Raw genomic sequence first — 144,179 nt, 5'->3', positions numbered from 1 at the left:
TTACAAAGGAAAATGTGATCAAGGCGCTTCAAAATATGCAAAGTAAGCAACCAAAAATAATAGCAATACATTAAAAAAAAAAGCCCAACCCAATAAGCATTTCAACAACAAAATTAACAACATATTGGCTGCGTTTGGATGTCACTTTAAGCCATGATGGGTTAATAAGTTACTCACAGTATCTTATTTTGAAAATGAGCTACTGTTATCCCCCACACAATCAGACAAAGAAGCTACTCTGCATAGTTTAAGCTACTGTGTGTAATCTGAGCCGGCTCCCACCCCCTGTCCTGCTGCAGTCCTCCCACCCCAGCAGTAGCGCTGTTCCATTCGTTGACAACATGGCAGCAGCCTGTTTTAAACTTCCACAATATCCCAGTGAGAAGAGAAGGGGTTAATTCACAGCTTCCAACATCACCCTGACAAGGGGGTAGTGGCTCTGAAGCGCTAGAAGTATGCAGGTTTCGGACCAAACTTCATACAGAGCATCCCCATGTCTCTTCTCCTGTCGAGGCGAAGTGGCAGCTTGAGGGCAGCAATTTGGAGTCATTCGCATCAGAAGAGGGCAGAAGGTAGAGCTCCTGAGATGTTGGACTTCAGCTCCCAGAAGCCCTTGCCAGCATGGCCAATGATCAGGAGTGTTGGGAGCTGAAGTCCAAAACATCTGAGGAATTGTTTTCTGCCCATCACTGAATTACATGCATGTCTTCCACATGAATATAAAGCTATACTTTCAACTACGATAACGATTTCTTATCGTTAAGACAGGGAGCCTCTGGCCAAGAATCTGCTTAGAAATAAATATTAACATGACATCTTTTTCTTGCCTATTGTGGTTGTATTCTGTGGCCAGCCAGTAATCAACTCACTGCAGACAATGTCTGTTCTTAGTTTAAGAGATATGGATGGTGCTGAGCTTAATTCATTATCTAATTCAGTAGTATAACGAAAAGTGGTTCACCATGGTAACTTTGACTGAGCGGTTCTGATCTGTCTGTGGCTCCAAAAAACCCATGACATTCTTTTTTAAAATCAAGAAACAGGACATCTACTGTAACTATATAGCTAGAGGGGATTTTTTGCCATTGCATTTTGTAAAAGCACTTTGGCTACAACTGGGAACTTTATAAAGAGTTGATATTGAGGTGAAACTCAGTTAATCTGTGCTTAACTTGTACCATCTACCCTGAGAACATTTGGACATGTGCATGGTTGCTGCTGCCTAGTTCAAGTAATGTCTCTTGGAAGGCGAGATAAGTAGAAAAGACATTTGCAGTCAGATATCCTGAGTTAACAGCACAGTCCACTATCATGGATATTATCATGGAAATTATGTGTGGGTTTTCATCTTGCATTTCATTTCATTTCATTTCATTCCATTGCATTTCATTGCATTTCATTTCATTGCATTTCATCTTTTCATTCCTGCATTGAGCAGGGGGTTGGACTCGATGGCCTTGTAGGCCCCTTCCAACTCTGCTATTCTATGATTCTATGATTCTATGATCTGTCACTCCCTTGCATTTCTCCTTTTCACTTCTTGTTTATGTGGAAAACAGTCCTTGGTGAATTGTGGCATTGCTGTAAGCTAATGACAGTTTTTGTGGGCTACTGATGGATGGGGTTGACAACCAGCCAGCATTTTGCTGCCCCGACATATAAAATATTCTATCAGATCAGACCTCACTGAAGTCTGAAATACCAGGGGAGTCCAGTTCCTTCCCAGCTCCTCCCATAAGCTGGCAGATTCTTTTAGATTCCACTATTATCCTATAAGGTCTGCCATAACTTTACCTCAGAAGCATGGACAATCCAAAACATTTTGCTGCCTGAGGTAGAGCAGCAAAAGACATGGTACTTAAGGCCAGTGAAGTTCTTTTGGCACCTGAGGCAGAAAATCCCACAAGTACTTATATTTATTTTATTTATTTATTACATTTATATACTGCCCCATAGCCAAAGCTTTCTGGGTGGTTTACAAAGATTAAGGCCAGATCTACACTACTGCTTTAAAGCACTTTATATAAAGCGCTTTAAAGCAGTAGTGTAGATCTGGCCTAAAAGACTGAACATTAAAAATCAATATACAAAACTTAAAAACAGATAACATTTTAAACAATATTTACCTCTCTGCCCCCAACCTCAGCAGTAAAAATGCAATGATAATAAATTAAACTAACCATTTGCTCTTCTTTTTGTGTCATGCAAAATCCACTACCTGAGGTGGTGTGGATGGATGTGTGCAAATGGGGTGTGTTCTGTGGGTTTGGCCTCACCCATGTTTGACTTTGATCCTGTCCACTGCTTGCACGCATACACACTCTTGTAAGTTTGGCCATGATAGAAAGCAATCCTCAGCATGAAAAATGTTTCCCATCCTGCCGTAAGCATGTCAAAATGTCACACGCCATGGATATTAAGGCACTGGAATTTGTGGAATCCATGATTCTCATGGAAACAAGACAAAAACGCTTCTTCATTGATAAGTGCCCTGATTTAGAGAGATAAAGGAGAAATGGCAGAGGCACAGATCCAAGGTGTTCAGGGCTGCTTCAGACATGGTCAATTGGAGGCCACTGTTTTCCTAGAGGAAAACACTTGCTGCTTGCTAGAATTTGGCTTGGTGGATTAGTATTCTGGAATGATAGGCCTCTTCTTTTAGGGTTGTGGGTAGTCTGTTAACTATGCCAAAAACCTACCCAAGCCAATTTGGATGACACGACAAGCCGCAGTCGTGGCTTGAATATTCAAAATGGCCACGCACACACACCACAACCCATCATGGCTTAAATAAACCACAGTGAGCTGCTTGATCATATGAACTGGCCCAAAGTCATGCAGTCTCAGGCACAGGGGGCAAGTTCCACTCTCATAATGTTGGTGTCCCTAAGTAGAGTTAATTTCTCTCTTGGGTAGGTATGTACGGATTTTGTAAAATCCGTTCTGCCTGCATTTTGCAGATTGCCAAGTGCCTTTCATTCCATTGTCTGCTCATTATAATATCAGACTTTTTCCAGTTTCCCATATTTGCACAAATTGGCCCTTGCAAAAGTGTGCAACCCCCCTTCCCCAAATGCACAAATCTACCCAGAATGTGCATTTTCACCTATGGGGAAAATGTGCATTTTCGGGTGGTGTTTTTTTAAAAAATAATAATAATAATAATGTATTTTTCTATAACTGAATTTGCATAAAATTCCAAAAAGTAAAAAACCTGATCCGTGGGTCCACAGAATCCATGTGACTTGGGAAAAGCTGGTGAACCCATGGGTCAGATTCATAAAAATCCTAACTCATTTTATTCCATGGCAGATTTCTCCGACATCCCTACTCACAGGAAACCTCCTTACTCATGTTCTTACTCATACAGTTCAATTTGCAATTAAAGATGCCTTAGAGATCTTGATACATCCCATCCAGAATCAACCTTTCCTCTTAGCTCCTTGCCCTGAATTATCTGCCTAGTTGTCTGCTTGAATACAGAGGCAATCCACCTAGACAACACCTGCTGGGTGCCAAGCCATTATAATAGGAAGCCCAGGGATTTCTTCTTTTGCTATGTTTTTTAAAAGCATTTTGTATCAGGAGAAATGTACAGCCAATTACATAGCATATCAGACTCTGTTATTGCAGCCTCATTCTTTATTTACCATGAAGGCACCAAAGTAATCACCTCTGACCTGGAAGAAATGCAAGACCAGCTGAGCCCCGATTCAGGAGGAACCTAATTGGAGGGTATCGTGTGACTCCGTGAGCACTGCATTCTCTTTTGGGCTGTTTAGCAGGAGAAAAATGATCGTGAGGGTTCAAGACAACAGGCAAGACATATAAAGAGATGATGAGCCGGTTTTAAAGCACCTGAGTCTAATACCGTGAAGTGTTTAACCCTCACGCTTAACCCAGAGTTTAAAGAGGCTACTTACTAATGCCTGAGCCTCAGCATGTGTTTTCCATTCCATCCCCTGGTTTTGTATTGCAGAAGTTCAACCATGATTGCTATTATTAAAACTATTTCACAGAATTATTTCTGAGGTGTTACTAAGGAGCTTAGCCTCAGTGCCTTATAAGTAAATTCCTCATAACACCTTGACTTTGGAAAATCCCAGGTGCTTCCGTAACGTATCTCAGGTAGAGGCTTGAAGTTGCCAGGGCATGATGAAGCAGACGCCTGTTTTCACACTCCTCAAATTGCAGTACACTCCAGCTGCCTTTGAATTATTTATTTATTTATTTATTTATTACCCGCCTCTCCCTTTGGATCGAGGCTGGGAACAACATTAGTACAACAATACAATATAAATCAAATACATAAATTAATTAAAAGAGCATACAAAACCAATACAATATTAAATTATAAATCAGGATATCTTAAAATTCTTAGGTTTAAAATTTATCTGGGTAGGCCTGCCAGAAGAGACTAGTCTTTATAGCTGTCTTAAACTCGGAGAGTGTTAAGTTGACGAATCTCTTCCAGCAGGCCATCCCACAGTCTGGGGGCGACAGAAGAAAAGGTCCTCTGGGTAACAGTTGTCAGTTTTGACTGACTGAAGTAAGTTCTCCCCAGAGGACCTGAGTGTGTGGGGCGGATTGTATGGGAGAGTGATCCCACAGGTAACCTGGACCCAAACCATGTAGGGCTTTAAAGGTAATGACCAACACTTTGTGGCAAATGCACTGTTTAGTGGTTGCGAGCTGTACATCCTCCCCATTTTACCAAAGTAGAGCCTTTCCTATAGGTACTGAAGGATGAGAAGCTATACAATGAGATGAAATAGGTTTCTTTCATACCAAGAGCTATATTGTAGGTATTTAAAAGTCCCAGAAACCCCTTCCCTATTGATTCTTACTTGAGATATTTCAGTTGGGAATGAATCCTGAAAGAAGCCCTTGCAACAATCATTAAACTTTTGGATTAATGTATTAGTGAAAGTATTATAGCAGCTTGCTTCTCAGCCACTAGATGGACCTAGTGAAAAGAGGCTCATTTCTGCTCTTTTTTAGGGATGAACAAATCTCCCACATTCGGGTGTTGTTGTTTTTAATGCACATTTTTTTCTGTCCTGTTTATATGACAAAACTTTGGAAAGTTCTTTTACAAAACCAAACAAAATTCTCACTTATCTGCACCAGCCAAATACAGCTATTCCCAGCAGGGAGAGGACCATGTTGTACATCGCTGCCATGTAGCTGTTAAAGAGAAGCCTGACAGAAAAAATAGAGGTGACAACACAAATTCAGTAGTGAGAATTAAATATACCGTATTTCTTCAATTCTAAGACACACTTTTCCCCCCATATAAACATCTCTAAAAACGGATGCATCTTAGAATTGCAGGTGCGTTTATTATTTTTTAGAATCAAAGCTTTTTTTCTGTTGGTACTGAAATTAGTGTGCGTCTTACAATCGATGGCATCTTAGAATCGAAGAAATACTGTAGTTGAATATATAGGAATTCAAACTCAGTGGAGGTTGGTGGCTCTGGTGTCAGTGGGACGATGAATCCGCTCTGGGTTTCAGTTTTACTCTAAAGTCAGAACTCTTCTTACTGGTTCTGGCTGTAACCCAGTCTGGATTCACCGCCCCACTGACATCGAAGTCCCCAGCCTGTACTATTCATACCCAGACTTTTAAGACCTAGACACTCAGAGCCCTCTCTGCCTGGATGGATGAATCTGGCAGGTTCATTTCTCCTACATTCAAATCCTTTTAATTTCAAGTTCTTACCAATGCATCTGAAGAAATGTGATTAAATGAACTTTGGTAATTATTAAAAAATAGTGAATTGAACACAATTCTCACCCACGTCTATTCTTTCCCCCATCTGATGAAAGGGACAGGTACTCAGTATTCAAAACAGGTTTGTTGCTCACAAGGCCTCTTAATAGAGTTTGTTTGTTTATTTTGCCATGTTCGTTTTAGAGAGCACAGTTTAGCTTCACTCTAACTTAATATGATCAGCATTAAAACAGACATCTTTATTGTGTCCTTTTGGATTTGGGCATGGTGGAGAATATAAATAAAATAGTACTTTTTTCTCCTCAGAAGCTGATGAGCCAGCCTCACTTCTAAACAGCTAAAGATTTTGTAGTGCTTTTGACAAACACAGTACTTCAATTAGGGATCGTAAATAGGATTATGTACTTTGAAAAGACTCATTCACAAGTTTTTGCATATGGCAGGAGCAATCTGCCTTAAGTGTTCATTGTGTTGTCTATCAAAGCTTACGGGATTTCCCCCACCCCAAATGCTGCATGTAAATGTTTGTGAGAGAAAAGCAACTTCAAATAATATATATATATATATATATATATATATATATATGACATCTTGAAGATTTTAATCTGAGATTTAACTAAAAATAAATAGAACAAATGCAATCTATTTGCTTTGCTTTGATGATTAGCTTACTATCAGCTGACTACTAATTACTAATCTAATGAAATAATAATAATAATAATAATAATAATAATAACAACAACAACAATAATAATATCTTATAGATCTCTGCATTAGACAAATGAATGAAATCAAACTTTAAAGAACATAGAAATGAAAAAAGCCAGAGATCCTAGTTTCACATCCTAGTATAAGCAAAGGAGGGGCGGATATGGAAGTAAACATTTCTACCACAAATACCTGTTTCTATATTCAGCCACAACATTTCTTACAACACAATCAAATGGTAACTAAGATGAAATAATACACTTTTGTGCTTGTCTTTACTATGATTATATGATGATTATGCATCAAATAGTTTGTCAAGTGAAGTGTATTTAAGAGACCAGTCCACACAAATAGCATAATGACATTGATTCTGAGTTGCCCTAGTTCTGATTTGTATTTTATTTTAAACTTTTCTATACTGCCCTTCATCAGACCCGTTTCCAGGACAGTATACAACATATGCAGATTATACAAAGATATCAATATCATAAAAAGGCAGCGATAAAATCACAAACAATGCAGTGGAATTATATACATGTTTTAAAAGCTGAGGTAAATAAAAATGCCTTTGGTACCAGTGCTAAAGGATTCATTCAATCCCCCCTCCGAAAGTGGAGAGAGAAGTCCACCCTCAAGGGGGAGATCTCTCCTTGGATTCCTCCCCCAGCTGCAGTCGAAACTCTCATGAGGGTCCTGCCCCCCATGTCAAATTCTAACATCGGAATGTGAGTGAAGATGTGTGCTAAGGTGGGCCACGGGATGTTCTGTGTTCTTCAGAATCCACTACCACCCAAATGCCCCCTGACTTGGCTACTGATCTATGCCAGCCCCAGGTCAATTTACTCCCATTTGTTTCAATGAAAGGGATGGGATAAAATCCCTTGTTAGTTAGTTATTTAGGAGGTCAGCTATCACAACCACACTTTCCCTTTTAAGCAGAGGCCCGGGCTTGGAGTCTTTGCTAGGAACATTCTTGCTTTCAATGCCCCAAATCCTCTCTTTTTAGACCCACTGCCAACTGAGCCTCTTGAGGCACTCTTCACATGGGGCTCATCTATACCAAGCAGGACATTCCACTATAAAAGCAGTATGAAAGTGGTATATAAAGGGCAGGAGCCACACCACTGCTTTATAACGGTATTGTAGTGCACTGCAGGATCTACACTACTGCTTTATAGTGGTACTGAAGTGCACTGGCAACTGTTGGGGCCCATGACACATCTACACCAAGCAGGATAGAGCACTATGAAAGCGGTATATGGTATGTGTCAATGGGCCCCAGCAGTTGTCAGTGCACTTCAATACCTCTATAAAGCAGTAGTGTGGCTCCTGTCTTTTACATACTGCTTTCATAGCACAATATCCTGCTTGGTGTAGATGAGCCCATGGTCTCTCCATCCAATTTGGACTCTTGTCTCTTTGAATTTTGTATTGTTAAGAACCTGCCATGAAAAGTACTGCTACACTTTTCATAAACCTTGAATTCTTGTATTCAAAGGGGGGTGGAAAATACTCCATAGACATAGAAATCTAGATCCCTGACATGATAGAGTATTTGGAAGTAACTGGAGAGGATTAAAAAAAAACATGCTGGGAAAAGCTGTTTGCTTAGGCTGTGCTTTACCTGGTTATTACTTGAAAATAAAGATGAAGGTGTCGCTCTGTTAGGCTCATACTGTATGTATATGAGAGCTATCTATAAGTACAGCTCAATCCACTATGCACCATGCCTCCAATCAGTAAGAGGACAACACGATAACTACCAAACCCTTCTTTACCTCCCTTCAGTCTATACCAGCCTTCACCAACCTGGTGCCAAACAGCTGTGTCAAGGCCATTAGTTGGGGGAATGTGTTTTAACACATTTCAGGGGAGAGAGGCTGTTCCATCAAGGTGAGCTATTTCTCCTGCTCTCTCCTATTCCATCTCCTCCTTCACCGGAGACCTTATACTATAAGCAGGGCTGGAGCTGCAGCTTGGGAGGCACTGCTTCAGGGGAGAAATGATGTTCCAACCAAGGTATTTCCTCCCTCATCTGCTCTGTTCCTTCTCCTTGCTGTGGAAACCTTAGGGACCAGGATTTTTCCAGCTTTCCTCTGGCATTTTTGCTGATGGGATTTTGCTTTTGGACAAGAAGAAGGTGTGTTCCGGCTTCAGTGTTTTATTTTTTGTTTTAAGTCATTATTGTGATACTTTTGCTTTAAATTTGTACTTAGTGTATTGTTTGAATATTGTATTTGTACATTATTTGTGAGCCACTTTGGGGACCTTTTGGGGAAAAGGCAGCACAGAAGTGTAACATAACATAAAATACAATTAGCATACAGTTAATTATATTTTTACAATTAACATCTCATGTCTTTCAAATAATTCACTAAGCCTGTTGCAAAATAATTGGCCATCATTTTATTCACTTTGTGAGTGGTAACCTTTGGAGAACCTTTGAAAGTGGCAACTTCAAGGAAAATAAACTGCAGCATGGATTGGAACATAGAGTTCTGAGGAAGAGCAGAGCAGACACAGCACAAAGAACCGTGAACCCACCATTTTCTCCTCCAACGTCCATTTTACAGAAGGCAAACCGATAAGGCTCAGGGCTTCCCTACTTGAGGCTTTCATCAAGATTGATTACTCATGGAAGTTTGATGTCACCAACCTCCGGAGCCCTTCCCTGCTTTTTGACTTTTATACCAGTTTTTTTTTTTAAAAAAAAATCAGGGATAATGAGTTATTTAAATATCACAAGTTGAATTTCTCCACATAAAGAGGAAGTTGCAATATAACAGCAGCTATACTACACTGCCATCTAGTGGCTTTAAAATGAAACATCATTCAGGTAAAGGAAATCCTTGGGGTGGGGGAGTGAAAGTGCATGTAAAGAGCTGTTCCTAAGCCAGAAGCAGAGGTCCCTGTAAAGTTGTGGGACTAAAAGCCTCTGTGTAGAAAAGCCCTCAGAGATGAATAGTCTGTCCAAGAAACTGAGCGCGAGACAGAGGTGAAGTCTGAGCCTCACATGCCAAATCACATATTTCCCCCCACAAAGCACAACAAAATACCCATTTTGCAGAAAGCAAACTGGTGATGCTCAGGGAAACACACATGCACACACAACCAGGCAACACACACACCACACCAAAGCAACCAAACAAGCCAGCTAATGCACACCAAATCACACCCAACAACAACAACAACAACCAGGCAAAACAACCAGGCAAAACCAAGCAAAATGTCCCCTCACTCCCAGCCATCTCTTCTAGCCCCCCCCAAATGCTTCTCCCATTCCCAAGATGTTGCCCTTTCACTAGTCCTTCAGGATGCTCCCATTACCTTCAAGTCTACCTGAGTGACTGGTCATGCTTCGAAGTGAAGTGCTGGGGTCATGTTAACCACTATTTTTATTTTCTAAGAATGCTTCTCGGTCCAACATGGATCCCAGACACGTTCTGGGAAACAAAGATAGTGTTTGAGGCCAGCATGTTGCTGTTCAACATGCCAAACTCCCAAATAATAATGATGATGATGATGATGATGATGATGATGATGATGATGATGCAGCTTTTAAAAAAAAATACGAGGAGCAGGTAACCATGGGAAATGTCTACAGGCACCATGTTTGGAACCCCAGGGTAATGCCATGCTTTGAAAAACTAGGCAACATGCTGGATGCGTCTACTACCATGCAAGATTGTTCCTCCTGCTTTCTATGAATATGTAGGCAGCAACATCAGTCTGAGGAAGGGACTAAGGCAACATGGACACTCCCTAATGCTAAGGCTGACGGGTGCTTGAAGCTCTCCAAAGCAAAGCACACAGTCTCATCACTTTGTCCTGACAGAGGAAGCGAAACTCAGGCTAGAATGATGGCAGGCAATATTAACTGGCCAGTTGCAAGGACAATGCCTGCCCGTGGTGGTGGTAGCTGACTGAGAAAATGCAAACAATGTTGGTGTCGAATGATGTTCACGTTCATTTTTCTTGAAGAAAAAAAATGGTGCATCAAAAATTCAGAAGACTCTAATTTAGGAAGATGCTACCCAAATTAGGCCAGTGGAAATGGTACAGCAGTACTGTTTATACTACCTTCCATATTCAGAACAAGCCGCAAGCTTGGGCAGTCATCTACAACCTTCTTCCTTCTTGTATATGCACTGTCTTGAGTGGAGCAAATCCCATAATAAATGGCACTTTGAGCGTAATCTTTGATAGCAGGGATGTCATTTTACATTTCATTGGGGAGGGGAGATGCTGGGTGGCCACTTGTGCCCTTCCAAATGTTATCCCTATTTGATAGTCACATGACAACAAATGAGATTTATTTATTTAAAGGTTTTATATATCTCATCCTTCAACGAGTTCCTAGGGCTTACAGGAGATTCAGTCTCTTGCATCTCTAATTAAAAGGAATTCAGGTATCCAAGACTGGAAAGACCTTGGTCAGACTCCTTGCAAGAGGACTGGCCCACGATATTTTGCTGCCTGAGGAACAGCTTGAAAACATGCCCTTTCTTTCCAAGTCATGTTGGGTAGTACTCAAGGCTTATTTTGGCACCTGAGTCAGAAAATACCACACGCACCTTTCCTACTGCTTTGCAGTATAATAAAGTGATAATAAGTTAAACAACTAATTATGAGTTTCCCTTTCATGACACCCCAAATCAGCTGTCTGATGCAACCACCTCACTCTGCCTGATGATAGGGCCGGCCCTTTGAGAATCAGTCAGAACAAACAGTACATCCATGATTCATATTTTTAATTAAAAAAAATCAAAGTAGTATCTTTGCACAGTTGATATGGAACGTTGTTTGTAGTTTTCTTGTTAACTTTGGCAAAAAGATTTTGTATTTTCAATGAGGCCTCCATCTAAAAGGCAAACAGAGCCACTAAGTGCAATGGGATCTGAGGGAAATAATGATCTATGGATGTTACAGCTGCATTTATTGACAGTAAACAAAGTGGCTTAGCTAAATGCCCTTATTTTCTTGGTTTCCAGGGGCAGTTTCACCAATTTCCCACTGGCCCATCTCTGAAAGACAGAACTGCAGCAACAATGGTCAGTATAAAAGCATCCATTCAGACAGACAGAAAAAGAACTTTTCTTTTGACAGCTGCATGCTGGGAGAGACTAAGAGAAGCTAAATAAATAAATAAATAAGGCTGTCATCTCACACAGCAGAAGAGCCTTTAGTAAAATCTCATTTCGAGTAATTATAAATCACGCATCTATAGCTTACAATCACAAATAATATGCATCTAGGAATATAGAGGTGTGAATAACCACGGGGTTGTAAACAAAAACTGGTAACTGCTGATTGATTTTTTTCAATGCTTTTTTCCCCACAGATTTGAGAAATGGGGGAAATATAATGACATGGATGAAGGTATTCTGAAGTAATTAAACTGCATTAACACTGCTCATTTAGGGACTGGATGTCTCATCAGGGCTACATCTACCGCCTTGAGGCCCAGTATTACCGCCTTGAGGCCCAGTATTGGGCAAAAGGTGGGAGGATAATAATAATAATAATAATAATAATAATAATAATAATAACAACAACAACAACAATAACAATAATAATAATAATAATAATAATAATATGGGCTCTATAACTCACCTGTGTTGCACCTTTCCTCGTTGCTCATCACATGACGCAGCCATCCATTCGACGCTCCACCGGTTTAAATGCCCTAAGATGAGCATATTCGTAGGCGCTGATTTGCCTCGACTTTTGTGACTTTTAAATCGCATCATGGTAATGTATCTTTGGAGGACTAAAAGTGTCTGCCTTGCAGAAGTGGGGGTGGGAGGGAGTGGAGATGTACCCTCCGTGCACAGGGGGAACTTACTTCTGAGTAAACACATGTCCCTGCCCGCATCTATTCCTTCCCGTGTCAGAGTAAGGCTAAACTTAGCTAGACCTAAGGTTTATCCCAGGATCGTCCCGGGGTCATCCCTGTTCATGTAAATGACACACAGAGGATCCCGGGAGCAGGCAGGGATGACCCCGGGATGATCCAGCTCTAGCTAAGGCCTAACTTAAACAAATGCCTCAGAATAGAAGTGAATCACGGAAAATGCAGGTTAAAAAATGCAGGTTAAAAATAATGAGATGCAATCCGGTGGTCATATAGCTGAGGGCTTGGTTAGGTATATTGTGGAAATAGTTCTAGAGTAGTCTATTACATCCATATATAAAATGCTATGGTTACTGAAAGATTATAGATTATCAGGCAGATCGTACAGTTGAATATCCAAATCTTTTCTGTATGCAGACAGTGAGCCTGTTAATTTTCCATGTCCTTCAAGCATTTAGTAACATCCAAATTGTAGGGTGGCCATGTGTCCTCTTTTACCAAGGACAGTCCTCTGTTTGATGGGCAATAGAGGACTGTCCTCTATTTTGAAGGTCTCCTCCATCTGAAGGGCTTTTCCAGTCCAGGTCCAGTATAAACATTCGAAGGAAGAGCTGGGCCTTGGAACTTCCCATCAACAGCATCTGGACAGCAGACTGAACAAGGCACACTGGTCACTTAGTCACAGTCTTCCATACTATGTTGAGATGTGCTGTATTTCTATTTAAATTATAACAATTATTTCTAAATTTGCATCTGTAGATATAAATCAGAAAATGCACATTTTATGCAAACTTGCACCATCTTTTGTCCTCTTTTTTGGCAATTCACAAGTGGCTACCCTAAATGAGGCTGCGCTTTCTGAATCTAATGACTTAGCCACTTTGGTGGCTAAGATATTACAACTCCAGCTCTCATCTCTCCCCCCTTCATGTTATAGAAGTATCATTTTACTAAGCTCTTGATATTGAACCATCCTCCAAAGCAGCAGCTTCCAACTTTTGCATGACTTGGCAGGACTCACCTTGAGCCTCAGCCTGCAATGTGGAATCCACCCTATACTTGTTGATTCAGAAGTAAATTCCATAGAGTTCATGGGATGTAATTCCAGCTAAGTGTGCATATATTAGCCTTCTCCAGCCTGATGCCCTCCAGACATTTTTGACTTCTACTCCTGTCAGCCACAGCCAGCATGGCATGGCCAATGTTCAGAAAACCTGGTATTATAATCAAAAACATCAGGAGGGCATCAGTTGGGGATGACTGGTGCAGCCATAACTTATGTATATCAGCCTCTCTGTCTCTCTTAAGTGACCAGACATAAAGACCTGGGCTCTTGAAACTTAGCTGAGCTGTGCTAAAGAAGGGTTGTTATTTTTCAAGAGCAGTCTGTCATGTCGGAGTGAAGAAAAGCTGCACTTCCTGAAATTCCTACTTCTTCTCACAACTGCAAACCCTGTTCACTGCATCTGGTTGCTTCACCCACTTCTGTGTTTAAAAAAATCACAAAGAAAAATAACTGGTGGGAGTGGAGGCACTGACTCAACCCATCTTAAGTCAGGGAGTGAGACACCAATAGGTCCCAACCCAGCAGCTGAAGCTGAAAGCAAAGACAGAAGTCCCCATGGTGGCCAGAGTCAAGGGCACAATAAGTAAACTCTACATCTTCCATTTGTTTTAGAGATGCTGTTTTGCTTCATAAATAGTAGAAAGCTAACAAGTTAAGTTTGTGAGCCACAGGACTGAAGATCTGGTGTCAAGATTTTAGCTCTAGTGCACGGCAAAGTTTGCTCCCTTGTGCAGACAGATCATAAGGGTCTAGTACTACCACAACGGAACCACTTATTTCTTTGATTCTTCTGTGCTAGTTTTTCCCTTCCAACTCATACTCATCATGATTGTACTATATAAAAGACAATGTATCACCCTTGGAGGGTGGAGATGGGGTACCACTTTCCCCTTGTACAAAATCCTCTGGTTATTTTTGGCTTCTTGCAGTGGCCATTTCATAGAATTCATCCATCAATTATTATCTCAAATCCAATACTCCAGATCATGTGCTTCAAATCTTTGCTTCAAAATATATGATACCTCTGTGCAAGAAGAATCTATACTTTGCCTGTTTCGTTAGCTGCAAAATGCTCCTATGCTGTTCAGTAATATCACTCAAAGGAAGCATTTGCTACTCATTCAGAGCTCTGCAATATATTGTTCAAAGGAAGTTCCCAGAAATAATATATTCTATGTGAATCCCTTGTCTCTACCTCTAAAGTTGAAAGTATGTGCGTGGAATGTATGTCCAGAAATGTTTGCCCACTTCCAGATGAGTTAGAAACTTGAAATTTGGCATACTGAGAGGTCTACCACTACAATGTACCAGAAAAATCAAAAAATATGAAATTTCGGGGTTTCTGTATTTTTAAAGAATTTAATAAAAACCCTAGGCTTACGCCTATAACTCTCAGCATGCCTTGAGTGGAACTCCCAGAATGCCTTGGATGGGAGGCCAGACTTACTGGCTTTTGCCAGCCATTGTGTATGTGCGGGCAAGGTGGCCGCTGCATGCCTTTCACAACCCAGACTCTTAAGGTCAGTCTCAAGCTGTCAACCCAATTCCACATAAAAGAAGAAAAAAAAACCCCACATAATTGGGCTGCATCCATTTGCGGTGCCTTTTCCTGCCCACCATGTGTGGTTTTAAAATCATAACTAGACACAACAGTGTGACTTTGAGAGGTCGAACTCTGAACATGTACAAAGGCATCCCATCCTGACATTGTTGTTTTCTCAGAATCTGGGGGGAAGTGCATGTGTGGCCTTCACCCTTATGAGAGAGGGAGGGAGGGGAGATACAGGCCCAATGAAGGGGGGGGCAAATTCTACCTTGTCGGATTGTAGTGAAGGTGAGAGAGGGGAAAAAGAAACAAATGTAATTTGTTTAGAAGTTAACTCACCGGCCTAGCACCGGCCTGTTATTTTAAGATGATTACCTCACAGACATATCTTAGGGGGGCAAGCAACGCTGGGTATATCAGCTAGTCCTAACATACAGAAAAGAAAAGGGCTAGATGCATATTTGCCTGGAGTTTGATACATGGCAACCCAAAAGAGGGTGTTCCCTAGGGTGACCAACTGTCAGGATTTCCCCGGATTTGTCCTGGTTTTTGTTCTTTCCATGGTGTCAGGGGGGATTTTCTATAATTTTCAATAATGTCCTGGGATGACACACCTTCCCCTTTAAGGCTGCCATTAGCATGGCAGGAGGGAATGACATGCTTTCTTGAGGCACATCATTCCCCCACCCCGAGCTCCAATTGAGGTCTTAAAGGGGAAAGTGGGTCATTCGTGGACATTATAGAAAAGGCCCCAATTGGAGTGGATGGTGGTGGTGCAGAATGAAATCCTTTCCCCTCCTCCACTCCAATCGGGTTCTTTAAGGTGGCGGGAAAATAACATACTTTCTGCAGGACTCAGAAAGCTGCTTCCCCCCACACACACTAGGTGTCCTCTTTTTTGGTTTCCCAAATATGGTCACCCTAGTGTTCCCAACAGAGCACTCTGACTGGGAATTCCTCTGCATTCATATACAGGAGGTGGTGCCAAGTTTTACAGGCTTTCAACAGAAGCTAAAGACCTATTTGTTTACCACAGGCTTTTGATTGAATAGTCCCCTCTTTTCTTTTTGCTCCCTCATGTAAACTGTTATTTGTTTCCTCTGTTTTTTTTTTTGTCAATGTTGTATTATTTTTACTGTGTTTTATTGCTTGACCCCACTTTGGGGTTATTTAGAATGAAAAGCAGGTAAGCAATGTCTTAAATAAATAAATTCATTATAAATGCGTACACTGAACACCAAAGAGAGGAAGTGAGTTTGCGCCTGTTGGCTTCACACACTCCTTACGTGCGTAATGTTTGTTTATGTGTAGACTCCTTCAGAACTGCTGATGAACACATTTTGGGGAGTGGGGGCATTAGGCACAATCCAGCCCCTGCTCCACATATGTTCAGCGCATAATATTATAATGCATACAGATGCCCGATGTGCCAAATCCTGAGATATGGGGATGCATTCTGGCTATTATGACAGCGATTCTGAATAATTATACATTCTCAACAACTCTTGCTGTTAGGACTTTACAATAATCAGAGTATAAAAATATTCTATCAAAACCACAAAAGTGATGTACTGGATTCCCCGCCCCCAAGTTACACTTTGTTATTCTTTGAATGTTATGCTTCGGCTAGAGCCATGAACAAAGAAAGGCAAGTGAAAGGATTTTAGACCAAGCCCAGGGGGGTTAAATTATAACCAGGATGTTAGAATTTACATTAAAAAGTATTGAAAGGCAAATACAAATTCTGGGAGTTGCTTTGTAATTTGCCTTTAGTGGGGGAAAAAAGATCATGATCACACACACAGAAGCCAAACAACATTGCAAATATATGGGCAGGGGAGAGAAACTAATTAGATAATTTTGATGGCAGTGCACAGCTTGGCATAAAGATATTGTATCACTGTGGTTTCCTTTAGGAAAAAGAAGGCCTCTAGTTTGCTGGTCAGTAAAATGTCAAGTCTAATTATTCAAACTGACATCCCACAGGAACCTTTATGAAAATGTGGATTGCTCAGCAGGTGGGCAAAATCGCAGGATCATTAACAAGGTGAATGTCAAGGTCAAAAGTGGTTAATGCTGCCAAAAAAGTTAGAGATAGAAATTAAAAACTTGGAGGAAAGATATTGGCGAAGTAAAGATAAATATAAATTAGTGGAAATACAAGCTAAGAAGAAACAATTAGAAAACTTAAATATAGAAGAGATTCAAAAGAATTTAATGTATATGAAAAGGGAATATTTTGAAAACAGTGATAAGAACTCGAGGTTGCTTGCCAAGCTCACACAAAAAGAAAAAGGGAGGAATGGGATAGAAACGTTGAAAGATAGTCGAGGGAATTATTGTCATGCAATGAAAGCTAAAATAAAAATTTTTCAGGAATTTTATCAGGAATTGTACAAGGGTAAAGAAATTCAACAAGAAAAGGTGGAGGAGTATATTGGAAGGTTTATAAAGAAGGAAATAAAATCAGAATATAAGGAGTTAATGGAGTCAGTAATAACTCAAAGAGAAGTTGAAGAAGTTATTGATAAGTTAAAAGTGGGTAAATCACCAGGAGCAGATGGTTTGGGTCCAGAATATTATAAGGTCTTCAAAGATTGTTTAGTTCCAAAATTAATGGAACTTTATAATAGGATATTATTAGGAGAGAAGATACCTGAATCATGGGAACATTCAGTGATAATTCTGATCCCAAAACCAGATAAAGATTTGACTAATCCTGATTCTTATAGACCTATTTCTTTAATAAATCAGGATGCTAAAATTTTTACATCTATTATGGCCAAACGATTAAATAAATTTTTGGCAGAATATATAGGAGCAGATCAATGTGGGTTTGTGGTAGGAAGACATATGCATAATTTAGTGGGTAGAGTTTTAAATGTAATAAATGTAATAAAAAAAGCAAATATTAAGGCAGGTATTATGGCATTAGATATTTTTAAAGCTTTTGATTGTGTGAGCTGGCAGGCACTAAAGAGTATTATAGATAAATTGGGATTTGGAAATAAATTTAAAAATGTAATAGAACAGTTATATTCCCAAAATACGGCGGTAGTGGTGGTAAATGACGGACTTACTGAAAAGATACGACTAGCCAGAGGAACAAGACAAGGATGTCCGCTCTCGCCGGTCCTTTTTGTAATGGTTATGGAAGTTCTGGCGAAGGCACTAAGGGAGGATAAAGAATTAGAAGGAATTGGAGAGGTAAGAGAGATAAAGCTAAACATGTTTGCGGATGATACTTTATTGACCATTAAGAATCCATTAAGAAAATTAGAAAGAATTAAATATCAGTTGAGGGAATTTGAGGAAATTACAGGGTTAAAAATAAATTGGTCTAAATCAGAGATGATGTTGTTTAACTATACTAAGAAGGAAGAAAAGGATTGGGAATTTAAGGGGATGGAATTGAAAGTTAAGAATGAGATTAAATACTTGGGAATTAAAATTACAAAAAATCTAGAGAATTTAGAAAGGGAAAATTTAACGAGGTTAAAGAAGGAGGTATTAGAGAAATTGGAGAAATATAAAAGATTAAATTTATCTTGGTTTGGGAGAATAGCTTTGATAAAAATGAAGATACTAGCTAAAATTAATTTCGTATTTAGGATGCTACCTATAAAAATATCAGAAACCGAGATAAAAAGTTGGCAAAATATTATTAATAAATATTGTAATGGAGAAAAGAGAGCAAGAGTGAATAAAAATAATTGGTACCTAAGCCAAAAAAAGGGGGGAATGGGTCTCCCAAACATAAAATTATACTACGTAGCAAATAGATTAAGACATGTAGTAGAAGCAATTATGGGAGTAGGAGATTTATACTGGATGGAAGAAAAAATCATAAGTAAGGTAGAGATGAATCTGGAGAATGTTTTTTTTAAAGATGGAGGAAGAAAATGGGTTGGAAGTATAGATAATCCACTCCTGAGGACTCAATGGGAAATTTGGAGCAAATTTAAAGGGAAGCTGCTTCCGAGCAACTCTCCCTTAGCACCGATAATAATGTTAAAGAATTTCCCAGAGGATCTAAAGGGTAGATTATGTAAAATATTAAAAGAGAAAAATAAAATAAAATTAAAGGATTGGGTAAGAGATATTAAAACAAGAGAAGATATGGAAAATTTGTTAAAGGAGAAGAAGCTATCTTGGCTAGAATATGGTCAATTAGAACAATGGAATAAAAAGTGGATTAAAGATAATAGAATGTGCAGAAAGATGACGAGGTTTGAAGAATTAGTAGTAAGTAAGGAGAAAGGAAAAGGAGGTAGTATAGTTTCAAAAGGATTAATGAGTGAAATATATAAAATATTGTTAGAGAAGGAGTTTAGAGAGAATACAGAGAAAGTGATTTGGGAATCAGATTTGAAGATACAAATAGGGCGACAGAGCTGGGAGGGACTATGGAAACAAAGAGTGTTGAGAAGTTTATCAGTAAGAATAAAGGAGAATTATTTTAAAATTTTATGGAGGTGGTACCTAACCCCGGTTAGATTGAACAAGATAAGTGATCAACATTCAGCAAATTGTTGGAGAGGATGTGGGGAAAAAGGAACGTATTTACATATGTGGTGGCAATGCAAATATGTACAAAGATTATGGAAGATGGTGTTCTCAGAAATTGAAGAAATAGTGGGAATGAAAATAGAACAAACACCAAAAATAGCATTGCTGTCACTATTTGAAGATATAAAGTGTGGAAAAGGAATTATAGAGCTGATATCGAGTTTGTTGGTTGCAGCACGATTGATGATAGCTAGGAACTGGAAGATCCAAGGGGAATATTCTATTGAGGAGTGGTATAAAGTAGTATGGGATATAGCCATTAATGATAAACTGACATGTAATATTAAGTGGAGAAAAGGCGTAACTAAAATAAATGAGTTCGAAGGAATTTGGAAACAGTTCCTAGTGTTCGTGTTTACTAAGGGAAATGGGAAACCACCATCAGAAGAAACGATTAGATTTTGGACTCAAGAATGATCCCGAGGTGGGGGGTGCACTTTTATGTTAAGAATGAAAATGTTGTAGTGTGATAAGGCATATGTAATAGTTTTTGATATTTGTACTCAACAATTATTCAATATGTATGAAGCAGATATTTGATGTATTTCTTTTTCTTATTGTGTTTGTTTCAATTATATTTTGGAAATGTTCATTTATGTTTATATAGTGTTGAAAATGAATAAAAATTATTAAAAAAAAAAAAAAAATGCTGCCAAAACTGGCCCAACTGATGTTAATCTTATTAATAGAATTCACACTGTCATTGGCTATAGATTTGTGTAGGATTGTGCTAGCTTATTATTATTTAAAATAGTTTTTTAAAAAAATCCTTCAGGGACAATTCTTGAATGGAGCAGCGGAAAATCATGATAGTATAGTTATCTGTCTCTCCCAATAAAGACTGTAGATTTCTTTGAACCCTAAGCTTTTAGAGAAATGCATTTACTTGGAAGTAAGTCCTATTATTCCTACTGGACTTCGCATCTAAATAATTGTTTTCAGATTATTGAAAATAATCAACAATTTATAAAATTCAAAGCCTAGATATCTATACCCTCTATTGTACATAGATCTCTGGATATTTAATAAACATTTGGAAATACCAATGACAGCTGAAATCCACATCCTAATAAACTCAACCAAAATATTCTATTATAATCTGAATTCTCCTAGTCTGGTCCTTGAGTAGCTAAAACGGCACCACCCACACATGAAAGGTACCAGCAGGCTTGAGATAGCTCCAGGGTTTAGAGTATCCCCCCCCCCCCAAAAAAAAATCTTTAGGAAAAAATCCAAATGGTATAGGGGCTTCCCACAACAGCCCAATGAAGACTGAGATCTGTTTGGATAGAACAACAAGCCATCCGTTTAAAACCAATTGGTTTTTCAGGATGTGCAGGAATATTGCCTTCAGTGTGCTCACCTCTTCCACTTTACAGAACATTCTCAATTGGCTCATTTATAGGTTGCGCAACATGACATGCAAACCTGGACCCCTGGGTTGTTTAAGGGCTAAACAACCTAGCAGCCCGAGTTCACACAGTGCACAACTTATGAAGGAACTGATTTGGATTTGTGGAGTAAAAGCAGAAGAGGCAGGTGCGCTTCAGGCAGTGCGTCTGCATGACAAGCCAACTGTCTTGAAACGGATGGCTTGTCATTACATGTAAACATGTGTTCAGTTGCAATGCAATGCTGACTTGGGGGTGGGTGGGCTTGGACATGGAAAACCAAATAGGTTGTGGAATGGCATGGAGTATCTTGAAAAGAGTAGTCTGTGCTGCAAAATTTTATTATAGATCCATCTTGAATACTGGAGTAACTATTAACGACAATCCTGTGAATTATAGTTGTGTGAAAGCTGAGATAATCCTTTTTTCTTTTTCTTTTAAGAGATCCCTCATTCATTTACAATGGCTCTCCTATATTGGGCCTAAACTGGAAAAATAGGAAGCTGCCTTATACTGAGTCAAACCATTAGCCCATCTCTACTGAGTCACAGTGTTAGTCCATTGGTATTGTTGAAGAGGGGCAGGGGCTCCCCAGGGTTTCAGGCAGGGTTCTTTCCTAGCCCTACCTGTGGATGATGGGGATGGCGCCTGGGAATTTCTGTATACAAAACAGGTGCTCGACCACTGAGGTAAGGCCCTTCGCCTAAAGTGCTTTGACTGATTTGACACTGGCTTAAATGTATAGTGTAGCCACAAAACAATGGCAAATTTCCAGTGGGTTGGACCCAAAGAGTGGAAGAAGGGAACCTTTCGATCAGGTTCATTGACTGTAATGGTTCTGAATAATATAGTGCATCACTGACCTGACTAAGATGTCCAGAAACAAGGGTATGAAATGTTTTCCTTCTGTTTTCTTCCTATGTCAGTCATGTCATCATTAATACTGATCTAGGTATTTCAGTTAAGCAAAGCCTGTCACTCTTGGGTTAGCATTATGCAAGTTTAGCATAGATGGCTTCATCCCACGTACCTGTTTCCCTCGAATTATCCCCTACAGCGCTAAGCTGTTGTTGTTGTTGCTGCTGCTACCAGGCGGCAAGATCCTTTGCATAGCAGGAAGTGCTTTTAAGGGGGGAAATGTAAAAAAATCATTAAAAAATCAATGGATGGCCCAATATGATTCAAATTTGGTATGCTTAAAACTCTCCTTAATATCTATTACTGTGCCAATTTTAATGTCTTTATCTTTAAAGCTTACGCAGATGTAAGCATTTGTTTAATTCATATCAAATCCTGCTCCTGCGCCCCAGTGGCCACTTGGATGATACGCTGGAAAAGTAGTATCAAAATACGGCGAGTCTTTTGCTTTTATAGCACAATTAAAGCAGGATGCATGAGAGTACTTCACAATAAAAGCAGATTATAAGATGGAAAACTTCGGAGTCCTTTGCATGCAATTTGCAGTGATTGCACAGTATAACGCTGGTGTGATAAAGCTCAGAATCACAGGCATGGGAAACATTCCTGGGGGGAGGGAAATACCCCGCCCGATACACACACACACACACAGATACCTCTGTGTTGACTTCACAAAGCTACATTGCTAGTCTGGGTCTGCAGCTAATTTATCAGCTTCATGGACAAGTGGCCAACTGTACCACTCAGTGAATGTGGACTGTGAAAATTGGATGTGCTGAAAGGATGTCCGGTGCTTCTGTATACTATGTGTTCTCACCAGTTCCTCTAGCGAGTTGTTTGTTTCAAGCAGAAATTTCCATTGCATGGGGCCGACTAACATATGGGTAAGAGACTTGAAGTAGAAAGACTATAAATATTTATTTTATTTCAAAAAGAGTTACCATTCTTCCTTGCAGCTGTGACTCATTTGCTGGACAGACAAATGAAGGGAAAGACCTGTGTCAATTTATTGGGTTGTTTTTGGGTTTGAAGTCAGTTAAAGCCCCAAAACTTTGCATTAACAAGTTTAATTTCTGCAGCTTGGTGTTTGCTTTCAACAACTGATAGGCTTTAAATCAGAACAACAAATCAATATTGATTTAATGTTTCTAGTATTCTCCAGTGAAGAAAAAAAACTATGTTTTTTCAATATTATTTTGAAATTGTAAGGCGCCCTGCGTCCTTTTTATACACATACTAAATCATTTGGGCTCTCTTAGGTGGTATTATTTGTATTAAACTGATCTTTTGCATTCCACAGCTTTCCCTTTCCTGTAAAAGGCAATGATCTTAAAATACAGGCCTAAACCACTAAAACCACAAGCTGTAAAGCAAATAAGCTAATACACATGAAGTCTCCAACCACGTTAGAGAGAAAAGCCAATTAAAAAGATGCAAAGCCTTAGTTAAACAAGAAGAGTTTGCTTGCTTTAAACTTTTGCTATTTCATTTTTAATTCCAAGTGTCAAGAATTACAAGGTTTTGCAGTTTATAAAATTTGGCACATATCCAGACCTACCCTCTTTGTTCCTCAGATGCATTTCCTGCCCCATTCACTTAAAGGTCTGCCCTAAAGTCCAAGATTTTTAATGAGCACAAATCTCTTCCTTTTATATTAGCTAAAAAATATTAACCATGGTTAATAATTTAATGAATATATATTTGGTTGGGTTTAGTTATCTTTGTTGTTGTTTTATTGTATTGTTTTTTATGCTTGTGCAGCACCCTTAAATCTAATACGATGAAGGGATATATATATATGTATTATTTCCATTTCTCCATGGAATGCAAGGTGGCATACATAGGAATCTAGGGCCAGATCTACACCAAGCAGGAAATAACACTTAGAAAGCAGTTTGAAAATGGTATATGGAATATGTAAAGGAACCCAAGAGTTGTCAGTGCACTTCAATACCATTATAAAGCAATTGTGTAGATCCTGTCCAGGTATTCTCCCATCCTAACACCTATTAGATGTAGGCCTCCTTAGCCTCCATAACGTTATTATGTAATGTCGCCAGACACGACATCATTCACAAAATTAACAGTTGTGGCTGGTTTGTTTCTGAACCAAATAGCAGGCATAGGACACCTGATCCAGACAGGGACCCTGGCAGGGATGTTCAGGGGCATTAACCCTTTGCCTTCTGCTTTGGTCCCAATCTGTATCACCTCTAGTGTAGGGTGACCATATTTTGGAAACCAAAAAGGAGGACAACATGGTTGGCCCCAAGGGGGCGTGTCCAGCACCAAGGGGGCGTGCCCACCCGAACATAGCCTTGGTCACATGTCTGATTTTACAGCACATATTTAAGACAAATCTGTTCTACATAACATCTTAATGTTAAAATCGCTGAAATAAAGAACAAGTGAAAGATTCAATGTATCTGAAATTAACTTCACTCACTCCTACTTTTGTAGGTTTTACTGTACTTTGAAGCTTTTGCTATACTCTGTGTGTTACATTCTCCCCTTCCCTCACATATCTTTTCTGACTGTATCTTCACTCATTGCAAGCTGCTGTTGTTGTTAACAGGGTTTGCTACTGGCCCCAGATCTGTTTCAAATTTGGTATGGCTACAGCTCTACCTAAAAGCTATTTATTTATTTATTTATTTATTTATTACATTTTTATACCGCCCAATAGCTGAAGCTCTCTGGGCGGTTCACAAAAATTAAAACCACAGTAAAACACCCAACAGGTTAAAACACAATTATGAAATACAATATAAAAAGCGCAACCAGGATAAAACCACACAGCAAAGTTGATATAAGATTAAAAAACAGAGTTAAAACAGTAAAATTTAAATTTAAGTTAAATTAAGTGTTAAAATACTGAGTGAATAAAAAGGTCTTCAGCTGGCGACGAAAGCAGTACAGTGTAGGCGCCAGGCGGACCTCTCTGGGGAGCTCGTTCCACAACCGGGGTGCCACAGCGGAGAAAGCTATCATGGTGCCAACTTTCAGCTCTTTATCTTTAAAAATGACAGTTTAAAAAATAATAATTTTAAAACCTCATTTTTAAAACAATTCCTAAAAAATCAATGGATGAACGGATCTGCTTCAAATTTGGTGTGGCTAAAGCTCTACCTAAATCCTATCAGGGTACAAAGTTTCATCTCTTTCTCTTTAAAAATGACAATTTTAAAAATAATAATTTTAAAACCTAAATTTAAACAAAAATCCTAAAAAATCAATGGATGAACGGATCTGTTTCAAATTTGGTGTGGCTAAAGCTCTACCTAAATCCTTTCATGGTGCAAAGTTTCATCTCTTCATCTTTAAAAATGACAATTTAAAAAATAATAATTTTAAAACCTCAATTTTAAAAAAAATCCTAGAAAATCAATGGATTAACGGATCTGTTTCAAATTTTGTATGACTAGAGCACTTCCTAAGAGCTACCATTGTGCCAAGTTTCATGTCTTTATCTTAAAAAATGATGGAGTTAAAAGCATTTTTGTTCATTCCCATTAGAGCTGTTCTTTGAGAAAAACCTGGATCCCCCTCCCACTCCCGGATTTGCCATCAATACCCAGACAAATCCGGGCAAATCCGGTCATATGGTCACCCTACTCTAGTGTAATTTGATTAATGATATTTCACAAGATATAGATAGATAGACATCTCTAAAATTAAGTCTGTTAATACACTCAAAATGAATACTATACTGTGGACTGTTTATGTCATATATGGAATCCCCTTACTTATACCTGGCAAATATTTTCAAAATCTTAATGCTTTGTTTTGCAAATTCTTTTTGGGATTCCTCTCCACCAAGAATATCCCTAAAAAGGATGTAACTTTCTAATTAAAGAAGGTGGGTTCAGCTTTCCAGATCTTGCTATATACCATCATGCTGACCTGTACCAAACTTAGTTTTGTTTTGTTTTGTTTTTAACTTAGATTTGATTTTCCACTTGGGTCAGTTTGGAATTTTTCTGTCTGGCACCTCTTTACAAATGGATGGTATTAGGTTCTTGGCATATTAGGTGGACAGGGCTCCTCCCACAATTTTGGTGATTAAAGATGTGTGGCATATAATTACAGTTTGATCCATTTTCTTATGCTAAATTGACTTTATGGGGAAATCCAGATTTAAAAATTGCAATGAAAGTGTTTTTCTGGCAGACCTGGACAGGCAAAATGATTTTTATCCTAGGTCAATTATTGTATGTTGAAGATTAGGTTTTTTTTTGTTGTTGTTTTGCTATTTTCAGCTTTACAAAATAATTTTGAATTGCATGCTACAGCTGAATAGAAGTACTTGCAATTGCAACATTTGTTAGAATCTAGATTTGGCCATGCAGCTTTTACTGCCTCAAAGTCTTCTTTGCTATTCAAAACACTTATTGAAGTTGACTAGGTATATCGACTCACAATTAATGTTTATAAATAGTCATTATCAGTGAATAAATATGATGCACAGGGTCTTCAGCAGGAATGGAACAGGGAATTGGAATGTCCTATTTTGTCCAATCGATTTAGTGGCAGTATCTGATAGGTCTGTGGACCTCCGGTTATGTCTTATTCAGCAAAACCTTTTTTTCAGGTTTATTGGATACCAATGGTATAGCTGTACTTCTATAAAATTATTTAGAGCAGCTGCAACAAATAAAAAATAGCTGTAATGATAGCTAACCTCCAACAAGAGAAGGCACCCGAAGAAGAAGAAGAAGAAGAAGAAGAAGAAGAAGAAGAAGAAGAAGAAGAAGAATGCCACAGATGGATAAACTTTGATTTGGAAATCTCTTTAATATTTTCTGATGTACATATTATCTTAAATTATGTACCTGTTTCTTGGAATGTAACACATAGTCAACGTAAATGGATTTTTCTGCTAAATGACTGATACTACAACACTGGAAAGATAAAAGCTCACTGACTATAATGCAATGGATTGAAAACCTAACAACACTAATAACATTTGAAAGAGTGGTATACAGGCACCATGGATTTATATCTGGATATTTGATTTGCCTTTATTGAAGTTTATGTGTAGTTTACTCCTTTTTCCATTTTTTCTTTTTTCATTTAGAACATTATAATATTTGAAACTGAGGCCTTTGAAGTATGTATGAAGGGGTTTTTTGGTTAACATTTATAATAAAATTTATAATAAAAAATGATTTTAAAAATCCTCCAGTGTGCCTGCTATATGAGAGCTTCCATTGGCATTAGAGTGCCCAGTTATGAATTGGCAAAATAGAGGAAATGCATCACCAAAAAACAAGACAGTGGTTTGCATCCAATTTGCATATGATAATTTACATTTTTAGATCGACATTAGAAATAATTATGATGATTTAAATAGCTTGAGAGGAGACTTTGTACCAGTCTTTGTGTAGAATAAACAAAATCCATTGTTTGTATGTTAATATAAGGAATTACCTTTAGATTGTTCGAGGCCAGACCCTGCAGGGCGTTAGCTTGCTGGTTGTCTGGTCTTTCTCGAGAAATAAAAGTTGGGTTGCATCCGCCGAAGGTCTGCGAGTCTGATTCCACCCTGAAGGATAAAATTGGAACAGTCCTCCAGGGGAACAAACCTCTTTCTGCCATTTAGGCAACATTTGTGGGGTACAAAGATAAATGTATTATCTTTGTACCCCACCTCCAAGAACTCTGGGAGTTTGAGGTAGGTGCTCAGAATTTTTCTTTCAAGATATATATATTGAAAAGAAAAGTGACTACTGAAAAGACAGAAGATTACTGAACCAGTCTGTAGTACAGATATGCCCTTACTGTTACAGACAACAAATCCTATAAAACCCAAGGCACTGAAGGAGATTAAGGTTAGTTGTGGATTTGTTAGTTATTTGGGAAAAGCTAAACCTTTGAGGAAACAACACCATTAATGATGTACTTTACGCAGGAAGTTTTCATATTCTTTTTCTAGGGACAAAAAAAGTATAGCGCTATGCTGGGAACAGTCCACTGAGACAATGTTTTAATATGAAATGAAGTAACCCAAGAGGTTTCCAACTTTAAATATTTATATGAAAATGACAACTGTTCTATATCAGTAAAATATGTTTTAAACTCAGGGTGTACGTAGAAATCTATGGATTAGTCTTAGTTGGGTTATTCAGTAATGCTTTGAGAAGTTAATTTATATATTGAGGTGTGTTTTTTGTGTTTTTTTTAACTAAGTAGAAGCGCAGCACTGAAATAAGGCAGGTTTTGTTTGGAGAGGGTTTGGTCTTAGGTAACAGAAAGAACAGGAAAGGATGTATATTTTAGATAAAGCAGCCTGGTTTATATCTAATGTATTTTTAGATGTTTGATTAAGTGCATAATAGGATTAACAAGTGATTAATACTTAACTACTGTTGAGAAAGGAGTCAAATGATCCCACCAAGAGAATCACTTTAATGTTCACCATCACATACTATTTCTATTATTATTATTATTATTATTATTATTATTATTATTATTATTATTATTTATTTATATAGCACCATCAGTGTACATGGTGCTGTACAGAGTAAAACAGTAAATAGCAAGACCCTGCCGCATAGGCTTACTATATCACATACTATTGTCTCCTTTGCCTGAACAGAAGTTTATTTGTTTTATTTACTTATTCTTATTTTATGTGTAAAGACTTGTATTAATTTTGGAATTTGTATTTAATGTAATTTTTTAGAATGCAACTTGTTAAATTCTGGTCAAGCACAATCTTGCTTTTATTCTTCTGGACATCTCATTTCAAATGCTAAGGCCTGTGGCTGATGCAAATAAAGGAATTCATTCATTCATTCACATACTATTGCTATTTCCATTCTTCATAGTAAGATTGTCCTGGATGGATGGAGTTTCTCATCAGTGATATCTACTTAATAGATTGTTCTCTTAGTTTGCAGGTGCAAAACCTGAAAATATTTATATTCCTTTGGGAATATTTAGAGTTGCAATGACATGTAGGGCTGTTTCAAAACATTTATTCTTACTTATATTTTAAGGAAGGGGTGTTAAAAATGATGACATAGATTCTTTCTTGGATACTATTCAACTTCCAAGTCTGACTGAAGAGCAAAGACACTTCATGGCTTCATCTCTTACAATCTTTGAAATAACAGGAGGCGATAAAATCAACGAAGACAGGAAAGGCTCTGGGCCCAGATAGTGTGAATGATATAAAACATTTGGCAAGGAATTGGTCACAATAATAGGTAGGTTGGTTACAGAAATAAGTGAGACAGGGCCACTCTTTCCCAATGCCTACATATATTTAATTTTCAAACAAGGCAAGACCTCTTGACCTGCTGCAATTACAGACCTATCTCATTAATAAATGTGAATACAAAAAATAATTTCTACAGTCTTGGCTGCATGCTTGGGGGCAAGTTTGCCTACAGTGATTCATCCAGCACAGGTGGGTTTTGTATCCAAGACACAGGGAACTGAACATTTATGCCTTCTGGCCAATACTATGGCAAAAAGCAGAGAGCTGCCTTCTCCACACAGAGAAAGCTTTCGGTAAAGGACATTGGGGATATCAACACTGAATTCTGGAGAGAATGGACTGATTTTGTAAATAGGGTCATAATCTTGTATAACGATCCCAAGGCATGAGTAGGAACAATCAATGGGTTAATTTCCCCTTCCAATAAGATTTCAAGAGGCACAAGACAGGCACAAGACCCCTACTGTTTGACACTGCTCTTGAACTGCTGGCATATGCTATAAGACAGGACTCAAAATTCAAAGGAATCCATCTTCAAGATTGAGAAGCAAACATTACATTATATGCAGATGACATGGTGTTGCATGCTAATGTGCCAAGGCAGATGGACTCTATAAGTGGAAAGATAAATTGGGATCATCAGTGGTCAAATTCAGTAGGATGGATTTGCTGATATAATTGTTTTGAACTCTGACTTTCTAGATGTTGGTAGTTTTAATGTGTTAACATATTTTGTATATAGTGTTTGTTAAATGTACTGTTGGTATTGGTCAATGACCGTAATAAAATATATTCAATTCAATTCAGTAGGACAAATTCCTATTAGGGAGACTTACTAGAACTGGACTTTCCAGTGAATAGTAACACATTTTAAATACCCAGGCATTTCCATCCAAATAAATATCAGGAATATAGCAACACTGAATCTTATCACACTACTAAACAATACTGCATGAGACTTACAACAATGAAAGCCATTAATGCTTAGTTTATGGAAGGAAATAAATACCCGTAAAATGAACATGGTTCCTTCTTCATTTTATACATTTATTTTATATATATCTTCCAAGGTCTACCAATATGCAGCCCAAGAAATTATTTACCCAAATAGATTCATTGTTTTGATCATTTATGTGGGAAGTTGGACAAAGGCCAATGCAGTATTTTAAATAATCGCAGGATTAATTCCACAGCTAGGTGGTGCTGTTTCATTGAACTTTATGGAGCATTGCCCAGAGGGGAAGTTTTAAATTACAAATCATGTGGTTGCCGTTTGTGGCATCTAAAGTAGCCTGTAGTGAACATGGGAAGACCCAAATAAAAAAAGCCTGGTAAGGATGCATTCCCCTGCCCCTTAATGTAGAGACGGTATACATGGAAAACAAACCAAGACCTATTTCCCTTATGGGTAACATGGGGGCTTAAGCATTGCCACTTAAGCATTGGAGAAAAATGATGGAAAATGATACATATTCAAATAAAATTAGCATGTACTAATTTATATGTTTAGGTACAAATTTAGAATTTTCTAGTTCTAAATAACTAGAACATTTATTTAGAATTTTAATAGTTCTATAATTTAAATAGAAATACCATACAGTTTGTCATAATGGGAAAGATGATGACCAGGTGACCTATGTGCCTGCTCAATCTGCTGTCCAGGTAGTAATTGTTGATGGGCAACTCCAAGGCCCCTGGTTCTCCCTTCTTATTGCTCTCTGTATTTAAACCAGAATTGGACAGGATAGTCCTTCAGGTAGAAGCCTGTCCTCGGTAAAATAAGGCATATATATGGCTATCCTGTATAGTGTACAGTTTAGGGGGACCATATTTGGGAAACCAAAAAAGAGGACACCTAGTGTGTGTGTGGGGGGGGAAGCAGCTTTCTGAGTCCTGAAGAAAGTATGTTATTTCCCCGCCACCTTAAAGAACCTGACTGGAGTGGAGGAGGGGAAAGGATTTCATTCTGCACCACCACCATCCACTCCAATTGGGGCCTTTTCTATAATGTCCACAAATGACCCACTTTCCCCTTTAAGACCTCAATTGGAGCTCGGGGTGGGGGAATGATGTGCCTCAAGAAAGCATGTCATTCCCTCCTGCCATGCTATTGGCAGCCTTAAAGGGGAAGGTGTGTCATTCCAGGACATTATTGAAAATTATAGAAAATTCCCCCTGACACCATGGAAAGAACAAAAACCAGGACAAATCCGGGGAAATCCTGACAGTTGGTCACCCTAGTACAGTAACAACCACCACTCGGTCCTCTGGTGTTTTTTGTTCTATTTTTGTGGTTCACAAAAACCACATGCTCGTGCTCTGTAATCTTGAGCTATTGGGGCATACTTGTTACTGCTACTTGAAGAGCAGATAAGCAACACAGGAAGCCTGGAGGGAGATTTGGCCCATATTGATTGTTCTAAGACTTGATCCTTTGAGATAGTTCATAATCTTACAGGAAGTCTGAACGGAATTTTTTGCATTGTAGATATTGAATCCGTATAACAGTATTGTTTTCAACCTTCTTCTTTAATCTTTAGGTTGATTTATGCTCTTTGCTGTATTTGGAAATGATTACCTCAACTGATATGAAAGCCCAGGGGAAGGGTCTTCTGAAGAGATAGATGATTTCCGTTGGAGCTTGTGACAAAAATCGAAAGATCAGTATTTCTCCTGGGAGTGATTCTTCTTTAAAAGGACACAAGCAACACCCGTTCATGAAAAGCAAGAGACATAATGCAAAATTTACTTCAGTTCTGTGAATACTTTTCCTCTCTGTGACTGTATTGGAAGTAAAATTGTGGGCCTGTTTGGAAAAGAAAATTGAAAATTTGCCTTCGTCATTGTCATGTAGCCACATACATGCTGCTGGTTCAGAAAAATGGATGTTCTGAAAGAGTCATGTGAACCTCACAGCATCTCTTTGTCATTATGAAGATAGGAGTTTCTGCATATCATTTACTCTAGTAAGCACAGACTTTGGTCATAGTTCTCAGAAAAATCTAAACTATATGCCAATAATATTCCTCTGCAAAATGAAGTACAATCTGACATATATGACTGGGACTTCTGTATTCGTTAGACTAATGTATAGTGCAATCCTATGTATGTCTACTCAGAAGTGTTACTAATTTCCATGGGACTTACTCCCGTGTCTAGGATCCCAGCCTTAGGGTGTCTTTCAGAGGATGAGATCTGGGGCTTCCAGGATCAGGGGCTTCACTAATACACCAGGAAGGATGAGGCTAAAAGGCCTATTTAAGAACATTCAGTTATGGCCTGGCTGGTACTAGTACTTGTCCATCTTCTTGAAGTTTAGCAATGTTATGGCGCATTCTCCAGCTCTTTCAGCAATTGTGCTCACACTCTTGGATAAAATACTAGTCTTTCCTCCTAAGAAGATAATTGTTCCATCTCCTCTACAAGCTCATGACTACAGGGATGCCTGCTCCTATGCTTGTGTGAGCAGGAATACTGAAGGTGATGATGCCATTAGCTATCTTGGTTACTAGCCATTAACAGTCTTGTCTTTCCTTAACTTGACTAATTCTGGTTTAAAGCCATTTACCCCAAGGGCCAACTAAAGCCAACCACTTTAACTCTAATTGCTTGTCTTAGTGTGTATACAGAAAAAAACACCAGGGTTTGGCTTGGATGGGCCTCCTTTGCCAGCTGATCCCACTTTCAGGGCCACCCTTGAGAAGGCCCTGCTTCTCATCCCTATCTGTTTCAAACTCCTATTTGGATGGGAGTCCTCACATGGGCACCTAAGGGATATCTTAAGAAGGGTATGGGCTCAGAGAGGGAGGGATACTTCCTTAGCTGTGTGTGATTTAAACCTTTTAAAGGTATTAACTAACATCTTACATTGCATCAGAAAGCTAATAGGTAAACATAATAGCTTTAGAAGAGATCAATGTTTTTGCAGAGCAACACGGGGATGTTTTTCTTTCATCGCTGAAGTATACACGAAGAATGGGCTGTGTGTGTGTATTTCTGGTTGCAGAGGTAGAACTGTGTTGAAGGTTTGCATGTACAGGTTCCCTCCCTTTTCTTTATTCAATAGTATGAATGACTCTTGATTTCTTGTGCTGTCTGAGTGAAGTAAATCAGGCAGAACTTGGAGTGGAGAAATGACAGCAGAGCTGAACTATAGTACAGTGCAATCAAGAAAGGGAGGCTTGGCACGCAAAACCAGCCATTTGAATGCCAACTCCCATGCTGGATCAGACACTGCTCGCACAGATTGCATGGGGAGGCACACATGCCCCTCTGCCTGGCACCGCAGATGGAATTGCACATCCACACTCATAGCTATGTCAAGCTACCACTCCCACTCACTGCATTTGTAATTTGTGTTGTAACTTTTGGTCAGCCAGTTAGATTAAAAGATTAAAACATTTTGTAGTCTGCATTCATTGGTTAGTGGATGCGTATGTTTAATTTTTAATACAAGACTTACCTTCACAACACAGCGTGTGTGAGAGAAAGGAGGTGGGATGCCTCTTCTAAGATGATGCTTCCTGCAACATAGGTGTGCATAATCTAAAATAAGATATATATGTGTATGAGTATTTCTTTAAAACTATCCTTTTTAATGCTCAGATATGTATATTTAATGGATCAAATACATTAACTATATTAATCAACAAATGGGTAAGCAAAGTGGTGCCTTCCAGATGTTCTGGAATACAGTTCCTATAGCCTTTGACTGGATTTGGCTGCTTATGCTGGCTGGGTTTATGGGAGTTGTAGTCCAAACATCCCGAGGGCATCAGGTTGCCTACCCGTGGATGAAAAAGCGCAATCAGCCATAATTATATATTTATTTTGCACAGAGAGCGTTCAGAGCGCTTTGCATACATTATCTCAATAATCCTTGTAACAACCTTATGAGGTTGGTCTGTATTATGATCCCCATATTGCCAATGGTGAGGGAGGGGTTTAAGCAAGTGACCTTTGCTTAAGGTCACTTGGGAGTTGTCTTGATGTTGTCTTTGCTCCAAATCGGTGCTGCATCAGTTAGATGATGCAGCCGCAGATTTGAAGCCACACTGCGGCGAAGGTGTACGGCCTAAAAGCTGGGGACTTAGCCCAACTTTTCCAGCCAATGCGAGGGCAGCCTGGCTCTTCCGCCGGTCTGTCCTTGCTTGGAGCCACTCGAGGGGTGTTCCTGGGAGGAAAGCGACCTCCTATTAGTCGCTGGAAGCCATGGGAAAGGGAGGGGCAGGTGTGGCGAGGCTAATGGCCACTGGAAAGTATGCGCTGCCTCCCCTCATTAGCACAAGTTGCCACCGCTGTGCACCAGCAAGAGAGTGGAGTTTGGCGGCGAAGTGGCACCAATCCGGCTCTGTGAAGACTGCCCCCTAGTGAGATTTGAACTGGGGCCTTCTCAACTTACTATCAGTCATCATATTATACCAGGGGTGGATCCGCATGTCGGCTCCAGAGCGCATTTATGCGACCCCAGGGCACCCCGAAAACGATAGTCTGTACTTGCCTGTAAAAAGAAATGAGGAAGAGACGCCGACGATAACGCCGACGCCGATGCCGCCACCCAGCTTCCTGCTCCCCGGCCGGCTCGGAGAGCTCTTTTTGAAGAAGGCCGGGTAGAGAGCTTTTTCCGCTCTCCACCCAGCTCTCCGTCCCGGACGGGGAGCAGGAAGCTGGGTGGCGTCAGCGTCATCGGCGTCGTCTCTTCCTCGTTTCTTTTTACAGGTAAGTACAGACTATCATTTTCGGGGTGCCCTGGGGTCGCATAAATGCGCTCTGGGGCCAACATGCGGATCCACCCCAGGTCTTGTTTCAACTGCTGACATAGCTACTTATGAATGTGTGTGTGTGTCTCTCTTTCTATAACACACACACACACACACACACACACACACACACACACACACACACCTCGAAAGGGATTCCTGTGGTACTCTTGCCTGAGGGAGAACTTAACCTTACATTTTAAAAAATGCCAGCAAGGTATCCAATCCTGCATAGATCCTCCTAAAAAGAAATTTTCTACCAAATGCTTTTGGAAGTAAGAGAGGGATGGAAAACCAATATGCTGAATAATAAATTCATAAGCCAGAGCAACAGGTGAGAAGGAAACTTGATGAATGGTGTTTAAAATATTTTCTAAACTTCCTCAGCTTGTTTGTATCTCAGCAGGGAAGTGTGTGGCCATGTGTGTGTGTGAGAGAGAAACACCTCTATAAATCATGTGAGGGGGATATGGTTAAGAATTGTGTGTTTTAATTCTGTTAAAACATGGTGGGATTAATAGAGGAAGATCCACAGTGCTGTCCTGTCTATTCCGGAAATGGTAGTTGAACATGAATTACAAGAAGTATATAGTCTAATCCAGAGAGATTTAGGGGCTGTCTAAGAGCTTCATCCCACGTACCTGCTTCCCTCGGATTATCCCCGGTGACCATATGACCGGATTTGCCCGGGTTCTTGACGGCAAATCCGGGAGGGGGAGGGGAAATCCGGATTCCCCCCCCAAAGAGCAGCTCTAATGGGAATGAACAAAAATGCTTATAACGCCATCATTTTCTAAGATAAAGACATGAAACTTTGCACAATGGTAGCTCTTAGGAAGGGCTTTAGTCATACCATATTTGAAACAGATCTGTTCATCCATTGATTTTTTAGGATTTTTTTTTAAATTGAGGTTTTAAAATTATTATTTTTAAAATCGTCATTTTTAAAGATAAAGACATGAAACTTTGCACCATGAAAGGATTTAGGTAGAGCTTTACCCACACTAAATTTGAAACAGATCCGTTCATCCATTGATTTTTTAGGATTTTTTTAAAAATTGAGGTTTTAAAATTATTTTTAAAATTGTCATTTTTAAAGTTAAAGAAATCAAACTTTGTACCATGATAGGATTTAGGTAGAGCTTTAGCCACACCAAATTTGAAACAGATCCGTTTATCCATTGATTTTTTAGGAATTTTTTAAAAAATGAGGTTTTAAAATTATTATTTTTTAAACTGTCATTTTTAAAGATAAAGAGCTGAAAGTTGGCACCATGATAGCTTTTAGGTAGAGCTTTAGCCATACCAAATTTGAAACAGATCTGGGGCCAGTAGCAAACCCTGTTAACAACAACAGCAGCTTGCAATGAGTGAAGATACAGTCAGAAAAGATATTTGAGGGAAGGGGAGAATGTAACACACAGAGTATAGCAAAAGCTTCAAAGTACAGCAAAACCTACAAAAGTAGGAGTGAGTGAAGTTAATTTCAGATACATTGAATCTCTCACTTGTTCTTTATTTCAGTGATTTTAACATTAAGATGTTATGTAGAACAGATTTGTCTTAAATGTGTGCTGTAAAATCAGACATGTGACCAAGGCTATGTTCGGGTGGGCACGCCCCCTTGGTACTGGACATGCCCCCTTGGGGGCGACCATGTTGTCCTCCTTTTTGGTTTCCAAAATATGGTCACCCTACCATAGTGCTAAGCTTTCGTGGTTGTTGTTTTTGCTACCGGGCGACAGCGATCCTTTGCATACCAGGAAGTGAGTTTAAGGGGGGAAATGTAAAAAATCATAAAAAAATCAACTGATGACCCAATTCAATTCAAATTTGGTATGCTTAAAGCGCTCCCTAATATCTATTACTGGTTTATTTATCTTTAAAGCTTGCACAGATGTAAGCATTTCTTTAAAATCCTGCTCCTGTGCCCCAGCAGCGGCTCGGAAGATACGCTCAAAAAGTAGGGGCTAAATATGGCGAATCTTTTTGCTTTATTGCACAATTAAGGCAGGATGCATGGGAGTACTTCACAATCAAATCAGATTATAAGGTGGAAAACTTCTGAGTCCTTTGCATGCAATTCACAGTGATTGCACAGTATAACGCTGGTGTGATAAAGCTCTAAATGTCTTCAAAAGCCCTGTGGTGGCTGTGAATTGGTGCTGGGTTGGTTATACGACACAACTGCAGACTCACAGCCACAGTGGGTAATGCATAAAAATAATGCATAAAACTATGCATTATTAAAGTTGGGGACTTACCCTGTCTTTTTCTTCAGAGCAAGGCCACCCAGAGACCTTCCGCAATCTGACCTCGCTCTGGTGTTGAGTCGGGGGCATACCGGGACATAAGGCATCCGCTGATTGGTCACCAGAAGCCGGGAAGAGGGTGGGGGGTAGGCTGCAGTGCTTGGATGACTGCCGGAAAACCCTGTGCTCCCTCTTGCAATCTGGATTATGCATTTTCACCCTGCAGCAGCAATACTGCTGGGTTTCAGGGGGAAGGAGCAATGAAGCAGCACTGTTAAGACAGACTCCTAATCATGGCTGAGCCCAGTTGAAATCAATTGGACATATATTAATCAAAATGAATTTGTCCCATTGATTTCAACAGGGTGATGAACAGATGTTTCAAGCGGATGTTTTAACAGGAAGCCCTTTGCAAAACATTTATTCCATCTAGGAAAATGTTGGGGCGAGGAGGCTTTGCCCCCCCTAACTTGTATGGGTTCAAGGACTTTGCACAGGAGTTTACATACCTGAGCACATAGGATACTTCTGCACATTCGGGTGTACACAGAGAGGGGGGGGGGAAATCTACACTATTACTTTTAAAGCACTTTAAAACACTTTGAAAACGTTTTGAAAACTGTATATGCAGTGTGTCCTGGGCCCCAACAGTTGTCAAAACTGTTATAAAGCGCGCACGAGAGAGAGAGAGAGACAGAGAGAGACTCCTGTTCTTCTACTAATGTAATATTTTTGAAAAAGTTATATTAAATATTTTTTTAACAATGAATTTTGTTCATTAAATTGTAACTTATCTTGCACTGACTTCCGTCAATATCTCACATAAGCTTGAGGTTTTGGAAAGGTGGAAGAGTATTTTTTTAAATTCATTGACTAATTAATTGGTGAAAGGGCCGACACTTTATCAACTACAACATCTTTTTTATCAGTTGACAGTCCTAATATATTCATTGGTGAGAAATTAAGAAGGAATATCAAACTTTGGGTAGCTGTGCTCTCTTTTGCTCTTTCATTTAAGAAATGAACCTGAATTTTCGGTAGGTGAAAAAGGGGTGTGTGGGGGGGAATAACAGTTTATGCCGTCAAAACAGACACTGTGAAATCCAGGGGGAGGAAGTCATATTTACATGGAGGGAGACTTTGGCTTAAAATGAACATAGAGCAGAATGAGGCATCTCCAGCTGTGTCCTCTGTGGCAATAACAGCTTTTAGGCAAGTGAGCCATTGCAAGTGCACCTGCAGGCTGGAATGGAGAAGGAGTTCAGACTGATTTGGCACATTGCATGGTTCTCTGGTTAGAGAAGGTTAACTCTGACAAGTTAGGTAAAGGAGCTGCAGCCTCATGATTAGCTTCATCCCACATACCTGTTTCCCCTCGAATTATCCCCTACAGCACTAAGCTGTTGCCATAGTTGTTGTTAGCTAAATCACACCCCGGGCGGCAGCGCTCCTAAGATCCTTTGCATACCAGGAAAAGAGTTTAAGGTGGGAAATGTAAAAAATCATTAAAAATCAATGGATGAACCAATCTCATTCAAATTTGGTATGCTTAAAGCTCTCCTTAATATCTATTACTGTGCCAATTTTGATGTCTTTATCTTTAAAGCTTACGCAGATGTAAGCATTTGTTTATTTTTTCTTTAAATGTGTCAAATCCTGCTCCTGTGTCCCAGTGGCCACTTGGAAAACAACAAATGATTCACTCGAAAACTAGTACGATTCTTTCCCCTTTATAGCACAATTAAAGCAGGATGCATGGGAGTACTTCACAGTCAAAGCAGATTATAAACTGGAAAACTTTAGAGTACTTCACAATAAAAGCAGATTATAAGCTGGAAAACTTCAGAGTCCTTTGCCTGCAATTCGCAGTGATTACACAGTGTAACGCTGGTGTGATAAAGCTCGATAATTAAGTTCTAGGGTTTGAAAGAAGCGGAGACCGCAAGCATTCTGCTAGCTGGCATTTTTACATGTGACCCTAACTGACCTTTGTCTCTCCTCAAGTATAGCTCCCATTCTTTGACACAGACTTTTTCTATATAGTTCATTACATTGAGCTTGGAGGCTCCAGAGAGATTTGAGTATAAATGTTACAAATTTGTTTGTTTTAGGGCTTTAAAGTAGTGCTAGGCCAGATCTACACGTCGTTGCGAAGGCACTTCCATGCGCCTTTTTAAAAGATGTACCTAAAAGAAGCGCCTCTTTCTTTACTGTGTGTACTGTGAGCTAGGCAGCGCCGCCTGCGGAAGAATCTCTACCTCATTCAAAGACGCTGCTCAGGCCGCTTCCCCCTCACGTGTTCTTCCATTCGAATAATCCCCCCTCCCACCCGGCGGCTCTTCTGGCGCGTCCCGGCGGCGGCGGCTCCTCCTGCAAAACACTTTTCTCCCTCGGTGTGTTTGTATTTGCGTTTGTGTGTGCGAGCACACACCGAAGAGAGTCCCAGGGAGATGGCACCGCAGGGAAAGCGAGAGGCAGGAGCTGAACTCGTCTGCCGCGCGCACGCAAACACAAATACAAACACACTGAGGGAGAAAAGTGTTTTGCAGGAGGAGCCGCCGCCGCCGCCGGGATGCGCCAGAAGAGCCGCCGGGTGGGAGGGGGGATTATTCGAATGAATGGGGTAGAGATTCTTCCGCAGGCGGCGCTGCCTAGCTCACAGTACACACAGTAAAGAAAGAGGCGCTTCTTTTAGGTACGTCTTTAAAAAAGGCGCACGGAAGCGCCTTTGCAACGACGTGTAGATCTGGCCCTAGTGTAGCTTGGTTGCTGCCACGACACAGGCTCTGAACACCAGACCTCACGTCTGCCACCACTTCTTATGGGGCGACACAGGCTCTGAACACCAGACCCGGCCGAGGCTACTCCCTGCTCAAGCCAAGCACCACCACTTGGTACGTCTGAGGCAAGGGATAAAGCCCACCTTCCTCCAAACTATGTGGAGAAAGGGGTTTAAAATGGAGAATGGATTTTAATAGATATAATAATGCGCTGTGAGTTATATCTGCTTAGGTGAATGATTGTCAGAGTGGGTGCTGAATGTGTAAACTTAAGATGATAAACGCCAAACAGACACGTGGGATTTTTGTGGTAGTTTTTAAAACAAACAATCAAAATTTATTTTTAAAAGTTCATAAGCTTTGTTTCAAATAACAACATTTAAAAACCTTTTTGAAACCTTCCATACAATCCTGTCACTCTCACATTCGCGCTTTCCTTTTTCTCACACAATCACTCTTGAACTTTCTTTATTATCAGTATTGATTAATATACTTCCACTACGTGCACACCACACTCTAAAGACACCACTCACTACACTGACTCTCAAATTTCCCAGAACGTAAGTACCATAAATACAGAGAGCACTACAGACTCTAAGAGTACCTAAAAAGTCTCCCTGAAAAGGTTTCCTGAAAAGAACAAGAACTCTCAATCCCCTCAGTCCTTCCCTTATATATCACTCCTCCCCCTCCCAAGACATTCTAACTCCGCCCACTCAGGCCAACATTCTACAAACCACAGACTTACACACTGCAGACATACATTTGGAATTGACTTGTGGGGTGTAACACCACAGTTGCTAAGAGGCTGCACTACAAGCTAGGTAGTGCCTAGCTCAAACCTTGTTCCTCTCAGAAGGATGCTAGTTGCTTTTGGCGTTACGCTATCTCACAGCGTTGGTCTCCTCTCTGCAATATGGAAATAATAAGATTTACCTACCATATAATAGGATACAACTTTTGGTCTGATCCAGAAAGGTTCATCTTACATTGCTGTACCCTATTTAGTTATACGACATTAAATGTTTCATGCTGAGCATAAAAACAGCAACAATGCAGCAGTGTACAACACCAAAATTGCAACCATAAAATATCAAATAAAGATAAAGCAATCTCTGAGGGCCTCTCTGAAAGAGCGATTTATAGCATGCTCAAGACTGGTTACCATGTGTCTACTCAGAAGTAACTTTCCAAGAAAAAGAGATTGAGTATCCCTCCTCCCAGACACACTCTGTAATTCCTGGATGGATAAACCTTCTTGTCTTACAAAGCTTGAAGGGTTAGGAGGAAATGAATCTGGGGGATGCTGAATCTGAGACAAAAGGAGAACGTTTTTGTCTTACAGAGGAAGACCTACTAGGCAGCTGAGAAGAAGCAGGGTTTGCTTGGAGTTGTGTTGTTGTGGGCCTTGATCCTAAACATAGTGTAAATAAACCTTAAAAAAAACACCACCACAAGTCTCCAGTGTCCTCCTTCAAGGAAACTGAAAGAGGACTGGGGTGTAGGAGTGTAACAATATGTTTTAGAAATGACTCACTCTAATCTCAGGTGACCTGAAAAGCACATGGTGGCTGAAGAACAACTTTAAATCCATTTTCCTGTGTAGCCCTCAACTGATTTAGAAACAGGATTGCAAACAGATTTATCACTTTCTCTGCAGGCACAAGTCGGCAGTAAATTCAGGACAGACAAAAGAAAGAATTTCATCAAAGAATAAATCACTTACATGGAATTATTAACCACCACAAGATGCAAGGTGTAGATCCCTCTAATAAAAGGTCCAGATAAATTCATGGCGGCTAGAGAGATTCAGGGTGTGGGCTGAGACCGTCCTTTCAGCCATCCCAATTGATCGCCTAAGGCCTCAGAGGGAAGTTGGCAAGTAACTGCTTCTTCTCTAGCTCTTGACTGGGCGAGTGTTCCAGGTTACCTGGGAGTAATTTGCTGTGAACTCAAGGGGGCTTACATTTGAGTAGATGTGTATAGGACTGCATTATAAAGTTTTGCAAAAATTCTCTTCTTCTTAGGTTGCATGCTCCACCATGCCCTTGCTAGCTTTCCTCAATGCTAATATTTATCATGCTTAAACTGTTTACATATAGGCGCTGAAAGTTTAATCGCTGCACTGTCCTATTCTGCATAAAGTGAGGGAGCACACCAGTGCCTTATTAGCTACATTAAACATCCCCAGGGTGACCTCCTCTGAGAAATTTTGCTCTCGTGAACTTGGCTTCCTTTCTCACACAAGGCCACCTGTAGACCTAATTTGAGAAAGTACATGGTGGACCTGAAAAGGCCAGGAACAGCAAGATGACTACACTTTCTGTTATCTAAAATATTAGTGCTGAAACATTTATTATTTACCTTGCTTTATAATAGCGAACTCAGGTGATGAGGGCTGACAGCTGTGGAGCCAATATAGGGCAGCTAAGAAACAACAAAGTATCTGCATGTTCAGAGTAAGTCCAAGGTGAACACACATACACAGGGAGCAATGTCTGCCCAAAGCAGCTCAGAGCTTCTCTACATGAGCAATTTATAGCACTATCGTGACTGGCCACTCATGGAAGTTTGTAGGTCAATTTGACAACGTCACGAACCTCCTGCATATCTCCTGCTCCTTCCCCCAGTTATGTTGTTGTTTGTTGTTGTTTTAGTTTTAAAAAACTTGTATATCCTAATTCTTCTTAAAAATCTTGAGATTTCCTACCATGTGCCTCCAAAGTTACACTACAAAACACCCACTAGAGGACGCTGTGCCATTCAATACTATGAGCACCAATTACCATGTGATCACTCCTCTTATTTTGTTAGCCCTCAAACCCGAGGGCTGGACAGGCCATTCCCTCAGTGTATACTTTGCCAATAAACACACCGGGTTGGAGAATGCAAGTTAAAGTTTATTCATAAATGTTGCAACATTGGAGCTCCAGCGGGAAATGCAAATTAAGAGCTCCTCGAACAAAGGGATCCTCTGGAATATATAGGCTCTGGTTACATCACTCGTTAGTAACATAATTGGTCAGTGCTCTTATCTCTAATGGACTTTACTGGTCCGTGCTCTGTTAACAAACTAGGTTACATTGCCAATACAAGGTAAGGTGAATACAATTCATACATCGCAGCTTACATTCGACACTGATTGGTTGAAAGTTTTTCTTTTGTCTTAGAGGCGCTTAGAATCCGCCATGAAGGAATCCTGGGGGTGGGGGCGGTTCTTAACCTTTCACCTGGAGCATAGACTAATTTTACAGAATGAAATTCCCTTTTAAACACATCAATTCCATGTAATTCAGATCATTACAATTACACAAGAGAAGCAGGAAGCAAAGTGCTGGTAAGCGAATGTGATTTCCCTTTAATCTAAAGAAGCCCTCAATGAGGAACATAGGAAGCTTCTTATACTGAGCGAGACCATGGGGGCCCATCTAACCCAGTATTGTCAACACTGACTGGCAGCGCTCTCCAGGGATTCATGCAGGATTCTTTCCCAGCCCTACCTGCAGAAGCTGGGAATTGAACCTGGGACCTTCGGCATGCAAACCTGGGGCTCTAACACTCAACCACACGGCTCACATGAGACCGACCATATGCAGTAGCCATGGAATGCGGAGTGTAGGCAGGAAAAATTAAACAGAAAACTGAAGGTGAGGGGAATGGAATGCCCTGGAGAAGAGTATGGATGGCAAAAGGAGCACTCCTGCTTGTGGGTGAGGATACACTGCACCATTTTGTTGTAGGCCTCACTGGTCCATACTTATTTCCTACTAAGATCAGATGAAGTTCCAACAGATCATAACCGATGACAAAAAAACCCACACTCTTTTGCATCTTATTTTTCTTCACAGCAATTCAGTGGGAAGGATACATTTGATTGATTAATGTCTTTTTAAAGTGAGTCTTAAGTACTAGTTTACTTGGGGGGTTTCTGGGGAGAATTGATTGTATGGGTGCTGCCTGGGGCCATTTTTTAAAGTCCTGTCTGTTTAGTAAGCAGGTGGCAAGATGGCGGGCAGGTGGCAAAAATTGTTTTGCAAAACTCCAGCGCCAGCTTCACCACCCACCCAGCACTTGCTCACATTTTGGCTGATTGATTACTGAACACACATGGTATGCTATTGGCCCTGCGGGCAGGCCCTTATGATAATCACCCGCTGTTGGGCTGAACTGGAGCCAGTCTGAATGCCACGGGGAAGCGCACTTGAGCTCAAGGAAAAGCAAACACGGCAGGCACAACGCCATTCTGGTCTGAAGTTGTTTGTTTCACTGATTTGCGCAATTTGGTGAAGTCATCCTTGCAGATATATTAACTGGTGGAAGGAGGAGAATAAGAAGAGAGAATTAGGCTGTGTAAGTGATGTATTCAAACTGTGTTTTCCAACGTCTGACAGCTGACAGACACATTTTGTCTGAATCAAAATTGGCTGTAGGTTTCACTCTTACACATGAAAAGGTTTGGTTTTAAGAATTTGTAAGAGTAAGGGCAGAAGACAGGCAGACATAGAGGGATGTCTGGAGGGATCCCTCTATGGAGGGATCGTCCCGGGATCATCCCTGTGCATGCAAATGACACACAGGGGATCCCGGGAGCAGGCAGGGACGATCCCTCCATTTTCCTGGGATAATCCTTAGGTGTAGAAAGGGCCATAGATTCAGCAGAGTGAGCTCACTATGAAAGTGTCTTTGCCACCATGTAGACACATTGCCCGGATTGGACTCATGGCAGGGGAGCTTCCACTACTGCTTTATGGAAGAAGGCAGCTTTGCACAGCGCTGATTGGTTGACTCTTGTGTCCATTTCCCTATTTCTCAGAGCAGGTCTGTGCACAGCATCGATTGACACCAACCTTGTGTCAGTCACAAGGCTGACTTTCTCCCCTTTGACTATTTTTAAAAAAGTGTTTCAAAGCAGCGTGCAAATCCTTTAAAAAAGTTTTAAAAAGTGAAGCACTGAACAGTCATTTATTTTATTAGATGAACATGCTAGCCATTGGAAGAGAACAAACAAAAGCAGATAATCTGCTTGAGCCATGGTTTTGGACACCACTGATTGGCTGCCTCTCAGTATCTATTACCCCACTTCTCAAAGCAGGGGAGGGCGGAGAAGAGGAAGAGGCAATTGGGATTTTATTCACAGCCTGTATATGTGTATTAACAAGACCAGAGATTTACGTGTGTGAAAAGCAGAGCTCATTCCACAGCTAAAATCAACAACACCCAGCCATCCCTGTTCACAGTTAGGTATGTCTTTGCCCTACAAATTATCCCCCTTTAATGGGGGCCACCTTCTATGGTTCTACATGAGTCACTGTTCTAAGCATCAGGACTGGCCCTACCATAGACAGATTGAGATGACTGTCAGATGCGGCAGATCCTGTGGGTTTGGAGTGGCAGTCAGGTCTTGCATGCCTCCTGATTGGAAGGAGGGTATTCCATACTCATGCAGAGATGCAACGGGCAACATTTTTTGGAAAGTAATTCTTCTGTGTCTCTACCAATAGTGCAGGTAGGAATTCTGGATTTCTGTACTTAAAGTCTTAATGAAGGATAGGGTCTTTGGATGGTAATGCCCATTGTTTCACTCATTTCAAAATGTGATGAGCCAGCTCTGCTGTGTTTGGGGACCTTCGCCATCATTCTGCTGAGCAGGGCTCTGGATAATTGCCCCAAACTCCTGTCCTGATAGCACCCTGATCTCTACTTTGGGAGGGAATGGAATGTTCCAGCCACACCCAATGCAGAAGCCGAGCAGAACTGCCCACCCTCAGGAGAGGCTGGCAGGAGGCCGAGGCAGAGCAGCAAATCACACAGAGATACAGTGGGTGGTCTGTTCATTTCCATTACATTTGGATCCTGCCATTTTTCTTCTTGCAAGGAACCCAAGGTGGTTTGCATGGTCCTCCTCCTCTCTATTTTGGCCTCACAACAACAACCCTGTGAGGTAGGTTAGGCTGAGAGTCAGTGACTGGCCCAAAGTCATCCATTGAGCTTCACGGCCGAGTGGGAACTAGAACTCGGATCTCTTGAATTCCTGTCCAACACTCTACACCACCAGTCATGCTCTCTGCGCTTATAGGAACCTTTAATTCTTGTTTGTTTCTCACAACACAGTAATAACCCCTTTGCGGCATTCGATTTGAGAATTAATTTAAAAATAATAATAGCGGGTGATGCGTTGAAATCAATTATTCAACCTCCAGCAAATTTGCCAAGACAAATCCCAGTCATCAAAGAGAGGACTAAGAAGGTGCTTGGGAATGCAGAGAACAGGCATACATATTTTATGTGCACCTACTTGAAGGTTCAAAACAGCCTTCAGAATCACCAGGCATGCATTAGTTTTCTGCAAAGATGCAAAGCCCTGTCCCATTATAGGCCAACATGTCTATTTACTGGAGCAGGAGGGCAGTAACCAGTTCCACATTCATTCCCCAAACTACACTGCTGGTCTTTGAATTGTACGTGAGCTGACCTCAGGCCCTGGAAGTCTTACTCACTCCAAGACAGCTCGGCTCCTTGAAAATATAATCAGTCTTTAGATCCAGCTGGCTGTCTTGCAGCCCAGTTCTAGCACGCTCCTTTCTTTTCTTCATTTCTTTTTTGGAACTTCAGCTCTTGCAGTACCTGAGCTATTAGATCAAAGCAGGCGTCTTTATCAGATCTTTTCTGTTTTGCAATTTAAGGAGAATGTCTGAGCTGCTCAGTAGCTCAGATGTGAAGTCTTGCAAGCAGACTTTTCGGGAGAGGCCTAATTTAACATTTACTTGAATCTCCTTGACTTTAGAGTCATTTTAATGCTTTAAAAATACCCCATGCGTTTATGGAACTAATCTAAATAAAAGCAAAGCAAGCATCAACATATATCCTGATCTGCTTTTGTTTGTTGTTTTGTTTGATTTTATTTTTTTTAATCATGGATATGGGCGAGTACTTTGAAGATCTGGGAGAGGCTGCAACCCTCTGCAAAAATGCTTAGGAGTGAGCACCATTTTGCTTATGGGACTTTCATCCAAGTCAACATCCATAGGATTGGGCTGCACTTCTCCCTCTTTTGGATCCTTAAATACTGGCAAGTACTGAAGACTGTGCAAATCTTTTTAGCAGACTGATCAGAAAATCATTGATTTACTGAAACAAATAAATCTACAAACTATTTAGAGACACATTCAAGCTATATATTTTTTAATCTTATCGCCTGATCCTAATAATGAAGTAAGCTGGAAGTGTTGTCTTGGTTTTAGCAAGGAATCTTCGTATTTCTTTATTCTTATTCTTTATTCTTCTGCTGAGCAAGAACTCATTCACATCCAATCGGTGTAGTGGTGAATTTTGAAATGCTCATCATGACAGCCCCCAAGAAGAGACCAAAAATTCAGGCAGTTCTGTGTGTGTGTGTGTGTGTGTGTGTGTGTGTTTAATACGGGGTGATCTTAGGCTAGTCTCTATCTGAGCATAGCCTGCCTATCAAAGGCATCATACGACAGACCAGGCCTGTCCTCCATCCCACCAGACTTGCAACACAGACAAATATCCGCTCTGGCAGATGCTGTCATCACTCCTGCTGTGAAAAAGGTTCCAGAGCTGCACTCCCTATGTTCCTGCTCCACTACACCACTGCTCCCGTAATGGTTAACCCTGAGCTAGTGAACATGACAAGATGGATACTACCTACCCGGAGAGACAATAACTCTGACAAGGAGACCCCTGCACACCAACAACAGCAGTGCTGGGTGTCCTAAAAATATCTAAAGTAGACAATGATTCACACCCTATAGGTTGAACAGCTGACAGATGGTCAAGAATCTCCATTGCATGACTGTTATTTGTCTTGGCAACCTGACTTGGTTCCTAGCAGCTGATGTGCCATGCATCCTCTAAACAAGCCTCCCTCTCTCTTTCTCCCACGCCATTTAAATAAAATTACCCCTCTTTTCAGCCCAGGGATGCAGTGGTATAAGAGTCACTGGAATAAACCAGACTTGGACTGGCAGAGTAAGAGCTGCCAGTTCTTCTAGCCTTGTGAGGGCCATGGCGGAACAAAGAACAGTGCAAGGACTTGTAGAAAGGACAGAGGGGCTTGCTAATAAGTCTGCCTCTCTAAAATATACACAGAGATATAGGAAGCTGCCTTATGCTAAGCCCGTTGGGGTATCACTCAGTGCTATCTACAATGACCGATAGTAACTCTCCAAGGTCTCAAGCAGGGATTCCCCCCACCCCAAACCCTACCTGAGTCTGCCAAGGACTGAACATGAGACCCTCTGCATGCAAAGTGTGCACTTTTCTACTCCGCTCTGTCTCTTCCCACGAACACACATATGTTGACTGCTCCAGATCATTCCCCATCACTATGTAACTATACTGTGAAAGGATCCTCCTCCCCCTCCGCCTCCTCTCCTGCAGCTCCTAAAGGCATCAGAGCAAATGAAAGGAGCAAACACTAACTATAGAGTTCAGGCACAGTGACATAAGCTTGGAGCCTTGGCTATTGGCTTCCAGTTCTCTACACTGACATTGACACTGTACAGGATGCCAGAATTCTTTAAATAAAAAATTGGAAACCTATTTACAGGGGAAGAAGGATGTGCTCTCTCTCTCTCTCTCTCTCTCTCTCTCTCTCTCTCTCTTTCTCTCAGAGCGGGAGATTATCCTTCCTAAAGAAGCAGTGCTTGAGGTGGAAATAGAGACTGCAAAAATGTTACGACAAACCTTGAGTTTGTGTGGCTGGATTGAAGATGGCGTCGGTCCTAATCTTGACCTTGGCAGGATCTACACTACTGCTTTATAATGGTTTATAATGGTTTTGACAACTGCTCAGGACTAGGGGGGGATCTAAACTACTGCTTTAAAGCACTTTATAACAGTTTTGACAACTGTTGGGGCCCAGGACACACTGCATATACAGGTTTCAAAACGTTTTCAAAGTGCTTTAAAGCGCTTTAAAAGCAGTAGTGTAGATCCCCCCCAATGACACATTCCATATACCGTTTTCAAACCATTATGGCTTGGTGTAGATCTGGCCCCTCACTGCTGACTGCTCTGCATTGTCTTAATTTGAGCCATGGCTCACCATGGCTTAATAGCGCTTAGTTCCAATGTTCAGGAAATGAACACCATTCAATCACATGCAGCAACAATGACAGAGGATGGCTGCGGCAAAAGAAACATATGACTTGCAATTAGGGTCAGGGCTTCAGCGCTGGAGGATACAGCTTCTAAATCAGTTTGGTCCCTGGCACCTCGCTTTTAAAAACCAATGGACAAACCTAGACATGTGAAGGCTTGGGGCAGGGGAGGAATGGGGGTAAAACCCAGGAATTGGGGGGGGGACACACACAACCCCCTCAAAAATTCCCCCCCAAAAATCCCTGGAAAAAAACAATTTTTGAAAAATCTGTTCTCTCCACCCCCACCCCCACCAAACATTCACATTTTGAAGCAGACCACTTATTTGCTGAAATGGTTTGCATTGTGGATGAGGGTGGGTAGGAGGAAGAACCTGTTCTGTCTAGATACATTTGCTAATGCAACCTTTAGTATAACCGGATTGCTGCCTTTGCTTTAATGTTTACAGTATGTCAAGCAGCTAGTTTCACCCAACCTATGTCCTAGTTCATCTTGGAAAGGAAGACAAAGAGGTTGATTACTGTAAACAAGCCTTCAAGAACAGATTGTCAGCAATGGTTCAGTGGTGGAGGAGAATAGTGGAGGAGAACTAGCCACTGGCTCCATGAACCCCTGTTACAATCTGAGAAATCAGGATGACTTTTCCACATCTGAAACAGAAGAAAACCAAGTAAAGTTCTTCAAGGACTTGATTTGTGATGAGCAACATCATTCCAGCAATATTTGTAGGGAGCTGACCAAGAGGTTCATCAAACAAGCGTTTTATCACATACTCGCTACTGCCCACTTCCAGATGTGCATGCATCCTTTAGACGCCGATGGCTGCCTCCTGCGCGCCTTCCACTCCTTCCGGTCATTTTTCCATCACAAAATAGACCCCCCCAAAATCCGACTTCTTTTCAAAACAGAATGCGCTATGATGTCCTGCTGTGTGCAGGAAATATGACATGATTAAAACGGCCCCTGAATGGGCCACGTGGTCTTTGTTTACTTCCTCTTTCCCCTCCCGGCAGAAGAGGAAGTAATGAGGGACAAACATGGGGGTGGAGAAGTGATGGTAAGGAAACGTGATTTCCCCCCCGTGTGATGATGCTCCAAGAACAGCAAGAATTCTGGGTAGGGGTAACACAATTTTGTTCCTCCCACCCTTTTAAATACCTTTTTTGCCATTTGCTCAGTTCCTTGTGTGAATTTTAAGGATCGGGCTTGTTTATTGGTTGATGTTCAAAATTGAGAAGAGTAGAGGATAACACCTAGAAAAGACCACTGAGGTTTGTAGTTTAGGAAGAGCTAGTAAATTTCATCATGCATCAGAGCTTCACATAGCAAACTGGGCTACTACTTATTTACTCATAAGTCATGAGTAATTTCATGGAGGATAAGGCCATCAATAGCTAGTTGTCATGATGGCTATTTACTATTCCAGTATCAGAGGCAGCATGCATCTGAATTTCAGTTTCTGGGGAACACAAGTGGAAGGAAACTATTGTAGTCATGTCCTACTTGTGGGTTTCCCATAGGCAGCTGGTCAGTCACTGTATGAACAGAATGCTGAACTAGACAGACGTTTGGCCTGATTCAGCAGGATTCTTCTTACATTCTTAATTTCTCTCCTTATCTATACACACCCAGAAAGAGCTGTGGCAGAATGTTCCAGGAAAAAGAGGGGACAAAGAGGTGGACATTTATACAGGCTTCTCTATACAAGCTATTTATAACACACTTGTGACTGGCCACTCACGGAAGTTTCTGAGTCAATTACATGACGCTGTAAACCTCCAGAGCCTCTCTTGTACTTTGAAAGGATTTCCGCAGCTTAATTTGAAAGAGGAGAAAAACTAGTAACAAAAAGACCCCCCTTCTGCTTCAACATGAAAAGAGGAAATCACAATATAAGAAGAGGCAGACTACAGCGCCATTTTGTGGCTGTATATGTGAAATATATAGTACTCCTGGTTAAAGGAGAAAAGGGGGAGGGAGAAGGGAAGTGTGTGCAAAGAGAGCATGTTGTGATCGTGGGACAAAAATTGAAGCAGAAAGCTGCGGTAAAGTTGCAGCATTCCCCTAGTATAGTATATTTCTAAATGTGGATAAGGATATGTTCTTCTCCCCCTCTCATATTACAACAATCCAGAGGCATTCAATATAGCAAAATGGTGGAAGATTCAGGACAGATAAAAGGCACGTAGATAGAATTTGCTAGCACAAGATATAGTGATGTCCACCAACATGGATAGCTTTACTAGGAAATTAGATGAATTTGTGGAGGATAAGGCTATCAATATCTACTTGTCTAAATGTTATTGTGCTTTCATTGTTTTATAATTTGTTTTATAATTTGTTGTAAGCCACTTTGGGATTATTGGAGGCAGTATGCTTCTGAATACCAATTACTGGGGAACTTGAGCAGGGAGGGGGCTATTGCACTCCTGATCTTGTTGTTGGCTTCCCATGGGCATTTGGTTGGCCATTGTGGGAAATGAATGTTTGGCTAGATCTTCACTACTGCTTTGTAGCACTATCATAGGCATGCACAAGGGGTGTCCTGGGTGTACCCAGGCACACCCTAATGTCTCAAGGAATAAACATTGAATTGAGGGGGGCATTGAGTACAGAACCTGAGGGGGATACAGATGCAGCAGGAACAGTCCTCCAGCTGCCCTCAGGCTGCTTTGCTGCCCCCACGCCGTGTGCCATTGCTCCCAGCAGCAGGAGTGAAAAGGCATCGCTCTGCCGGGAGCTTTACTCTGCCAGGAGCCATGCTTCAAGGAGGCCAGGAGGAGGGCTCCTGAAGGCTAATATCACCTCATAAGCCCCTCCTCCAAACAGTGTCTCCACAAAGCCCCACCAATGCGCTACCTGCAATGGCCTTCCTGCGGTCAGGCAAACCAAATGTGGAGTAGGCACCAGTATCTACTGTGCTTAATAAATGAATGAATAAAAACAATGTTCCTTATGGTTGAGTATTCAATAAAAGTTCATTTTAAAAAGAAAAAATCCCAGGATGCACATCCTAATGAAATATGCAGCGCACACCTATTTATTACATTTAAATTCCACCTTTTTTCCTCCAAGGAACCCAAGGTAGTATACATAATCCTCCTCCTCTCCATTTTATCTTCACAACAACAACCCTGTGAGGTAGGTTGGGCTGAGAGTCTGTGACTGGCCAAGTGGGGACTAGGAACCCAGATCTCCTGACTCGCAGTCCAACACTTTAGCCACTACACCACACTGGCTCTCTATGAGTGGTATCAAACTGCACTGATAACTCTGGGGCACATTACACATTCTAGCGTTATTTCCTGCTTTTTAATTCCACACTATCCAAAATACTGCAACAAATGTCATTGTGTGTCCTACAATACGCAAGAGGGCTATAGCATTACCATGATAGGATTGTAATGATATGACACGAAGTGTAGATTTGGCCCTACGCTAGACAAGCCTTTCCTCTGATTTAGCAGGGCTCCTCTTCTTATTGGGTGCAATTCTGTACCCACTTACCCTGGAGTAAACTGCATTGAAGGCAACAGGATTTACTTCTGTGTAGGCTTGCATAAAGTTGAGCTGCAAGGCAGGATCATCTACATGTCAGAGGCAGTTTATGCTAGGAAATAAGATTTGGACTTAATGTTTTACTTTTTGCTAAACATTTAGGAACATAATCTTCAAATATTAAAATGCCTGTTTGGAGTCAGAGAAGCTGCCTGTGACTCTGAGGGCAGCTTTGCAGCATCTCTAATTATGAATTTTCTTTCTGACTGAAAAGCACAAGTCAAGTGACCCCACTTCTTTCTGTCAAGGGACAGCATGTTGCTATTAGGTCCATTAATTATTGGCAATTGTGTCAGGTTACATATAAGTTAACTTGCTATGCTCTTCAAGCTGTTCATTTCCAGTAAGGATACTTATAAATTAATGCTATATGAGATTAATGTCTATGGAACTCAAATGCAATAGGTTTCTTTTTAAATTGGAGAGCGGGAAGATATTAAGTTAAAACTGTGCAGTAGTACAAGTACCTCCCTATTTAAAATCAAAATTTGTTTGTGGGGATTGGGGGAGCAGACTGGGATCTTTGCCACAGTCAGAGCTCTCTGTGCAATCTGGAATTCTGCATCCTAAGAATCTCACTTTTTTTAAAAAAAAAAATCAAGTATTTAGCTCTTAAGATAAACTTGAATATGCATAATTAGTGTACTTGCAGACAAGGCTTTTATCCTGCAATCACCCTGCCTCAAACACAGAATTTTAAAGGGGAGTCCAGATGATATCACCTTCTAATTGTGTAATACTCCTCTGTTTCACACTTTTTTGGGGGGTCTTTTCTTACGAGGAAAAAAAAAATTAAGGATGAAAAGTTGCACACAGTGTCTATTTGATTTGTGGCATTAGGAGCCCTCTGTGTGGAAGCACCCTCTTATCTACAAAGCCAGGTGGGTGGCCTAGGCATTTATTGTGCATTCCTGATTCGTCACTTACAGTAGTTTGTGGGTGCTTTACACAACATCCTCATCCTCCAGAGCCTTACCCACTCTTTGCAACCATTTCTGTGCCCCCCTTTTTTTTAATAAAAGAAAATTTGGCATTACCTGGAAATGGTGGAGTGAAACCCTTGTGTAGTTGAACACTTCTGCTATGTCACAGCACCACCTAGTGGTTGTGTAATAGAACACACAGAAAGGCAGTGAAAGACACACAGATACCCTAAATGTGTAAAGGATCCGATCTTAATCCCACAACAAATCCAGAAGCAGAAGGCTTGCTAAAGTGGCAGGTTAAAAGCCTCATGTAGAAAAGCCTTTGTGCTTTTGGTTCTTTGTTGTTCTCCATAAATTGCAGAAGTAGCCACAATATGCACATTTGTTTAATTTGTATAACTTGTAGAAGAAGCCACATTTAGCATTTTGATAAATTGGGGTTACCATAGTAGAGATGAGGATGAGGATGAGGATGTAAATTAGACGGTCCTGACGATAACCCTATTGGGACCAGTCAATGAAATGCTGCTTCAAAACCAAGTGGCCCAACTCAATTCAGTGGGATATGCCTTAGAACAGTGTTTAGGGAGCTGCCTTCATTAATCAGATGCATCTGATGAAGAAGGTTGTTGCCTCTGGAAACCCATGCCATAATCAATGTGTTAGCATTTAAAGATGCCACTACTGGCCTCTCTGTTGGTGCTTTTACCTTGAGGAAAGAATTTTGAGGACATCTCTACATTCTAAATCTACGTCAGTTTAGCTGTCATGGTTTCTCCCAAAAAGTCCTAGTAGTGTTAGTTTACTGAGAATACGAACCATTCTGCTGTGGCCAGTGTTGTCAGTGCCGGCTTCAGACTTTGGAAGTCCTTGGGCAAGGTGCCCTCGGTGGGCTTCCTCCTTTCCAAGGCACTGCTGCCCACGCACCTGCCTCTCTCTTTGGGCCCAATCCACAGAACTGCTCAGAAGGCAGGCGTCTACGCTATCTGCTAATTCTTGATGTTGCATAGATGCTTAGAGGGGACAGGTGAACAGACAATGACTGCAAAGAAGAGGATAATGAAAAGCAGGAACAGGAGTGGCAGTGGGTCTCAGCAGGTGTCCAACAATGCCAGTCCCTGATGCGAACCCTGAGTGGTGCAGCAGAGCAGAAATGTGGGAGCAGTCAGCTCCAGTACCTCTTCACAGTAGGAATAATTACATAATCTGCTAGCCCTTGACTAGGGTATTACTGACCCAAAGCACTAATTCTGAATCTCAACATATGTTTCCATGTGAAAATCTGTAACAAAAATAACACAGCTTTGGAATATATATTTTTTCTATTGAACATAATGATGAGTCTCAATGAAAATTAATTTCAGAATACTGAGCAGGCCAGGATACTTTTCAAAAGGAAACAAAATGTCATCTTTTGCTGTAAACTTAAAGAAGACTACCCATTGTTTTCCATAGAATTCCATGCAGTGGGGAAGATGGAGGGGGCGGGGGAATCAGGCCTTAAGCTTAATTGATTCTTGAGCAATAGTTCCACCTTGTGGCTGACTCAGAGAAAAGCTGATTATGATGAAGATGATGATTAACCAAGATTTGTTCCACTTTGATTCTTTGATTTTAGGGACATGGGAGAAGACATTTTCTAAAGCTGATGGATAAGAAAAAAAAGGAGAAGTATAATAGAATGCTACAATCAGAATATGAGAAAAGAACAGGAGACTCGTCAACTTAACAGTCTACTAGCATTCAAGAAAGCTATAAAGTCTGATTTCTTCCGGCAGGCCTATCCAGTGGAATTTTAAGATGTTTTTAAAATGTTTTTAGGATTTTTTAAAGGATGTTTTTAACAATGTATATTACGTTTTAATTGAGTATTATGTATTTTATTGTTTATTGTTAAACAATATTTAAACAATTTTATTGTTAAACAATTTTATTGTTTATTGTTAAACGCCTCGATCAGAATGGAGAGGTGGGTAAGAAATAAATTAATTATTATATGTCTCACAGTCGTGAGGAAAGACAGAAGCCCTATCCAGTAATTTATTTCTAAATTAAATAAATGTCCAAAATATAAACTCAAAATAAAGCATCTCCTCTTACCAGTGCCAGTAGAAAATATTTTCCTTTGAGAACATATTTATTTATGTCTTCTGAACATTAGGAGAAACTTCCTAACGGGAAGAGGGCTTTGATCATGGGACAGACTGCCTTGGGAGGTTCTATTTTGCTAGAGGCATTTAACACAGTGGAGGCTGATGTCAGTGGGGTGGAGAATCTGCTACGGGTTTCAATCAGAATCAGTCTGAACTCTAAAGGAGTTATGCAAGGTGCTTCGCATGGTTTTCTCTTGTGTATATACGCTATTCTGCTATAGCACAGTGCCACCTAGAGGTTATATAACAGAAAAGCAAGAAAGTAAATGCTCCTCATGGAGTGCTTCAATATTAATTCTGTGGTGAAACCGAAAGTACATACAGCGGTTTAACAGCCAATTGGTTTCATGGCTCAGGAACTACTATCCAAAAACAAAACACAAAATGTTCTCAAGTCCCTGAAAAGGCTTTTATAAGTTCAATGCATTTCGGAAAGATATTTCCTTCCTCAGGGGCAGGAATTCCACCAGCCCTGCTGAAAGTCTGCTCAGGTTTTTCCCCTTTCCCCTTCTCATCCCCTTTTTCTTCTGTGTTGTACCTTTTTTCGATTGTAAGCCTACAGGCAGGTACTGTCTTGTTTTACTGATTCCATGTAAGCCACTCTGGGAACTGTTTTGTCTGAGAAATGGGATGGAAATACTTAAAAGAAAATAAATAATTAACATGAGCTGCACAGGAACTCCATTACCCCATATTATTTATTTATATATTTGGCATTTTTATCCTGCCCTTTAGCCAAAAGAACTCCCAAGGGGTCTTATAAAGATAGGAAATCCAACAGTCCATGCCTGCAGGCTTACAATATAAAAGACATGGCACAAAAGGAAAGGGGATTGGGAGGAAGGAGGAAAAAAGTAAATTCAAGCACTAGATTCTTAGTTGATACTTATCTCTGTCCTGTGCCCTGTACTTGCTGCAGGACTCTTACCCTTCCTTTCCCTGGATCTAATGTTTATCTAGGGTGACCATATGAAAAGGAGGACAGGGCTCCTGTATCTTTAACAGTTGTACTGAAAATGGAATTTCAGCAGGTGTCATTTGTATATATGGAGAACATGGTGAAATTCCCTCTTCATCACAGCAGTTAAAGCTGCAGGTGCCCTGCCCTCTTTTAAATCTGGTCACAGTATAGCTGCAGTATAGCTCCTGCAGCTTTAACTGTTGTGATGAAGAGGAAATTTCACCAGGTGCGACATGCATACAAATGACACCTGCTGAATTTCCCTTTTCTGTACAACTGTTAAAGATACAGGAGCCCTGGCCTCCTTTTCATATGGTCACCCTAGTTTAGGAGAGCCGCTATTCTATCACTTCACCCTCACTTCCCCATTTACAATATGGAGATTATAATCAGCTATGAGGTGGTATAGAAATTATTATTATTATTATTATTATTATTATTATTATTATTATTAATAATAATGGTCCAGGTAGGTCCCTCCCATCTCTCCTGTGGGACCTTGACAAGGACCCAGCCACCCAGGACTCAACATCTGCAATTTCCCACAAGGCACTCAGTCTGTAGCCACAGCTGCTGCAGATAGGTAAACATAGGGTGACCATATGAAAAGGAGGACAGGGCTCCTGTATCTTTAATAGTTGCATAGAAAATGGGGTTTCAGGAGGATTCATTTGTATCCATGCAGCACCTGGTGAAATTACTTCTTCATCACAACAGTTAAAGCTGCAGAAGCCCTGCCCTTTTTTGTATCTGGTCAAGAGGACAGGGCTCCTGCAGCTTTAACTGTTGTGATGAAGAGGGAATTTCACCAGGTGTTGCATGCATACAAATGACACCTGCTGAAATTTCCTCTTCATCACAACTGTTAAAGATGCAGGAGCCCTGTCCTCCTTTTCATATGGTCACCCTAAGTTTCCATATTTTTTCCCTATGAAAATCTGCAAATGCTGCTGTTTACTTAACATGAATTTCACTGGGATAATGTGATTGTAAACAATGGTAGAATCATTTCATTCACTATTGTGCAACAGATTGTGTGTGCCTGAAAAACCTTTCAAGCCTAAATGTTCAGCTATATTTATTTTATTTTGTTCTCCTTTTATCTTATGCAGGGTCCAGAAAGATCTATAATACCAATCCTTGATGCTGAGGCCTGATTTACAGGAGAATGAAGTGGAGAATGAATCCTGAGGTGGTGGAATGGAATGTACCACTGCAGGGGGTGTGATTTATGGATTTTAAAAGATTTCCCCCCTACAAATTGAAAACACTAAAATGGAATCTAACCATTATAACCCAGACCATTTCTTGTTGTCTTTTACTTGAAGGGAGGTTCTTGATTTCTTTTTTAATGTGGAGTGGGGAGGAGCTTTCAAAAATGTGTTCCCTACCTGCAGTGTCAAATGTTGCAGTCCATTCTTCCATCTCAGAAATGTACCACTTTATCTTGCTGCCTATGAACTCCATCAGATGAGTGTTTTATTGCATGTTCGTTACTGGGCAGTTATGGATTTTCACGGGTCCCTCTCATGATGTCGTCTGCCTCCCACGTGCCTCCCTCCTCTTCTAGCCTTCTTTGCGCCACAGAAAAGCACCCCAGCAAGTTCTTTTTAAAGTTGGAACTTGCCACTATCTCCTGCTGGGGTCAAAACGGCCTACTGAATGGGCCATGTGCATGCTGTTTACTTCCTCTTTTAAAAGAAGAAGTAATAAGGGACAAACGCGTGGACAGAGAAGTAATGATAAGCAAACACAATTTTCCCCCATGTACGCTCTGTGTGTGGAGACCAGGCTTCAAGCTGCCCTGGTTTGGGGAGTTCTAGACCAGGGGACCTCAATGCAGCACCCGCAGACACCTCCAATGGCTTCCATACAGCTCTTCACTCCCCGTCCCCTTAAAAATATTTTTAAAAATTAAATGTAAAAGGTTAGGGAGCCATGTTCTCCTTCCTGTTCCTCAACTTTCTGCTGATTAGCTGTTCGGTGGGCAGGAAAAGAAAGTAAGGCAAAGGGGTAGAGAGGAAAGAAAGAGTGAGGCTGGGAGGGGGCGGACGGAGAGAAATAGTGAGAAAAGGAGTTAGGGGAGAGAAATAGACTAGAAGTTGGGAGTGGAGAGAAAGAGAGAGCAAAAATCTCTGTGGATGGAAAAAGTCTGGGCAGGCCAGGAAGCAACTCTTTCCATTTACAGCCTCTAGCCTCATTATTTGTTTCCAATCACCTCTTCTTGACTAGCCAGGCCCCACGACAACCTTTCTGTCCTCCATGGGAGCCATTCTATGGTGGTTCCCACAGCAGTTTCTCAAAACCCCAAATGTGCCCATGTGTCTAAAAAGGTTGAAGACCCCCGTTGTTGTACACTGTCTTATGGAGAATGAAGTCATCTGGAGTTTGGCTTACAACAGACAGAGCACCATAGAGACAGTCTTGTCAATACCACAGGCAAAAGAAAAATAGGCATGGAAAGCTTGTATGGTCAGAAAATTACAAGATGACATAGGCTTCGACCAGTTTAATGAAACCAAATGGGAGTAGGCAGGTTAAATGGTGCGGTGATCACCAGGCTAAATGGGCAGCGATGGGAGAATGACTTGTGTGCTGTGAGTCATTCCCACACCAGCTGCATTGCATGAATGAGTAACACAGCTTGTTAACTCCTAGACTCCTCAAAGGGCTCAGGCTGGGAGATGGTGGCATTGGGGATTGCTTGGCCCAGATCCCTAGAAGGTGCCTCTGTCTTTTGAAATACCTGTCTGAGCCTTTTGAAATACCTGACATCATCCGGCCCACTGGATTGGTTTCATGGAGCAATCCGGGCCCCGGGACCCAAAAGGTTTTCCCACCTCTGCCCTACACTGTCCCTGAAGGATTGGCTTCTGCCACATGTACCTGCTGGCACACTAAAATAATCTTGGGGGGGGGGCTCATTTCAGGGTGGCCATATCCTTTGCGATGGGGGGGGAGGTTCCAGGAAAGAGGGCCTCCAAAGACACCCCAGCTTTGGCATGCCCTCCTCCTTGAGGCTCACCTGGAAATTATTCTTACTGTTTTTGATGCCAGGCAAAGATTTTTATTTTATTTTTAATTTTGCCGGGCTTTTTAAAACCTTGCTTGAACTGATATTATTCCACTGCTCTAATTTTGTGTTCTTACTAGCTTTCAGTTTTTATATATGTAATGTTACTGGGTTTTTTTGTTTTTTTTTTGGTTTTTTAAAAAACTGATTTATGACATTTCTTTGCTAACCTGGGAACAGTAATACTGAAGGCTGGTGAATGTTTAAAAAGAGGCAAATACTAAGGTTTCCTCCGTGGGACTCACTTCTGAGTTAACATGCATTGCAAATTGCAGATTAAGAAGTTCATATATACTTATGGGCTACCTGACTCAAAAATGTCTTCTGTTGATACTGATAATTTGTTTTAAGACAAATCACCTAAATGAAATCGAACCAAGCTTGGGATAGGGCCATATGAAATAAAATGGCATCCTTCAAATAAGAATAGGCACCTCCTAAGTTTCTTTAAATTATATATCATTTATTGAAATATAAAGATCTTAATTTACATGTTTTTTTAAAGACAAAAATAAGAAAAGGGCCATTTGTATTATGTCTTGTACCTATGTTCACTCATCCTAGTTTGTTCTTCTCAAACATTTCACAATAGCACGATCTTGAAAATTCTTACGCGTTTTTCTTTACCATTCTAAAATATAAATTTTGGACATTTAAAAGTGCAACAGTTAGCGTGCCTGTGGAGTATATTACAGTAAAAAAAAATATAAACAAAGGCAGTGATATAGCTTGTCATATATGTTTTGGCAGTACTCCTCAAAGTCGATATAAAAATACATATATACATATTGATGTATAACATCACCTTATCTTATGTCCCTCATTATATCATAGGACTGTTTTGTACATTTGCAGACCACATTTTAAGGAATAGGGTCAGCTATTTAAAATGGGAAAGTTGTGTTTCACAGGCAAAATTCGATTGTCATTATACAAATACAGAACAGACAGAAGCTGGGCATTTCTTTTCTGAAAGCGTCTCCAAACTGAGCTACAACAGAGAAAATCATAATTAAGATTATCATCAAACAATCATTATAGTACTAAAATCCAGGATCTCCCCCCATCATGCTAGTATTGAAAGACTAATAGCGCAGTGCTATAAATGTCTACTTAAAAGTAAGTGCCATTGAATTCAATGGTGCTTACCCTCAGGTAAGTGGGTGTAGTGTTGCAGCCATAAGCTCAACAGGTACTTCTTCTGGCATTAATGTGTTGACTTCATAAAGTTTTCCAACGTGCAGTCCATTGCAAGGCTCGGAACTATAAACTGTAAAACTAAGAATTATTTTGTTCTACAACTAGAACTTGGACCCAATCCAGCTATAGTTACATTGTAAAGAAGTGTTGCCATGGATAGGATGAGAGAGCAGATGACAATATACATCCCTATCGGCATGGCAATGAAAAAAGAAAATAAATCTGTATCCCATTGATAACGTATTATGCATTATGTTCATTGCAATTTGGGCAACATGATCCATGTGTATGAAAAACAAACTATACACATTTTAGATGAGTGTGTTTGTTTTGTGAGATACCGAATAAAAACAATAAGATGAAACATGGCAAGAATATCGCAGCTTATTGTTTAGTGGCTGGTAAAACATGAAGATCTGCAAAACATGAGAAGGCCTGAACTATGAGCAGCAATGTATGGAGTACCACTTGACAACACACATATACAAGTAAGACGTTTGTGGTCTCCATCCATTGCATCAGCTCATTTGTAATGAATGGGATTTGGTCGAGGGGACAGAATGGCAGTGCTGGCTACCTAGAAGGCCTGGACTTACTCATTTTGCCCAAGCAGTTGCACACCTATATTGGCCACATTGTTTTGTTTATGTGAACCACAATAAATTATTGACCATAGATAACCCATGCACACAAACCAGCCACAAAGAAGCACATTTTAAGTCCCATTGATTTCAATGAGAGACAGTTAAGCTCAATTAGTCAGGAACTTAATGTTGGAAGGATCGTGGCCTATGTTTGTGGGGACCAAACTGAGCTGTTTTCCACTCATCCTATTGAAGGGATATTTGATGCTTCATGGTTCACTATCAAATGAGATGACTTCTGTGAAGAACTGAGTTGTCACTGGCCTAGCCAGTGGCCAGTTATCACTGGTGTAGCCCAAAGTATTGATTTGCATTGCATTTTTAACCCTGTCAGGTATTTATCAATAGCTGTGGTGAGCTCTGTAACATCAACTGTTATGAAGCTAAAGCACCAACAATATTATGCGTTGTGCTGGTGCACAACCTAATACCCACTTACTGGGAGTAAGACCCATTGAACAGAATGGCAATTACTTCTGAGTAGTCATGTACAGGATTGCACTGTGAATCATAAAACAATTTTGACACATAAGTGCACGTTAAGGAAGGACTTACACCAAACAGGTATGCTTTAGGGTGGATTCCTGCATTGAGCAGGGGGTTGGACTCAATGGCCTTATAGGCCCCTTCCAACTCTACTATACTATGATTCTATGATTCTATGAATTGTTTGAAAATGCCTAAAAAAGAACCAAAGCTGCCTGGAGCTATTTTACACATTACAAAGACAGTTTTTTGCCACTGAATGTACACACAACAGGGTGCTGCAGCCAATCTGAAGTTTTGAATCTGCATCCCAGAAAGGAAATGCATGTAAAGGCTTTCAAAATTGCTTTACTTCTGGTTCAGTGTTCATTGGAATGGTTGTGAAAGACTCCTATTTGTTGACAAGGACAACAGGATCCAGTTATATTTCCGTTAAAAATGCAATGCTGAAACTAGATTGCTATTATTGTTGCTATTATTACTATTATTGTTATTATTTGCAAAGTGGCTACATACTTAATTGGAAATCACAGGCTCAGAAAGAAGCTTTGTCAGAAAGAGCATTTGGTGTATCAAATCAATTAGTCACATGTAAACCAAAACAAACTTTCAGATGTGTAGTGGATTTTGTGAACGCTCCAAGCAGCCTTGCAATTGATTGATTAGCCACGCACACATTCATTGTACAATAACTTGAGAAACTTGGTTGTAAATGAAGGTTTAAAAATAAACTTCGGGTTTTGAAAATAGTTCCGCTGAATCAAAGGAGCATATCACTAGCATATCAGTCCATAGTGCCGTTAAAGGTGGAAAATTATATCTAGATTCCTTAGAATACATTAGCTTTTCCTACTTCCTAAAATAGTTTTAATTTACCAACATTGTTAACTATCAAAGAAAATAGTTGTTTCTTTAAAATGTTTAAACTCTAAATTGCTTTAGTTCGTTAGTAACTTTTTGTGGTTTTAATGAAGGACAAGGAGTAGTTATAAACTATACTTAGTGATACTGAGAACATTTGTAGTAGGTAAACAGCTATTCCTCTAAGGTTATGAAGGGTCTCGTTTATTTACTAAGCTATTGTATAAGTTTTGGACATTACTATTATTCCCTTCTGTTTGCATGAGCTGCAAAAGTTGAAAAGTTACCTAGTACCAATCCCTTGAAGTTTCAAAAGTGGTTTCTTTTTTACATGTACTTCATCTCATGTAATAGTTCAACAGCAGCTTATAATGAGATTGAAGGAAGAAAGTATGCAGAAGTCTTGAGTGGTCTTCTAAAAAAGAAAAATGTGTAGTCCACAAAATCTCCTGGTAAGGACAGGTATTTACACAGTAATGTTGGTGATGTTTCACCATAGTGGAAATGTTGTCCATCTGAGTCATGAATGCCCTTGAAACACAAACTGGATTATCTGTGGCCTTTTCCTTTGTCCGCCTATCTACCGAAACTGCAAACAATACTGAGATGCTACTGAAGGAGCAATGCTTAAAAGCTGGTTTCCAAATGTCTTGTTTTTACAAACCAGGCAAGATCTTTATCCCCTTGTTGGCATTGTAAGTCTTTGCCATCTGCTTTAAAAGTGGTTTTCCTTATGGAGTCAAAAGTTCATGAGTAATATGCTGCATTTCCCCCTTTGTTTGTTTGTTTGTTTAATACAGCTCAAAAGTTGTCCACTACTTCCTCCAGAGTTACAGGAAGCTGTCCTCGACCAGTTCTGACGAATCCATTCCAATGTCATCAATAATGTCGATGTCGTCAATGGTCTCATCCTCGCGCTTGACAAATGTAGAACTGCTGGAACCAGTTTCAATGGCACTTTCTTCAGACGTCTGGGAACTGCGTAAGAAGACCCCAGAGGAAAACCGTTAGGAAGATAAGACGGCACTATGAAAAATGCATTATTCAATTGGCCAGACCAGAGATGGGAAACACGCAACCTGTGGGCTGCATTTGGCACCCCTGTACCACCAAAAAATTTTTTTTGGGGTGTGTGTGTGTAATAATAATAATAATAATAATAATAATAATAATAATAATATATTTCTTACCCGCCTCTCCACTAGGATCGAGGTGGGGAACAACAGTGAATTAAAACACATTAAAACTGATTAAAAACATAGCATACATGATTAAAACATCCTTAAAACATGGCATTTGTAGCACCATGAAGCACCAAAAGACTCAAACTTAGTTTGTTTGCGAGCTAAATTTGACCTTTTTAGTGCTTCGTAGCATGACAGATACTATTTTTAAAATTTGGGGGGGGGGAGTACACCATAGGAGAGGGTGTCCCAGGGACAAAAATGGCACCCAGACCTCCCTTAGTTATCCGTCCCTGATCTAGACTCTAGAGGCAACAGACATCCATTCTAGGAATTCACCAGAAAGTATATACACATAATTTTAAAATCTAAAAGGAGTTTTTCTTATTTCCTGAACCTTCTCCCAGATTTCTGATTAGCACCACTTTTATGGATGTTCTGCTTTGTGTGGATGATGACATCAGCATTTCGATCGCAGTGAACTTTAATCTGTGCTTACCTGTGCCTGTTCCTTTTGCCAAGTTCATCTTCTGAAACCGGGTCAATATCTGGCAGAGGGATTATGTAGCCGCTGTCAGCGCTGAGTCTTTGTTCATCAAATCCACTCTCCCTGTCCTTCATTTTGTCTTCATTCTTGTAGGTGACTCCAATGTAGGTGTTGTCACAGTCCACTCTCATGCGTGTGACAGCAGGATGGTCGCTCTTCAAGAAGTCCAAGTGAATTCTCTCATAACTCTGAAAAATATTTATTTTGCAAAATTGGCCTCTCTTCTTTATAAAACTTAGTACTGTGACACAGTAAAATGTCCCTTTGTGGTACATGGGTTAGGGTGCTTGGACGAAAACATCCCGCACCCCCAGCACTGAGAATAGCAAAAGTGGGTGGAGATGGAGTGATGATATCAGCCAACACCATCCTCCCCCCAAATAATGTGCTGTACCCCTTCTTTAATGGTACACACCAGTGACAAAACCCTATATTCTCAAGTATATTCAGAATCTTCTGACAACTCCACAGTGCCCTCTAGAACCACATTGGTACCATGTAAGTTGGAACCATGGAGGGATGCCTTAGCTCATTCCTTTCGTAGATGGACGGCCTCTGCCCAGTGGTAGGACTGGCACTATGTAGAATCTTATCTTAGTCACAATAAGATGGGGCTACAAGGTGGAGCTACAAAAACTGCTGTTCTTTCCATTATAATATTTGTAAATAGTTTGTACCAGGAAGCTCAGCTTTATATGTTCACATTGTCATAGTTCTCTGCAATATCCATTTAAAACAACATTGAATTCTCCCCACTTAAGATCCCAGGCTCATTGGCACAACTGAGCAAAATCTCCTTCTGAGATCCTAGAAGCAACCTAATTTTCAAAAGGACAAACCTTCTTGTATTCTCCAGGCAACAGATTCTCAACTATTTCACTCAAGTGGTAAAAAGAAGGTCTTTTCTCTGGTTCGCTGTTCCAGCACTTCACCATGATGTCATACCTGTGAAGAGCATGGGGGGAATCATTTAATAATCTGGGATTCAGAGGTTTCATAAGTGAGTTAATGAGAGAATACAGGGATGAAGACAGGCAGAACGGAAAAAGAGAGCAGCTCACAGGCCATCTCTCAGCCATAGGTTAAATCCGGCTTTGCAACTGTGATGACAAATGTGCATCCCTGTGAATTGAACACTGGCTCAGCCCTTGGTCTTGTTCCTTTCCCCATGCTTGAGGTGGGCTGGCTGCCCTGTTTTATCCTTAGAAGTGCCCCATGAACATTCATGCATTTATCTATTCAGCTGTCATCTTGTTAAATGTTCAAAAGTAACTTTTCTTAGTGCAAAACTGGGTGTTTTTTTTGGGGGGGGGGTTGGCATTGCAGGGGGCAAGCCCATCAGCCCCATCCACAACCAGTTTCTGCTGCAAACTTGCAAAACAGTCTTTTTCAGAGTTCAGTCCTGGAGAGCTTTAGGTGCATTTGGATTGAATACTGTGAAGACACTAGTCCAAGGGTTCTAAATATATTAAGAGTGCAACCATATGCATGTTTAGACAGAAAAAAAGTCCTACAAGTCCCAGCATTCCCCAGCCAGCATGCTGGGAGTCGTAGGACCTTTTTCTGTCTAAACATGCATAGGATTGCACCCTAAGTCTGTCTCCTTCTTGAATCAATAGCAGATAAATTGCAGAGACATTGCAGATAAAAGACACAAAGGGAGCACGTACACCTCACTAGTAGCATGGTCAGGTTTTGTCATTCGATAGCCACTTTTAATTTTGTTATAGAATGTAGAATCAACCATCATGCCAGGGTACGGAGTGCCACCTGAAAGCCAAGGGAAGAAAGATGTCATTAAATGTTCAAGAAGGCATAACACAACACTATTGTTTTATTTTATGAACACCAAGGGGGGATCTACACAACTGCTTTTAAAGCGCTTTAAAGCACTTTGAAAACGTTTTGAAACCTGTATATGCAGTGTGTCCTGGGCCCCAACAGTTGTCAAAACTGTTATAAAGCGCTTTAAAGCGCTTTAAAGCAGTAGTGTAGATCCCCCCCAAGTTGAATGTTAGGAAGTATTGTGACTGCTTCAACATATGCTGAAGACAAGATTCTAAATGCCTCCCCACCCCCCATGAAAAGGATTTTTTTTTAGAAAGCAGACTGAACCAGGATGCAACCAAGTTTTGATCTGGCTGCATCCTTGAACCATTCACAAAACTTCAACATACACAGAACTTCTGAACAAGATGATCCCTCCTGATTCCTGTGCTTGCCGAATCAGTCTAGGTCATAGATCTCCAGGGCTGTGTAAATGAAGAGATGGTTTAAACCCCCGAAGATATTGGAAATGTTGCACTGGATGCAGAATTCATCTTCTTGAGATCCAAACACCCAGATTAACAAAACATTCATTTTGCTGTTTTTGTTGTTTTCTTTCCTCTTTTAGCACAAACAACAAACATGTTTAGGTAATCCATATGTGGATTCCCCATCCCCCCACTAACTTCCTAGAATATTCTGGACCTTTGTAGAATCCCATGGGGCCTTCCAGACTTTCTGAGAACTACATTTTTCTAGAACCTTCTATAATATTCTCAGTCATGCCCTCAGAGAGCTATATAAGGGGTGGGATGTCAGACAGTCAGTGATATAGAACAAAGTAAAGTCAAATGAAAAACTGACATTGCTTTCTATTTTTGCTATCTATTTTATTGCTTTCTATTTTAACTGATTGAAAATGCACTTTGCCCATCTTTGGATCTCTCAGACACTGTGCCTCATTTTACATGGCCAAAGGCAAACTACTCTAGCTTCTGAACTAATGGACTACAACTCACATTGTAAGACTGTCACTGACTGTAACGTTTTTAATACTGGTCCACCCAAAGTTCAATTTCTTGATGTTATACATTTCAATATATTTCAAACTAAAAAGCTTCTATAAACTTAGGGGAAACAAATATGCTTTTATTATGGCCCAATTAATAGAAATGTACAGATCTGTGCATACAAATGTATCACTTATTTGACACAAACAAATCCTGCATCAAAATTGTGCCATGGGCTACAAATGTGATGGACAAATCAATGTAATCAAACGTTTTTTAAAAAATGGCGAGGGCACTGAAACTCTTTGCCTGGGGCTCCATTTGTTTTAAGCCTGATCCTTCCCTCACAGTCCCTTAATTCATAGTAAAAGTATTGTCAAATGACATAGATAGAGATCCAGATTCAGGTTCATTGAGAAAGGCTGACTCATCCCAATCTTTACATTCCTTGAGGATCAGCAACAAAGGTTGGGGGAGTCACATAATTTGTTGGTTAAGGATAAGAATCAGGACATTTAAGGTATGATTTAGTTAGGTGGTGCTTTTTGTGACCCACTTAGTGATATGTTCTTCCACTCCATTTTATACCTCCGGAACTAATCTTCTTGTTAGAACCAAACATTTTGAAGGGGAGCAACTAGGCTCTAGACCAGCCTTCTCCATCCCAGCAACGCCCAGATGTATTGGACTATGACTCCCATAACCCCAGCCAAGCACATATTAATGCAGGACCACACTTGCAAATTTCCAGTTATATTTATCAAGCTCAAATCTTAATGTGCCAAAAAGATCACGGTGCCTACCAAGAGAAAATATTTCCCACAGCAGAATGCCATAAGACCAGACGTCGCTTAGCGTTGTATACAGGTTGTCAAAAATGCTTTCGGGTGCCATCCATTTCACTGGAAGGAAGGTCTGAAAGAATGCAAAGACTCAATAAGAATAGATACAAAAGCAATCATTCACTACAAGTATATTCTACATTTTGTTGTGCAGCCCATCTCAAAGCCTTAGGGTGGGTAACACCATATAGCTATAGAGATATACACATGATTAAAAATCCCAGATATTAAGTGGGCTTCCAGATGAAGCTTTTAAAGTGCCATTGCCCTGTTTAATTCACAGAAGCTTATCTGGGGGAGGGGGCAGAAACATTGTCTTCAACTTGTGAGGCTCCCATGTTTTCTTTCCAGAAAAATTATTATGGAGGAAAAGATTGAACAGCTGAACGATATCTTCTAATTGCTAGTGCTCGGAGCCTTCCATCTCCACCTACATGTCACACTCTATCACACTGGCATACTATTACACCAACACTGGCCACCCAAAGGCAACTGAGGTTGTTAAAAGTCCATTAAAGACACTCAAGTATTGCTGTTGACTCTGCATAAAAGCTAATCCAGAAATAAATGATTTCATAAATGATTTTACAAGTATTGAAAAATGAGCTGGACAAGTAACTGAATTAAAGCTTGTATGAGTTGGACAAGTTGAATTAAGATATATCAACAATTGATATGGCTTGTTATGTTAGAATAAATGTGCTTAGATTATTAAATCCAGTACAAATCTTGTCAGTTCTTAATCAAAGGCTGAAGGATACTTCATACATTGCTATAATTTTCCTACACAGAGAGGGGGAAACTGTGCATAGCAAAATACAACTTTACTGTAATGCACGAAGAGAGTTTTTCATGCCAGTTGTGTTTGGCATGACTAAGTTGTAGAGCGTCTAGAAAGAGAGCCTTGAGAATTGATGGGCTGATGAAAAAAGAGCTCCTGATATTTATTTTTCATCCAAATATCCGTTTATATTCTGAGTCCAAGAATCTTAAACAATGTTTGCATTCACAGGTTTGTTTTTGTATGCTAGACTAAGCCTGAAACCCTACAGTGCCTGGGAGAATATCCCGGGGGGCATAGGCTTTTTCGGATCTCTCTCTTTGAGGTTGGAAAGGTTCACCTTCAGAGAAGATCTGACCTTGGAAATGTCCTCCACAAGGCTGTGGAAAGCTCTGGAGCTGATAGTCCATTAGAGTGAAAGAGGGTTAAAAGAAGACATGCCAGAAGAGACGGTGGCTCCAGAGGATCTATAGCCATCCTGTTCCCACAATATGCTCCTTCCTGGAACTGGAGCTGGTGTACTTTATTTCCTCCAATTGTAAAGACACAGAATTAAAAGAAAAGAAGAAGAAGAAGAAGAAGAAGAAGAAGAAGAAGAAGAAGAAGAAGAAGAAGAAGAAGAAGGCTCTCAAAATGGGGCGGGGAGTGGATGCCCCTATATACTACCCTGCCAATGCAAACCTGTTAGGCCATAAGAAAAGGTGGCTTCTCTGCCTCAGATTCTCCCTCTCCCACCTCATAGGATTGCCCTGCCCAGTAAATAAATGTAAAGGTACATACACTGCCTTTGGATACATAATTTGAATCATGCATGATGTCTCTTGCCAGACCAAAGTCACAGATCTTCACAATTTTTCCTTGAGCCAGGAGGACGTTTCGCGCTGCCAAATCTCGGTGCACACACTGTAGAATACAGAAATTACATTAAGCGTATTGATAATAATATATCTTCACTGTACATGGCATGTAACTGGTATTAACTTGAGAGAGAGAAGATATTGGCTCATTTGGCTGTGAGTCTCATTAGTAACAGTTGTTGTGACTCTTGGGCCCAATCTACACAGCCAATTTAATGTGGAGGAAGAGCACATCGGCATCGTCCCTGACAGATGACGCTGTCACCAATCCATAGCAACCCTGCAACTTCCCTCTGGAAAAGGCACATTTTCACAGAGTCATTTTAGTGTGTTATTTTTTCCTTAAATGCAGCTCCTGAGCAGTTCTGCTGCAGTGTGCCCTTCCATTAAATCCTGGGCATGCTTAGGGGTGTTTCTGGGTTGGGTCAAGAAGTGGGTCCATCCCTCCCCCCACCATTCCCTCTTTTTCCCTATTCACAGTTGGGCACTTTTGGACACAGGCTTCCATTCCCATTTAGAACTACTTCCCATTCATAAGCATTTACAATAGCGCAGGAGCCTGCTCTCACATTCACAACATTTAACCTCTTTTTCCCATTCACAATACCACAGCAGTGCTGTTTCAAACATTCACTATAGCACAGTAGCACTCTTTTAACCTTCCATAATATCCCAATAGTGAATGAGAGGGGAGAGGTGTGGAGTAAATTACTGGAGCTTAATTCAGCGCATCCAGTAAACTTCCCTGAGCAGGGGAGCATGGGCAGGGGTGGCGAACAAGCCTCTTTTATTCACTGAGCAGCATCTATGCGGTTGTTGACATTCAGTTCAACTGGCGGGACTCTGAACACCCAACCCCAAAGTGAGACAGATTAAAATGCAGTTTCACCTGTGAAAGGTGTTCTTTTTTAAGGTAGTGTATTCTCTGCTTTTCTTGCTTTGCGTGCTGCTAACTGACCAAAACCAATTTCAGGAAAATCTGGATAAGACCAGAAATGCTTCGAATGCATTTCCATGTAGATTGGGCCTTGGCCTTTTGTATACGCCTACACTGGGAAGAAAACCTACACTGGATACACTCTGGGCATTGGACATACACTTTTGGAACTGCTCAGTCTGCACTCTCCAACCCACACTGAGCTGTGTGAAGTTGCCTGAATCCTCATTCAGAAAGGATAGCTATACCCTGAGGAATGCTACACCAAACAAAGTTGTAGATGAATGACCCCAAAAGAGTGGGGCGAGAATATTGCTCATGGTGGGGCTAAGCACTGCCTATTCCCTGAGATGATCAATATTTCTAACTCACAAACTGTCTTGACTTAGCACCAGGATTGTTAGTAGGAAGGATTGGAGAATGGGCAAGAGGATGGGTGGAGCATTGTTTTAGGCAAATTCTTCCATGTTTTTCTCTTCGGCTGCAATCGTATATCCACTTATCTAAGAGTGAGCCCCACTGAACTCAATGGGATTTAGTTCTGGGTGGAGATGTATAGGATTGTGGTGTTAGACACTCACATTTTTAGAAGCTAAGAACTCCATCCCCCGTGCAACTTGGTAAGTGAAGCTCAGTAGGTCCAACAAACTGAGGCCTTCCGAATTATCATCAGACATAAGGTTCTTAACATCTGGTTCTGTAGAGAGGAGGGAAAATGAATGAAAACATCTGCAATAGAAAGATGCCATGAAGGCATAAATCCAACAGTCTGTTTGAGTAAGGCATCATTCTGAAATCTGTTTGAGTAGGTGTATGTTCTTTGGACATGGTTTTTGAGAAGGTGAGCAGTTCCAACGGCAAAGACAACTTGCCCTGAGAAAGAGTTTATTTCAAATGGCATTGGGATTAAACGGATGCTATTTTTTTCCTACGCAGCTGCTACTACTGCTGTTTTTTCTTCTTCTTCTACATTAATGCAACAGTTATTCCTCTCTGCTTTCCAAGACAAGGGCTTGATAGCTTTACAAGAGTGTTCCCCATCTTAGCGCCCTCCGTATATGTTGGACTACAGGTTGGGGATGGCTGCTTTACAACATGTCCCTCCAAAACATTTCTTCAAAACAAGTGACTCCCTCAAACATTTGAATCAATCAGTGATAGACACTGTCCTTTTAAAAAAAATCCAAATCCTAAGTATAGCTTTTATTTTTCCTTTGATTACAGACTTTTTTTCCAAGAAATTGTAGGATTAAAAAAGTACCACCTACATATTATACAGCTTGTTTTTCTTTATTCCAGTTGTGGTTTAAACCCAAAGCAATAATTTAGAGATGGCATCGTATCATCCAGTGTGTGTGTGTGTGTGTTTGTGTACATTCTCTCTCTCTCTCTCTCTCTCTCTCGTCCCTTTTAGCTTTACTGAAGACAGCTGCATTCCTTAGTAAGTATTCACTGATAGTCCCCAGTGCTATCAAAGGACCAATGATTCTATGGCAGTAGTTCTTATTTATTTTGAAAAATGACAGAAGCAAAAGAGACTGAAACTGAGCTACGCAATTTCCCAATGGCTTGACAAAACATTAAAGGTGGACTAGCCTCAGCCAATGAAGTCTGGCTCTGGAAAAGACTCAGGCTCTGGGACCAAGAGCAAGCAGTGGCCAAGCCTGTTTTGGAAGCTGTGGATCGGATTTCTCCCTAAAGGGACAGTGAAAGGGATGACTTAGCCGTATGGCCCTTCACTAACCCTCAATTTGGTGCTCTTCAAATCACTTGGGAGTGTTCTGTTTAGGGGGGTGGGGCTGTTAGCTGCTGGCTAGGAATCCTAAGAAAAAGCACAGTCAAAATGCTGCTACATGCATAAAGGTAACGAAACAGCCAGTGCCACGTATGATGCTGGGGGTGCTTCCAGATGGAGGGCTCCTAGCACTAACAATCAAGAGGTATTCTGGAACTATTCCATGTTTTCTTCCTCAATGGTTTATTTTTCTGATAAGAAAAGAGATGGAAGTGGTGGTGGGAGAACAAGGGAGGGCTATAAATTGAAGCTGCTGGCATCTGGCCCTCCTGTGAAGTTCCATGAATGAGGTAGTGTGGATGTACAATACAAGCTTTACCTGGAAGCACCCTGGATTTCACCAGGCATAATAAGAGCTTGTAGCGTGCCACAGACTAACTCTGCTCACACATGTAGGAGTTGCCACTATCATGTGCTGTGGGGAAGGGGAAGAGCAAGGAAACATCTCCTTTCACGCCGAGAGGTTGCTCTGAATCCCAGCATCATTTTAACCTTTTCTCCACAGATGCAGATGGTCCATCTTATTACATGGGGCTCCTCTGCTTTTCTGCACAGGAAGGTAGGGGACCACTGTGGGCGGATTCTACATTTACTGCACACTGTGATATAGGAAACCATTTTGCCTCATACAACTCCACTTCCCATGCAACTTTTAAAGGTACAGAACCTTCCTCAGAGTCTGGATTTGGCAAAAGTATGCAATTATTTTTTTGTTTGCCTTAAGGATGCATTTAACATTTGAAGTGTTCCAAGGCTTGGAGCATTCACTGAAATCTAGTTTTAAATAATTACTAAATATGACTGAATCTAGTCCTAAATTATTGCTAAAGACAAACTCTCTACTAGTGTTGGGTGCTGCTGTACCAATCTATCAAAAGTTCATTAATAGTATTACGATTTTTCATTATGCAAAGGTGTTTTCCCCCCAATTCTTATTTCATTTATGCTTCAAAGTGGTGACTTGTCCCAAGACCACTGAAGGCAGCTGTCACAGACACATTGTGCTTTGTTCTGAAACAGTTTGGAATCTCGTTTGCCTGTGATGAAGCAGTTACAGTGCAAATGGTAGTTGAACACAGTGTTGTAAACTTTCATATCTGGTTGACCTGTGAAACACATGGCCTGAGCTCATGTCAGAAGCTTTCCATAACTATTTAGTTTACGGCAAAATATGGACATCAAGAGCTTTTCTACATAAAGCTTTTCACTTATGCCTTGACCAAGGTTTCTGCTTTCGGATTCTTTGCAGGATTAAGATCAGCTCCTTTACACTCCCCCCTCCTGGGGGATTTCTTTCTCTGCCTTTCTATATGTTCCATTATGCAAGCACTAGGTGGTGCTGTGGTATAGCAGAATTGTGCAATTACAAAAGATTTCTATGGCAGAAAAAATACCACACTTTCCCATTAAGGAAAAATACTGCAATAATGGTCACAAAACACAGGAGAGGCCCTGGAGGAGGAGGGTGTCATGTAAAGGACCTGCAAAATACCGTGAGTGAGCACATAACCAAAGCCTTTGTGTAGAAAGGCTCAAGGTCATGCATATTGGGAAAGATATGTGTGGGCAACTTGGTCATGAGAGCACTTGAATACATCAGTTACTGTCATGCCAAAGAAAACCAGGGCAATCACTGAATGTTAGCATAAAAGAACCAAACACTGTAGATTTTAGGGCCAAACAAAATGTGATGGAGAAGATCTAGAATCAGATCTCCCAATGTATTTTCAAAGCTTAAAAGCCATGGGAAAGAGGGTGAATTGGGTTGGGGTCAGGACACTAGTTACCTGTCTTTTCTTTTCCTGCAAGGTTATTAGCAAGTTCAAAGGCAGAAAAATGGTACTGGGGAAATGGTTACCCCCTGCCTCATGTCCAGCACAAAGTATCACAGCTTTGAAAAGGACTTCTAAAATTTCCCATGAGTTACCTAGTTTGACCCTTAGCAGAGGAATATATTTAGCCTTACATTCAAAGATGCACATACACAAGCACCTTAACTTACCCCACAGAGATTTTTTCTTATACGAAGCAGGCCGATCATACAAAGACCTTTGGATGTCAGAATATTTTGACCTGTCTTTCCTTTCCTGCATTGGCACATACTGAGTTGTCTCTGCTTGCTTCATATCCATATATTCACCATTGTTTTCAAAGGATAGGATTACATAGCTGGAAGAGAAGCACAACAGCATTGTAAGGAAATTAGTGCATGGTGGGATTTATGACACTTGTCTCAACTTACAATTTGATGTTTTCCTGCAGACATCAAAATAAAGGTTTGGCAACCTGTTAAATAAATAAATCCTACCTTCTAGTACTTTCATCAGCTGAGTTCATCCCAAAGATGTCCAGATCTTTCTTAACTTTCTCAGGATGTCTGCTCAGATAGTTGTCCCTGTTTTTATGCAGGTAGTTCACCAAGTCTCCATAAAAACAGTATTCTGTTATGATGTAAATTGGACCTGGTGGGAGGGAGAAAAAGGCAAAACAACACTTAGCTTCTCACCAAGGTAATCTCTAGAAGAGAAGATGCCAACAATGCTGCCACACTTCCTGTACACAAATGCCCAAGCTCCGGAGTAGGCAAAAGGTAGATTGGAATCACTGATGCATCTCTGGAAGACTTGTGGTAGGTTGGCAATGATTTCTGACTCCCAATTGTCTAATAAGTCCAACAGCTAAAGGACTGTCTCTCCGGGCTCCATCTGACAAGAGTTTTATTGCACGCTCATGACTGGGCACTCACGGATTTTTCTCAGGTCCCTCCCATGATGTCATCTGCCTCCTGCCCCTTCTGGCCTTCCTTGCATGACAAAAAAAACTCTCAAGAAAGTCCAATATAATTTTAAACCCGGAAGTTGCTGCTCTCTCCTGCTGTGTGCAGGAGAAGCAGTGCCATTACAACTGCCAACTGAATGGGTCTCGTGCTTGTTGTTTACGTCCTCTTTTGAAAGAGGAAGTAACTGAGCAACGCAAACAGGGGCAGAGAAGCGACGGTAGGGAGCACATTTTCCCACATGTGATGGAGCTCTAGGTCTGCTGAAATGAAGAAAATTGGGGTGGGGAGGAGGGCCTGGGAGTGGATCTTTGTGTGAATAGGTTGAAAGCTCAATTCTGATAATGAAAACTAAATCCTCCTGTGCTCAGGGCTGTTGTTCAGCCTTCTTTAATCCTAAGTGTAAGTCTGACCCTCTGAGCCACTATGTATACGGTGAGTATCGGGGATTTACTGCAATGGTTACTTCTAGGTAATTTAGACCCTGGCCTTAATGGTCTTATTGGGTGTGTGGGTGGGTGGGGCTTTGGACAGCCATGTGTATTACTTCAGCCATGAAGCACCCAACTTACATTCCTTTTCTTTCCCACCTCCCCTGCTTTACAACTGCATCTCTGTTCCCGATATGTTTGAGAAAAGGACAGCAACTGTTTGCCAACCCTGATCAAACAAAACATAAAAGAAATACAGGTGCAGTTTTGCATTTTAAACCCTCTTAAATCACAGCACATTAATGGCTGTGGAATAAAACGGAGTTTACTTTTCCCGCCCTGATGCTGAACCCATTCATTTGGCAATAAGCAGCATTTTGCTGTCAAAAAGCCAGTGGAGGCTCCAATGTCAGTGCAGCTGTGAATCCACTCTGGGTTTCAGTCAGAACTCTAAAGGAGCTAAGGCACTGAACCCATTTGGGGGATTGATGTCTGCATCTTGGACAGCTCCTTTAGAGTTCTTATGACTGTATCCATGTGCCAGCCCTGATTATAAAATGCTCTTTAAAAGAAAGGATGCTGCAATGAGTAACATCAGCTTCAGTAGGGTCCAGGATGCCCATGCCAGTCTGGGTGCCAACATTGGTCCTATTTGCTGCTGCTCCCAACACCTACTAGTCCCTGGATGGTCATTTGCCATCGCCACCCCCTCAGGCTGTGGTACCGTGGAACTAGTAAACAAACAAAAAAAGGAGATCCCATGGCCCTGAACTCTGTCCATCCCTGCTCCAGAAGGCCAGAGACAGCATGAGAGAATTATCAGTTTTCATGGCCCACCTTTTCAGGATAAAGCAGGCCCCTGAAGGTCCTAACCTCCCAAATCTTGAAGCCAAGACCAGCATTTTGATTAAATTCCAGTCATGGTCAGGGACTTCGTTGCATGAAATCCTATACATAAATGCCTACAATCCCTGTCCTGAAGGGTTATGTGACCATCTGGATCAGGCTTTTGGAACTTGATGACCCATCAGCTGTGAATTGCAACCTGCCAAGTTGCTTGACAACCCTTCTTTTTTTTATTTTATTTTTGAGCTCCTTCTGCTGGGCCTTCCATCCATAGTTCATCGGGCTGTGTTTTGGCTTGGCGAGTCACAGATTCTGCAGGCCTTGCTACTTAGAATCTAGGCACAGCGATGGCTCAGCAGGCAGATGTTTATATGATGTGGACAAAAAAAATTATAGTGTAATTATGGTGTAATGGATCTCAAGAGCCATCTTGTTGAGTAGCCACTTTTGATCTGGCAAATTACGGTCTGTCTGCTGCCTGAATACTGTGTCAGTGGCACCAAACAAGAAGGGCATGAAGGAGCTATTCATTTGCTCTTTTCGTTGGCAAGAGAGGATTGCTAGACAAACCTACCTGATTTTGTACAGGCTCCTAACAGGTTGACAATGTTCAAGTGGGGTCCAAGATGGGTCATTATCTTTAATTCAGACATGAGTGCTTGCTTTTCACTGGATCTTGCAGTGGCTGTCAGGAAATTAAGTGGAGCAGCTAATTAGAATTATATAAGGCATGCAATACAGAATATCTAAAAAGATCACATCGTGGCAGGCGTAATTAATGGGTACATCCATTACTTCCTTGTGAAAGGGTTTTTATTGAGGGTGGGGATATTTTCATGGGGGAAGGCTGGAAGGAGAAAAATTAATGGTACTTTTAATCTCCGATTTCTCAGCAAGGAGATATTTTCTTGCCTAACCAATAAACAATGGCACATTTGTATGGTGGGTTTTCATTTTAAATTCTTCTTGTTGGGTCAGTTTCTCAATGCTGGTGACACATGACAGTGTCCTCCGCTGCACCTGAGGGCAACCGGCTAGCTTAGCAGGTGGTCAGCATAGCGCATATACTCAGCTCTGTCCTCCAATACCTCACCACTGGTTCCTACCCTCAGCATCAACTGCCTGAGACAGCTGCCACACTCTGCCTAATGGTAGGGCTGGCCCTGGCTCTGAGAATCACAACATTAGATAATTCTAGGCACAATGGACAAGAGCCAAAGAAGCTGTTTGTGTGTATTTAAGGGAACAATGCATGAAAATTAGAGCTTGCTTTGTAGTCTTCACTTGGCTATGCCTCCCACAGCCATTGGAATCTTCTGATCAATTTTTAACGGCTTGCCTTCCATCTGTAGGAACTTCAAAACCATGCAATCTACTCTAGTAGCAAGTATAACCCCCTTACACATGGTTACAGGGTTTTTAGAATTATGTCCATTTACTTGGAAGTAGGTGATGCTTGAGAAATTTGACTTTCGTGAATCCAGATGCAAACTGATCTGATCCCCAATTCCTGGACTAAAGTATTGTTCGGAACATCATTATGCTTCAGGTTTTGCCCTTTTCTGAATCCTGTAATGCAATTCTGAGCTCAAAAAAACCCCATAATTTTCCTTCTACAAAACTGTATTTTGCTATTATGTTACTTTTTAATTGATTTTTACATGCTGTATTTTAACTTTGTTGGGTTGTGACCATAATAAATGGAATAATGATGAAATAATCATTATCCTTTGGATTTTACACTTCTCCGAATTCTATCATGCAATTCTGAGCTCAAAAAACATAATTATCCTTCGGATTTCGCATTTCCCTGAATCCTGCAATGCAATTCTAAATGCATTTTAAAATGCTGAGAACTGCATTGCAGAATTCAGAGAACCACACATTTGTTTAGGTGTTTGGGATAAGGTCATTTTGCATCAGGTTTCACAAAGATTGGATGCCAAACTATGTCAAAGAGGAGAAAGTCTGGTCCATGTGCTTAGAATTGATGCACCAATATAGGTGAGATTTTGCGATATTTAAGAGCAGTTTCTTGTGATAGCATCTTTGATTACATCAGGGGTGGGCAATCATTCAATTGGAAGGCTGCATTACACAGAGGATTGGGGCCAAAGTCAAAGAGGATGAGGCTAAAAATATAAAAATACTAGCATGTTGTGGCTTAAAGCTCTTACTGCCAGTAACTAAGCCTTAGGGGAGGCAGTTCAACATTTTAGAATAGGAAAAAACCAAAGCTAGAAAACCACAAAATGATTGGTGTTTGGGGGTGGGGGAAGGGACTGTGCCAGAGCCTGGAGGACCAGTTTCGGCCCCTGGGCTTAAGGTTCCTTGCCCCTGGTTTACATCTTAGTGGAATCAAAAATATCAAGAATGAAAACCCTGCCATGGGAAATATACCATGCCAATTAATGTTGCTTTCATGTTCTAATTTAGTCATTCTAATGATTTGGGGTAGTCTCCAATGTTAGTCCTACATAGAGTAGACCCATTGAAATGAATGATAGCTAAGTTAGTCATGACTAACTTGTCTAATTCATTTCAGTGAGTCTACTCTACATAGGACTAACATTGACCCTGTTCAGACAACATGCTAAGCCATGGTGGTTAAGCATTTTAAGCCAAATATTATGGCTAAACGTTATGGCTGAGCGTGTCACATGAACCATGATTTAGCATGTCATGGGAGCCATTCCTAACCATGGTGGGTACATAACCAGAATTTAAACACACTCACTAACCATTTGATGCAAAAGGGTTCTTAGCCTAACCATGGTTTAACGTGTTGTCTGAACAGGCCCTTTGAATACTACCTCAAATCCCTTGGTGTTCACCGGAGCGATGCGGTAGAACAGTTGGAACCTTCAAATCACTTACGTTTCAACATTTTCACAGCCACCTTCATCACTGGTTGCGACCGGCTTAATCCATATGCAGTTCCTTCAACTACTTTCCCAAAAGCTCCGGAGCCAAGAATCCGACCTGTAGACAACAGAGGACTACTATTAGCCTCATATCTCTTTGTCTGTGCTGACACACCGTTAAGTCATGCTGTTGATCTGAATTTGAACTGTGAGACCCTTTGCTCATCTAATTAAAATTTTGGTTTTTATTATGAGTTTTATTCATCGTTTCATTATTTGTATTTTATGTTTCTTAATGGATTGTACATTGCCCAGAAAACCTGGGTTACTGGCCAGTCTAAAAGTGCAATTATTCAGTTGATAAAATAAATATCCCTTTGCCCATTGCGAGCTACTTCCTCTGGTGAAACTAATAGAGGATTCCTGCTAAGGTGGGAAATCTGGGCACTTCAGAGCTTCTCTCCATCACTGGACTATTCACCTGCAGTCCACAGTCCCCTTACATCAGGGTAACTCCATTGATGTTAATAGGATTGTTTTCAGTCATAGGCAACCAATTCAGTGCATCCAATGTACTTTGCTTTAGACATTTTGGATCACATCTTCCAGCAAACCTGACCATTGGCCATGCTATGTGGGGCTGATGAAAGCCAAAACATTTGGAGGGCACCAGGCTGTGGAAGGCTGCATTAAACAGTTTGCTTAAAATGGGCTGCCTTTGCTCAGTGGAGGCTAGTGGCTCCTATTTCGGTGGGGCTGTGATTCCGCTCTAGATTTTAGTCAGAATCATCCAGAACTCTAAAAAGAGCCAAGGTGCTGATCCCATATTGAGGATAGGGTTAAGCACCTTGGATAGCTCCTTTAGAGCCCTGGCTGGTTCTGACTGAAACCCAGAATGGATTCACAGCCCCACTGAAATCAAAGCCGCCAGCCTCCACTGCATTTGCCTCCACCTGAGACCATTCTCCTGGCTCCTCTATAATGGGCCTCAGTCCTCATCACTCTTAGCCCTTTCCAGATGCTCCAAGTGTGTAACATGAATGCCTGGGGCAGCATCATGCTGCCACAGGCATTCATGTTACACACCTTACGTGTGTTCATTTGTGCACTCTTTGGACTCCTGAAAAGTCCAGGGCACGGGTTGTTCTGCTTAGCAGGTAGATAATACAGCTAAATGGTCCCACTCTTGTCAATGGCATCATAAATGAACTAGAAATCATCACCATCTCAGCTTGAAGGAAATGTGTCCCACACGTGAGGGAATGGAAGGGGATCTTCTGAAGGTCAGTATACAAAGGAGGTTCACAGACAGGATTACATTGCATTTCCCAAATGTCAACAGTGAAATAGCTAGTGTTTATACCCACATTGCTCTGCTGCCCTCAAATCAGTTTTGTTTGTTTTTTGTACGTGGGTTTTTTAAAACAAAACAGGATATTGTCATATCCTGTCTTCACGGGGCATAGCAACTGGCACTAATGGATAGGAGTGCAAGTTGAGCTATACAAATTGGCCTAAAAGCCCTGTGAACATACCCACAATCTTTCATTTCTTTCTTTCTTTTTTTAAGCCAAAATTGACCCAAACCAGGATATTGCCATATCCTGTCTTCTATTAAAAAATAATAATGTGTTGATAAGAACTGTGTGCTGCTCTAGAAAGAAACGGCAAATTTAAAAGTACAGGGAGAATCTCCAGGTTCTTGTAACCTAGAAATCCTTCTCACTGTAGTCTTCAAAAATATTCTATTTGATAAATGCTTACAGAGGGGAAGAACACAGAGTTGCCAGGTGGATTAAAATAAACAAACAAACAAACAAACCACTGTCCTGGCTTGTTCTTGTGCCTTTCATAAAAGTCTGATAGGGCTAAATGAGGCAACGGGTAGCAGTTTGGGGGCCACACACCCAAATGTGCACAAGTACACGCAAAACACACATACACGCTCTCTCATCTCCCCCCTTCCCCTGTCAGCACACAGGTATAGGCAGGTATAAACCACCCCTCCCTGTGCACTGAAATTACACTGCCCCCCCCCAATCAGCTGAAGAGAGGGCACACAATGTAAATGCCACCCTTGACAACAGTGGCGGGTGAGGAGAGTCATCCCTGGGCACCTCTTCCTTAGCACAATCACAGAAGTGGCAGCCAGGAGGGGAACTGGAGGGGAGGCATCTGGGAGGCAGGGCACCCAGGGCAGGCCGCACAGGCAGCCTCTGAGGGCCTCATGCAGCCTGAGTGTTGCCCATCCCTGTTATAGCGAAACCCCAGGAAACATACGGCCGTTTTGTGCTGAAAAGAAACACAGTGGTTGTGTTCATGGGCCTTTTTCACTTAGCATTGTGGGATTTTCTCACCTAGCATAGGTAATAGCCCTTCCCAATGGACTGTTCTTGCCGTGCCTCCTGCAACTAAACATCTATTTTCACTTCTGGTTTTCTGTGTTCCAGCATGACTTTTATCAGTCTCAATACCAGTCCAACAGTTGTGCAGCCAGAACAGGTCATGAAAATTAAATATTCCTTATGCATTTCATTCCCCGCCCCCCACCTCATTGTGCAATGTGATCCATGAGACAATTCAGAGGTGATCCTAGGAGAAGCTTGGCCTAACATTTCTCCCATGGAAGGACATCCTTGGCTTTAATGCAAGCACAGTCCAGGCCGTTACTGAAAGTCCCATGAGGAAGTTGTCCCAGTTCCTTTGCCAGGCAAAACTTTGATCTGGCTTCTTGTGATATAACCAGGATGAAGACAGCTTCCTATGACATTTCAAGCCCACGCCGACACGCTGCGCTGAAACCAAAGCCCCCAAGGCCTTGTGCGACTGAAGGTCTGTGGACCACATGGCAGGATGCAGGCCCTGTTTAAGTGTTTGCTCTATCATCCAGTGCCCATACGACTCAGTGTCAGGGATGTACATATTCAGCATGAGAAATATTTCCTACCCTACCCACACGATCTGCTAATTATGTGCAGAGAAGGGCAGGAGAGCTTCCTGGGTGTCAGGGATTTGTTGTCAGGTCCTCTCTTTGCTCTGCTCATGTACATTCCATAAAATACTTGTTTACCAGGGCTAGATCTACACTACTGCTTTATAGTTGTATCGAAGCGCACTAATAACTGTTGGGGCACATTACACATTCCAGATACCACTTTCATACTGTTATTCCATGCTTTTTATTTCACATTATCCAAAATACTGCTGCAAGTGTTGTCTGTTGCGTGCACAAGAAGTATATAGAAATGGTGAGCATGGCTGGGTGGCTGGAATGTGTGCAAGTGGCCAGCTGCTTCTTGGTCCCACCAGCCACCTGCACATGGCTGGAAAGACCAAGAAGCGGCCACTCACTCGCACACCCTCCACCCACCCAGAATGCTTGGGCAGCCCACTGGCCACTCTCACCTTCTAGGTCCCTCTACTTCTTGTTCCAGCTGGTTGCCTGCATGGCCAGTCAGCTGGCGTCCAGCCAGAACAAGACTTCTGGGATGAGGTCGGCTGAAGCCTTGTCCCAGAAGTCTCATTATACTTCTGGAGGAGAGGCACGCGCCCAAACGGTCAGGTGAGAGGGTAGGCATTTGCATCAGCAGGGTGGGGACAGATGGGTTGTCACTTCATGCAGCAACCTGCCTTGGGCCAGGCCTGATGACCGTGATTGGATCATAATGATTTGACATGAGATAGGTACATCTGTTTACAAGATGATTGGCTGGAATTAGATAAGACCTCACTGCTTTTTTCTTCAGATTGTGCTTAATCGACACGAGGGGAAAGGACTCTGCATGTCATCAGAGACAGTCTTTTCTGATTATTTTGCATCGGAGATGAAAAGTTGAAATTTCATTTCAGAGATCTTGGGAGTTGGAGGGCAGGGCAGAGGGCAAAAGGGGCCTGGCCCCAAATACCCCAAATTACCAGCACCTTTTAATTTAAAGCCCTCACTACAAGTAACTAGCCTTAGGAGAGGCATTTCAGAAGGAGGGGGGACTGCACAAAAGTCAGGAAACCAACAAACTAGTGGTGGGAGGAGGAAAGGGGGGAGTGGCCTGTGGAAGGGGGCGTGGCCATCTGGATAACCCTGGAGGAACCCATTGGGACCCAATAGGGCCAGATTTGTGCCATCCCACCGGGGTGGGGGTGGGGGCTGTGGTTCCACACTGCTGCCTACATCTTCCAGGGCTAGGCTCTGCTGAGACCAGGCCAGCAGAGCCTATCCCTGGAAGATGCCCTTTTACCCCGAGACGGCTGCACAGTGGCACTGCATTGGTTGTACAACACAGGAGCCAACTTGCACCACGGGGCTTTCCCCCAAAAAATATGTGTTTAAAAAGAAAGGACTTATCGCAAATATATTTAGTTTGGCCTTGAGCCTTAAGGTGGGTTCTTCTGTAGCTCTGTTGATGTGCAGGCTACAGCAGAACAACTCCTTTCTACTTAAGGCAATGTCAGATGCCCTGGTCCATGCAGAAAGAACCAGACTGTGGTTTCTCTCGTCCCACCAGTATTAACTCTTTGGAAAACTTGCTTTATCTGCAACAGGGAACTGATGTCACCCGGGCTTCGTGGCATGTCAGCAGCATAGGAAGGCAGTGGTGCTACTGCAGCTCCCATGTGACCAGAAGAGCAGAAGTACTGGGTCCAAGAACCAATAGAAGGATTAAGGAACCATTGCTAACGGGGACAGCAATTTTCCTAACTATGCAGTTAAACCACTTTATTTCTTGGTGGCTAAAAATAATATTACTAGTAACGATACTGACATTCCACATGAAATGAATGAGAATCTAGGTGTGTGTGTGTGTGTGTGTGTGTGTGTGAGAGAGAGAGAGAGAGAGAGAGAGAGAGAGAGAGAGAGAGAGAGAGAGAGAGAGAGAGAGAGATCCTTACCCAACACTAATCCATCTCTAGGAAATTCCCATCTCGAGTCGTACGGCAGTTGCATGGGGTCTACATAGATATATTCATGGCCATCGGGGCTGATGGACTCAATGACTCTCCATCTTATCTCATATCTCGGTTTCTGCAGTGCACAAGACAATGGAAATCTGCATGTTAGCCTTAACCCTACTAAATAAGTGGATGGAGAGTGTTTTTCTTAAAGAAATGTGTTCCTCAATTACCTGTTTCCATATGATCACCAGGACAATCAGTGAAATTATTACAATCACTAGCAACACTAGAACTGCAGCAGCCACAGTCAGTTCTGATCTTAAAGCTGTATGGAAAAGGAAATATGTAGTTAAGATTATTATTATTATTAGTTCTAGTAGGTGGATGGATGAACATGTGGCAATAGGGAATCTCCTACATCATCATCATCATCATCAAAGTAAAATCACTTTTGCAATACATTTTATTACTAGATGTCATGCTAGCTGATAGCAATATCCAGGTATTTCAGTTACAACCATTACTGGACAAGGAGTTCGGCCACAGCAACCCATGCGCTGGTCAACTCAAGATTAGATTACTGCAATGTGCTCTATGTGGGGCTGCCCTTAAGGCTGGTCCTGAAGCTGCAGCAAGTGCAGAATGCAGTGGCTAGGCAGCTCACTGGAGCAACCTATCATGAGCTCTTTACCTCCTTATTGAAGGAGCTGCACTGGCTGCCAATGTGTTACCAACCGAGATTGACGGTTTTGTTATTAATGTATAAAGTCTAAACAGCTTGGGACCAGTTTACCTGAGGGGTGTGTCTTCAAATATTGTCCTGTCCACTCAAAAAAGTCAGCAGATGACGCCTTCTTGGTGGTGTCTCAGGCATCAGCCACCCAACCGGCAATCACCATGGTGACGGCACCTATTTTTTGAACAGCCTCCCCTTGGCCATGAAGCATGCGCACCAACAATATAACTATTTCGTCACTTACTGAAAACCCATTTCTTTCAACAGCCAATTTTTGCCTGTTATTATTGTCAGCATCATACAATTACCGCCAGACTGAATGTTTGTTTGGATTTATTTAGGAATGTATACAAACATTTCACTTGTGTTCGCAAAACAGTCAAATGAGCTCCGCTAGCAACACTGAATGCGAACGTGCGCATATTTTTTTTTGAGAAAATGATTCAATTTGTGAGCCCGTTCAAAAATCGCATGTTTTTAAAAGGTACATTTTTCATGCTTTTTTGAATGAGGAAAAAGTGGGTGTGCACATCTAAAAATTTACAGTTTTCCCAATTAAAAAAAAATGCTGATATTCAGAAATGTGAACCAGGCAAACTTAGCTTCAAGAGGGAGTATGGAGAACCTTGCTGAGCTTGAATATCCAAATAGTCATTCATCCCTATATTTATGATGATTTTTTTGGATTTTTATCGTTTTTACTTTTGCAATTTTTAATTATTTTATTTGTACACCGCTTTGGATATTTTTTTTACATATAATGTAGTATATAATGGTTTTGAATGCATGAATGCATGCATGTATGAATGAATGAATAAAAATGTAAGCAGACAATGGTTAAATTAGCCTGCAGAAGCCAAAGCAATAGTGCTATAATGGAGTTTTCATGACCACAGAAAGAAACAATTGTTCCAGAATGAAAACCTTCAAAGAATTATGCTTGTCTATATAACCTGCCACATCTTTTGCTTCTATTCTGTTTTAACTATGATCATCCTTATTAAAAAGATGGGGGGGGGGGAAAGCCAACCAAAGTTAAGTACTTTGTCTAGCAATACAATCCTATGAATGTCTACTCAGAGGTAAGGCCAACTGAGTTCAATCAGACTTACTCCTGTGTGTGTTGTGGATTGCAGCTTTGGGCCCATTGATTTTAATGGGAGTGTTTAATATGAACTATCTGTGTTCGTTCAGATGGACAACCCAAAGGGTTCAATGGGGCTTTGTTATACACTGTTCCCTTGAAGTAAATGTGATTGAACTCAATGGGACTTACTTCTGGTTAGACATGCATAGGATTGCACTTTCTTAACTTTGGATGAAACATATCCACATTTATTTAAATGCTAAGGGGAGTTCTGCTTTGATTTCAACAAATGCTCAAAATTTTATTGCTTGCATTTTTATGACCAGTGCCCCTCCATTTTGATTGTTTGATGTTTTACAAATATATAATGTTTTTCTATGCTTATAATATAATGGCCATTGGCTATAAACAATAAAATTTGAACTGTGTGTATTTAAATGCATCCAACTTTTAATTACCAGTTGCTGTTTCCAGCCTTCCTTGAGATAAAAGACACATATACTAATATTTCCTCTGTAAAAATAAATTTCCCTAGGGGTTCAATGATAGCTAACGTTGTAGAGAGGAACAGATTTGAGGTGTGAGAAGAAGGTCCCAATATGTCATGGACTCTCCATCTATCCCTGTTCTCCATACTCTACTAATTATTTTTCCTGCAAATTCAGTTTAGTCCGAATTGGGAAAAGAGGGAAATTACTTTGGTTGCTTTCTGTGACCCTATGACAAAAATAATAATATTTATACTGATCCTGTGATTTCAGCTCTGTACAAAGAATAATGCATCACTTTGCTCTTAGACCCATTGAAATCAATGGGATTTAACAAATTTAGGTCACATTGATATCAGATTTAAGTATGACTAAATCTGGATCCATCCCCTCTTCTAAATGGAGGCATCATGCATTACTTTAATCTGTAAAGAAAGGGGAAAGATCCACCAACACTCCTGAAGTTGAGCGCACAATATATAGGGAGCCCAATGTGTTGTGCATATACAAAAAGCCTCAATGCGATTTATCCAAGCCAGGATTGGCTTTCTTTAAAGAGGAGGAAACATGGCAGCTGAGCTAATCATACACAAAGTTAACTCACTCGGAGCTACAAGCTTCAGTTCCCGCATGGCGGTGTGAAGGTCATTCCTCGCTATACATCGAACAGCCAAAGTTTCTTCCACCTTCTGAAAAGTCACTTGGCTTTCAACCATGTCTTTCTCATCAAAATGAGTCTCCATAGTAATATCAGAGATGTTGCTAGTCAGGAGGGTCCATGAGGTATCATTGCTGCATCTGGAGATAAGTGCAAACATATAATTGTGGGGCGGACGCAAGAAATAAGAAACAGCACAACATATTGGATTTAAACTGTGCCACTTTTATTCAAGATCTGCAAAGGGTTCCTGTCGGGCATCCAGTCAAGCCTGCAAGCAGACCTTCTATGCGAAGGGGCGAGCTTTCTTGGCCCAGCGGGTGGCGCTCTACTTCTCGCCGCCCTGCTGTCCATCCCCTGATGGGGTAGGGAGACCTTCCCTTGTCACCCCCAACCCATGCCCCCTAGGCTCAAGGTGGGTGAGAGGTCGGCCTCATAGATGGTCCTTATCCCCCAGCCCGGCCACAAGGCTCAACATTGGGAGCCCTCGGGAATCACCTATCACTGTAACAGTGCCTATGAATGCTCGCCATTCGGTTCCCTCTGGATGCCCGTCCCTACCTGCCACGGGGGGCATCAAGCCAAGTCCCTCCCAGTCCAAGGTGGCGCGAATTCCTGCCCAATGCAGGATGGCCAGTCTCCCACTTGCTCCGCCCACAAATCCCTCCCCGTGCCTAGGCTTTGCCTGGCACGGCAGAATGGGCATTCAGGTGATCATGTTAAACATTTATTTATTTATTTCATTTATAATCTGCCTTTTTCCTCTTCTCCATTTCATTGTCACAACAACACTGTGAGGTAGGTTAGTCAGTGACTGGCCCAAAGTCACCCAGTGAGCTTCATGACTGAGAACCCTTATCTCCCAAGTCCTAGTCCAACAGTCTAACCACTATACCACACTGGATCTCTTTTATTGAGAACTGTTTATTGAACAAACAAATTTATGTCCATAAGGACAGATTGACCCTGTTCAATCAACATGCTAAGCCACGGTGATTAAGCATTTGAGCTAAACTTTATGGCTTTGCGTATCATCTGAACCATAACTTGGCATGTCATGTGAACCATTCCTAACTATGGTGGCTACATAACCATGTTTTAAATATGGCCACTAACCAATTGCTGCCTAACCATGGCTAAGCATGTTGTCTGAACTATTATTATTATTATTATTATTATTATTATTATTATTATTTATATAGCACCATCAATGTACATGGTGCTGTACAGAGTAAAACAGTAAATAGCAAGACCCTGCCGCATAGGCTTACATTCTAATAAAATCATAATAAAACAAGGAGGGGAAGAGAATGCAAACAGGCACAGGGCAGGGTAAACAGGCACTGGGTAGGGTAAAACTAACAGTATAAAGTCAGAACAAAATCAAGTTTTAAACTGAACTGGCCTGTAATCTTAGCCAGCCTTCCCCAAACTGATGGAAGTTGCAGCCAGACACATCTGACGGGCACCAGCAGGCTGGAGAAGGCTGGCTTAAGCAAAGTCAAGACAGTTCTCTTGAAGACTTCGCAAGCCTCCAAGCCTTTTCACAGACACTGCCTTGGAAACCTCAATAGTGCTGCCCAAAGAACAGCATTTCTAAGGTGGTAGCCACATACGACCATGGCCCTTTAGCCTTACATTCCAAAATACTGTTCTTGACTCAGCTGTGCCTGCTTTCCAATGAGTATAACCTTAGCATGGAAAATATTGTTAAGGCAATACACGTTTTAAGGCCAAATTATTTGGAATCATTTCATTTGGTACTAGTTATCCATTAATCCAATCAGGAAAGACTAGCAGCTTCCTTCCTAGAGGAAACGGTAGCTTTGGTGGAAGGAGGAGGATGTCACTAGGACTAACACACAGAAGAAAGGGTTAAGTGCCTCCTCCCCACTTGCTGCGGTCCAATCCTGACTGGGCAAACTTGTAGCTGTTTTTTTGGAAGGAAAAAAAGGCACAATGAATGCATTCTCACCTTTGACATCACTTCTACTTGGCCCTTGGGGAACCTACTTTTCCCTAAGAAGGCAAAATTGAATGGAAATAGGCAATAACTTGCACTGGCTTAGCCCAACTGAAGGACAGAACATTGCTCAGCGAGGGGTTCTAAGATGTTGACCCCATTCAGATGACCCACTAAGCCACAGTGGTTAAGCATTTTGAGCTAAACGTCATGTGAACCATTCCTAACTACGGTGGCTACATAACCTCGGTTTAAATTCACTCACTAACTATTTGCCGCAAAAGGCCTAACCATGGTTTAGCGTGTTTTCTGAACAGGCCCAATATAGAACAACCACAGCTGGAGCTTCTTCTTTTTACCACTACAAGAGTGGAGAGGTGCAACCCAGGAACAACTATTTTAAAGTGGACCGGAAAAGATTTTCTCCCAAGGAGTTAAAATCTACAGATATGGAGTTGATAAAGGCAACTCACGGAAACCAATTTCGACCACCAGCATTCTGCTGTGATGTACATTCCTGTTATTAGAAATGGTTGGCAATATAGTTGAGGTTCATGGTTGTTGTACATTAGCCTAACTGAAGTCAAGAAGAATTTTATTCACTGAAATCAGATTCCTAGCCTCCCGCCCTGCATCTCCTCAAATTAAAATCCCTGTACTTTACAAGGAATGTATAAATGTATATATTTATAATCTCACTGTCGAACTGATGCTCTTCAAAGGCAGCCAGAATCAAATGCTCTTACTTTTTAATGTCCTTGCAAACCAGCCATTCCACATCAGGGAGGGGCATCCCTTTCGCCAAGCATCTAACTGTCTGCCCAGCAGAGCCGTGATGATTATCCACCAGGTCTCGTATTAAAGCTGGAACTGAAAAAGGATAAGTTGGAGTGAGACCCATGCTGTGCTGAAGATCTCCTGTCTATGAAGAAGCCAAGCATGTTTTTGAACTCTCATCTGCCTGGCTGACTCAATCCTTCCCTGAGGAAATCCAGATCCACAGCTTTCGGAGTTTTTTCCATGCTTTCCCTAACACATGATCCCCTTCTGTATTATTTAAATGACTCAGACTGCAAGCCTCTGGCTAGTTATCTTGAGTATGTTCTATTTAACTCAGTTGGACTTAATTCCAACTAAACATTCATAGGACTGGACTACTAGCTGCAGCCCTATTAACACTTGCTTGGGAGTGAGTGCCATCACTGAATGTGGTTTACTTCAGAGTAAATATGCATAAGATTGCCCTACAATCCTTTGCACAGTTTTTTTTGGGAACATCTCATTGAACTTGCTGAGTACATGTGTAGGATCGAGTTACTAGTTTGTCCTAGTTCATAGGAAGTAATAACTTCCAATCTGGTGCCCTGCAGATATGTTGTACTACAACCCCTATCATCCCCAGACTACACAGTGGTAAAAAAAAAAACACCCTCACCTTCTCCCATGTTCTGCCTTATGCCAGGTCAGATTGCTTATCAATCTAATCCAATATTGTCTATTCTGACTGGTGGTCGTGGTTCTCAGGTAAAGATCTTTTACCTGTTACTCGATCCTTTGAACTAAAAATTCCTGGGATTGAACCTGGAACTTTCTATATGCAAACCACATGCTCTGCCACTAAGCTACAGCCCTGGGTATAAGATACTGGTTTGATGGCAGATGACATGGCAATCATTTTACTGCTGAAGCTACGTAGATCTAGATGAGAGATTGCTTAGGAAGGAAGCATAAGTAAAGCACTCAGAGGAAAAGTGGCATACAAGTTCAGTAAATAAAATAGAGTGAGTAGGTGGAGTGGAATGCAGAAGGAGCAGACATCTGTATGAGCTCTTTCCAAAATCTCTTCTTTAAAACATCACTGAATAACGCTCACCAAGAGAAGTTCTCTGCTAAATGCTCATTTTGTACTGTGATCCCTTAACGCTTTAATGTACCTCTTCCTCTTTCCAAATTAAATCCATGTGGAAGGGACATTTCTGACTATCAGCCAGGCACAGCAGATGTTTAAGTATGTCAACATCTGGGGCTGAAATAATTTCCAAAGTATCTTCCATGGACAGCAGCAAGTGAGCAAGTTTGTTCCTGGGTAATTTGCCATGTTACTGACCCTGAATTTCAGAAGTACTATTCATACCATATGCTATTTCTTGAGAGAATGTAAATGCTGAATACATTAATGATGGGTGACCTTTATTTCTAAGGGCCAAAACTTAATTGTTATTTATAACAAGGGTCTACACTATATCTGAAACCATGGAAGAAATGATCTGATTCAAGCCATTTAGGCTGGAATCCAGTTAGGCTTGGTCTACACCAGCCTTCTCCAACCTGGTTCCCTCTGTATCTGTAGGGCTACAACTCCTAGAATTCCCCCAGCCAGCCAGTGGCCTTTACAGCTGAACTGGGATTTGGATGGTTTCCCTGGTCTAGCATTCTAGACTTTCTACATGCTGCACCTTGGTTGTTCATTTGCTTGATAGCCCATGGACATGACAAATTCAATTGACACCAGTCACTATAATGTCACTTCCTCTTCTAGCTCACTACTGTAATTTAATATGGATTTTTACCCATTTTACAGGTTTACCTTGTATGAGCAGAGAGAAAGTATATCTTTGAATTTCATCTTCATGCTGTGCTACAAGTGTATAGTGTCCACTGTCTTCTTCCTTGGCTCGAATTAATTTTAATATACTCTGGTACCTATAGAAAGTAGACAGAATAACAGGATCCTTTTTGTAAAACAGTGCAACAACACAATTATATTCAATAAGAACAGATAGATCTATTGGAAACCAGTGTGTGTGCAAGACAGGCTCCCTATAAAGAAATGTTAACATTGTGAAGTACCTCTTCTCCCTGATTCTAGACACATACAAATGAACAGGGAGTTAATCTTCTTCAGTGGATCTAACTTCCAGGTCATTGTGCTTAGATCAACGCAACCAAATATATCTGAGGACACTTAAATCCAATTGGAATCAATGACCCTGTTCAGATGACACCCTAAGCCACAGTGGTTAAGCATTTTGAGCTAAACATTATGGCTTAGCATGTCATGTGAACCATTCCCAACCGTGGTGGCTACATAACCAAGGTTTAAACATGCTCACTAACCATTTGCTGCAAATGGGTTTTTGGCCTACCCACAGCTTAGCATGTTGTTTAAACAAGTCTAATGACAGTCTAGGGGCATGGCTAGACAAGGGAGGTGGAGGGGGATGATCTTGCAATATGATGATTGTGAGATCATCCCCCTCGTATACACATGGCGTGCGATGTCCCAGGAGGAAGAGGACGTCACGCCCGCCATTTTTCTTTAAAGAAACAGGAGCTGGAGTGCACCAGCACTCCACCGCAAAGGTAAGTCTTTTTTTTTAAAGCCCCAACCCCGCTCCCCAATGGGCATGGAGCACTTGCAGAGCTCCGTGCCCCATGCTCAGTTCCCAGCTTCTTGCATTACTCACGAGGAGCCGGGACGAAAACGGGATGCCCGGCCGCATGTGCCATGGTCTCGGGATCATCCTGGGACCACGGGAAAAGTCGGGATAGAAGGGTAGGGAGATATCCTGGGGAAAGGGAGGGATCATCCTTCCCTGCTCCTGGGATCCCCTGTGCATCATGTGGACGCACAGGGATGATCCCGGGGCGATCCCTGGGATATCGCCTCATCTAAATATGCCCAAGTGCTCTCAGTAAAAGTGGTATGAAGCTGGAGAACATTTTGAGAAGATAAGTTCAGGTGATAATTTAGTGTAGGTGATAATTTTGTGATTCTGGAAAGAGTTGCTCTTTATTGTATCAGGTACAAGATGTAGAACTGGTGTTGTAATTGTTGTAGTGAAAGAAGCACCAAGTGACTGAGGTGAAGAAAACAGGAGAATCAGAAGAGAAAGTCAAAGTTCTAGAGAGGTTATAAGGAAGATGGGGGAATTTTCAACAGCATTGGGAGTTAGGGATGGTGAAATATTAGAAGGGGAAAAATAGGAACCTGGTTTTTGCTGGGATGTCTACTATATGAGAGGGATACCAAAGAGATAATGAATGGGCAATCGTGGCTCTGTTCTATTCAACTAATAACAGATTATTTGAATGGTATTAATGACATGACAGAATGATGGAAGTAAAAGAAAATGCTCAAAGATATAGTGGAAAATGCAGGAATGGAAGACTGAGGAATCAGCGTAGAGGCAAGTTGCACAGAACTGGTTGTGGGATGGAGGATCTCCAAAGGAGATAACAAAGTCAAAGAAGATACTTTGATGAGCAAATGAAGAATCAAATGCTAAGCATCAACAGATACAATTGCAAACATTTTCTTTACCTCGTCTCCTCGATCTGCTTGGAGCTAGTGACAATCTCTGTAAGATTCTCCATCAGAGTAACATTGTCCTTCAGCCAAAACAGTTTTGGCTCTGGGTATGCATACACATCAACTAGAAAGCTTTTAACTTTATGCAGGTTGACAGCTTCCATGTGGTTGAAATGGGGTTCCAAATGAATGAACCCTTTATCTGTGGGAGGGCAAAGGTTTTTCCGTGAGTATCTCTCAATGACAGTCAGCATGCTCAATTGGGAACAATGTGGAAATGAGAAACAGACCCTACCATGAACTGTGATGAGCACCCTTTTGGATTCTTTGTAATCTTTGGTCACATGTCGAGCTGCACATTCGTATTCTCCCGTGTCTTTCACTGAAGCATCTGGAATAGTCAAGTTGTAAACCAGCTTCTGGGTTGGATTTTTGATATCCTCTAGTGAGATTATACCTTTGTTCTTCTGCATATGGAAGGGAGCAAAACAAAAGGGGAGAGCCCCTTCTTCATTAAAGAACTCAGCTACAGAAAAACATTAGGCATCCTTTGTGTTACCTACAGAACTGTAGGTAAATGAAGGTGAAAAGGGATCTTGGTAGTCTAGGAAACTAGGATCAAAGAAATACCTTTTCATTCAAGAGGTAAAACTACTGACTTTTGTTCTGATTACCTATTCAGTTTTTAAAAAGTGAAATGGTTTTTTAACACCTCGTAGGCATGACTAATTTAGTCTGGATCCACTGGCATACTCTGACACCAGGGAGTGACTGGGCTCATCCCTTTTTGTCCTTGCAACAACTTTGTTAAAGCAGGATAAACTAAGAGTCCAATATTAGCTAGGGAGGTTGACGAGTTGAACCAAGATCTTCCTGTGCGTAATAGAGGGATCAGCCCTTCAGATGATGACTTGAAGTCATTTGTAGACAGTCATACTCTCTCACCCACAAAAGTGTAACATGTGGGCAACTCCACAAACACTCTGTTTTTGTTCTATTATGTCTTCCAGGTTCAAGGGGATGTTATAACTCCATAACTAGAGTCCCACTTCCTGTCAATCTCATATGCTACCCATCTTGTTGTAACATCTTGTAAAGCTCTGCATGTTTACTAACAAGAAAGTCTTGATTTTTTTATACTGAGTTAACACAACAAGAAACTGGTCTCTCCTCATCTGTCTTTATTCCATTTTTTTAAAAAAGGCAAAACACCAAACCACTAAAACCCCACCCACGGTCTTCTCCGGTCATTTATTCAGCAACAAAGGTAGGCATTTACCATTTTCCCTGGATAATTCCACTGTAAGTTCACCACTTCAGTATCCAAGACCACACAAGTTGCAACAATGGTTTCTCCTGTTGTATACACCGTCTTGAGGGGCTCAATGTCAACATGAAGATTGGATGTAGCTGGAAGAAGAAACAGGAAAAAAACACATTTAAGAAACATTATACATATTACCTAGATTATATTGAACAATTTATTTATTTAATTTCTATATCACCCAATAGTTGAAGCTCTCTAGGTAGTTCACAATTGCCCCTCAGTAACTGTTAAGGGAAACCTCTGCACTAAAGCACTGGAATAAGTCTATCAAAATATACCATGGGGCTTTCAGAAATCAGTGTTCAACATTTGAGATGATTCCTGTCAGGTATTCTACATTGTGAGGGATATCTTGCACGTATTTTCTTTTTTGTTCTGGTACCTCTTAAATTCCGTAACTTCACACCATGTTGCAAACAGTTGTGGCTTTGCCAAATGTAGCTCTCAAAATAAGGAATCGTCGAGTGGTAGGGTCACATCACAGGCCTCAGGAGGATGTGAAGATCTAACTATGTTAGGGTGATCATATGAAAAGGAGGCCAGGGCTCCTGTATCTTTAACAGTTGTATTGAAAAGGGAATTTCAGCAGGTGTCATTTGTATGCATCAGCACCTGGTGAAATTCCCTCTCCATCACATCAGTTAAAGCTGCAGGAGCCCTGCCCTCTTTTGTATCTGGTCACTCTAGTATAGCTCCTGCAGCTTTAACTGTTGTGATGAAGAGGGAATTTCACCAGGTTCTCCATATATACAAATGACATCTGATGAAATTCCCTTTTCTATGCAACTGTTAAAAGATACAAGAGCCCTGTCCTACTTTTCATATGGTCACCCTATAGATAGGTGACATGTACAACATGGCCCACTCCAAGCTGAAAATAGCTATCTCAATTGACTTTGGCTAGGGCAAAATGTTTTGTGTTGTTTTTTTATCAGAACGTAGCAAACTGCATGAATGTTTTCATAAACAGGTTGGAAAGAACCTGAGGTTTTCAAAAGAAAAATGAATGTGGGAGAAAGAAAAATGGTCAGATCCCTACTCCTGAGAGGCCTTTTGCAAAGTCTCTAATTTTAAGTTGACCTTACTGAAACATATCAGCAATTACACCCACCAGAGCATACAAAGAAACTTAGTTCCTTTGGTGCTATATAAATAAATAAATAAATAAATAATAACAACACTATTTGTCCCTTCCATTGTGGAAGTAAAAACATACCTTTGTAAAAATAGATGACAAATGCAGCAGTCAGAAACTCCACTGCCTTAACAGTGGTCTTGCACCTATAGGAGCCTGCAGAGAAGTTGCCAATGAATCCCTGTCTGTTGTCATAGAAGGCATACAAGACCTTCCCATTACTGTTCATTAACGTCACTTGAGCGTCAGGGTCACTTGTACGGCAAGGGATGATGGAGGACCAGTCTTCCTCAGTAATGACAATAAGCAAATCTTCAGGAGATGAAGGAACAAAGGGGACAGCCGGATCTGTAAAGAATAAGATGCTTTGATTCATCAATAGTGTTAGGGGAGTATATGCAAATGTTTTTTGGAATGGAACAGCTCCCACAGACACATCCATTTTAGCCTTCCTTTGTCTGGGCAAGCTGCGGCCATCTTGAATGCTGTCATGTGAGACCCTTCCAATCTTCTCCTAGGACCATCTATTTTATTTATTATTTACTCATTTAAAACATTTCTTAGCCGCCTTTCTGGCCAGAAGCCCTCCCAAGGCAGCTTACAACAATACATATAAACTGTATAAACATTAAAAGCAATAAAAAGCATACACAGTAAAAAAAATCAGTTAAAAACAATAAAAGCTAACAGTAAAAATGAACAATAAAATCATCAAGAACAACAAGGGCAATAGCAGCAAAACCATACTCATTTATGAGAAGGTCATGGTAAAATAAAACCTTTTTAAGGCCTTCTTAAAAGCCTGCAAAGATGGTGCACTGCAGACCTCCAATGGGAGTTTGTTCCACAGGGGTGGGGCCACTGCTGAGAAGGCCCTCTCCCTTGTGGACACACACCTAATTTCTCTCACTGGTGGGCAGATGAGAAGGGCTTCTCTTTCTGGGCAGGCTGATATGGGTGAAGGTGGTCCTTCAAGTAACTTGGTCCCATTAAATTCTTCCTCAGGTCTTTGGCATACACCAGGGCCGGCTCTACTATTAGTCAGAGTGAGGCAGCTGTTTCAGGTGGCCTATGTTGGGGGTAATGCAGAATGGCAGCCAGGTGTTGGACAACACAACTGGAGGTGCTACACAGCTTGCCCTCCACTCCCCTAAACTAGCCTGGTGCCTTCAGATGTGAGGGATGCTGTTGAAATAAGATTCACTCAGCTTCTGTACCATCTTGTCCTTCACCTCAAGCACCAAAATGTCTTCTCTCAAGGGAAAACAGGAACAGGGCACCATGTAGAAAGACCCCTGGAAAATGGGCTTCCAGATGAACCTATAGGAGATACAGGAGGAGGGCAACTGGAATGGCTCAGCCATGTTGGAGCATGTTTAGACCCACAGCTGCTTTCCTGGGGAGGGGACAGTTATAACAGTGGTGTCAATAAGCAGCTCTACACTCTGCTCTTCATAGACATAGGGTTAGAATTGCCAGTTTGTATCATTTTAGGGCTGCATTACACAACACACTATAGTGTAAGCTTCATTAAAAACAATGGGGCTTGCTTACTTCTGAGAAAATTTACATAGGTTTATTTATTTATTTATTTATTTTAAAGATTTTTTTAAAAAATCCATTTTTCAGAATACACTGCCATCACCCTTACAATGCTACAAAAACAGGGCAATGAAACGTACACAAAAGCAAGTCGTAGTAGGAAATGATTTTTATGTACGAAATGTGGTGTAGGCTGCTTTTCTCACCTCTCTCTGTAGGGGAAGCTGCACGTGACAAAATTCTCTCTTACACAAGCATTAAAGTCAGTCCTGCTTTTCCTTTATTCACCTTACCAGTAAGTAACAGTTCAAAATATTATCATGTAAAACACAAAGAGAATATTATAATGTAGTACACAAAGACAAAATAAATATGCTGCCAACTGATCAGTCATGCTTTTAAAAAAAAATCCCAGAGGAGCAATGTTGAATTGCTGCTTTCATAACTGATGGCAAAGGTGCCTTTTTGTCTTGAACACCTGTTTTCCTGTCATCTTGTGAATGTGATGGTAATGGTGTGTAACATGTAGAAGCACATTTTTTTAAAAAAAATTCAAATAGTAGTTCCTAACAATAGCTTGGTTCACACATAATGCTATCCCATGATTTGGGCTGTTGAATTCTGAGTTGTTGTGATGTCTGAACACTGCCGCACTCACAAACCATGGCTTGTTTACCATGAACAACCGAGAAACAGAACCCATGGTTTGTTGTTAGTTTGTGAACTTTGGGTTGCGGGCTATTTCTACGTGAGAACTTCGAACCATGTTGTTGTTTTTTTGTCAGACTACAGAGGTGGCAGGAAAGACTGGTTAAAATCCTCCAGCTACTCTACAAGATTACAACAGGGAGGAAGCAGGCGAAGGAGGAGCGAAACGAACAACCCAAGAGTTCAGAAAACAAACCAGTTTGTTTGATTGTCTGCCAGACAAACCTTGGGTATGACAACAAACCATGGGTTAAATAAACCATGGGTTGGTGTTATGTGCAATATGTCAGTCTTCTGTTTTTTAAAAAAAAAATCCAAAGATGTGGTAGACGACGTGTTCCTGCAAACTGGTGCCAACTTAATCATATACATTATCAATAATTTTTCTCCATCTGTACCACTGAATTGTATCACATCTGGATTCAATTTTTGCAGTGTGGCCTCTCCTGCAGTAGAAAACACTGGGTGTGGCACTTTTAGAGGGCAAAAATGTGAGCATCTGGACATGGGCAATGCAGGAGGGTGAAATACATCCTTCAGGCCAGGAAAGGATGAAAAAATATGTTTTCCTTCTAAAAATTATATGTCTCTTCCAAACATAGCAGTAGTTGATGTTTTCAATTCCAGGTCATAGGCATCATATGGAAAACTGCGTGCATTCTGCAATTCCAGAGGAGCACAAAAATACCAGATAACGAAGAGTCGGAAGCGACTGAACGAATAAACAACAAAAAAGTGTTCCATATGCAGGAGAATTCCAGTTTATTCCTTTTTTGTCCATATGACTGCAAATGTGCACACATTCTTGTATCTTTGCTGCAAAAAGTGTTAGTATTTACATAATACTGTTTTTGCCTGTCATGAAGCAGCTGAATGAGGATACCAAAGCCACAAGAACATAAAAACTGATTTTCTGGAACAAGCTTCCCTAGTCCAGCCTCCTGTTCCCTAGACTATCCAGCCAAGGGCAGTTTTGAGGCATACTTGAAAGTATGTAGGAAATGCCTCAAAAGCCAGATGAGGTGCTGAATTAGATTTTGAGTCTGTGCCAGAAGGCAGAATTTTAGTGCCCTGTGCTAAGGCTGAGTGAAAAATGCCTCCCAGCTGCAAATTTGGGGGGGGGGCATTTTACCCAGTTTTGGGGTGAGTGCTATATTCTTGAGGGGAAGAAATTCCTTGTTACCTCCTGGAGCTGCTGCCAGCAGCATATCATCATGTAGCATTACTCCCAGAATCTTTGGGGAAAGGAAAATGGTGGCAGGCAGGCAACAACCAGGAGGCGTTCTGGTGGCTGCATGTTTCAACCACCCACACCACTTCCCCCTACGCCCTGCCCCCAAAATTGAAAGGGGTCAACCACCCTTTCAGTCATTCCCAAAATTCGAACCCAAAGTTGGATAACATTTGGCTCAGCAACAGCACCCTGTATAGCTGGTGCTTTTTCCAGAAAGAGAACAAATTCATCCAACATTAAAGATGTAGAATAAGAGAAAATTATTCAGATTTAATCAATTTCAGTAGTTCAGAATCCAGCTTTTCTTTGGGGGGGGGAGGGAAATACATCGTCATTGAATGTATTGATTTATTTTTCTTCAAGTGCAGGGTATGTATAGCCTTGCTAATAGGGAATTCATATTAAGCATCAAAAGAGGAAGAAACCGCATGCCACAGGCTTTCAGGCTTTTGTAGTAAAACAGTCTTATGTTTAAAAAACCCCGTTCTTACAGTATTAAAACCTAGGTTGTAAAAATAAAGACATTTCTGCTGCAAGGATGGGATGTCTTCTATCAAGTTTGATAGCGGGGGGAAATAGAATATATGGAAGTCAGAACCCAGCCAACAGAAGAATTTGTAATGCACACTGTGAGACCTTGTAACAATCACTCAAACATAGCAGCATATAAACTTGCATTCCATGAACTCAGTACATTTGCTTTCCCCCCACAAAGGGGGTTCTCATAGCTCCCCCTTCCTCTCTCACCCCCTGCTCCTCTTGCTTTGGAAGGGATTCAGAGTATGGAGTTTAAAAACCTTCTGCTTTTAATAAAGAAAATGGTTTCCACCTGTGCTTTCAAAAGTCCTACAGAGAAATTTATGGCTTCCATATATATGGTGGAAAGAGGCATTTTCATTAGATAATAAAAAACAAAAATAAACAACTTAAGTTCTGCAACTCGGGTAGCTTGTACTTTGGTCCATGAGGAAAGTCTCAAACAAAGGGTACTAGTGGAAGGAACTAGTTGGACAAGTAGAATGCCATGCTGGTGGGTTAATAAGTCAAAGTATATCTACTCCATTAAGCAATGGTACAAACTGCAGTATGGATTTAGCCTATGGTTTGATAAAGACAGGGGCTCTTCATGACAGGATCAAGCTTTAGGTGTCTCTGTCCGTCATATCAATCATGACTCAAAGTGAGGGGAGAACTGAGAGAGTTGTGAAACTGAGAAGACACGCATAGCCAACTCTTCAATATGAAGCAAAGAAACGTTAGTTCAATCTCTGCAAGAAGTCTTCAACAATCAAAGAGAATGTTTTGTCCATTCTGTCTGAAATTTGGCTGGTCTGAGGCCTTCGGAGCTAGCGGCGGGAGAAGGCCCACAACTTCCACAACCTTTGCACGGAAAATGCAATACGGTAGTTAGGAAAAGGAGAAATGCAGCTCAACCTCCCATTTAAACTGAGGGAAAACATACAAAATATGGGTCTTTCTAAGTTGGCCATAAAATGGCATAATATGGTAAACCTGTATGTAATTTGGAAGATGAGGAGGGGACCACTTTCAGCCATTTGCTCTCCTCCCTGCAAATCTTCTCTGGAGGTTTTAGAGCAAATTTTGAAGGTGCAGAAGGATGTAGGGAAGAGGGGGAAATCACAGGAAACTGTCCCTCTCCATTCTGCTGATGGAAACCTTCTACTGGTGGAGGGAACTAGTTGGCTTTAAACACTGTGAACTTTGGTCTGCTAGAAGAACTGAGACCATCATGCTCCCTCATGGTAGCCCACCCTATATACAATTAAATAAATCAACTCACCTGGCACATAGACATAGATGTCCTTCCCCTCAACCTCACCATCTTCCTCTTGAGAATGATTGTAGTAACATGTATACAATCCAGTGTGAGAAGCGGAAGCATTTGCCACCTCAAGCACAGTCACAAAAAGGCCACTGTTGTTCTCTTCGTTCCTGATGACTACGGTGTGGTTGCCTTCGACTATTGGATGTTGCCAGCTTACTTCGCTGTCTCCAAAACATGTTAGGGTGAAGAGGGAATTCAGCTGCACCACCATTTCATCTTTCTTGGGATAAATCGTGGGAAGCGAAGACTGGCAAGAGGCTAACCATGGCCCTGTGAAAAGAAAAATGCAACACGTTACCAGGAAGAACATTTTAACCTCACCATTCGGGAGGAAATTATTATCAGCTCATTTTGACTACTGGCCATTTCCAGGAAGAGGCAAAGTCTGTGCTTTTAAGTCAGAAGACCACATCTGGAATTAAGAGATACCAGGGAGCAGAGATAGGGAACCTACTTGGAGACCATGAGAGTGAGCTTAAAGACTCATTCTATGACTGGCTCCTTTTGTATGATTCAGCCACATGGATTCCTCTAAAGATGAGTTCTTTAAACACACACACACACATCATATTATTTGACTACCAAGAGGCTCACTAGTTGTGGGAATATGTGTGGGCAAGTGAGTCCTTGAATAACAAGCAAAAAGCTTCACTCATGGGGGTGTAATGGAATTCTTCTCATATATAGAAGGCTACAGGTGGACCAAAGCAAGGGGTTATTTCAGTGTAGGCCCAGGTAGGCTGACCCAATCCAGCACTGTTCCAAGGCAGGCCTGATCCTACCAGTGGAAGCCAGTGGCTCATATATCAGTAACATGATGGTGAATCTGCCTGGTGGGTTTCACTCAGAACCAGTCAGAACTCCAAAGGAGCTAACCAAATTGCTGACCCCCATAGGTTCAGAACCTTAGATAGCTGCTTTAGAGTTCTGACTGAAACCCAGAAGGGATTCAGTGCCCCACTGACACAGGAGCCACCAGTCTCCACTGTCCCCTACCCACCATTTTTTGTCAGTGCTGCTTCCTTTTATTGGAAAATGAAAAGACACAACTAGTATGAAGATCAGACACTAATATTTCTCCTTTTCATCCCACTATTTCATATATTTTTCTGGTGCTATTCTTCCTCACTGCTCCAGGCTTTTACTCTCAATCTGCCACCCTGCAGTTCGCTCTCTTGCTCTCTCTTTGATTTCCCCACCACCACCCCAGTGAAGTTTGTTTCTTGCCTTGGGCTGTTTGTATTTTACTAGGCTCTCTGGTGTGTTACAGCATAAAACCATCTTTCTACAGAAGAGGCTGAGTTTCAAAACACAAAGTCAGGAAAAGCAGAGCAGGGAGACCCAGAACTTACAGTCACCTGATGGTGGATGTAGCTCACTGCACACCGTCTTTTTGATATTGTTGTAATCTATTATTATTATTATTATTATTATTATTATTATTATTATTATTATCAATTTATACTCCTCCTATATACAGAATATTTTGGCATGATGAGCAATAAGCTGGCAGTCACTTGCCTCCTCTCATTTACGCCTTTCCCATCAACTCCAGGCTGATCAACCCTGAACTCTACTTCAACTGCTGGCTCCTTGCAGAGCAGCATAGGTGACTTGACAGGCAAGTGAAGTCATGGAAGGAGGTTAAATATGATGGTGAGCTTAATGTGTTCCAGAGCCAGCTTTGGTAGCAGCAGGTTTGGGATATTAAGATTTGTGTTTGGCTGTTCCCCCCTCCCCCACACTGCAATATTTATTACAAGTAGTTTTGAAGAATTCAATAATAATACTTGTTTACGCACAAGTTTTCTTGGGATCTGTTTACAGTTCCCCTCCCCCAAACGTAGCTTTTTTGCCTGTTTAAACTTTTAAAAAACGGTATCGTAATTATCCCTTTCTAAAAATGTATGTAGCAGTAATGCCAAATGTGGAGAATTATATGCTGATTGATGATTTGTTAAAGTAAGTGTCTGGTGGGCGCACTCCTGCCAACACATGTTTTTAGTAAGAATAAGAAGCGATCTTTCATATTTCGATTTCACTTTTGCAAACTGTTGTTCTTCCTATGCTGCAAGCGTCAAAATCAAAATCCTGCTGTACCATCTTTCCCACAGCCAGGGGACTGCCAGCCTCTCCCTGCTCACCCCCAAGAAACCTACCACCAGTATGTGTCATACACAGATCAAGGGCCTAGAAATCATAACAAATTTAACTCCTCGGCCAAACTTCGGTTATTCGCTTCCTTTTTCTTCAAGTGTCCTGGTGGTAACTCTCCTCCTGCCTTGGGCAGCAAAGTACATGAAATTCCAGGAAGTTCAGATCATGTGTTTATTTTTTGTCTTTGGGACTGAATAGAGCATGCTGAACACCCTTGAGGATTTGCACCTATTATCTCTTTCCTGGGATGAGAAATAATGGAACAGGATGAGAGGAATCAGCTTCATGACTCCTGACTTGCTTGAAATCAGGGGATCATAATGTTCTGAGTACTGTTGAGGACATGCATCTATTTCTAATGGTCTTTTCATGTTTAAAATCACAGTACATCAGAGAGGTCAAGTTGCCGTAGTACTTTGCCTTAACTGGTCTACGGATAAGGCCACCTGCTCCCCCTGCTGAGGAATGCTGAACTTGGCAAAACAAATTCAAAGGGAGATGGATATTACCTGTCAGAAGGCAGCCCAGGATAAGGAACGTCCTTCGGGAAGGACCCATGGTGATGGTCAGCTGAAACCAGAACAGGAAATAAAGAAAAGCCATGATTAGTGAGCGAATATATAGAAAATGACAACAGTCCATCTGCAATGCACATTAGCACATTAGAAATATGCGCTGCTGACATGAATGGTTCTATGCTGTCAAGAATGACAAATAATCCTGGGTACCTCCAACCTGTTCATCTTTACATTCAAATCCATATTACCATTCACCAGGGATGCCATTTGGCAGGAGCACAAAGTGTTTCAGGCTGCATCAAATCAGTCCATATATGTCTGGTTACTATGGGGTATGGAAGAATAGCTGCAACAAAAGCCCTTAACAACAGACGGCATAATCTCATGCATATGGACTCAGAAAACAAGTTTCTTCTGAGTTAAATGCAGGGTGTCCACTTACGCATCTCCAAAAAAGAGGAAATCGTCACCAGTAAAAAGGACAAAAGAGGATAGGAATCTACATAAAATCTGCCTATGTGCCATGATTCTAAGCCCATCCACTGAGATTGTAGGGAAAAAATATTGATAACCTTTTACTTGAGAGGTGCTGAACATAGACTACCTAGAAGCATAGATTCCTGCTATACCTTTCATCAATACCCCTCAAGATTGCTCCCCACAATAGTAGATGAATCCACTAGAGATAAGTACTAGAATGATTGACTTCACTCAAACTCACAAACTCAATGAAACACAGCTTTAAAATATGTATTAAAACAATTTAAGGAAGTTAAACAGACACAAGAACCTCCATTCAGCAAAGCAAATTAAAAGAATATATGCACAAGTCCGGCAGATTTCTGGAGAACAAGATCTTTGCTAAGACCACCCCCCACCAATGAGAACACCAGTGTTGGACCCTTCCTCCTTCTCAAGTAAGGCCATGGTCTTAGGCCCAGCAACTAGGCTCAAGCCAATGCTGAAAAGTCAGCTTAGGTCTTGATGGTTTTTGAGAGAAGAAAGAAGAGTCTCTGTATACTCAAAAATTCTGCATCACTCATACTGACTCTGCAAAGGAGCTCTTCTTCGCAGAGGGATTTTTCATTTCTCCCAGGCAAAACTAAGGAGTCACTGAGGCCTACATGTTAGGCTCAGAGCAACATCCTGGATGTCATGCCTGAGGGAAACTCTTATAACCCCATTTTTACATGTATTCAGTAAAATTTCAAATGGAGAAAAAATCCTTCGAGATGTGAGACAGTAAAGACATCTGCCATGCAATCCAGAAAGCTTTATTCAGTAAATAGACGTCTCTTTACACCAGAAGTGAGCGTGAATGCTAAGAGCTATCCTCTAAGCTTCATTAGTGTAACAAAGTAAGGCAGTTGCCTATCTGGTAAATGGATAGTTTCCCCACAGTGCCCAACTCACTTTTACCGAACCCCTCCTTCAAGGAGGGTCTTCAAGTTGTAACTTCTGGCGAGTGACTAACCTAGCAGACCGCCTCCCACCTCTTCTCAACTCCACCCACTTCACCCTGCAACGGACTTTGGGATCTGTCAATTCTGATGTTCCCTCCCCCTCCAATAAAGACTGAGTTTCCAGGGGTGGGGGGTCTCTGAGCCTGGGCCTCCTGTCCGATAAGCTCCTGGAAAGATTCCTCCTTGACTCCTGGAGAATCTTGGAGAATTTCCTCCCCGCTTACTGTCTGGGCTAGCCTGCTGCTGCTTCTGGCTCCGAGTCTGATTCAGGATACACACCAGGGAGACCAGGCCTGATCCCGACAGTATGTTAGTTAAATGTACAGATGCTAATATAGAAATAACGCCTATAAATGAAATTAAACTCAGACCACAGTGGGGAAGAGTGGGACCAGGTGACCTGTGTGCCTGCTCAGTCTGCTGTCCAGATACTAACCATTGGTGGACAACTCCAGGCAGGGGCAGTATTAATGTTAGGCATGATTGGGCACCTGCTAAGGGCTCACACTCCAGCAGGGGCCCATTGATGTTGCTCCTCCTCTTCACCATTGCAACGGCTTGTCCGTCTGTCTCCTGCTCTGGCTCAGACAACGGTGGCACTGAGAAGGAGGAGCAGTAGATGCCACTGCGTACTTGTTCACTTCTTTTGCCTGTCAAGCAAACAAGTAGTAATGACGAGGAGAAAGAAGATGAGGAGCAACAGCAGCTGGTGAGAATTGGTGATGAGAAAATGAGGGAGGGGTCTCATTGAGGGTGTCTTGTTCAAAGGTCCTCAAAAATCTGCAGCGGGCGCTGTTTCAAGGCCTCTGCTCTTTCTTATTATTGTCCTTTATCTTTAAACCAGATGGACTCAAATAGAAGATGCCTTCAAATACAGGTCTGTCCTCTGACAGTCCTCAGAGCTTGCCCTCTGTAAAGTTGGGTGTAAGATCATCACAGTTGAACAGGATTTGTTCTCTAGTCAATGAGCATAGGGCTGCAGCTTGAATGCTTTTACAGGCATGCCTCTGAACCTTGCTGTGAATTATGCCGCCTGTCTCTTTGTCTGCCTGATAGCAGAAATGATGCACCGACACTCCCGGTTCTCAAATTCACGGTATGCTCAGAGGGTCTCGGAAAATGCTAACTTTATAAATGCAGTGTTTGAACTAAGGTCTGGAGGACAGGCGAGAAGAGGTTACATGCTCTTCTAGAGGGCATCAGTATTGGGAAGGAGGAAAAGTTTTAAAAAGACACCCAGATGTCAATGAGCCTATTCCAAACACAGCGCCCATTTAGTGATGCTCTCCTCCAAAATTCCTTTCGTAGCATTGAGAATGTTAACCTCAAGCTGCAGGAATTTCTTATGAAAATAGACCAAAATAAATACAGCCCTTGCTTTGGCCCAGCCCTCTGTTCAGGGCTGAAAACTCAGAGTTCTTCGTTGCTTATAACAACTAAGGCTGCAATCCTTTGTATACATACGCACACACCTGGGAGTAAGCACAATTGAACACAGTGGGACTACTTCTGATGTAAACGCTCAGAGGACTGAGATGCATATTAGTCCATTGACAGTATTTGGGGCAGGGAGGAGGAGGGGGAGAAGTGATCATTGTTTGGCATTACAGATTTTATAAATATTTTCAAATGCATTTATATCGGGAAACAAAAAAAGTCTTGATCATCTAAACATATGCTGAAACTCTCTTGCTAGACTCAAGAAGGAATACAAGACTATGGCTACTAGTTCTGATGGCTATGAGCTACCTCCAGTAGCAGAGGTACTAAACCTATGTACACCATTTGCTGGGGAACATGGGCAGGAGGGTGCCTTTGCACCGTGTCCTGCTTGTGGGTCCTTGGTCAACAGCCGGTTGGCCACTGTGTGAATGGAGTGCTGGACTAGATGGACCCTTGGTCTGATCTGGCAGGACTCTTCTTACGTTCTCATGTTTAGATCCTATTTCATTTGCTTGAGAGTGAAACAAGTAATCCATTATCACTATCATTGCACTGTCTCTTAGGTTTTGCTGAATGAATTGCCATAAATCAATGGATACCTCTCAAGGACTAGAACAAGTAACCTTTTCTCTATGTGCCATGTGTAATTTACAGTCTGGGGAAGCCTTTTCCAACGTCAGGTCCCCAGTTGTCATTGGACTACGATGCCCATCATCCCAAGAGAGCATGGTAGTTGTTGAGGGATAGTCCAAGAACATCTGAGGGCCCCAAGGTTGGGAAAGGCTTGAACAAGATAATGAAACTGCACACCTCCTCATACCAGTCCAAAGGTAAAAAAAAAATTAAGGTGCAATCCTATGCATGTTTAGAAAGAGAGAGAAAAGGCCTACAACTCCCAGTATGACTGGCTGGTGTATGTTGGGAGTTCTAGGCCTTTTTTCTGGTTAAACATGCATAGGATTGCACCCTAAATCTATTTTCGTGACGCCAAAAGGAACCTTGAATGTGGCTTCAGTGGAGGCTGTGTGGGTTGGAGAACATGAATGAGGCAGACCCACAGGACCATTATGGTTCTGGCTGCACTAGCAAGCTGACATAAATCTGTGGCACCGAATACATGCCAGTGCACTGCTAGCTGCAGCTGAAACAAATTTTGTCCTAAATATTTTCCCATCTTAGAAGGAACCCATAGCTCAGTGGTAGGACACACATGGTTTCCATGCTCACAATCCCAGGATCATTCTCTGGCATCTCCAGATAAAAGTCTCAGGTTGCAATTGATGGAAAAGGCCTTTATCTGGCCTAGGTGGACAAATGGCCTGAGCTGGTATGCAGCAGCATCCTTCATTCTGCAAAATTCCCCTTTGCAAAATCCAGTGTCAGACACTAGACTAGGGTGATCAACTGTCAGGATTTCCCCGGATTTGTCCTGGTTTTTGTTCTTTCCATGGTGTCAGGGGGGATTTTCTATAATTTTCAATAATGTCCTGGAATGACACACCTTCCTCTTTAAGGCTGCCATTAGCATGGCAGGAGGGAGTGACATGCTTTCTTGAGGCACATCATTCCCCCACCCCGAGCTCCAATTGAGGTCTTAAAGGGGAAAGTGGGTCATTCGTGGACATTATAGAAAAGGCCCCAATTGGAGTGGATGGTGGTGGTGCAGAATGAAATCCTTTCCCCTCCTCCACTCCAATCGGGTTCTTTAAGGTGGCGGGGGAATAAAGTACTTTCTGCAGGACTCAGAAAGCTGCTTCCCCCCACACACACTAGGTGTCCTCTTTTTTGGTTTCCCAAATATGGTCACCCTACACTAGACTGGTTTCAGCAAATGACTTTGATAGTATTTAATACATATGTCACTTGTGGGCCACATATGGCCTGCCTTGGCCTTCTTTGTGTCTCCAACTCATTTTTTTTGTGAACCGCCCACAGAGCTTCGGCTATAGGGCGGTATAAAAATGTAATAAATAAATAAATATAAAATAAATAAATAAATCATCATCTTAAAAAGCAGAGGTGATTTTTTTCAACATGTTTAGTATTGCATCTAGTTTGGCTCTCAGCAAGAGAGCCTTGCCAAAGATCCCCTAGTGAAGGGATGAACAACTTGTGTTCTTCCAGAAATTGGACTTTAACTCCCATTATCCCCAGAGAGCACAGTGGTGGTGAGCGATGATGGGACTTTTAGTCCAACAACATTTGAACATCTGGAAAGTCACAAGTTGCTGATCCCTGCCCTAATGCATTCATGACAAAGGCAGATTTAAATTGGAGACTTCCTGATTCATAGACCAGCCCACTAAGGTTTTTCTATACAAAGCTTTTATCCCACACCTTTGCCAAGACTTTTGCTTCTCGATTCTTTACAGGATTAAGATTGTCCTCTTTACATGTGTGTCCCGTCCCCGTCCCCCCGTGCGGGTTTTTTCTTTCTTTCTCTGCCTTTCTGTATGTTCCATTTTTCAAGTGCTAGATGGCACTGTGATATAGTGGGACTGCACAATTACACCAGATTTCTATGGCATTATAGAGGCCATTAAGGGAAAAAAAATACCACACTTTCCCCATTAAGAAAAATATATATGATAATGGTCACAAAGCACAGGAGACACCCTGGAGGAGGATGACATTGTGTAAAGGGCCCGGAATCACAAGTGCACAACGAAAGCTTTGCGTAGAAACACTTTCAACCTTTACACTGAAGCAGCTTCCATGTAAAATTTCACAATCACATTTTGAATTTCAGATTCCAAATTTTTATTCACAATATGAATGTCAATGCTTGGGTAGATTTCACATTTTTGCAAAGGTTGTGTTTCAGCTCTGCACTATGCTGTGCAAGAATCGTCTGCATTGGATGCAAAACTGAGCTGGGCGGACTGGGAGAAATGTTGGCTTGATTCCCCCATTAGGGCCTAACTGCACATTCTATTGAGCCTTCTATTTTTCTTTACCTTTATGTAAGCATGTGCAGTCCTGATCCAGATTGGGACCAGGATGCTCCAGGAGAGGTTAAGCTATTCCCCAATTCCCCCCCCCCCAAATTCCACTTCCCATGGAGAGGGGGAGGTTTAAAAAAGTGTGTGTGCTAAGTCAGAAGTGATGGAAATGCTCAGCCATGCGTGACAAATGCAGTTTGTTTTAAAATGAATGCATTTTGTTTCACATCGGGTATCCTAAAGCAATGTTTTTACAGGTTGCAAATGCCATCTTAGGCCAACCCGCACAAAATCCACACAGCTAGTTCTTCACAGCAGCTTTGCTGAAGGGGGCGGGGGTGTTGGACAGAAATCCCCACCCCCACCCCCAAATACCACATGGCAAAACAACAACTGACTCCTGGCCTAACCTACATCACAGGGCTGTTGTGAGGATAAAATGGAAAGGAGGAGGATTATGTAAACTGCCTTTGGTTCCATGGAGGGAAAAGGCAGCATAAAATGTAACAGAAGTTTGCATGAATAGCTGCTTGCAAGTAAGTGTCTACAGGTTTGCTGCCATGCCCATGTTCATATGCATGCCTATTAAATGCTCTGGGCTCCTCTAAATGAGTGATTTATTGCACGCTCGTGATTGGCCACTCATGTAAGTTTGTGGGTCCATTACATGACATCGACAATGATCAGGATGTCTCCCGCACAATACCCTGGAAATCCTGCTATTCAAAGAACCACTTTTAATGTGATAATATCTGGAGGGAAATAAGATTTTCTGCCACTATATAACGCTGTCTCAGTGGAAGTGAACAGAGGAGAAGTATTCAATTCAAATCACGTGTTCGCCCCTCTCTGCCTGTGTAATGCAGCCCATAACAATCACACCAAAGAAACAGAAAGCACAAAGCCCCAGGTAAGCAATGCAATTTCCCCTTAATGTAGAGATCCTCACTCAGTCATTGCCACCTATAGGAAACAGTTTTCAGTTTAAGCTGCGATAAACACAGACCATCCATAGGTGTACACCGCCTTGTGAACTTAGTAGCACATCACCAGGGAGGATTAAACTGCCCTATAGGAAGGAGTGATTTACTGACGACTCAAGGATGGGGTAATCTCAGTAGAGCTGCCTTTCTGTAAGTGGGAATGAATCACAACCTTCATCCCACCACCAAGACTGACAAACGGCAAGCAAACCAGCACAGGCACAACAACTCCAGAAATTCAGCAGATGGCATTCCTGCAGAAACAAGTCATTTGCTGTGGTTTTTCAATTAGCAATAATGGCCATGTGTTTATGTAAGGGCCTCCCACTGATAAGAGGCTCTTGGACATCAAAGTCATCTTCCCTACCAGCCTCCTCTCCCTTCACCCCATCCCTTTTTTTATCGCAGTTCTATCCTGTATTTTTCCTAGATAAAGAATCCACAGTACATACATCTTTAAAGAATTCCCAGACTCATCTTTGGTTCGTTGGCCTTCAAGCTGTTTCTGTCATCTGTGGTTGCAGGCCAGTTCTATATGTTTACTCAGAAGGAAGACCCACAGAGTTCAGAGAAACTTACTCCGGATAAGTATCTTTAGAATTCCAGCTCTTTAGAGTGATCCGATGAATAAAAAATAAAAAATAAGAAGAGGCTGTATGGAGTCGGCCAAACAAGCTCAAGAAATAGGAAATAAGAGGGCAGCATTATGTCCCAAGAGGGGACAACATCCTGGGAAATAGCATGCCCTCTATTTCTGATGTTCGGGGTAAGAGTGCCATTGTTTTTGTAGCCAAACCAGCACTCCCCATCCACAGAAGGGATGTGTCAGCAAGTTTTTTTGGGGGGTGTCCCTGAGATTTGCAGAAGTAAAAGAAAAAAGAAAAGAAAAGAAAAGAAGGAAAAATACTGAGGATTATTTCCCCCAAACAGCTAATAAAGACTGAGGCCATAGCTAGACCTAAGGTTTATCCCTGGATCATCCAGGGGTCAAACCTGTTCATCTAGGTGACACACAGGGGATCCAGTGCTCAGGCAGGGGCGAACCCTGGATGATCCCAGCATAAACCTTAGGTCTAGCTGTGGCCTGAGTGTGCTCACTGGCAGAGGAATGCTAAATGACTCTGTGCTTTTTATGGGGGAGGTACAAAATACTGAGGCAGAGAGGGAATGAAATGGAGTGGCTGGAATCCTGAACAGGGAAACCATGGGGCCCGCTTGTTTTAACACAGCCCTTATCTGGATTTAGACTAAGGGACATGAGGATCCTTGTAGTGACTGATATTTTGTGGGAACGAGAGGGGATTTCCAGAAAACGTGATGATCCACAGGTCGGAAAGCACTGACGCATTTTAATTTAGAGGAGGAGGAGATGAGTAGGGGACTGAATAAGAGTTTGTGTAGAAGGGCATAATCCTATGCATGTTTAGACAGGGGACGGGGAACTCCAACAGCATCCAGCTATTCTGGCTGGGGCACGCTGGGCATTGTCAGACTTTTTTCCCCCCGATCTAAATATGTGCAGGGTTGCGCCCTAAGAGTTTGTGATGTGTAGTTTAAAAGTCCCACTGCGTTCATTGGGATTTGCTCCCAGGTATCTGCACACAGGACGGCAACTCTAAAGTTACGGTTCTTTTCCTTGTAATCCCACATTAGCACAATATGCCATGTTAGTATGGTTAAAACCACCCAGTTCTCACCAAGCTAATGGATTTATTTGTTCTTTCAGGTGAAGTTGTGATACTCATTTTGTGTGTGTGATAATAATGCAAACAGTCAAATACTGCAGCATAGCCAACATTTTGAAGTATCTCTCCCCCACCCCACCCCACCCCGCCCCCAAACCCTTCTTAGAACATAAGAGGTATATTCCACAACTTGTTGGTTCCCTTCACTGTGGGGTGTGCAGCAAATGGAAATTTGATCAGCCATCTGCAAGTTCTATCAAAGGGTGATTTTTGTTTTAAAAAAGTTTAAGATCAAAAACAACAGTACAGGGACATTAAAAAAAACCTCCCAGCTGTTCTGCAGCTCCTCAGAAAGGAAGCAAAGTAACAGCCCAATCTTATGCTTATCGTTTTATTCCCAAGTAAATGCTTGCTCCCCAGTAAACCATTCTCGTGGTGAAAATGTTAATAAGGCTACTACCTGAGGCTGCTATCCTATGGAAGCGCCACTGAACTCAGTGGGACTTACTTCTGAGTAGAGATGCATAGGATTGGGCTATACAAAAGTGTAGGTGTCTGTTATTTTCTCAGTTGCTCAAGTCTCCTTTAAAGAACCTGATCCCATTCGTGATCTTTGTATATGAACCAGGTGCCTTCCACATTCGTTGGACTTCAAATCCCATCAGTCCCACAAAGCTGGCCAATGATCAGGAATGATGGGAAATGAGTTCCAAAGAAAGAAAGAAAGAAAGAAAGAAAGAAAGAAAGAAAGAAAGGACCCTGGGGGGTTGGAGAAGGTTGCTCAATATAATCGTCCATTTTCAAAATTCTGTCTCTTCGTCCCGCTCTAGCTGTGAGATGGTCAAATGTGATGGACAAAGTCAAGAGAACTGACTTTGGAAAGTGCAGGTGGGGAAGAGAACGGGACTCAGGGATGATGGGAAGGAGCAAGAAGAACGTATGTGTGAGGAATTTCTCTTGTTCCCACCATGAAACATCCTTTAATCCAGTCTATACAATTTTGCTGGCAGTGATTTGCCCCATGTGATTGGCCTGCATTTACACCTACGGGCCAGATGGTGGCAATGTTGACCCATGCAAATGCAGCTCTATTCCATTCCTTTGACTGATGGAAACTTCTATGGGGGTGGGGGTGTCAGTTTTGGACTGGAACCAGATTACCTAAATAACATAAACTAGGAAAGTGAAATTTTAAAATGGAAAACATTTATATTTCTGTTCTGCTTTTGCAAGGTGTCATGATCCTATAGTCTGGCCTTCCCCAACTTGGGTCCCTCCAGATGTTTTGGACTTCAACTCCCATCAGCCCCAACCAACATTTCCAATGGCCAGGAATGCTGGGAGATGTAATCCAAATCATCTGGAGAGCACTAAGCTGGGGAAGGCTGCCATAATCCAAGGAACTGCCCTAGCACAATTAAAATCAGATACATTTTTCCGCTTTCAGTTACAAAACGGCAAGCTATCTAACATTTGCAAAGATGGACATCCTTACTACAGGTCATCACATGCTAACAAGTCAGTCCTCCCCAGGGAAATGGTGCACTTTCCCAAGAAAGCTTCCGGAAGAAGCCCAATAAAGAGAGAATCAGTTGGAAGAAAATTGTGTATTTTGCAAGCTTTGTTTCAACATGTGGAGGGAGCCACCTGCAACTTTTCTCAGTCGCTGGCTCCTTCTTCCTTACTAGTTCCACCAGAAAGTCCCAGTAAAGGGAACAGTGGGAGATTCCACAGCTTTCAGTGACTCCCCTGGACAGAGAAACAAGCAATACAATCCTTGGCTGTCCAGGACATTTCAACAAGGGTCAACTCATGGGCGTAAAGAAACCCAAATGAGTTAAGAGGCCTTATCCAAGACTGCTCTCCAAAAATGCCAGTTCTTCCATGATTTGATGGGTTTCAGTTTGCACCTTTTGGCCCACCACCCACTGGAAGTATTTCACTGCCTCTAGTGTAGAACTCCGCCAAGGAAATGCTGAAAGGAGCACAGTGGAGAAAGAAGACCTCAAAAGAAGGCTTCTCTCCTGACTTCAGCACCCCAAAGCAAGGCACACTGTCCTGCTCCAATGCATGAGCCGACTGCCACAGCAAGCCCAGGCTATTTCAGTTACAGGTCTACTTGTGAGTCACTAGGCCAGCCTTCCATTTGAGGTTGAATGACATGGAGAATGGGCACTGTGGCTGCATTGGAATGCCGGAAGGGCTTGATGAAAACCCATAGGCTAATTGACACCTCGGATGAGAGAGGAAAAATGGAAATTGTACCACCACACACAAAGACACCCCACCACCTTTCAAAGCATCTCTAACCATCTGTGCATGTTGATTTTTGTTGCTGTTGGCGGTGGTGATATGTGGTCACAGCAAAGCAGTAACAATCTGGTGCTCCTCAGATGTCTTAAATGGAAACTCCCACAATCCCTGACCATTGCCAATGTTGGCTGGGGCTGATGTAGCCCAGAACATCTGCATGGCATCAAGTCACCTAACCACACAGTAAACTCTTGATTAATTAAAAAAATGGATCAGAGGGCATTTGGAGTTGACACCTCTAAAGAGTCTGCATTCAAGGACTGCTAGCCACTAAGTACTCTCTCTAAGTAATGACTTCTTCTTTCTGGAGCAGCATCCTTGATTGGGACTGAATATTAAATTGTGTTGTCTCTGGTCTTGTCCACATGTTATAGGGAAGGATAATCCATCCCATGGTATTGAAACCATGAAGTGTTTCACTCCTGGCATGTCAATTGTGCAAGATGAGTAACTGCCCTCTCTTGATTACTCTCTCAGCTGAATTTATCAAAATACAAGTGTTGTGTTTGAGCTACCAGTGGTATTGTCATTAAAGTATGATATATTGTCTAATCTGGGATGTATTGTTTATGTTTTCTAATCTGGGATAGCTCATTCACCCAGATGCAGAAGTGAGTGGGTGATGAACATGCACGTGTGAACTGGCCCTTGTTTCTCTGTTAACGTAAATGTAACTCTTCACATCTAGACACCTTTGTTGCATTCATATGTTACATTATTTCAAGATAACTCCACCATAACATCATAAAATCAGTTGCCTTTTGCCCGGCTAAGTTTCCATGATGATACATCAGCCTTACCGGTAACTGCATTCATTGACAAGGTAGGAATGTATACCAAGTTACCCTATTTACTGTTGGACATTTGTATTCTTCAAATGCAAACTCCTGGCTGTGCTAAAACCTGTGGCATCCAGTTCAATAAAGTCAATATGACCAAAATGTTGTGAATTTCATCATGTCAGTTACACAGTGGTGAAACAGAGCGGAAGCAGAAGCTTTTACAGGGCCTTTTCGGAAGACACCTTAAACCCTCCTGGTTAAGGCTTTTGGTTAAGCAGCAGAGTTTAAGATGTCTTACGTGATGCATTTTGCTAAACCCTGCTCACTCACTGACCACAGTCGGACTGTCTGCAGCAGAGTTAGCAGCTCTAACTGTGGTTTAAAGTTCTGTGTGCAGCAAAACAGCTTGTGCTTAGTGCTAACCCCAGACAACCACAGTTTCACTAACCGCAGAGCCTGAAGTGTCATCTGAACAGGCCCACAGACATCCCTGTGCCTCTTTATACCAAGCCCCATTGAACTTGGGTCGTGAGGGGGATTTACTTCTAAGTAAGCTTGTATAGGATTGGGCTATCTAAATATAAAAGACATTTGAAATGCATCAAACAATGCAAAGCTCCTCGGGCCTTATAATCTAACCTTCTGCGTTAAAAACAAGAACATCAATACTATCCATTACCTCTCCCAAATTACCACACATCCTCCAAGCACAGAATGAGGTACAATATGCCAGAGATGTCTGCCAGACGAGTTTAGTAAAACAGCGCCGGATGGCTTAGGCAAGCAAACTGTTACTGTTGTACTAGCTATTTAGGCCATAGCTAGACCTAAGATTTATCCCTGGATCATCCAGGGGTTAAACCTGTTCACCTAGGTGACACACAGGGGATCCAGTGCTCAGGCAGGGGCGAACCCTGGATGATCCCAGGATAAACCTTAGGTCTAGCTGTGGCCTTGGTTAAGCAAAATCATTCCAGAGTCAGTAGTCAATTTGACCTAAAGGTGTGTTGGGGGGGGGAGGGGACAACTTTTGCCCAACACAAGAGAAGTTGAGAGAAGCCAAACTGTTTCATCATACTCAGAGTCATGCAACACCCTCTTCCTGAAGAAGCACACAGAAGCCAGATCTACACCAAGCAGGATATGACACCTTGAAAATGTTTTGAAAACTGTACAGAGAGTGTGTCCTGGGCAAGACACATTTTCACTTAGCATATTAAAATATTCCCTTTTGTCTCAAATCCCATCTAGGTTGTTGCCATACAGCAGACTTCCCAGTCTAGTGTCCTCCATGTTTTGGATTACAATTCCCAGTGACTGTGGCTGATGGGAGTTGAAATTTTAAACACCTGGAGGACATCAGGGTGGGGAAGGCTGCCATATACAATGCTCCTTAAGAAAATGGGAAGCCTCAATATCTGAAAGAATTAAAGGTGCGAAAAGGTCCTATGACTTCCAGCACTTCTGGCAGGGGAACGCTGGCAGTTGTAGGACTTTTTTTATGCCTAAACATGCATAAGATTGTGCCCTTAATGCTTTTTTAGACCCAATGCCCCACTATTTAGGCACCAGCTTAAAATCCTTGTGTAACCTTAATTACTGATGTATAATGTAGGAGTAGCATGATCACCTCATTCAGATCAACTGAGCATCACAGCAACATGAGCTACCTTTCCAGTGAGCAGTTCTAACACCACCAGTGTGATTTTAACACACTTTCCCATACAATGCTTTTCACGGGACTCAAACATTCTTTATAAATGAAATTCTGTTCACAGCACTCGAAAGGTGCATCCCAGGCTACATAAACTGGATTCATCATCTCTAGTCCTCTGTGTGTGTGTGCTTTTGTGAGTCAGTGTGAAATTGTATATTTGAATCATCAATTTTGATTTTGGTCTGATTCTGGTGATACTGAATGTCATGAGAATTTGAGGACAAATTCATGCAACCACTTTCCCCACCAAGGTTTTCCCAACTCAGGTTAATTCAAAACACGTTACTTCCTCCCCTCCCTGGAACTGGGCTGCTTGTCTCAGCCATTGCTTTGGCTGGCAAAGTCCACATGACTTAACTTTAGAACTGATCTTGCATAGGTTCATTGCATGTCCAAGGGGCCCAGTAGTGGGCAAAAGGTGGGATACAGATAAATTTACTACTACTACTACTACTACTAATAAGTAGCAGCTTAACACACACTGAATATATATAAAATGTAACCAAGAAGTGTTGAACTGTGGCTGGGGCACAAGATGAAGCATGAATGAGGCCGTGCCGATCAGTTCATTAGGTCAGTTCATCTTCAATATGGAAGAAGGGAGCATGAAAATACAGGGATAAATAATCAGTGGAGGCTGGTGGCTTCAATGTCAGTGGGATGGTGAATCCGCTCCAGGTTTCAGTCAGAACCTGTCAGAACTCTAAAGGAGCCTCTGCTGCGAATAATTCCACCAATATGCCCAATTCACTGGAGAACCCATGTTTGGGAGGCTTCAGGACTTCTTGCACAGACTGCCTCACCAACCAGATGTATTTATTTATTTATTTATTTATTGTAAAGGACTTCCTAAAGGCCACATTTAAGAGTAGAACCCTCTTTGGATCATTCACAAGATGAGAACTGCACATCTGCCTTCTATCAAAAGTCATGTGAACTCACCCTTATTCTGGAAACCCCTTGAAGCAGGATTGATTGTGCTTTCATTACTTGATACCCAAATTCGCTGCCTCACAATTCCAAAATAAATGGAATTGTCAATGAAAAGTATGTTGGATGTCTTTTTTAGTGGCAGGATAGTTCTTAATTGTTCAAGTAAGAGGGTTCAGGGCTGAAACTCCCAGAAGTCACACCCCTTGCTTTGAAAGCCCTGGGCTTGTTGTGGGCCTTTGGCCTTTCCAAAACTGAGAGAAATCCTCTGCACATGCTCTGGGGCATTCCCATTCATTGTTTTCACATGATACACATGGTACCAAAAACAGGTTCCAGGGCTGAGTCCTCGCCCTTTATATCTCATTTACATTCTGTTGTAAATTAAATGATTGCATTCACAGTGGGACCTGTAACAAAACATTGCACTATATCTTTAGCCCCTGACAGGATTCCATCCGTCCAGAGCTACAAGCAACCACCCTTCCCCCAACCTGGCACCCTCTGTATGTTTTGGACTACAACTCCCATCAGCTCCAGTCAGCATGGATGATAGGAGTTGTAGTCCAAAGCTCAATGCGTTGTAGCTGGTTTAGCAGTTGTCCCCTTTGTTTGGTTTTGAAAAAGATTTCTTTTTGTACTTCTGCAGACTTCAGAGTTAACCCAAGCATGTTCATACCTTCCCCTTGTTTCTTGGTGGGCTTGTTTTGGCTCTATTTCTGTTGGCACAAGGACGCTGGCACTTGGTATTAGAGGGAGTGATCAGTTATGGAAATGCATGTTTAATTAGAGAGCTAGAAATGAAAGGGACTTGCTTATAACCTCCTGCTTATAAGATCATTTCCCCCTTTCTGAAACTAATAACACAAGCCGATCCTTCATACTCAAAATGCTCCCAAGATATTAAGAGACTGAATGAGGAGAAAGTCAGGCCATAGCTAGACCTAAGGTTTATCCCAGGATTGTCCTGGGGTCAAACCTGTTCATCTAAGTGCCACACCCAGGGCTCAGGCAGGGACGAACCCAGGGGCCGATCTACACCAAGCAGGATATAACACTTTTAAAACAGTATGAAAACTGTATATGTAATGTGTCCTGGGCCTGAACAGTTGTCATAACCCTTATAAACCGTTATAAGCAGTAGTGTAGACCCTGCCCTGGATGATCCTGGGATAAACCTTAGGTCTAGCTACAGCCTCAGTCATTTATACAAGGCACCACACGCGGAGTGATCAAAATACACCAGTAAATAAATAAGCAACTATGGGTCCCCTCCCTACACACCTTGCAAATGAAACGTTTCTTTTCGTCCTGATTCCTCCAAGAAGAGCTTCACAACCAGCGTTAAAAGGAGACGGCTCATGAATCTGACTCTACCCGTCCCCCTTCACCCGCAGGCTGCTATTCATATAAATAATCGCTGGGGGGCAGCAAAGCACCGCAAACCTACAGGACTTACTGTTGTTGCAAAAACGGCGGAAACGAAGGGGGACAACGTGACCCAGCGGCTCTAATTGAGCGCTGCCGCCTCTTCCCTTGGGGCAAGCAGAGCCTCTGGCACGGGCCAGCTGACCCACCCCGCCACATCACACGCAGCCACCGCACCAGCCCGCGAGACATCGGTGATGGCCTCGTCCTCTTCCCCGCCCCGCGCAAACGCGTCCAGCAAGCCGCTAGCCTAAGCCCCCTCGCGCATTCCCCCGCCGCCCCCGTGCCAAGGGAAACCCCACTCTCCTCGCCCCCTTGGTGTGGGGCTCTTTAAGAAACCTTTGCAGCTGAAAGCAAAGCGCCGAGCACGGGAGGGGGGCGGCGACTCCGTGCCGGTTCAGGAGTTCGCGCACACATCCAGCGGCCTCCCCTAGGGTGTCAGGCAAGAAAGCTGCGGAGTCGACAGTTTCACGGGAGGAAGAAGACGATTACGGAGCAGAGCAAACCGCACGCCCCGAGTCAGCGATTTAAAGTGGTTTAAAGACCGCTTGTTTTCCATCTATACGGTAATGGCCAAGGGCTTGTCTGGGAAAGCGAAAGAAAGCAAACGTTGCAACATTGGGGTATTCCTAGAGTTCTCAGCCCCGCCCGCACTAAACCGAATTGAATCAGATCCATACACTTTTCCACAGCTCCAGTGCAGGCTGGTGGCTCCGACTTCGGTAGGGCTGTGAATCCATGCTGGGATTAACTCGGAACCAGCCAGAACTCTACAGGAGTTATCCAAAGTGCTGCTCCCTGTCCCCCAAATGGGTTCAGCACCTTGGATAGCTCCTTTCGCGTTCTGGCTGGTTCCGACTGAAACCCAGCATGGAATCACAGCCCCACCGAAATCGGAGCCCCCAGCCCCCACTGAACCCCTTCCCCACCCGCCACCCCAGCTAAGGCATCGCCTTTGTTTTAAAGGCGGGCAGGCCTTCCTTTCACAACCCGGCACAGGATGGGTGCCCCTCGCTCCAGATCCACACTCCCTATAGATTGCCATTCTCTTTCTTTTGTCAGACTTTAGACACAGCTTTTCCCAATCAGGTATTTCCCAGATATTTTAGGACTGCTGGACCCATCATCCCCACCCTTCATCCCTACATGGTCAGGGATGATTGGAGCTGTAGTTCCCACTTTGGGATCATTTTTATAATGAAAAGCGGGCATTAATAAATTTCATGAATGAAAGAATAAGCCAACATCTGATGGGACCCTAAGTTGTGAAAGGCTGCGAGAGTGCCTCGGGTTTTGTTTGTTTGTTTGTTTGTTTTTTTAAAAGAAGTGATCATCTAGGGACAAATTCTGCCCGGTGAGCCTTCCCTCCAAGCCCGCCTCCGTGAGACAGTGGAGCTCAGACCAGGTTCAAATCTCTGATGTATAGCAGAGCGCAAGCGCCTCGATTCATGATGGCCAGGCTCGCCACTCGTCAGAGCTAGATTAGCGAGAGGAGCCCTGGAGCAAAAAGTAATTTAGGAAGAGATTCTAAGTTGCACCTCAGGTGAGCAACATGTTAACCACGAACATGCGCTTCGAAAGTTCAATCTCCCCCGACCTTTTGTGTCATATACTCGACCCCGTTTTAGCCATAAGCCTGAATTCGATCTGCTCAGTGAGTAATCACATCTGAAAGCTAGTTCAGCCTCTTCCACATCTTAAAGGTGGCAGGATCGCACGTGCGAATGAGCCACCACTGACCATCTATTTCAAACAGAACTGTCATATCATCTCGCCTTATTTGTTGTTTTGCAGCGCACAGTCCATTCACACGTTCAGCTGCAAGTCACCAACAAGGATAATCAAGCGAGGACCAGACACGTGAGAACTGGCCCTAAGTCTCGCATATATCATTCTACAATAACCCATCTAGACCGGTCAAAAGCCAAGCACCTACCAGCCTGCCTCAGCTCAGAAGTCCTCTCCAGCGTAAACGGCGCGAGCTCGTTTCCATCCGAACCCAAACAACTGGCCCTTGTAAAAGAAAAAAAAGACGCCCGGACCTTCTCACGCTGTTGAAATTTGGGGGAATGTTTACGTCCACCCAAGCCAGGCAAAACCCCTCGTTAAATGTCCACCAAGATCCCCCGGGGCGAGCTGAGGGGGCGCGATCCACAACCTCCTATGCCGCTGTCCTTTGCTTTGAAAAGCCCACTGAAGGCACATGGTTAGATAAACAGACAAACAAACTCATTGCTGTGGCTTAACTGGTTTGAGGATCGAGTTTTTTTGGAAAGACCAAGGAGGCTTTTCGAGGTTCAGGCTTAAGATGTCGAGGGAAGGAGAAACAAAAGCAGAGAAAGGGAAAGATGAGAGAACAAGAGAAAACCCAGGCGTGATGTCAATTCTGTCTCCCCCCCCGCCCCGCCCCCTTTTTCTTTCCTGTGAGAAAAACAATGGGATGGTTTGGACCCAATCCAAGAAACAAAAAACGAGTCTTGGCCGAAATGGCTTGGGGATTCCTCCCAGAGATGGAGTGGGAAGGTATTCGCACGACTATTGGGCTTGTTATCAAATCACCTGGTTAAAAGATTTCTTTCAGGATTGGGGGCGGGGGGAGAGCGGAGAAGTTGCTCCCGATCCTTTGTTTCCTGGCGGAAGAGATTCCGGGAAGCTCCGAATGCCCTCAGCCGCTGAGTCCAGGCGCTTTTCCAGAGTGGGCCGTCCTTGCAGTAGGTATTGGGGGTGGGAGTTGCCCTGTTTGTAGAGGGAAATCGCTAATCCGTGTGATGGGATCCTTGCAGGTTTGAAGACGAGAGGAGAGACACGTCTTCCCAAAGTTCCCTCCAGCAAAACACACCAGGCAAGCAAGAGGCTTTAAACACACCCCCACGCACAAGAGAAGGGTTTTCTACCGAAGGAATCCAGATTAGACGGCGATGTCTAAATTCTGTAAAGCTGGCAAAAGGGAGGAGGGCTGGCTGGGGGCGCGTGGTTCTTCGTCTTGGCTCAGATTAGCTGCAGGTTTGGAAAACTCCAGATTTCACCAGATTTGTCATTATCCCGGAATAAAACGTCCCGTTCGGGTGTGGGTGAAGAAGAGCGGAGCGGGGCGCCGCAATTCGAATCCCGGGACCGTCTCGACGAGACAAAGAGAGCGGGGGCTCCGCGGCTGCGATCCTAAGCTGCGCGAGCTCGAGGGCGGTTTCTTGACACCTTTGTAAGCCGCGCTCGCAAACTGAGGGGAGACGGCCGCTTCTTTAGGTCACCAGCCTTTTGCGGCCGGGAAAGGGAGTCCATAGAAATTGGGGAGAAGGGTAGGTTGAGGGGGGGAAGCCAGCTCCTAGGATCCAAAGAGGAGCGAGAGGTACATCCCAGTTCCGCGGCCCTGGCCAGGGCGAGCCGATCTGACGTGGAGCCGCGCTCGCTCGCCCGCCCGCCCGCCTCGGAGTCTTCCCAAAACAAGGCGGAGAAACCTCGGGGGGGGGGAGGCTAATCCGGAGCCTGATCCCGCCCCCTTCGTCCCACGTCGGGAATTGGGCAGCCGCGCCTCCCCAGTCGCAGATCCTCCGCTCTGGGCTCTGACGGGTGCTTTGGATCGCCCGCCAGCTGCTGGATGATGGGCGCCGTCCAAAGAAAACGTTGCGCAACTTAGCCGAGCGCCGAGAGAGCCGTTTCCTGGTGCGCCCGCCCAGAACTTCTCCAAGGCGACCCAGCGCGCCAGGCAGCCTTGGCAGCGGCAGGCAAACAGCGCCGTCGGGTTTTCCATCTCAACCAACCAACCAACCGTCCCTCCCCTCTTCAACCCCCGCCAGCCAAACTTGCCCCGTCGCCTTATTTGCTGCATGTGCGCAACGAAGGCGCGTTTTGGGGAGCGCGTGAAGGACGGAGATCGTGGCAGCGGCTTGGCAGTCACCAAAAGCGATGGTGTGTGTGTGTGTGTGTGTGTGTGTGTGTGTGTGTAGAGATGTGGCCACATCTTTCACCGTACCGACCCACCGAGTTTTTAGTCCAGGTCGAATTGAAAAGCAACGTGCAAGATCGTCCTGGGTTCACCCAAGTGGGACTCTCTGGAGGTTAGGAGAGGCGAGAGAGAGGGGGGGAGGGGGGAGAAGGGGGAAGGAGAGGGAGAGGGGAGAGGGAGAGAGAAAGCCTCCTGGTTTGCAAGCGAAGCCTTTCCTCCTTCCTTACCTTCCTCAACAGCCTCTGAGCTGGTCCCCAACCTCCCAGCATCTGCTAGGCGCAGACTGGATGGTGGAGAAGCCAAGGGTGCTTAGCCGGCTCCCCGGGCCCTTTCCTGTTCCGTGATTCATCTGCAGATTATCCCGCTGTTTAAACACACACACGCACTGCTGCCCTCCCTCCCTGCAAGGGGCTTCACTCCAGATCGGGGCAGGCACGCGCGCACGCCCCTCTCTCCCCGCCTCCGCCCCCCCCAGCAGCCCACCTCTCTCCCGCTGCCCCCCAGTCCTTCTTCCCAGCCCAGCTGCAGGAATGCGGCGCGCGGTGGCCCCTCCGCGCTCCGCCAAATCTGGTTGTCATTAGCGCGGCCCAAAAAAAGCAGGCGTCGTTTTTCCAACAGCGCCGCAGCCTCCCTTCAGACCCGGGCGGGGAGAGCAGCAGGCCGGGCGCACAGACTGCCCCCGCCCGCGCCGCCGCCTGCGCCGGTCGCCCTGCAACAGCGGGGGCCGCCCAGGGAACTCGCCCCGCTGCTAGGCGGGCTGCCGTCTGCTCCTCGCGCTCCTCTAGCCACCCAGCGCTCCTCAATCGTCTCCATCGTCCCATCCAGCTCGATCCCCGATCCGATCCTCGACATTCGCCAGCAAACCTCTCTATCCATCCAATCCGTCCAGCTCAGCCGGATCCCATGATCCGGGTTGCTTCGTTCACACAAAAATAAATAAATAAATAAATAAATAAATAAATAAATAAATAAATAAATAAATAAATAAATAAGAACTTCAAGTAATAATAAAAAAGGCTCCACCTGGGCAAGAATAAGGGTCCATCTCTCCCCCTGGGGAGAGCTGCTCTGCAAACGCCAAACTTTCCTGCAAAGTTTGGCGATCCTCTGCCTTCTTTGAAACGAAGGCTGCACTTGGGAGTAAGCTCCCAGAACGACACACAGGATGCTTCGGCATAAACAGAGCTAGGCTTGGATTGCATAAACTCTTTCCCCCACCGTAGCCCCCATCGCCGCATTTGCCCCTGGTGGTTCCTTATCCCATCCATAGAGACAGAGGATCCGATTTTGAAACGTTTCCGGCAGAGAGACAGAAGAGAGGGAGAGAAGGAAGAAATCCCTTCCCTTACCTTCTCGTGTCTGTGCTAATAATCCGTAATAAAAACACGACAACAAATAAACCCGTAAAACGATTTTCCACAAAGACTCCACGTCTTTTTTTCGATTCTTCCTCCTGCCTTTTTCCTCTCTCTCTCTCTTTCTCTCTGTTTCTGGGATGGCCTCAGAAACAGAGTCCTGTAATTGATTCAATGCTAGAGTCCATCCTGCCCAAACTAATCATTTGCTTCAAGTAAATAGCTGTCAGGAAATGAAGCCCCCCTCCCGCTCTGACTTTTTCATAGTAAGAGTCTCCTCGGTTCCCTTGGCGTCTGGGACTCTCTTGCAAGCCTCTTACGCTGGCAAGGAGTGCGCGGGGGGGGGGGGGGCGGGGGAGGCAAAGCTTCCAGACTTCATCTGGATCGGGGGCGGGGAAGTGTGCCTGTTGGTGATGGGGAGAGGTTGACCATATGGCAGGGGCTGGGAGGAGAGGGGTCATTTGCACTGAAGGGGGTGAATTTATCTCCCCCCCCACCTCTTTCCCAAATGGTCCCAATGTCATGAACGAACACAGTTCCCCCACATCACACAGTCCCCGGGACGGTGGGTCCGCTGCATAAGACTTGGGTCCAACTCTCGCCATGTAAGTTGATGGAGAAAAAGGAATGGCCATGGCCATGGTTGGGTGGGTTAATCGACTCGCTGGTAGACTCGCTGCTGGGTCGAAGCGGGTGGGCACCTCGGCGTACGAAGCTGAGATGGATGTCCGTGTGCTGGTCAGCAGCTCCAGGCGTCTCACGGACACTGAGTTACTACAGAATATTTATGAATGAAAGGGGGGGGGGATCTGGGAAGGGCGCCGGCCCGGGTGGAGGTGGATTGTTTGTTACATTCTGCTTTGGGTGTTTGATTAGCACGGAGTCATAGCAAGAATGGGAAGTTCTTTACCAGGCAGTTCGATCAGGGGAGAAAGTTTGTCGGAGTATGACATTCCAAATAGATCACCGACGTTTGTCTGGAAGGCGAGGGTCCCTGGAGTTTAAGACGGAGGAGGGTACCACGATCTCGTAGCCAGAGAAAAGTTTGATGTCTGGGCAAGAGAGACGCGCTGGGAACTCTTGATGGTGTAGATGTGCGCGTGTGTAAGAGACATATAGGTGCGATCGCGGGAGTAAGAGACTGCTATTTATTTTCTGTCTAGTTCGTAGGAAATGAGGCATAAGACGGGGGTGGGGGTGGGGAGAGCTTCTTGGAACTTCGGAGCTGTTCAGCTTTGGGGGCCAAGGGGGCAGTCGAACTCCAGGAAAGAGAGCAGGGGGCGTTGATCGTATCCATTTCGAGGCGTGCGTTGGGTTTAAAAACAAAAACACGACGACGACAACAACAACAAAATCCCAGAACATCCATTCCAGTGTATAAGTTTTCAAACTTTTCGCCTTTTCCTTTCGAGCTTATTTTTCTCTCTTCCTCGCTTCCGTCCACCGCTTCCCAATTTCTCTGTAGAGATGTTATGGTTTGCTCTTCAAACAAGGGCTTGGTCTGAGATAAGGGGCGTCCGCTACACTCTCCGTGGAGCCGTGGTGGCGTGGCATGAATGTATGGCCGTCCCGTGGACCTCCTCCACAGCAGAATTCAGGAGCGGCGCTGGTGATGGCAGGGAAGCCTTCAGCCCCTTGGAGTGTGCGCACCGCAGGCATAGGATCATTGGTGGCATAAATCGGGGAGAAGGCTTTTTGCTACCCTTGCTCTGCCTACTTGTGCCCACTCATTGTGTGTTATATGGGACTGAAATAAGGGGCAGCTAATTTACTAAAGGCATCTGGCAATTGGAAGGGCGAAATGGACACTGTGTGTGTTGGTGGTGGTGATGGTGGTGGTGTGGGACAGGGTTTTCATGGTCATGTCAAGGATCCCCTTTGGTTGTATTCCCAGCCCTCCTCCTCCCTTCTTTTCTGGGCTCATGTTGCCTGCAGCCTTTATATAGCACTACACGCTCAGCCCTTGCTATTGCTTCCACATGTTTCTCCAGGAAATCTTTGGAGGCAAATCTATGAACAGCAGCCGCTTGTTCGGAATGCTAACAGTGTACCGTATTGCTTGGAAATGAATAGCAGTCTGCAATCGAGCTCCACTCTAAGGAAGAAAAAATCCATATAACTTACCTTTTTAGAGTTTATTGTGGCTGAAAGGCTACTATGGGAAATACAGGTTTATGTTATGGTTGAAGGGGCTGGGCTGGGGGGCTGGGGAGAGAAATCTCATGAAATTGACAAGTTGCAAGGCTGGAGTTAGGAAGTCAATTGCTCCAAAGTCTTGAGTGCTTTGGAATAAGTGATTTGTGGATACCAGCCTTAAAAGCTGGGTACACAAACAAACAACGAGAATCTGCATTAAAACAACAATGACGAGGTTAAATTTAAAGTGCTTTAAAGATCATTAGGGTTGCAATCTTATCCTGAAATAGGCCTCAATGAACTCCGTGGTACTTCTGAATAGACAAATATAGGATTGCGCTGTTAAGAACCTTAAAGCATGCACAGCAAGCGCATCCCATTTAAATAATGTTCAACTACAAGATGCTCCATTGTTAACATCTCTCCTGCTGCAGGAAGGAAACACTACTGGATGCATGGAATCCTTTGTATTTAAACCAATCAGGTCCTACTGATATCAGTGGGATTCATTCCACTCTGGGTCTTTTGGATCGGTCTGGATTTCCTCAATGCGTCTGGGGTGGGTGGGGGTGGAATGGGAAGAGCCATGGGGGAGGTACAGATAAAGCTTGGAGAGTGATAAAGGGGAGTTTTGTTGCAGGACCTATGGTCTGGGCCAGATGTGATGAAGACCAAGCTACTGCTCTGGAAAACAAGGAGAAAAAAGACAGATAAAGAGAGAGGGGAGGGAGGGGAAAACGAGAACGGGAAAGAAAAACATCTTCTGGTTGTAATTACTGCCTCATTTGAATAATGCCTTTGTTGTGATCATTAGCAAGAAGCTAAAAGTTTCCAGGTGGGATCCGGACAGAGGACATCACATCTTCTTTCTGGTGGGGCTACAATTCTGTGATAGATAGATAGATAGATAGATAGATGACGTTGCCCAGCTCAATGTGAGGTCTGCTTCCCCATCAATAATGAGCGTGGATGGGAGATATTACTGACTCAGCACCCTTTCTCCCTCATTGCAGGGAGTGCTAAAGAGAGGCCAAGGAAGCCCTTTGAACCCGCCCTGTTGTTGTAAGATGCTACAAGATTGCTGGACAGAGAAGAGCAGGGGTGCCTGCCTGCCTGCCATCCCTGTGTGGTCCTGAGCTTGGGAACAGGGCGAGAAATCTCTCCCCACCCTGGCCTCCACCCCTTTCCTCCTGACAAGCCTGCCTGTTTATTTTTTTTCTTATCTAGGTAGTTGGGAGTTGACAGAGAGCAGGGAATATTCACACCATATGTGCCCTTGGGTAGAGAGGGCTCTGGCCCCTGTTACCAGAACACAGCTGTCTCTTCGCCATTTGCTGGGAGGGGGAACCCCACTGGGTTGAAGTCAACCCCTCTCCCACTCCTACTCTCCCCCCCTCTCCCGCCCTGCCTATGCCATTGTGCTTCGGAGCCAGCTAACGCTGTTAATGACAGGGTTGTGCTGTGATCAATGAACTGTGGATATTAGCCCAAAAGGGAAAGTGCCACCAGGCGATCTTTCCATCCTGTGTGGAACTTGTCCTCGTAGGCAAGTGGGAAGCCAAGAAAATGCAGCAAAGAGCAATTGGAGCCACTGGCTTGTGTGGTGGTCGGTGGTGGTGGTGGTGGTGGTGGAGGAGGAGGAGGAGGAGGAGGAGGAGGAGGAGGAGGAGGAGACAAGTTTTCCGTGCAGTCCAGCATCTGTTCAAGTTTTCTTTTTAAAGAGAAATCATTGACCTTTCCTTCCCCCTCAAAGTAGTTTGAGGGACATTCAATTTTCATTGAACTAGTTCTTGTTAAGCTTTGTATGATTTGCAACTTCTTCTGAAAAAGGAGTCAAATACCACCTTTTTGATAGATAGAGATAAACTCCTGGCAAAACAAATCGTAACCTGCATGTTAGGGGGAAATGTGTGCACCCGTGTGTATGCAGTCATGAGTGAAGGACAGGAGAGTCTGTTCTGCACTATTCCACCACCCCCTTTTGGAAGGCTACCAGAGCTTAACATAAGAGAACGAGAGTCTTATAGCAAAGTCCTTTTAGTGTAACAATTTGAGTTAATTCTATATGTAGATTGCCAGAATTAATTATTCTACTTTGTGAAAACCAGTTCCGTGTTCCCACTTCCCAGAGAGTGTACACTGGGTGAATCACATGAGTTATGGATAATTATACCTAAAAGCTGATTTGCACGTGCATGCTCATGACATGACTTGATTTCAACCAATGTCCTGGTGACTCTTGGCTGAACGTGTGGATTGACATCCCACTAAAAAACTTTGAGGTTGAGTTGATGTGTGTAAGTGTTATGAAAATTATTTCTGTGGTATTTTTTGTTCTGTGATGGTTCATTCACACATGCATGTCTTGGTGAACCCATCAAGTGAAGGGCACCCACGCGTGAACCGGTCTAACAATCTATGCACATGTTGCACACAAATTCTTACATCCAAGTGACTTTCCTGAGAAAATGTATTTTTTCTTTATTTGAAGCTGCGCTACTTGGTTCTTCTGTCCCCTTGCCATTCAAGTATGAACTAATACGTCCAGATAATTAATGATGAATTCCTGCATCTAATTTTGAATGTATATTAATCAGACCTGAACCATGGTGGAAGAGAATAGACTGATGCTGACTGATTGCTTTAACAGCCTAAAATATATCTTCTGATTTGAAATGTGTATGTTTGCCTGATCCCATAAAATGTATTTTCCTAAATATTGTGTTTAGTGTAGAGAGACTGTTTTCTTCAAGAAAAACCTCCAGTATGTTGTCTATATAAAGACATTGTAGCCTTGGTTCTAATTGGTGAATTACTGTATAATACTGTAATCCTATAAACATTCACCTGGAAGTGAGCTCCGTTGGACTCAATGGGGCTGACTTCTGAGTTGAACAAGCACAGGATTGTGCAGCTAATCGATGAGAAACAAGGCATGGACTAGTACCTGACCTTAACTACTAGAACAAGGAACTTATTTGGAAATGTTGGAATGGAACTTGCTTGGTATGTACAGCCAAAATAATGCACTTGGGATCGCAGCTGAAATCTCTTCAATCGCTTGACAGATCTAATTCATATCTTTTCCCCCAAGTGCCTTCATTATGGCAAGGTTCATTTTCTTAGCTCTTATTTTTTAAAAAAATCTTTTCGGTGGTGTGTGTTTTTTAGAAAGGTTGTAAGGGCTAAGAAGCCCACTAGATTTTAATAGATTGAGCTACAGCCATACATTTGTAAGGAGGGTTTGAGTTTTAAACCTGAGGTTTAAGTTCTTCGGATTTTTGGCAGACTTCTACCTTTCTAAACCCCAAAGAGCACATCAAATCAAAAGTCTGCTTAGTCCAGCAATTGGTATCCAAAAAGCAAGCAGCAAGAGATAGATACCCTCGGGAAGATCACAAATTGGGACGGATGAAAATATACTTCAGAACTGGTCACAACAGTGGAGGCTGGTGGCTCGGTTGTCAGTAGGGATGTGAAACTGCTCTGGGTTTTGGGGATTGGCTTTAGCTCCTTTAGAGTTCTGACTGAAACCCACATGGGATTCACAGCCCCATTGACATCGGAGTCACCAGCCTCCACTGGCTCACAACAACCAAATCTAATGGCTGAGATAAGGCTGCATGGATGCAGATTTAGTAGACCGGTGTGTTTGTATGTGAATCTTGGGCCATAGCTAGACCTGAGGTTTATCCCTGGATCATCCAGGAGTCAAACCTGTTCATCTAGGTGACACACAGAGGATCCAGTGCTCAGGCAGGGGCGAACCCTGGATGATCCCAGGATAAACCTTAGGTCTAGCTATGGCCTTGGAATTGGTTATATAAGTCTACTCTAGAGGAGTACTCTTCAGGATGGCAGGAGGTGACTTTCAGGTTCATTCCCGAACCCAGCCTTTAATGGAATTGTTTTATATGTTATTGTAAAGCGCCTCGATGCCAGAAATGGTGAGGCGGCGCTATAAAAATGCTTTAAATAAATAAATAAATAAATAATATTTACAGGCTTCCTCCTCCAGAATGCAATGTGCTATCATGTCTCAAAAGTTCTCGTTAATTCGGTGGTTTAGTTTTTATTAACTCAGATCTACACCAAGCAGGATACGACACTTTGAAAACGGTTTCAAAACTGCATATGCCGTGTGTCCTGAGTCCCAACAGTTGTCACTACCATTATAAACCGTTTTAAACCAGTAGTGTAGATCCTGCCAGGTGGGAAGTCACATAACTCAGGGGATGCTGGAAGTGGGGAATGTAGCATTTGAGCTCAGTCTTCCGGGCTCGAATTATTGGGGAGGGGAGGTAGCGCCTCAAGTTCCCCCCTTGACTCGTCCCCCCAGTTTTAGCCAAATTGTGCCTGCCCCCCCCAAACAACAATAAAACCAGTAGCGAAAGAGGGGGGGGTCACAAAAGGTAAGAGACGCCGCCTCGTCCCTTTCTGTAATACAAGCGTTCTCATTCTCTCTGCTTTTCAAATTCCCGCCCTTTTTTTTTTTTTGCCTCGCGTGGCATCGCTGCGTGAGGGGGAAAGCGCTCCAAAACATTTGCAAGCTGAGTCCCTTCACTCAGACAGTTTCTCCTCACAGACCGTTTACATGACAGCAACAGGAAGGTGACAGGAGATTTGTGTGTCCCCCCCCCCCAAATAATAATAAAAATAAAACAAATAAACCCGTTTTCAATTAGGTTGATGCCGCTTCTGTCTCCTCTCGCTCCGCGTCCACGTATAGCAGAGAGAGGAAGACGCAATTTGCGCGAGGAAACACTCCAGAGAAGCAAGCCACTTGTTCCCCACCCTCACATCGTTTCTTGAACGCTACAACCAGTTTCTGGATCCGTATGGACGTGATCGAGGGGTTGAGGCAGTGGAGGCTGGCGGTTTCTATTTCGGTGGCGCTGCGAATCCATTCTGGGTTTCAGTCAGAAACATCCAGAACTCTACCGTAGCTATCCAAGGCGTTGAAGCCCAATCCCCAAAAGAGATCCAGCACTTTGGAGTGTTCCTTTAGAGTTCTGGTTGATTCTGACTGAAACCCAGAATGGATTCGTAGCCCCACCGAAATCGGAGCCGCTAGCCTCCATTGGACTGAGGTGTGGGAAAGAAGAAACCCACACTGAGGCAGGGAAGAATGAAGGCAAGCAGCAGGTTCCTTTCCGTGGCTGCTCATTACATTTTCTGCTCTTTGCTGGGTCTAGACTCAGACTTTAACCAACACCCCCCCCCCCTTCAGCCCTGTTTGTCCTCAATTCAGACACAGAAATACGTCCCTTCCCCGCCCCGCCCCGCCCCAGGAGTGAAATGAGCACATCTGAGGCTGCCTCTGAATAGTTTGTTAATTTCGTCCCCTTCTGTTTTGACTGCAGCAAGGGAGGCGTTGCTGTTGTGGAGTCTGTGGGGCTGGCCTTTGCTTCGGAGCCCTTTCCCCTCCCCTCGCTCTCACCTCCCTGACACCATCGATTAATTTTTATGAACGTGTTTAATTTGTAAATGGGGGAATGGGAGGGTGGTGCGGGGAGCCGGTGAAAGAGGGTGGGACGACCCCCGCCGCCCTTGCAGACGAGTCCTTGAGGCGGGCTGGAGTCTTTTGTCTTGCTCCGTGGAAGGTCTGGCTTCAATTATGGTGGCCCATGTTTATGCACTTTCCCCCCTTCCTTCAGAAAATAGACTTGCGCTCTCTGATTTCATCTGAAACCCTTCTTGCTGCCAGTCTGAGTCTGCTCTACCTTCTGGAATGTCGCCACTGCCACCCCCAACTGGCTGCTTTTTAATGTCTGGGACTTGAATTCGCCTCCTCCAAGCGGCCTTGAGTACCAGTCTCCTGAGGCCTTGCCATAATCTATTTTAGAGCAATTCATGAAGATCTTATGGTCTTCCTTAACCCTTTCCCCCAAAGTTGCCCCATAACTGTGGTGCATAAGATTGTTGGGGGGGAGGGAAAGGTGGGCGCATACCTTCAAAACTTTAAATCTAAACTAAAGATGTTTACAAGAGGCTCCATTACTTCCCTGAAGCTAAGTGGTCTTACAGAAAGGTGTGAAAGCCTTCTTCACTCCTTGCAAACATCAAAGAGAAAGGCAGAGAGAGGCTTTCCTAATTGATTTCTTGTAATCACAACGAACCCACCTAGCAGCACGTTCATCCTTTCCTAGTAGCAGGAAATGGCTTGGAGATTTCTTCTTTGATCCAGCGCCAAAAACCTTTCTTTTCCAAAGAAGAGCAGGTGAGGTGGGAAGAGAGAGCACTAATCTCATTCTATAAGAGTTTTCCAGCTAGAAGCTGAGGATAACCCCACACATTCATTTTGCAGAAACAGAGAGCAAGAAAGAGGTGAGACACAGTTATTGGATTGAACTAGGGCCAGCTTTATCAAACAACAACATCTGCAAGTGGATGTCAGTGCAGGATCTAACCAATTCTTCAGGCAACTAGCATCATGGGTATTGGGCGAGACCACTCTGGACTCAGGGAAGGTGGGCACAATTTCCTTGCTTCCCCAGTGCTATACTTTGAATGTTTTTAATTTTTGTGGACCGCCCAGAGAGCTCCGGCTATTGGGTGGTATAGAAATGTAATAAATAAATAAATAAATAAATAAATACACCTTCTTGGAAAGAAAGGAAGCCTTCCCGAGTGAGTGAGCCGAGTCCACTCCCCAAAATGAAATGTATCTTGCCCCTGGGTCTCAGAGCTCTGAATAGCAAGACTCAGGAAACAACATTCATCTCTGGCTGCTCACCTGCCCTATTCCTTTCCTGGCTTTTCCTACACTTAGGCCACAGCTGGACCTGTTTATCCTGGGCTCATCCAAGGTTCACCCCTGCCTGAGCACTGTATCCTCTGTGTGTCACCTAGATGAACAGGTTTGACCCCTGGACGATCCAGGGATAAACCTTAGGTCTAGCTATGGCCTTAGTTGCCAAGGGAAATGTGACCAATTTACCTAACATAACATGTAATCCCGTATTAACTTCAGTGCAGGGTAGGTGAAAAAGCAGTCACCCTGGCTAATCTAGTAACAAGCCAAAAAATTCTACTTGGTCCTGAAGGGCAACCTGCACTGAAAAGAGGGGTGGGTAGGGGCCATAAAATGGCAAAGAGGCCCAGGCCCAAGCCCCATGCTATGTGTGCTCAAGCATAAATTGCAGTGCCTCTCCTTCCTACCATTTTGTCCATCCCCTTCCCCTCCCTCTGTTACCTCCCCTGTGCCAAAATTTAGATTACAAACCCTTTGGTATATAATCTAAATATCTGCAAATATGCCAGGTGAAGCTGGTGCAGAGGAATGGGATTAGAAATATACTGGGTCATTTGGACTGAGCAGCCACATATACATACACCAGAATATTGTTGTCAGTGGTAAAGTAGGTGGGAAGTTGTAATTATTATTTGTTATCATAGGAGCTGTAAATGGCAGCAGCAGCACTTGTTGTGTTCACAAACATGCAAATACAGGCACTGCACACAGTGTTAGCAGTGGGTCAGTGGATGGGAGAGGTGGCCTCATGCCATGCTGTTCCTAGTCAACCAAATAAAATCTATTCTAATGTGCAACCTCCAGAAACTAAATTCACAAACAGTTCTGTATATCTAGAAAGTGTGCATGTTCTTTCAACAGCATCACTTGTGGTCTAATAAAAGGTAGAACCTGACCTCACTTTATGCATCTTACATTCCATGGAACAAACATGACATGGTCACAGCTCTCTGTATTGCAGAGAGAAGGAGATGGCTGGAGAAGGAGAGTGTGTTATAAGCAGGCCTCTCTTTTACAGAACGATGTCATTAATCCCATTGTTTTGTTGTTTATATACGGTAGAAAGTGCTATCTATATGCATTATACATGTAAACAAGAAAACAGGTTCTTGCTGCAAACTTTGGCACAGGGGAGGCAACAGAAGGAGGGGAAGGGAATGGACAAGACAGCAAATGCTCCTGATCCGTCAGGGATGCTTTAGGGTGGATTCCTGCATTGAGCAGGGGGTTGGACTTGATGGCCTTGCAGGCCCCTTCCAACTCTGCTATTCTATGATTCTATGATCTCTTTCCTTATGTCTCCTATCTTTTTAGCTTGTGAGCCTGAGGGCAGAGACTGATTCTTGTAAGCCAAATAAAAATGCTTCAAATAAACAAATAACAAACAGGAAGGATATGCACTCAGTTCCATTTCATACATTTAGTCTGAAGGGGCTCCCAGACAGAGCTCCTAGTTATCAATCAAAAGGCTTTGTGTGTAGCTTTTCTGTCTTTTCCCTCCTAAATGGATTTTCAGTGGTAAGGGGGGGGGGATGGAAAAAGCATTGAGAAAACCGAGGTAAGGTTGCAAGTGGAAGACATTGTTGTTTGGACATACAACCCTAGAATTCTATAAATGATGCAAGGCGATGGACGACATGATAAAAGCTTCATCTGAAAGCACCTTTAGTTTCAGTAAACTGGCATGAGGATCAGGGACTTGTGCCAAAGGCTTCATGGGGAAAGGTGGGCTTTGAGCACCTTAGAAAGTGTCTCAGACCATTTTACATTTGTGAATCCAACCCTTTCCCTTTGTGCTGTCCTTGTATCTTTGGCACAGGGGAGGCAACAGAAGGAGGGGAAGTTTTTATACTGTTTATGTTTTTGATGGTTTTAAAATTTGTATACTTTTTAATGCTCATTGTTTTTAACTTTTGTAAACCTCCCAGAGAGCTTCAGCTTTGGGGCAGTATATAAATGTAATAAATCAAATCAAATCAAATCTGTTTCTCTCACCTTCCTTTGGCACTGCTTCTATTCCCTACCTTTACTGTCACCACTGTTGCCATCGGCTTGCTTTTTACTGGTCTGCAGTGGGGAGGAGAATAAATACCTTTTATTTATGAGACAGATGCAGGAAACTAGTTTCTGCAATGGCTCTGTTCATGGCTGTGATATTGACATTATGTAAAAGAGCAGGATTTGTTATGTAAAAGTTGAAGCTAGGGAAGTTGGAAATTGTTATCAGCTGCAATGTACTAACAACCTTTTTCTCTTGTAAGTTCCCAGTTCCTTTAATACAGGGGTGCAAAACCCTTTTCAGCCCAAGGGTAGAATTCCAGGGGCTGCAATGCAATGGTGGATGGGCCAAAGGCAAAAGGGGCAGGGCCAAAATACCAGCATATTTTAGCTTAAAGCTCTTTCTGCCATTAAGTAGGGCCTAATCTACAGCTGGATCTACACTACTGCTTTAAAGCGCTTTGTAACAGTTTTGACAACTGCATATGGAGTGTGTCCTGGGCCCCAAGAGTTGTCAAAACTGTTATAAAGTGCTTTAAAGCAGTAGTGTAGATCCTGCCCAGGATATCACACTATGAAAGCAGTATATAAAAGGCAGGAGCCACACCAAGCACAATATAGCACTGTGAAAGCTTTATATGGTATGCGTCAATGGGCCCCAACAGTTGTCAGTGCACTTCAATACCGTTTTAAAGCAGTAGTGTGGCTCCTGCCTTTTATATACCACTTTCATAGTGCAATATCCTGCTTGGAGTAAATAAGTCTTAGGAGAGTCATGCCAACCTTTTTGAATCGGGGTGGTGGTGGAGAGGGGGGAGACTGCACAAATGCTGGGAAACCACCAATCTGGTTTGAAGGAATGGGTGGGGCCAAGAGAAAGGGACGTTGCTATCTGGGGAACCCTGGAAGGCCAGACTGCGACTGCAGGGGGGCTGGATTTGGCTGCTGTACTTGAGGTTCTGCACCCTTGGTTTATTAGCTGCACTGGTTGTATAAACTTCACAAACGATATTTCTGAATGACACACAGCTCCTTAAAGTACTGAAACCCACCCTTAGCCTTGCCATACAGCAGGGTGAAGCAAATTGCTTCAGGCAGCACCATTGTTGAGGGATAGATTCATTGGTGCAACACTTTTTTTTATAATGTTAACCCTAGTATGTGTATATGTGTGTTTGGGGTCTGCTTCAAGTAACAAAATGCCTTCAGCTGGCATTGTAGGAGCCTTGCCAGGTAAAAGGATGATGAATCTATCTAAAGATTAGGAGCTACCCTAGTTATCTCTGTGCGTGTGTGTGTGTGTTGAGTCATTTGCCCTTTATCTGGGCCAGGCCTGATATTAAAATGGGAAGCAGTAAATATCACTTCAGTTTTTAGATTCTAAGCAACTACTTTTATCATTCTGGACAGAAAGAGCTGATAAGAGCAACTTTGTTGACTGCAGAATTCTCCATAACCTGCAGAGAAGCAGGAACTGTGGAAAAGAGGGGCAGTCTTGCTGAGAATAATTACAGCATGGGTACGATAGATACAACCCTACAGTAGTTACCACAGAAGTTATTTTAGGTGGGGATAATTTTCATGACTCCAGAAGAACGAAGATGACCTTCTTCAACAAAACACAATTGATATCACATTTATTTTGATTTTCACAATTTTCATTCCAAAGAGTGCCTAAGAGTTCCAGGCACACCCTGTGAGGATAAGGGAGTGTCCTTAATCTCTTTTTCTTTTGACACTATATTTTTTGCAGGGCAGATACAGGGATGCTTGTTCTGACAGGATAAACAATGAGAAGAGCATGTAAGTGAAGCTCCAAATCTTGCTCTTCCCACAGACACTAAAAAAAACCTCCATTGTGGAGACAAAAGAACAGAGAAGCGAGAACAGCACCAGATCTCAAGCATCATCTGGACTAAGTCTGACAAGGTTAGGCAGCTCTTTTGCTGACGTGCTCACATGGATGGTTGCTTTGGCTTCTTGTTTTTCTTCTAATAGCACCAGCCTACTCATTCTGTTTGTTCAACATAATTTGGCTCTGAATAGCAAGGCTCCAGTGAGGGGAGGGAGGGAAGTGAGAACTGAGCTAGAGACAAAAGAAGTTAAAGACTAGTTGTTCCCACCCCTTCCCTCCCTTTCCCTTTGTTTTACTCCCAACATTGCTGTTTAACTTAAGGTAATTGATTATGTTCTTTGCTAGTTTTACTGTGGCCACTGTTGCAACCTCAAGATATTTTCTTCGTCCTTATTGTTTTCATAGTTGCTTTCTTTGGCTCTTCATGTTAAAGATTGGTTTCTTCCTTCCTTTCCCCAAACAGTCTTCAAGAAAGTTAAACATGGTCATTTCCCCCCCCCCTTGGAAACAAGTTTAGTTTTTATTCTAGAGCCCTGGGGTTTGAGTCTTCTGGCATCAAATTGCCTCTGGCCATTAAGCAGACCCAGCAACTCTGCTTTGGAATGCAGTCATCATGGAGCCAAATGCTTTATGTTATCACTATGGCTCTGAGTATGCACATAAGCACACAGAGATGTGCTTGCATGCATGCAAAGGTTGGCAATAGGCCCTGGTCTACTAAAAACCTACTAAAAGGGGTTTGCACATATACCTCCTTTAAATAGTTTAAGCTATTGTAACGGACAAGATGTGGGCTAGTAAAAATTTAATCTTTTTAATACTATAATAAGCTGTATTCTCACAATGTTGTTTGGTGCTCCCCATTCCCAGAGCAACAGGAAGTTCCAAGCACCTGTAAAGGGTCAATTTCCTTTCAAGGAGAAAGACTGTGGAGGTTGAAGTCTTGTGGTGTTTTTGTAATTAGAAATATGCAGGTTGAGAAGATGGGAAGTAAGTAGGCACACAAGTAGGCCGTGCAGGCCCCAAAATATCAACAATCCAGTACCCAATCTAGTACTCTAAAATCCTCAAAAGCCATCTGGTCCAAATTCAAGCTGATCCTTCTCCTTTTCCAGCCAGACTGAATTGTATAGAAATTGTTCCTTTCAGCCTCAAGCAGTGGAGGGATGTGTGGCTTGAGGTGCCTTCTACAATGGGTTTTTAGATAAAGGTTAATAAACAAGATTGTTGGGATCGGATACAACGGCATGCCTAACGGATGCAGTGATGACTTGCTACCTTGGACAAGAACAGCAGATAGTAAACTTGACACAAAATATCCCTATGATATCTCAGCTTGGCTGCTTCATCGTCGCTTGAAGCTTAACATGGCAAAGACTGAATTGCTTGTTTTTCCTCCTAAACCTTCTCCTCATCTCTCATTCTCTCTTACTGTCAATGATGTTACGCTTACTCCGGTCAAGGAAGCTCGTAGCCTTGGCTTTATCTTCGACTCCTCGCTCTCCTTTATTCCTCATATTGAGGCAGTAGCTAAATCTTGTCGATTTTTCCTGTATAATATTGCCAGGATTCGATCATTTTTGTCTGTCTCTTCTGCCAAGACGCTTGTTCATGCACTGGTTATTTCACGGTTGGACTACTGCAACCTTCTTCTCTCTGGCCTTCCTTCTTCTCACATCAGTCCGTTGGTTTCTGTTCACCACTCTGCCACAAAGATCATCTTCTTAGCTCGCCGCTCCGACCATGTTACTCCGCTTCTGAAATCTCTTCATTGGCTTCCAATTCACTTCAGAATCCAATATAAACTTCTCTTGTTAACCTTCAAAGCTTTTCACGGTCTAGCTCCTTCCTATCTTTCCTCTCTCATCTCACACTATTGCCCCGCTCGTGCTCTTCGCTCCTCTGATGCCATGTTTCTCGCCTGCCCAAGGGCCTCTACTTCCCTTGCTCGGCTTCATCCATTTTCGTCTGCTGCCCCTTATGCCTGGAACGCTCTTCCAGAACATTTGAGAACTACAAGTTCAACCGCAGCTTTTAAAGCTCAGCTAAAAACTTTTCTTTTTCCTAAAGCTTTTAAAACTTGATGTTGTGCAGACTTCTACTGTTACTTTCTACTGTTAGTTTTTCCCTACCCTGTGCCTGCTTACCCTTCCCTGTACCTGTTTGCATTCTCTTCCCCTCCTTATTGTTTTACTATGATTTTATTAGATTGTAAGCCTATGCGGCAGGGTCTTGCTATTTACTGTTTTACTCTGTACAGCACCATGTACATTGATGGTGCTATATAAATAAATAAATAATAATAATAATAATAAAGCCATATCTATTGACTCCACTACTAGTTGGGTAGTGAGAAGAACTTAGGAAGGCAAGACTCTTTTTTTGGCATGGCACAATATAATGTCATATCCCATAGTAATAGTTTGTGTGTGTGTGTGTGTGTGTGTTTCTGTCTTAATACACACTAGTGTTTTATTACTTTCGGTTCTTAAAGATTGTAAAAGCAGTTTCTTTAATCTTTTCATGAGGCATGAAGAAAGATTTACATGTACAGTATAGAGTGTTTGTGCTCATGCAGTGTTTGGAGCAGTGTTCTTAATGCTGTTTTACTGAATGTAGACACAGGCCTTAGCTAGACCTACCTTTTAGCACAGGACGGAGGAGGGAAGATCTCGCGATGTGTTTTTTGCGAGATCCCTCCTCTGTTTACATGTGATGCATGACGACCTCAGAAGTAGAGGGGTTGCACCCACCATTTTTTTTATTATTAAAGGGCCAGCAGCACACAAATGCTCGTGTACAAAAGGTAAGTTTTTTTTAAAAAAATTTAAATTATTTCTCCCACTCCCCCCCTACCCCCGATGGGTGCAGTGTTCCTGAGGAGCACAGCACTCAGTGCACAGCTCTGGCTCCTCGCGAGGAATCGCAAGGAGCCGGGTCAACCCGTGGTGCCTGGCCACATGTTCTGGGGCTAAAGGGGAGGGCATGGGCAAGATCCCGGGGCAAGGGAGGGATCATCCCTCCCTGATCCCAGGATCCCCTGTGTGTCATGTGGATGCACAGGGATGATCCCAGGGATCATCCCGGGATTTCGCCCCATCTAGCTATGGCCACAGTTTTATTTTGAATTTAAATTTTCATTTTCTTAGGATATGGCCCAAAAAAAGCCCCAAATCTACCACTATTACTTAATTGTAATTATTTTGAGAAGGCTTCTTCAACTTTTGAGAACTTTAAGCTTCATAAATCAAATATCTAAGGCTGGTGCTCCATTGATCATAACATTCATATCAACAGCAAAAGTTCTCAAGCTGTAGAAACCAAAGGATTACTTAACTTCAGTACAGGCTTGGTTTAACTTGGAGAAGACTTATAATGCAATCCTCTACAGGTATACTTATTAGTAAGTCCTATTGAGTTCAGTGGGGCCTGCTCCTAGGTAAGTGGATAAAGGGTTACAGCCTAGTCACTATTGCAATAAAGAAACCATAAAATCAACATAGATCAGGTTTGCACAATACCATGTTGTGCTAATGGTATTGATTCAAAAATATTAATTCCAGATCATAGTTATATGATTATTGTTTAATATCCTTATACCCTTACTCTCAACTTGTAAATGATGCTTAAGACATTTGCTCAAGTTCTGGCAGGAGGTCTCTGGTACCTACTCTCTCTGGTGGAGAAAAGGCCAGAAAGCTCAATGTTCTGTAAATATATCAGACAGAAAGATGTAGGCCAGCACACTGCACATGTGTATGAATAACAGCCAAATAATGTCCCTAAGGTAAACAGAGAGGTATTGGATACAAAAGCCCTCCAGGTGGTTTTGAGCAGGGGACATTAAATCCTAATGATCTGGGATGAATTGTTAGTCAACTAAAGGATTATTAATATCCTCTGCGCTGCAAAGAATTCCAAATGTCACTGCACAAACATCTGTTAGATGATGGAGAGGAGGGGGAGGGAGGAGAGACTTCCTCTGCAGACTGTGCTGCTGGCTATATTATATTGCGCAATGTGGGTTGGGTTTAGTTGTTGTTGAAATAGTTTGGTTTGCTATGGCGCTGTTTGTGAACAACTTAGAAGAAGCCTGTCTGCAGTTTCATTAAAAACACGTATACACATACCACTGCCACCATTAGCATCACACAGCAGCACCCGACTGCCTCTTGCATAGTGTGCAAGAGCTAATAACAAATAAAATGTGGAGAGGTTTAAACAATTGCAGAGCAATATATATATTTTTAATACCCCGATAGCCTTTAGTTCAGCCACATGGGGGCACTCGAGTCCAAGTGAGCACAACAAAATTAGTTCAAGGCAGCTTGGCAGGAGTCCAAACAAAATCAGTTGAATTGTGGACAAGGTATTCGAATTTCACGTCTGTACAAACGGAGCTCAGAATAAATGGAGTATTTGTGTGTGTGCTGCCACTGCTTACTTTATACAATGAAAAAATACATCTCTTGCTTTAAAAACTCCACTCAAACCTCCCTATGATGGTAAATGTCTCTCATCTCCAGCCAATTCTATTTTATGAACATGTTCTATTTACTGCCCCAAAGAACACTGTTGATTTTAGTTAACCTCTGTATTGTAAGTATTATGAATTGGAGAATGTCTCTGGGGTGAAACAGACACAATTACTTCCAAATGTGGCCCAGTCCTTCCCAAGTGCTCTGATCTACACCAACATTACAGAGCGCAGTTCTATTTTTCCAACTAAAAATACCCTGTAAAATGCTAATAACAGGAGCTGCTAGGCAAGCACGTGGACTATCTTGTGTAACTTATGACCTGCCAACTCAAATGCATTGAGAAACCTCCTGGTTTTATTATTAGGCCTGGGATTTCTTCAGCTATTGGGTGGTATAGAAATGTAATAAATAAATAAATAAATAAATAAATAAATAAATAAATAAATACAATAAGCATCAAATAGCCCCAAGACATGGCTGGTGGGCTGCATCTGCCTTGATGGAACACAACTTCCATCACAACCTAAATAAGGTTATGGGAGATTGCGTAGTATTGGTGCTGAATTAAATTGGGCAGAGGGGGAGGTGTTTTCTTTTTTAAAAAAAAAATATTCAGGAGCTCTAATACAATGGAATGCAACAGTAGCCTTATTCAAAAAACATTCCCATGTGGAACTGCAAAAACCGTTCTGAAGTTATTAATGTCACTGGCATATAACACTGGATCTGCCAGAGCAATAGAATTTTGCTTGTGCAAAATCCAATGGACAGCAGCCATTTGTAAATATAAGGGCCAAGCACCTTCTTCTCCTGACAGATAAGTAGTCCCACAGGCTACTTGCACCTGTCAGTGTTTCCTAATTGCTCTTTGCCCTACGTGGCCACCACTTCTGAAGGTCCTGCTAAGTTCTTTTCCATATGTTTAACTTTTTTCTTCATCATCTCAGTCTGTCCCAATATTGACTCAGGACAGTTGAGAGTTTAAAATAACTCGTTGTATTGTGGCTTGTACTCTGGCAGATCCATTGCCTAGCTTGGCTTCCAGATCTTGGAATGGTAACATTAGTTTAAGCAGTTTTTTAATTAATTAATTAATTAAATGCTGTAGGGGGAAAATGCAGTTTCCTAGTGTAAGCAACAATTCTGAAAACTGAAAAAAGCAGAGTGTTTACATTTCATCTTCTTATATAAATTACCATGAATTGGTTGTGTGTAACAAAAGGCTTTCAATGATTGTTTTGCTAAGAATCTTTCCTAATTTTGAATGGAAATTAGACCTTGACTAGCTAAACAATTCATCAGGTTTTGTTCAAGTTAATTCTGGACAAGAGTGCAGGGGTGGGCGTTGCATGTTTGAATGCATCTCCATGAAAAAAGAAAAGAAATCTAACAGAAAACTAACATGAGAGAGATCAGAACAGATTAGAATCCTTCTTGTTAATATCTAGCTTATTATGTGGAGGAAATGTTTTAGATATTAATAAGCATTCATTCATATATTATCCCCCTGCCAAAGGAAGTGAGGGCCTTCTCTGCTGTGGCACCCTGACTGTGAAATGAGCTCCATAGAGAGGTTCACCTGACACCTATGCTATATTCTTTTCAACACCAGATGAAGACCTTCTTATTCTCCCAGTATTTTAACAGTCTTTTAACCTTGCTATTTTAAATCTGTATTTTAAATCTGTATTTTAAATCTGTATAAATTTCTGCATTGCTGCTCAGTTTTACCCTAGTTGTGCTTTTATATGGTATTTTTACTGTGTTTTTATACTGTTGTTTTATGCTTTGATTCATGTCTGATGGTTTTAACTTTTGTGAACTGCCCAGAGAGCTTCAGCTATTGGGCAGTATAGAAATGCAATAAATAAATAATCTCAGTCTATGAACCAGTTTTATCTTCATCTGTTTGTCTAAGCTGCTCCTTAAAAAGCCCAAATC

The 144,179-nt window shown here is 42.3% G+C and overlaps 1 protein-coding gene across 4 annotated transcripts; it reads right to left on the bottom strand.

Moving 5' to 3' along the window:
- Window positions 1-60,039: 60,039 nt before the first annotated feature.
- Window positions 60,040-125,604, bottom strand: PDGFRA (platelet derived growth factor receptor alpha). Of its 4 annotated transcripts, none has more exons than XM_063135772.1 (23): window positions 125,560-125,604; window positions 104,022-104,082; window positions 101,311-101,625; window positions 96,107-96,373; window positions 94,843-94,973; window positions 93,859-94,030; window positions 93,576-93,765; window positions 91,839-91,954; window positions 89,998-90,121; window positions 87,235-87,428; window positions 84,550-84,644; window positions 84,317-84,449; window positions 79,443-79,547; window positions 77,140-77,250; window positions 74,821-74,974; window positions 74,515-74,681; window positions 71,299-71,414; window positions 69,704-69,826; window positions 68,104-68,215; window positions 66,194-66,293; window positions 65,363-65,468; window positions 64,476-64,711; window positions 60,040-63,770 (listed from the first exon to the last, which is right to left on the bottom strand). In XM_063135772.1, the coding sequence occupies exons 2-23, from the start codon at window positions 104,068-104,070 to the stop codon at window positions 63,623-63,625; spliced, it is 3,264 nt and encodes a 1,087-aa protein (XP_062991842.1). In that variant the 5' UTR covers window positions 104,071-104,082; window positions 125,560-125,604; the 3' UTR covers window positions 60,040-63,622. The 4 variants fall into 4 exon arrangements, with proteins under 4 accessions (XP_062991842.1, XP_062991841.1, XP_062991840.1 ...); XM_063135771.1 differs by lacking the exon at window positions 125,560-125,604 and adding an exon at window positions 125,009-125,092; XM_063135770.1 differs by lacking the exon at window positions 125,560-125,604 and adding an exon at window positions 122,276-122,821.
- Window positions 125,605-144,179: the final 18,575 nt, after the last annotated feature.

Source organism: Elgaria multicarinata, chromosome 10, assembly GCF_023053635.1.
Source record: "Elgaria multicarinata webbii isolate HBS135686 ecotype San Diego chromosome 10, rElgMul1.1.pri, whole genome shotgun sequence".
Classification (NCBI taxonomy): domain Eukaryota; kingdom Metazoa; phylum Chordata; class Lepidosauria; order Squamata; family Anguidae; genus Elgaria; species Elgaria multicarinata.
The sequence above is the reverse complement of the archived record's forward strand: the minus strand, read 5'-3'. Positions and strand labels throughout refer to the sequence as shown.

Excerpts from the sequence above, each read along its gene's own strand:
- PDGFRA (XM_063135772.1), bottom strand. The coding sequence starts at position 104,070 with ATGGGTCCTTCCCGAAGGACGTTCCTTATCCTGGGCTGCCTTCTGACA. Across the intron at positions 87,429-89,997 it reads GTTTGCAAGGACATTAAAAA|ATGCAGCAATGATACCTCAT; the intron begins GTAAGAGCATTT and ends ACTTATCTCCAG. Across the intron at positions 63,771-64,475 it reads GGCAAAAGGAACAGGCACAG|TTCCCAGACGTCTGAAGAAA; the intron begins GTAAGCACAGAT and ends CTTCTTACGCAG.